Below are 144,179 nucleotides of genomic sequence, written 5' to 3'. Positions count from 1 at the left end.
CCAGCAAAGCAATACGCTGGGAACCTACGAAGTGCAGCAAATGCAATTTCCATCACAACGGAAATTATCGGGAGATGCACTATAACAACTGCAACAGGAAAGGGCACACTGCCCGTTTCTGTAAAGCACTGACACAAGCAATCACCAAAGTCCTTGGAGTCGGGGTGGGCCAGGCGTGTTATGGGTGCGGGTTCGGCTGGACACTACAAGAGGGACTTCCCTAAGGTAAGGACTACTGGCGGTATAGGAAGAGTGCTGGCAATAAGGTAGAACGAAGCAATAGTTGATCCCATGGTGGTTACGGGTACGTTTCTCCTCAATAACGCTTATGCATGCATACTTTTTGGTTGTGGTGCGGAGAGGAGTTTCGTGAGTCATAAATTCAAACACATACTATAATAGAATACTCAATAACTCAATAAGATATTTACAGTAGAAATGGAAAACAGTAGAACAGAAAGCACAAACGATATGTACATAGGCTGCACACTAACTCTAAACGAACATTCATTTCAAATTGATCTAATGTCAATCACTATAAAGAGCTTTGATGTCTTCATCGGTATGGATTGGTTAATCATATACCATGCCTTCTTAGCCCACGTAGTAGATAAGGAAAAAGAAGAGAAAGACCTCAAAGACATTCCAGAGGTCTGCGATTTTCCCGATGTCTTCCCTGAAGATCTTCCAGGAGTCCCACCAGAACGACATGTCAAGTTCAGAATTGATTTAATCCCTGGAGCTACCCCAGTGGCTAAGTCGCCATATCGTCTAGCGCCAGATAAGATGCAAGAATTATATAGCCAATTAAACGAACTGCTCAACAAAGGCTTCATCAGACCGAGCTTCTCACCCTAGAGAGCACCAGTCCTGTTCGTAAAGAAGAAGGATGGATCTTTCTGTATGTGCATTGATTACCGGGAACTCAACAAGTTCACTATCAAGAACCGATATCCCCTACCACGCATTGACAACTTGTTCGGCCAACTCCAAGGAGCGATTTATTTCATAAAGATCGATTTGAGATTCGGGTATAATCAACTACGAGTCTTGGAAGGGGATGTTCCCAAAACAGCCTTTCGAACTCGTTATGGTCACTACAAGTTTGTAGTGATCCCCTTTGGATTAAAAGATGCACCGGCGGTGTTCATGGACTTAATGAACCGAGTGTGTCGTTAATTCCTGGACAAATTTGTGATCGTGTTCATAGACGATATACTAATTTATTCAAAGGGTAAAGAAGAACATGGTCAACACCTCCGACGAATATTGGAAATTCTAAGAAAAGAGAAGATATATGCAAAATTCTCAAAGTGCAAATTTTGGATTCGGAAAGTAGATTTCCTTGGTCACGTGGTTAGCCAAGACGGGATACACGTGGACCCTTCCAAAATCAGGGCAATAGAGAACTGGTCAGCACCAAGAACCCCAACAGAAATCTGACAACTCTTGGGCCTTGCTAGCTATTACTGAAGATTTATACAAAACTTCTCGAAGATTGCTAAACCACTTATCACCTTGACGCGAAGGGTGTAACTTTCAATTGGGAAGAAAGACAAGAAACTGCATTCCAAACACTGAAGCAAGCACTATGCAGCGCATCTATATTGTTCTTGCCAAAAGGAACAAAAGACTTCGTGGTCTACTGTGATGCATCTAATCAAGGTCTTGGATGTGTTCTAATGCAGCGGGGAAAGGTCACCGCCTACGCCTTGAGACAACTCAAGACGCACGAGGTCAAGTACACTACACACGACCTCGAACTGTGAGTAGTCGTTTTCGCCTTGAAGATTTGGAGACACTATCTTTATGGCACAAAATGCATAGTCTTTACCGATCACAAAAGCCTTCAATACATCCTAAATCAAAAGGAGCTCAACATGAGGCAAAGACAATGGGTTGAACTGTTGAATGACTACGAATGTGAAATTCGTTATCATCCAAGAAAAGCGAATGTGGTGGCTGGTGCTCTTAGTTGAAAGGAATACTCAGGCCGCCGAGTGAAATCCTTAACCATGACGATCCATTCACACCTGTCCACGCAAATCAAGGAAGCTCAGAGGGTAGCCTTGAAATCAGAGGATGTGATGGGTGAAGCCTTAAGGGGAATGGATAAGAATATTAAAATCAAGAGTGATTGAGTTCGTTACTTCATGGATCAGATCTGGACACCGAGATTTGGTGGATTCAAAGAAATTGTCATGAACGAAGCTCATAAGACTCGATACTCAGTGCATCCAGGTTCGGACAAGATGTATCTGGACCTTAAGAAACTATGTTGGTGAACGAACATGAAAGCAAAGATCGCTACCTATGTAGGCAAGTGTCTGACTTGCGCCAAAGTCAAGGTAGAGTACCAAAACCCCTCAGGATTACTACAACAGCCTGAAATACATGAGTGGAAGTGGGAGCGGATAACCATGGATTTCAAAAACAAATTACCCAAGACAACGGGTGGGCTTGACACTATCTGGGTGATTGTCGATAGATTGACAAATCCGCACACTTTCTACCAATAAAGGAAACCGACAAGATGGAGAAACTAGCTCGAACATACATCTGAGAGATTGTACGACTACATGGAGTACCAATATCCATTATCTCCGACAGAGATAGTAGATTCACCTCCTGATTCTGGCAGTCGCTGCAAATATCTCTAGGAACGAGACTAGACATGACTATCGTTTACCATCCAAAAACCAACGGTCAAAGTGAGAGGACCGTACAAAGCATGGAAGATATGCTAAGAGCATGTGTAATCGATTTTGGTAAAGCATGGGATACCCATTTACCGCTAGTCGAATTCTCGTATAACAATAGCTATCACTCCAACTTAAAGTTGCTGCATTCGAAGCCCTCTATGGTCGCAAGTGAAGATCACCACTGTGCTGGGCTGAAGTACGTGAAACACAACTAGCCAAGGGAAAAGTACCCGACAATGCTCTCACAGGCCCGGAAATCATAAGAGAAACAACTGAGAAGATCGTTCAGATTCGGTAACGACTAAAGGCTTCAAGAGACAGACAAAAGAGTTATGCAGACAAAAGACGGAAGCCCTTGGAATTTCAGGTCGGGGACCGAGTGCTATTAAAGGTGTCACCCTGGAAAGGGTTAATACGTTTCGGAAAATGTGGGAAACTAAACCGAAGGTATATTGGACCATACGAGATCCTTGCAAGGATCGGTCCGGTAGCATAAAAACTTTGACTACCACAGGAACTCAATAACGTACATCCTACCTTTCATGTGTCCAACTTGAAGAAATGTTTGTCCGATGAGACCCTCATCGTCCCTCTAGACGAAATTGAAATCAACGAGTGTCTCCACTTTATAAAGGAACCAATTGAGGTCATGGATGGGGAAATTAAAAGAACAAAGCAAAGTCGCATACCTATTATGAAGGTCCGTTGGAATGCAAAGTGAGGACCTGAATATACTTGGGAACCCGAAGATCAGATGAAACAAAAATACCAGTATCTCTTTCCCTAATCCACAAATATTTACTTGACATTTAATTTCGGGACGAAATTCCCTCTAATGGGGGGGATGATGTGACAACCCGATATTTCAAATCAATGTAATGACCTAAAAAGTTAAGAATTATAACCTCTTTTGATATAATGAAATTATTGTCAAAAATAAAATGTTCAAAAGTCATCTACTAGATTACATAAATGATAGATATCATGTCAAGGGTTTCAGAAATATAAAGAACACTGAAAACCGAGTAATAACGAAGAAGTTACGACCAACCTAAGATTCACAACAAAAACCATCAATACGGTTAAACGTAAAACGCGAAATTTCAATAAAATACTTAATAGCATTAGGTATCTAAATAAAAGTCATAGATATTATTAAACCGTGAACATATATAAAAAGAATGCCCAAATCTGACGTCGTATGAGGAAGTTATGATTTTTTGAAGTTTCAGTATAGTGGTAGACAACTAATAACTCGAAATAGAGATCGAGCGATTTCTAGCTGAAACAACCTAAATGAGAATCGAAGACCTCAACAATAGTAGTGCAATGGTAAAAAGTCTATTGAAAACGGACATCGAATGAAGAAGTTACGGATTTTTAACAGACTTTTCGTGTCCCGGCCTGTTAAAAATAATAAAATTAAAAATAAAATCAAAATTAGTCGACGGAGTCTAAATGAAAGTTGTAGAGTACATTCTCAGCAACGCGTGGATATAAAGAACATGAAAAACAGAGCTCATATGCAAAAGTTATGCAATTTAGAAGTTGGAAAAATCCATTTACGCCCCGCGTAAAGGATGACGCCCTACTTACCAGAGGATAGGAGCCTCGTCCCATCGGCCACAGGCTCTCCCATCGGACCTCCCATCCGAAGTACGTCATGCATGACGTCCAGCACGCCCAACATAAAGGATTACGCCCCATGTATCGAGGGTTTTTAACCCCTATAAAAGGGATGCGAGGGTTCCAAGCATAATTGCTCATTTTCTCTCCTTCTCTTGCGTTTTTTACTCCGTTTTGCGTGCAAGAAATATCCCGAAGCCTCGGTTTTCATACCCAAGTCCCAAAGAAAGTTTTAAGCTCCCGAGATTCCTGAGAATCCCATGTAATTCGCCTTCTGCTGTCAAAGTTCTGCTCGGTTTTTGCCTCAGTTTCTTCAATCTATCAAGTGAGTTCATACCCCTATAACTACGTTTTCAAATTTTTTGTAAATGCCTTTATACACTTTTAAGGGGGGGGGGGGGGGGAATACAAGTACACACACGCTTATCCTTATGTGAAAAACATCAATCTTTTACTATACTTTTGTTATATAATAAATCATATGTGATTTATAACTATCATACGAAAACATTCTCATACAACATATCATGATAACACTTTGTCTTTTTTGAATGAAACTTGTTGTTATATAAATATCAAACACTATATTTATATTTTGAGTATAAATGTTCAATAATGTTATACTTTACATACAAAGTCGACAATACTCTAGGGTTTACCATACAAATGAAACACACTTTTGGAAAACTATAATAGGTATATTTTACTAGATATTCATGAGATTTTACATACTATAAGTACGATATCAAGGAAATACTTTCATATACAAGAAAAAAATAAAATTTTCATATGTAAATCTATTTGATACTAAGTTTTGTGAGATATTCAACTTCACGTACTTTCAAGTATGCAGTTAAAGTCCTGTGTTATATACCATAATCTCTTGTAGGTAGAGCGTGATACTTCTATATAGCTCTATACGGGATTGACAATCCCGCACCTAAACTGTTAGCTACAGTTAGACCGGCAGGTCTGGGGTGACAAACGTCATAACATTACAATGCTTGAAGAACGTTATCACAGGCAGTGTATGTCACACCCCCAAACCAAGGATGGCAGAAACGTCCGTGGGTGGAGAACTTCATGTATAGTATCATAACCACAATTGCAATAGTAATTTAAGCAAACACAACCAACATATATAATTGAAAGACTGACATCATTGTATGAGTTACATGTTTCCAAATCAATTACAATATGTTAACAAAACATGAAATGTTGACGCCTTAACGTCCCATCCTCAAAATGCACTTTGATACCTGTTTAGTGATTTCCTAAAAATACCAGTTGTTTGAAAAAGTGTCAACACAAAGGTTGGTGATTTCATAAGCTTTTGTTTTATATCTTGGTAAAAGTCTTTCTCTTGTAAATGTCATGTTTGTTTCAGAAAATCCGATATTTTTCTTAAAATGTGTAATGTAGTCTTATATCCGAAGACAAAAATGTATAAGTAACCTCTCTTATTGTTAGAAAATGATATATGTTTAAATCGACATAAGCGCATTTGAATTAAATGAAATTCCCGTAAATTCTTATGTTTGTTAATACTTTCTGTGAGGTTATTATAACCATGCTATGACCTAGTGGGCCTGAAACGACGTTCTTCAGGCATCGGAAATGTTATGACATTTGTCACCTCAGACATGTCGGTCAAGATATTGCATGCAACTCAGGTGTGGGTTTGTCAATCCCAATATAGATCTATACACAACTATCACGCTCTCCCTCCAGGAGACTCTGGTTACAATACAAGACTTATTGGTAAATGTGAAACGAATGTCTCACGAAGTATTTAACAAATTTACGTATAATGAAATGAAAATCCCTTATTGTATATATGTACCCTTTTTGTATTAGTGTGTTATGTAATGTATCACAAACTATACCTATTATCGTTTAACAAAACAAGGGTAGTAGTGGTACCGTACGTAAACTATATTTAACATAGTTTATTCAAATGTTTGTATGAAATGGATGTATTTTGATTATAACAATTTGTTATCCCTCGTATATGTATCAAAATCCATTAATTTACTCATGCATGTATATATATTAAGATAAAATGTCATTGATTTGCAATAACATACATGCACATAAAGATATACACCTTGCTCAACATGTTACAAGGTGATACTAAATTGTTAGCCTTTTCCTGTTTGTAACAGCTTCAATCACTGTTATTAGAAAATTTATAAAAACTTCATAACAGGTTCAAATGATAATCCGTAAATTCTGGGAGTTTGGAAAATGAGTCTAGTTTGTTCATAAATTTTTCCATGATTTTTAGTGACCTCCAACTTAAGTGAAAACTTCCATACAGACAGACTGGTCCGGATTGGCTCTTGAAATGATAGACAGTTTTGCAAAAATCACCATAAATTTTAGAAAAATCGTATGGAGATGTGCAAGTATTCATTTTAAACGTATAAACCTGAAATATTTTCATCTAATACAGTTTTGAAAACAAAAATGTTTAAGTCGACCAAAACAGTCTTTGAATGGAGCCCTACTTTTCTGATGAAAGCTGTTAGAAATATTTAGTTGTGTTCTTAGTGATTTTAACTTGTATTCCCCCCTTAAAACTTAAGAAAATACGAAATTGTAGGGGTATGAAATCACCTTGAGTGATTTCAGTGGGTGAATGTTGAAGATGAGAAGTGTTCAACTCAAGAACACTTAAAGGATCACTTGAATTTTCGAAGATCTACCATGAATGTGATGATGTTTGTGTAAACAATCTATGATTTTGAGTAAGAGGGAATGCAATAATCATAAGGAGAGTGACGAAATTACGAAAAATGAGAGAAAGTTTGATGATCAGCCCTTGAAACTTGAAATATGAGTGAGAGGATTTGAGAGAAAAGTGATGTTTGGTACTTTGTGGAAATGAGGAAAATGAGTGATGTTAAGAGTGAAAGAGAGTTTTCCAGCTCATCTGGATGTGAGTTTTCTGGTAAATGAGTGGGGTAGGGCCTTGAGGTGACTAGGAATAGTGGGGAGTACAATAGCTAGTCAAAGGAATGGGCATGAGGTGGTTGTTTGTGCCAATTATTATGGAAAGATCCACACTCCACCTCAAGATCTCACTTAATAGATTTTATTCTTAAATAAATATTTCCAAAAATATATATATAAATTATGAATATTTAGGGTCTCATATGTTCAAATATGATTTCTGGAGAATGTCCCACGTTAAAATAATTAAAAAGGGGCTTAAAATGATAACAATGTTGAAAATCGGGTAGAATGTGCTGAAATCCAAAGTTCACGGTGAGGAGAAGGAGAGTGGCTTAGTCACTTGGTTGCGGTCCGAGGAGAAGGGAGGCTGCGGATCCGAGCTACTACTGCAAGGGGCTCGCTGGCTGTGGTCGTGGCAGCGGCTCGCTGCTGTGGCTCCCCTACTGCGGCTCGCCTGCTGCGGCTTGCTGCTGCGGCTCGCCTGCTAAAGCTTGCCTGCTGCAGCTCGCACGCTGCGGTTCCAACCCAAGAGGGTCCGGCCTCTAAGAGGCTTCGGCCCTAGGGGGAGGTTCCGGGTCCTTTAGGGTATTTTACCCATTCTAACCTATTTTTAAGCGATTTTTGACACGGTTAAGGGTCATAGTGACCCGAATGACTTCAAAAAGTCATGGGAACTTTTAAGAGAGATTGGGAGAGATTTCAAATAGAAAGAGGTATAGTGAAAACGATTGAGAGAGGTTTCGTTTGTGACCCTTTTAAGTGTCCAACTTTGCAATGCGAGGTCCGTAAACCCCGTTAAGCCATGTTTTAAGGTCCTACACACTCCCGATGAGTGTGCAATAGTGTTTTATCACTTTGGTTCAATGTTTAGCATTTTCACGGCTATGGAAATTCAAACATACGAATTTTCCAATGATGTTTTCTCATTAAAATAGTGAGTTGTCTAGTAATTACACAATGTAAACCCTAATATACAAGGGCTAATTGAGTCGTCCGGTTTAACTTGTTAATGTTGTTTGACTTTGACTTGACCCAAAATTGACTATTGTCACATCATCCCCCCGTTAGAAGGAATTTCATCCTGAACTTTGCATTTTGGCTGCGACTTCAAGAGTTCGGGAAGAGATGTGGGTATTTTTGTTTCATTTGATCTTCGCGTTCACATGTGAACTCAGGTCCTCGTTTAGCGTTCCAGCGGACCTGCACGATGGGAATACGACTCTGTTTTGTTCGCTTGATCTCTCGATCCATGATTTCGATTGGTTCCTCCATGAAGTGGAGATTTTCGTTAACTTCGATTTTGTCGAGAGGTATTACAAGTGTCTCATCCGCTAGGCACTTTTTCAAGTTTGATACATGGAAGGTAGGGTGTACGTTACTCAATTTTTGTGGTAATCGGAGTTTGTACGCCACAAGACCAATCCTGGAAAGGATTTCAAACGGTCCGATGCACCTCAGGTTTAGTTTCCCATGTTTACCAAATCGTATCATTCCTTTCCAAGGGGAAACTTTCAGTAGTACCCGATCTCCGACTTGGAATTCCAAGGGTTTGCATCGCTTGTCTGCGTAACTCTTTTGTCGATCACAAGACGACTTCAGTCTATCCCAAATTTGAACAATCTTTTATGTGGTCTCCCTTATGATTTCAGGCACAGTAAGGGTGCTATCAGGGACTTGCCCCCTAGCTAGCTAAGTATCCCCCACTTCGGCCCAACACAGAGGTGATCTACACTTGCAACCATAGAGAGCTTCGAATGGAGTGACTCCAATGCTAGTGTGATAGCTGTTATTATAGGAAAATTCGATAAGCGGAAAATGAGTATCCCATGCCTTACCAAAGTCTATCACACAGGCTCTCAACATGTCTTCTAACGTGTGTATAGTGCGCTCGCTCTGCCCGTCGGTTTGCGGATGGTAGGCCGTACTCATATCTAGCCTAGTTCCCAGAGATTTCTGTAAGGACTTCTAAAATCACGAGGTGAATCTACTATCTCGACTAGAGATAATGGATATTGGTACACCATGAAGTCGCACAATCTCCTTGATGTATGTCCTGGTTAACTTCTCCATCTTGTCGGTTTCCTTTATTGGCAGGAAGTGCACAAACTTGGTTAATCTGTCTGCGATTACCCATATGGTGTCAAGCCCACCTGATGTCTTAGGCAGCTTGGTTATGAAGTCCATGGTTATCCGTTCCCAATTCCACTCAGGTATATCCAGCTATTGTAGTAGTCCTGATGGCTTCTGATATTCTACCTCGACCTTGGCGCAAGTCAGACACTTACCCACATAGGTAGCAATCTCAGCTTTCATGTTCGGCCACTAGTACAACTTCTTGAGGTCTAGATACATCTTATCCGAACCTGGACGGATGGAATATCGTGTCTTGTGTGCTTCGTTCATGACAACATCTCGGAACCTGCCGAACTTCGGTGTCCAGATCCGGTTCATGAGGTAGCGAGCTCCGTCCTCCTTGACTTCTAGGTTTTTATCCATCCCTCCCAATGCCTCTCCCATCATTTTTTTGGTTTCAAGTTGAGCTTCCTTGATTTTTGTGAACAGGTGCGAATGGATCGTCATTGTCAAAGACTTCACCCCGGTGACCCGAATATTCTTTTCTGCTTAGGGCATCGGCTAGAACATTAGCCTTGCCCGGATGATAGCGGATTTCGCACTCATAATTGTTCAGTAGTTCTACCCATCTTCTTTGTCACATGTTGAGCTCTTTTTGATTGAGGATATGCTGAAGACTTTTATGATCGGTGAAGATGGTGCACTTTGTGCCGTAGAGGTAGTGTCTCCAGATCTTCAAGGCAAACACTACTACTCCTAATTCGAGGTCGTGGGTAGTATAGTTAACTTCGTGGGTATTAAGTTTACTTGACGCGTAAGTAATAACCTCCCCCCTTTGCATGAGCACGCAACCGAGACCTTGATTTGAAGCATCGCAATACACCACGAAGTCATCAGTTCCTTCTGGAAGAGACAAGATCGGTGCGCTGCATAGGGCTTGTTTTAGTGTCTGGAAGGCGGCTTCTTGTTTATCTTCCCATTTGAACACCACACCTTTCTGAGTCAGACTGGTAAGGGGTTTAGCAATCTTGGAGAAGTTTTGTATGAATCTTCGGTAGTAGCCTGCGAGTCCCAAAAATTGTCGGATTTCCATTGGCGTTGTAGGTGCTCACCAATTTTCGATCGCCTTGATTTTTGAGGGTTCCACGTGTATTCCTTTCTTGCTTACCTTGTGGCCAAGGAATCCCACTTCTCGGAGCCAAAATTCACACTTCGAAAACTTAGCATAAATCTTCTCGGCTCTTAGAGTCTCCTGAACTAGTCGCAGGTGTTACCTGTGCTCTTCTTCGCTCCTCGAATAGACCAAGATATCGTCGATGAACATGATCATGAATTTATCTAGGAAGGGTCGGCACACTCGGTTCATCAGATCCATGAACACCGCAGGCGCGTTTGTTAGTCCGAATGGCATTACTACAAACTCGTAGTGCCCATAGCGAGTTCTGAATGCTATCTTGGGGACATCTTCTTCTTGAACTCGTAGCTGATGATAACCCGACCTCAAGTCGATTTTTGAAAAATAACTTGCTCCCTGAAGTTGATCGAAGAGGTCGTCGATTCGGGGTAGGGGATATCGGTTCTAGATGGTAAGTTTGTTTAATTCTTGATAGTCGATGCACATGCGAAATGATTCGTCCTTCTTCTTTAAAAAAAGGACTGGTGCACCCCAGGGTGAAAAGCTCGGTCTAATGAACTCTTTGTTAAATAATTCATTTAACTGGCTGGACAGTTCTTGCATCTCTGTAGGTGCTAGGTGGTATGGAGCTTTGGCAACGGGAGTAGCTCCGGGAATTAAGTCGATTCGGAATTCGGCTTGTTGTGCGAGTGGTACACCTGGCAGGTCTTCTGGGAATACGTCAGGGAAGTTGCATACTTCTTGAATGTCTTTGATGTCCTTCACCTCTTGTTTCTTATCCACGACGTGCGCTAAGAATGCATGGTATTCCTTTTGGAGGTACTTTTGGGCTTTGACGCAAGAGATGATTTGCAAATTTGCACTGGGTTTATCGCCATAGATGAGAAGGGTTTCGCCGTTTGGAAGATTAAGGCGAACGACCCTTTTGTAACATAGAATGTCAGCACGATGTGAGCTTAACGAATCCATACCAATGATGATGTCGAAACTTTTTATGGTGACTGGCATTAGATCGATTTTGAATGAGTGGTTATCTAGAGTGAGGGTACACCCTATGTATATATCATTAGTGCGCTCAATCTTTGCGTTTTCCATTTCTACGACGTATGAATCTTTTAATGACTGAGGGTTTTGTTTTAGTAATTGTTTGAATTGGTGGCTCACGGAGATCGTCTCCGCTCCACTATCAAATAGTACGCATGCATAACAATTATTGAGGAGAAATGTACCGATAACCAATGTAGGATTCTCAACTGCTTCCCCATGTCCTATCGCCAAGACTCTTCCTACACCTCCATTATTAGGGGTTTGTGCCTTGGGGCAGTTCCTCCTGAAGTGCCCCGCTTCACCACATCCATAGCAGGTTTGGCTTACCCCTGCATTGGCAACTTGGTTGATCGGTCGCGTTGGCGCTTTATAGAAACGAGCAGTGTGCCCTTTCCTGTCATAGTTTATGCAGTGCATTTCCCGACAAGCACCATTGTGGTGGGAGTTGCACTTATGGAGATTCCCTGCATATTGCTTTGGTGATGTCGGAGTGGTAGCAGTGGTGGCAACATGGATAGCAACAGTCTGTTGCTTCTTGGCGGGGTCCTGTGCTGGTTGCTTCTTTTTATTGCTCAAAAACTTTCTCTTGTTGTTCCCTCCCTTTGCTTGATCGGAGGTGGTTGACACCGTGACATGGCTGGCCCGATGATCAATGAGTTGTTGTGCCAGCTCTTTGGCACTGTTAAAAGTGTTTGGCTTTGAGGCCATCACGCTATCTTGAATCTAGGGTGATAGGCCCCAGAGATATCGTTCCACCTTCTTGTTTTCCAGGGTAACCATCTCAGGACAGAGGAGTGCTAGATCATTTAATCGGGTAGTGTAAGCTGCAAGGTCAGAGCCCGTCATCTTGAGGTTCCACAATTCTTGTTCTAACTTTTTCACCTCACTCCTTGGGAAATATTCCTTCGTTATCATAGTTTTCAACTCCTCCCAACTTAACGAGTTAGCCATGGGGAGTGTCAGCGATTTTACGTGGCGGTTCCACCAAGTGAGGGCCCTGCCAGAGAATGTGCAAGCTGCGAATTTGACTTTGTCTGATTTGGGACATGTGCAGATTTTGAAGATAGATTCAGTCTTCTCGAACCACTACATCAAAGCGATGACGCCCCCGCTTCTATTGAATGAATCGGGTTTGCCATTGGTGAAGTCTTTATAGGAACATTCTTTTGAACGTCGTTGGCTATCCCCTTGAGTAGAAATGTTAATACCGCTCCCTGTCCTCATGGCACCGTTAATGCTAATTTGGGACATAGCAGCTGCAACTGTGGATGTAACCGCAGCCTGGAACATAACGGGATCAAACTAGGGAGGCGGCGGGGGTGAATTTGTTTGTGTTCTCTCAGTACGTCTGGCAGATTTACGAGGTGGCATTTTTCTGTCATAGAATTTTCAAAGATAAAAGGGACATCAGTCTTTTAGCAATTGGATGTAAGTCGAGTGTCGTGAAATTAGTTCATTGGCTTTCATGTATAGTATTTCCCAACTTCTGTATGTTTGCAATAGCAAGTAATTCATAGAAAAAGTTTATGCAAACAAACTTATGAATTAAATAGTGATGACTCAAACGGAGTCGTGTGTTTGGTTTCGTGTCTGACTCATTCCTAAGATTCGTTCGATGTGCCTCAGTTATGGGTAATTAAAATTTTAATAAACTTGATAATAATGAGTCTTCCCTAAGTCCACAACCAAACAAGGAACATGTCCTAAGGCGGACTCGTCATTTCTAGGATGATTACTACTTTAATTACACATAACAGCGAGGTACACTTAAAATCATAGAATTTATCAGTTGTAGATTGTTTTTAATTACCACATAGTAAATCTCATGTCAACATTCAATGAAGTAAAATGCATGTCAAATTCATTGATAACTTTTTAGTACATATTGTCTTAAGAAAATTTGACCTCACAAGGGTCTACATTACATCAATGCAAAAGATAGTTTTTAACAGCACAAATGCCCTTTGAGTAGTGTAATCCCTTAGTCGCAGGGTCAACCTACATACAAAAGAGTTGCACCAACGCAAGCTCAGAAACCTATACTACGAAGATGTGTGAGTAGTATTGAGTCCTACTCACGACGATCCTTCCCTGGTGGAGCTTGGGACGATGTCGATGCACCTTGTAGTTCCGCCAGTCTCCGCTCGGTTGCGACCATTCTCTCCTCGAGTGCTCTGTATCTTTCCTGATACTCCCTTGTTTCTGCTCGAGCAGCTAGAAGGTCCTGAATAAGTTAGTCTCGGTGGTGGGAGTCTCGTTCTAAGTCTCTGGTGCGAGCAGTGGTAGATTCTATGATGACACTCAGCTCCCGGACCTGATCGGTCGTCGTCCTACCAAGATCATCCATACTCGCTATCCACTGAGTCATGACGGGGAGGGCTCTATCAGCTGGTCCTCCGTGGATGAGGTCGTAATAACCTCGTTGGTCGCCATATGGTGACCGCTGGCGTTGTTGTCGGCTCCACCTTTCGATCGTTGTTACCCAACGGGGCTTAGGCCTGTTGTATCCAAAGTGGTGTTCGGGCACCCTCGCGATGTAAGGAGGGTTGAAGACTTCCGGTTCTTCTTCAATTTCATTCTCAACCATGACTATCTCATCGTCTTCCTCTTCTTCTTCTTCGTCTTCCCCCTCTTCTTCTTGTTCTTCCTCGGATTCCTCTTCGGGTTCCTCCTCGGGTTCCTCCTCGGGATCCTCTTCGATTTGTTGCTCCGGCTCTTCCTCGATCCATCCAGCATTTCCCTGATTTGGGAAAGTACGGGTCCCTTGGTAGGTGAAATCCTGCCATGTCGTCTCTACGAGAATAGGGGTGTAAGTAGCATGTAGCGGTTTATAATAAAAATATTGTTCTATAGCAATCATACAAATATTCCTATAATATTTTGAATGTTTAGATTTTGTTCTTAATGCATTCCTTATAGGGTGAAGTTAGGTTATTAGATTTGTTGCCCACCATGACTATCTCCTAGTATACGTAAATCACTCCTCGGACAGATATAGTTGATCAGGCTATATCCCTCCCAGACTTGATTCACATATACCAAGGTATACTCATGGTGAACTCCTCTTCTTTTAATTTATGTTCTTTTAGTTATGACACTACGCGAGTATATAATGCACGTAGGGATACTTTTAAATGAGAAAACTATTTATTTTTCTAAAAGTATCCCCCGTTAAAATGTTTTAAAATCAGAGACTTCAGTCCCAAATGTGTTTATAGTTTGTATATCTTATGTGGTTTGATATACTTAATTCACTATAAACCGTGCTCTGATACCAATCTGTCACACCCCCAAACCAAGGATGGCGGGAACGTCCATGGGTGGAGGACTTCATGTATAGTATCATAACCACAATTGCAATAGTAAGTTAAGCAAACACAACCAACATATATATAATTGAAAGAGTAACATCATTGTATGAGTTACATGTTTCCAAATCAATTACAATATGTTAACAAAACATGAAATGTTAACGCCTTAACGTCCCATCCTCAAAATGCACTTTGATACCTGTTTAGTGATTTCCTGAGAATACAAGTTGTTTGAAAAAGTGTCAACACAAAGGTTGGTGAGTTCATAAGCTTTTGTTTTAAATCTTGGTAAAAGTCTTTCTCTTGTAAATGTCATGTTTGTTTCAGAAAATCCTATATTTTCCTTAAAATGTGTAATGTAGTCTTATATCCGAAGACCAAAATGTATAAGTAACCTCTCTTATTGTTAGAAAATGATATATGTTTAAATCGACATAAACGCGTTTGAATTAAATGAAATTCCCGTAAATTCTTATGTTTGTTAATACTTTCTGTGAGTTTATTATAACCATGCTATGACCTAGTGGGCCTGAAATGACGTTCTTCAGGTGTCGGAAATGTTATGACATTTGTCACCTCAGACATGCCGGTCTAGCTATAGATCTATACACAACTATCATGCTCTCCCTCCAGGAGACTCTGGTTACAATACATGACTTATTGGTAAATGTGAAGCGAATGTCTCACGAAGTATTTAACAAATTTACGTATAATGAAATGAAAATCCCTTATTGTATATATGTACCCTTTTTGCATGGGTGTGTTATGTAATGTATCACAAACTATACCTATTATAGTTTAACAAAACAAGGGTAGTAGTGGTAACGTACGTAAACTATATTTAACATAGTTTATTGAAATGGATGTATGTTGATTATAACAATTTGTTATCCTTTGTATATGTATCAAAATCCATTAATTTACTCATGCATGTATATATATTAAGATAAAATCTCATTCATTTGCAATAACATACATGCACATAAAGATATACACCTTGCCCAACATGTTACAAGGTCATACTAAATTGTTAGTATTTTTCTGTTTGTAACAGCTTCGATCACTGTTATTAGAAAATTTATAAAAACTTCATAACAGGTCCAAATGATAATCCGTAAATTCTGGGAGTTTGTAAAATGTGTCTAGTTTGTTCATTATTTTTTCCATGATTTTTAGTGACCTCCAACTTAAGTGAAAACATCCATAAACACAGACTGGTCCTGATTGGCTCTTGAAATGATAGGCAGTTTTGCAAAAATCACCATAAATTGTAGAAAAATCGTATGGAGATGTGCAAGTATTCATTTTAAATGTATAAACCTGAACTATTTTCATCTAATATAGTTTTGAAAACAAAAATGTTTAAGTCGACCAAAACAGTCCGTGAATGGAGCCCAACTTTTTTGATGAAAGCTGTTAGAAATATTTAGTTGTGTTCTTAGTGATTTTCACTTGTATTTCCCCCTTAAAACTTAAGAAAATACGAAATTGTAGGGGTATGAAATCACCTTGAGTGATTTCAGTGGGTGAATGTTGAAGATGAGAAGTGTTCAACTCAAGAACACTTAAAGGATCACTTGAATTTTTGAAGATCTAACATGAATGTGATGATGTTTGTGTAAGCAATCTATGATTTTGAGTAAGAGGGAATGTAATAATCATTAGGAGAGTGATGAAATTACAAACAATGAGAGAAATTCTGATGATCAGCCCTTGAAACTCAAAATATGAGTGAGAGGATTTGAGAGAAAAGTGATGTTTGATACTTGGTGGAAGTAAGGAAAATGAGTGATGTTAAGAGTGAAAGAGAGTTTTCCAGCTCATTTGGACGTGAGTTTGCTGGGAAATGAGTGGGGTAGGGCCTTGAGATGACTAGGAATAGTGGGGAGTACAATAGCTGGTCAAAGGAATGGGCATGAGGTGGTTGTTTGTGCCAATTATGATGGAAAGATCCACACTCCACCTCAAGATCTCACTTAATAGGTTTTATTCTTAAATAAATATTTCCATATATAAATATATATATATATATATATATATATATATATAAATTATGAATATTTAAGGTCTCATATGTTAAAATATGATTTCTGGAGAAAGTCCCACGTTAAAATTATTAAAAACGGGCTTAAAATTTTAAAAATGTTGAAAACCGGGTAGAATGTGCTGAAATCCGAAGTTCAGGGCGAAGTCTCGATCATCAGCATCCTAAAATCAGAGTGGCTTAGTTGCCTGGTTGCGGTCTGAGGAGAAGGGGAGGCTGCGGATCCGAGCTACTACTGCAGGGGGCTCGCTGGCTGCGGTCGGGGCTGCGGCTAGCCTACTGCTGCTTTCCTTCTGTGGCTCATACGTTGCGGTTCCAACCCAAGTGGGTCCGGCCTTAAGAGGCTTCGGCCCTAGGGGAGGTTCCGGGTCCTTTGGGGTATTTTACCCGTTCTAACCTCGTTTTAAGCGATTTTTTACACGGTTAAGGGTCATAATGACCCGAATGACTTCAAAAAGTCATGGGAACTTTTGAGAGAGATTGGGAGAGATTTGGGAGAGATTTCAAATAGAAAGAGGTATAGTGAAAACGATTTAGAGAGGTTTCGTTTGTGACCCTTTTGAGTGTCCGGCTTTGCAATGCGAGGTCCGTAAACCTGTTAAGCCATGTTTTAAGGTCCTACACACTCCCGATGAGTGTGCAATAGTGTTTTATCGCTTTGGTTCAATGTTTAGCATTTTCACGGCTATGGAAATTCAAACATACAAATTTTCCAATGATGTTTTCTCATTAAAATAGTGAGTTGTCTAGTAATTACACAATGTAAACCCTAATATACAAGGGCTAATTGAGTCGTCCGGTTTGACTTGTTGATGTTGTTTGACTTTGAATTGACCCGAAATTGACTATTATCATAGTCTAAGTCAATAGCATGGTTATAAAACTCATATGGAGTATTAAAAACACAATAACTTATGGGGTTATCAAATGTCTTAGTGATTTTATATGTACATAAATATGTTATTCTAGGCATGAAAACTACTAATGCAGTAAAGTTTGGAACTTTTAAACTACCACACACTCATGGAAAAATATTGGATTTTTCAGAAACAAACTCGGTGATTTTATACCAAACTGACAAATTTTATACATAAATGCTTATGAACTCACCAACTTAATTGTTGACACTCTTTCAAAACTAGTTGTATTTCTCAGGGATTCAGTAATAGAGGTAAACCCGAGCTTTTGGAGAAGTGACACTAAGACGTTAGTTTAAAACTCATTTTTTCATCGTATTGTAATTTGTTTTGAACAAGTATCATTCTGCAATGTAACTTTTAAATTATATATATGATGGTTGTTTTACTTTCTTTACTATGTATTCAACTGTTACGATACTACATGAAGTCATCCGCCCCCGAACAATTCCTCCGTTCTGGTTTGGGGGTGTGACAAAATAGAACCGGAGCTCCCCAAGGAGAGAAACCCAGTGTTACGAATCCCTTATCTAGCAACTCGCTCAATTGACTAGATAGCTCTTGCATTTCTGCAAGGGCTAATATGTATGGTGATTTGGCGATAGGCGTGGCTCCGGGGACTAGGTCAATTCGAAACTCGACCTGTCGCTCGGGGGGTATTCCCAGGAGGTCTTCAGGAAATATGTTTGGAAAATTACACACCTCCGGGATATCCTTGAGGTTCTTCTCCTCTTCCTGTTTGTCCACTATGTGAGCTAGAAAGGTGTGGTTCTTTTTATACAGGCACTTTTGTGCCTTGATGCATGAGATAAGATGAAGATTTGTACCTGGTTTATCTCTGTAGATAGTTATTGTTTCGTTGGTGGGTAGGTGAAGGCGAATGACCTTCTCGGGGCATATAATATCAACATGGTGGGGGCTTAACCAATCCATACCGATGATCACGTCAAAACTTTTAATATTAACTGACATCAAGTTGATTGGAAAAGAGTGATTATTTAGTGTTAATGTGCACCCTATGAAAATTTCGTTTGTTGTTTCAGTCCTCCTATTATCCATTTCCACCATGAAGGCTTCATTTAACCTCTGGGGGCTTTGATTTAGTAGGTGCTTAAATTTATGGCTCACGAAACTTCATTCCGCCCTACTATCGAACAAAATGCATGCATAGATGTTGTTGAGGGGAAACGTACCAGTGACTACGGCCAAATCTTGCACAACCTCTCCCTACCCTAATGTTAGGACCCTACATGATCCCCCGAAACTTTGATTGTTCATCTTGGGACAGTTCCTTTTATAATGACCGGTTTCTCCACACCCATAGCATGCCTCACTTGCCCCGATATTTTGGGTTGAGGGTTGTTTTTTTTGTGGTTAAGACCTCTAATATCGGGCGGTGTTCCCTTTATAATTACAATTTATGCACTGCAAGTCTCGGTAGGCACCGTTGTGGTGGAAATTGCATTTATCACACTTCGGTAGGGTTCCGCGTATAGCTTTGCCAGTGTTGTTGTGGCTAATATTTGTGTAGTTGGTGTTTGTGCGATCTAAGTAGTAGCAGCGTGAACTGCTACAGTTTGCTGCTTCTTTGATGATTACTGATTCTATCACCCCTTCCTTTTGTTTCCTGAGTTGTTCTTGTTGTTGTCCTCCTTCTTTGTTTCATTGCTAGAAATTTTCGTGCCCTTTTCATCCCCGTGGTCATACAACTTTTGTGCCAAACGTTTGGCACTGCGAAGGTGGAGGGGTTAGCAGCAGTCATGTCCCCCTGAATTGGAGGAGTTAACCCCCAAATAAAGCATTCAACCTTTTTGGCCTCAGAAGTTATCATTCCAGGGCACATGAGTGACAGTTCACTAAATTGGGCAATGTATCCTTCGATCTCAGAGTTTTGTACGATAAGATTCCAAAACTCTTGTAGAGTTTCTATATTTCGCCTCGGGGATAGTACTCCTCCAACATCATCGTTGTGAGATCTTCCTAGGACATAGCGTTTTCTACTGTGAGAGTTAGGGATTTGATGTGACCATTCCACCATGAAAGGGAACTGTCAGCAAACATGCAGGCGGCAAATCTTACTTTGCTTTCTTCAGGACACCCGTAAATCTCGAAAACGGACTCTGTCTTTTCGATCCATCGGGTGAGGGCTATTATACTCCCACTTCCATTGAATGACGTCTATATTTTCGTGTTATTGTTAGGGTTCTTGCTTTTTATAACGTCTTTTCCCTTTTTCCCTTACTTTCCATGTTTAAATCTTATATAATTTGCGGCAACTTTTGGTGATTTCGTTTGATCCGAAATTATGTCTAATGAATAATTATAAATGTATTTTTTATGTTACTGAATTTATTTATTTGTTATTGATTTGGAATCTAACAAAACAATATGTGTCCATATAAGGGTATCCATTTAATAAATTTGATAGACAAAATTACACAGATGGTCCCTGTGGTTGGCACGAGAGACCAAAGATAGTCCTTATGAGGAATTTTGGACGAGTATGGTCCCTGTGGTTCCAAATTGTTGCACGAATAGTCCTTATGACATACTCCGTTTAATTGTTGCCGTTTATCTAAATCACGTGACCCTCACACGAGGGTATTTTCGTCATTTGCTTATCCCTTCTCTCTCATGATCTGCAAAAGATAGTCCCTTTCCCTATAAAAATTAAACCCCCGTCACTTCCTTCTTTAATTTATCGTCTCCTCTATTCTCTCTTCTCTCTTCTCTCTTCTCTCTTCTGTGTGTTTGTAAGAAAATTTGCATAAGAATGGTAAATTGTTTTTGTGGAAGGCAAGCGGTGATAGTGACATCATGGACGGATCTCAACCCAGGGCGTAGGTTTTGGAAATGTCCTAGCAGTTGCGGTTTCATTGCATGGTTTGATGAGCCCATGTGTCGAAGGGCTGTGGCTGTCATTCCAGGTTTGCTAAGATCCAAGAACAAGCTTCAAGAATCTCTCCTGCAAGCAAGTTTTGAAGCAAAAAAAGTGAAGATGATGCTAGTTTTTAGTTGGGTTTTCTTTTTCATGTATGTGTACAAAAGATGCTAATAGTATTAGTCTGGAGATGATGGTTCTTTTGCTTGTGGGTAGATAGATGATGGTTCTTTTGCTTGTGGGTAGAATCAGATAGTACTATTAATTTGAAGATGATTTTGTTTTTTTGTTTGTGATGTAAGAAATGTTCGTATGTATGAATGGAATGCTTTTTATTTGGGAAACTTTTAGTCTGCAACCATTGACAAATATTGGTCTGTAACGTAATGAGTGTAAAATATTGGTTTGCTTAATGAACTATCCAGATCCATTAAAGTATAAAAAATGAAAGTGAAAGGTTTTTATAGGGTTTAGACCATTGTAGTATAATGTGTGAACCATTGTAAAGCCATAACAACATTAGAAATGTTCAAAAATAAAATGCAAACTTTTGCATAGTCATAAAGTTCATTACATAACCTTAAAGTGCAAAGTCATAATACCAAAAAAATATCAAAAGAGCTTGCAGACTAATGTATCATAACCAAAAGAACCATCTTAGTCTAGCACCCTGTGTGAACCATAATACCAACAAAAGATAAAGACACACAATAACCAACTTAGTCTAACCTTTCTAAGGTACCAAAACAAACAACACAAAAGACCTTTCTAAGGTTTCATAACAAACAACACAAAAGACAACAAATCAAACTTTTTCCTTCATTTTGGATTTATCCTTAAGTTTGGTTTTCTCCTTCATTTTGGGTTTCTCCTTTTTTCCATCTCCTTGCTTCTTTGCCTTGCTAAGCTTCTTTCCCCCTGCCACCACATTTCTAACTTCAGTTTGTCCCCCTTGTCCCTTGCAACTCCTAGAGTTGTGACCCTTGTTCTTGAATTTGCTACAAGTAACTGTAAGGAACTTCCTGGTCAAACTTTTACCTTGATTATTTGGTTCTTCAGTTTGAGCTCTCTTTCTCTTCTTTTTTGGTCTCCCCACTTGCATAATTAATAAATTATAAAACAATATAAACGTATACTAACTTGTAAATTGAAAATTATTTACCTGTGTAGTATGTTTGGGGGGTGTTAGTGTTGTGGGGCAATCTGACTTTGGCCACATACTTCTTCCATTGATTGGTTGAACTTTGTACTTGTACATTTCATTCCATGTGCTTAACCTATAACATGGATGTACCCACTCCTCAAGAGGTGGGACATTTTTTGCCCCATGCTCAACCTTATCCCAAATGGCACTAACAAGATGAGAGCATGGTATCCCAGTGATCTCTGTATGCCTGCAACTACAGTTCCTATCCCTCCAATTAACCACAAATTGTTCCCCCATTGTCCCAGTAACTTGAGTCTTCTCAGCACCATTAAATATGCAAGTGTATTGAGAAGCATCTTTCTTAACTCCATCTAAAAGTTTTGTGGTTGTTGGGGTAAGAGGCCCTTGAGACTTATCTATCACATTTTGCACAATACAAATTCGTTTCATTAAGTATTCCCTAATATATTCTAAACATGTAATTATAGGTTTGTCTCGAGCATCTAACAACTTTGATTTGAAAACTTCACATAAATTATTCAACAAAATATCTGTATGTGCTCTTCCTGTACAATGCAACAAAATATCTTATAAGAATCTGTCAAAGTGTAAATCTTCCTTGAATATGTCAAGGTGTTTAACTGTTATATAAGGGTAAATATACCTGACATATGTGCTCTGGCCCAATGTTTGGGTGGAGTTTTCTTTAACCAATCACATGCCTTTGAATTGAACTTGTTAAAATCTTCCATGAATCTGTCAAAGTGTCTAACTGTTGTTGCTGTTGCACATTCCCATAAATGATCTCTGTGCTCCTTCCCCCTCCATTGTAGCTTCATGTTTTCATGAATATGTCTTAAACAAAACCTGTGTTCGGTGCTAGGGAATAGGTTGGCAATGGCAGGTAAAATCCCCTAATAAACAAGTAAGAAAAATGTTATTTTTTAAAGGTAGCAGACAAAATTACACAGATGTCATGAACAAGTATCATAAGAAGACTAACCTTTTGCCTGTCAGAAATAAATGTGAAGTTTGAATTTGTAGACAGCTCCAAATCTTCACCTAGACACTCTAGAAACCAACTCCATGAGCTTTTGTTCTCGGCTTCAACTATGGCATATGCTAGTGGGTAGATCCCATTATTGGAATCAAGACCCACAGCAGTGAGAACCTGTCCAGGGTAAGGTCCCTTCATGAAAGCCCCATCGAATCCTAAGAAATCTCTTAAACCTGCCTTAAAACCCAGTTTTAATGCACCTAAACAGACATAAATTCTCTTAAACATCCTAGTTTCCAAGTTTGCATTTGGTTCACTGTATACATCAATCTTCACAGTTGTTCCTGGGTTGCACTATTGTAATTCTAGTACATAATCCCTGAGAAGGCTGTATTGCTCTTCATAATCTCCGTGAACATGTTTCTGTGCAAGCTGTTTAGCCCTAAAGACCTTCATTCTTGACATCCCCACCTCGTATGTCTTTTGTAACTCTACACGCAAAGCTTTGACTGGGATAGTTGGGTTTCCTTCCACTTGTTGAAGAATGGTGGTTGCAAGAAACTTAGAAGTGCACGCTTTAATAGATCTTGACTGCACACATCTATGCTCATGAACCAAAGTTTTCACCATCCAATCGCTTTCTTCATTAGATCTAGAAATTAATATCACCCAAGGGCATGTTGCTTTTTGTGAACTTACTGTTTTGTCCTTGCATTTGATTCTACTTTTTGTCCATGGCCCACCTGTCATTTCTGGGACCACACCCCTGCATTTTTTGCAAAATAAATGTTTCTCCTAGTTCGAATTGAATGCATTTTAATGTAGTCCTTTGCTTCTGATGAGGACTTAAATATTTGACCCAGATAGAATGCAGTTTCATGTACTACTCCTGATGAACACGTGGTTGGTTTGTTTAACCTTCTCATTAACTTCTTCCTCTCATCTTCTTCTACACCAGCTGATTCAAACAACTGTGTATCTATCACCTCCAAATCGTCATCAACTGTGACATCAGGTGCATTGAATGATTGGTGGTTATCTAGATTTGGAAAAGAATAAACACCACTGTGGAAGTCTTTCATATTTACTTCGACATCCTCCACCATATTAAGTTCATCCACTAAAAAGTCACTATCCTCGCTTATACTTCCATTGGTACTAGTCTCATCACTAATAGCATCTCCAATTTCTTCATTGTCCCCCATCTGTTGGTAATCATCGTCCCCCATCTGTTGGTAATCATTATGATCCATATAAAAGAAAGGATCAAAGTCTTCTGAAGGTCCAACATCTTGGGCTTTGTTAAGCTCCTCACTTGCAGGCTGAACTCCAACATCTTTCAATACATCTCTATCAAAATGTCCAAAAGGTACAACAGACCTAGAAAAGTCATAGTTCTCATTCAAGTCCAATTTTCTACTACATGATCCTACCTCTGTACTTGTAAACTTTTTTCGATTGAGTTCCGGAGAAATAGGCTCATTGATCTCTTCCAATACGACCTTATTTGGAGACATAAAGTATGTATGGAGTCTAGTAGTTCCATGTTCAGTATACACCATAATCTCTTTATGATTAGCGACATGCTTACTTAACAAAAGTACGTCTGAGTCATTACCTAAAGGAAGTAACCCATAATCGATTTCAATCTCTGGAATCAAGAAGTGGTAGTAGATAGGCTCACCGTTGATATAACCTATCTCCTTCATCATATCGTCTAACTCATGTACGGAGAACATGTCCATGTCTACGTAGTCAACATAGTCAATACTCCCACCAACGTAACGTCTTCCTGGGTATTTTGTGAACATACCCCCATGGTGAATCTTGAATGTGCAAAAACTACTTAACTCAACTGAAAAACAAATAAATAATGATATGAGGAAAGAATGAAGTCTCAAAATTGAATGTGCATAAATTACTTAACAAAATTGGAAGTTGTTAACTGATCACTCACCATAAGCTTTGATCAGGTCAGGATTTTCTGAGAATTTTGAACGGACATGCCACAAAGTTAGAACCATCGCAAATGATGAAGATGAAAACCCTAGTTTCCGTTTGATGTTTTGCAGTGACGAAGATGATAAACCAGAGGAGAAAAGAAAGGGACAGTTTCTTGGGGCAACGTAAATGGCAGCTGGATGTAAGGATCATTTATGTAATTTCGTGTAACAAAGCAAATGACGAAAATACCCTCGTGTGAGGGTCACGTGATTTAGATAAACGACAACAATTAAACGGAGTATGTCATAAGGACTATTCGTGCAACAATTTGGAACCACAGGGACCATACTCGTCCAAAATTCCTCATAAGGACTATCTTTGGTCTCTCGTGCCAACCACAGGGACCATCTGTGTAATTTTGTCAATTTGATATAAACTCTAAAACTTTGGAAATTAAGAGGTCCATGGACATCCTATATTTATGCGCCAATTCCACCTCCAATCATCTCCACCCCACCGATCTTTACCGAACAATCTTTTTTTTATGATGTTTTATTTCTTTCGTTGTTGTCGAATGTAATGAAATAGAATGACCAACATGCTTTCTCTTCATTACAATAGATTAAGATAATGGTGTGATATGTTGCCATTTAAATTTAGAAATAAAGACCACCTGTATTAAAAGACACATTAATCTTTACTATTCGATTCCTAGGGTTGGATTGAAGAACGGAGATATTACTTGCGAGTTTGTCAAATCTGGACGACCATACCCATCTCTGTTGGAGTACATATATTGTTCAATTCTAGCAAGGTTTGTAGCACCATTATGAAATTCCCATGAAAATCGAGACTTTGCACCTTCTCGGGCTTTATTAAGTTTCTTCCATGTCTTGATGATTAATAATTCGATATACTTTCTAGCTTCTTCTTCAGTTGCACCAGTCTCATGCATATAACATTGAATTGATTTAGGATTATTGCCTCTTGCAATCTCATCCTTAAATACATAAAAGAAGAAAAATTTAAGCTTATTTATTTATGTATAGCAATTGAAAATGTCACATAAAAAAATAATAATATTGTTCTAAAATTATACCAAATTGAAAGTATTTATTATGATTAACTAACAAATCAATAATTACCGAGGATGTCCATAAGTCATCAGCAAGTCGTAATATTAGGGATGAGTAGCGAACTATATTTTCAGCTCCTTCTATGCCTTGTAAGATTTCTACTGTTGTTGCACTGATTAATGTCAAAAAACTAAGATGCATGAGTATTATAGGAGCCCCTACCGATACATAACCCTTCTCTAAGTACTCTTCTAGTGTTGGTGTATGTCCATTATGGTACCACCATGCTTCTACTATGTATGAGCTGCATAAATCTGCCCACTACAATGTTAGCATTCCAGAATACAAAAATAAGATTCCAAAATCACACTTTAATGACCAAGAACGAATAGGATAATTTTATAGTTCAAGAAGATGGATTAATCTATTGATGTTTTCTTTAAGTAAGGAAGGATGAAGAATCCGGTTTGGGTCAATTCATTATAAGAGATGTTCGTGATTTGTTATCATCAATGTTATTTAAGTGTAATGGGATCACTTTGTTGACCACACGTGATATTGATAAATATTAAACAAATAAGGAAGGTGTGGAGTACACACTTGTTAAAATTTGATCGAGTATCACAGTACAATGTCATTTAAGAGTGAAGTCCCTGAGCGAACGGGGGTCCAAGGGCAACGCCCATGGGAGTGGGGTCTAAAGGGCGGCAGTCCCTAATGCAATCCAAGGGGAAGAGCCCTGGCTGGGATCGAAATATAGAGAATTAACCCATTTTGAGTTTTATTCAAAAATACCCGATTTTTATGACCGTTTTGGTGGTTTTGTGATAGTTTTAAACTGTCATATGACAGTTTTTAGACAAGTATCTAAAAGTTAGTTTTTGGTCTCTTTTTCTGATACTCACGAAATTATACACTCTCATTGTCTTTGTTTCTCTATGAATTTTCTGAGTCTTATCCAACTGGGGATTTGGGAGTATCACCCAAATACTTCGATTTGATAGTGATAATCACGATTCTCAGATTTCCAAATGCTAGTAAATCCATTAACCTAACATGAGATGTGGTTTATCGAGTTTTAAAATCCAAGAAAACATGTCTTTATATAATCCGGGAGTTCGTCTACCAAATTGATATCCCATCTACGGATTAGAAACTTCTTTAAGATCATGCGGATTTTGTTCAAATTCTAGGTGATAAACGTGTAATTCCTAAGGATGAAGAGTGGTTAACTAACAATTACCTGTTGATAGCATCCGTAAATTGATAAAGTTCATCCAAACTACCATACACATCATAGACATCACCAAGAGTGGTTAGTATGGCTCCAACCGTCAATAGAGATTCCAACCGCCCACAACAAATTCTCAACCAATCGGTCTCGTGCAAAACTTAACTTTTTTTCCCAACATATATTTCTCCACCATCTATACATTTCAAAAATCATGATTAATTTATAGAAAATCTTTTTATATGTAACAAGTCACTGTGAAAAAATTGACAAAAACGTTACCTTGATGAGTGTTTTAGTTCTTCAAGGTGGATAGCTTGAACCATATTAAAATCCAATTTTGCTAGCTCAACTAGGGTTAGATTCATGCTATTTCTTTTCATACTCCTCAATGTACCGTATTGCCTCTACCCTAGGTACTCTCCAGTGCAGTGGAACCTCTAAAACATGAGTTACTAATGATGATAAATTTTCAGGAATGTATTCAAAATTTACTTTGAGATATATGATTGTGAAGTCTCTAACATGGTCCAGAATTCTTTCATTCTCAAATGAATGATAAGAAGCTTCATACAAGTTCAACATACATATCATATCCTCGTATAAGTGTGGCTTAAAATTTTCAATCTGGTCCTTGATGTTGCAAAATATCTCTATTTATATAGAAAAAACAAAATGAATTGAAAGTATTAGTTTGTGAGTCATATTCCATGAAAATTGACATTTTTCAGATGCTGTACGCGATAAAAGTACCTTCAGGGACATATTAACCATTTTGTCTCATTAATCTAAAACCAAGGGCTTTAAGATTGAGATTCATTGAATTCCACTTATCTTGAGCATGGTAGAAATTGTGATAAATCTTCTACATGAGATAACTTATTTCATCAAGAAAATGATATGCTACTCCAAGTCTCTGTAATTTATCAATCAGTTCAAGGGTAGTCAATGGATTTCGGACTTTGCCTATCAAGGCCTTCACTACTTCCATCATACTATCTCTTCTTGACGTGTAATCATTGCCCTATGCATGTAGCTTAAATTTTTGAATAACATTCAAAAAGAAAGTAAGTTTAAACGGGAAATGGTTAGATAAATACCTTATATTTGATAGAGAGTGACTGAATATGATCAAATGACCATAAAGATGGCACATAGTTTGCTGATCGTCTAACAATGGGTTGAGTTGTTGTGCCTGAAACTGAATTAGATTGTGATGAATATAATAACTTGCAAATATTAAAACCTTTCCTTTTGGCATAAGATTTTTTTTTTTTTTTTTGTAAAATAGAAGAGTTGAACTATTGGGTTAACTTAATAAAAGCAATTAATTTTTACACCCAATTTTTATTTGGCCCTAGATTAATTTTTAATAACGCTTTTATCATTAATTGGGAGATGCTTCTAATTCTATTTCATCTGTGCTACAAGCACAATTGCAGGTAGTGATGTTATTTGGGTCGGAACCGAAATGGACCGATCCGAACCCGAATAACCCGAAAATCGAATAAGAGTAATTGCATGAACCAAAAACTGGACCAAATAACCAATACGGGTTTGGTTCGATTCGGGTATTAATTTGTTCGGTTTAGTTATTACCCTAATAAGATGTACAAGATTCTTAAAGACCTAATATAACCGAAAAGAACGGAATAAACCGTTTTAGGATTTTATAACCCAAATAACATTTACAATATGATTATAAACATAGTATCTTTTTTATGACTTTTGTAGCTTATGTTTCCATAACAAATCTGTTAAAGAAATAAGTTTGTTAATTAAAAATAATGCAAAGTATATATAATTGTTTCAAAGGTGCAAAAAGATGTTAGAATTTGTGTAGTAAGAATGTAAACACGAATTAACTTTCACATTCAATACATTTGTATACTTAATAAATGATTCATTCTTTACAAAAATGAAATATAATTCTTTAACTACAAATAAGTTTAACAAAACTTATTTTATTCTTTTTCTCATTATGCTTCCAAGTCCTAATGTTATTTTCCTCGTTTTTTTACACGGGATTCTTGACTTGGAACCAAATTTTCCATGACTAGAAGGAAGCCGAGTTCGATAATATGATTGAGTAGGAAGTTGAGTTCGATAATACGATTGAGTAGGAAGTCGAGTTCGGTGTTACGACGCAATAAGTTATTTATTTATTTTTTTATTTTTAATTTTTTTTCCTGTTTTGAATGTACAACTTGATGCAGAAGGAGGGACAAGGAAACCATGATGGAATCGATTAAAAGTAGGTCATTTGGTATAGCAAGAAAAATACAATTAAAAAAACGATTTCTCAATTCCGGACAGTATATTTAGAGCCGAATAAGCCCTTATTTAGGTAACTTGGACCAAATAAGTTGAGAATCGAATCTCCCTATTCTAATAAAAGAATAGTTTTATTCTCCTTGTCAAATGTGTCACCATATTAGGTCTCATAATTAATGCATATTTTCTTGTTATTTTTCCATGTGTCACCCTATTATGTCTCCAAATTAATGCATGTCACTTGTCAATGTAACAGCCCGAAATCCAGGTACCCTTCTATTTAGCCCTTCATCTTTGATTTGTTGCCATTTAGGGTTTGCGAGTTAGGCGAGTACGCTGGGCGTACAAGGAGTATGTTGCGCGTACTCGCGGGCTTCATTTGGACGCGTTCACCCTCGGGTACGCTGGGCGTACCCAAGGTTACGCTGGGCGTAACCGGTGCAGACCTAAAAAACCCTAATTATTTCAGATGGCTATAAAAGGAATGTGTGGCTCGACTCCTCAGCCACCATCCGTCATAAAGAAACCCTAAAGAGAGTGTGCATTCGTTCTTAGGCCATTTATGAGTATTCTAAGCTTGGTGGTGCCATTTCAAGGTAGCAAAGGAGAAGAAGAGCTACTTGGGAAGGCTAGAAGTGGTGTTCAAGTGTGGATCTGAGCTTTGCAAAGGTTGAAGCTTCATTATAAGGTAAAAAGTTCGGATCTTGACATATAGTTCATGTAATATGCTTCAAGTACCATTTTCTAGGGTTTTAGTCCCAAAGGTGGAGACTTTTTGAGCAAATGGTCTCCATAAGCTTAGATCCATCATATTTCTGGTCTATTTGAGTTGTAGACTCATAAAAATGTAATCTTGGACGTGAATGTTGCACCATGCATGAGATCTAGGTCCTTAAGTTGGAATAGAATGATGTTAAGAAGTGTTGGAGCCTTTACAGCCATGCCAAGGCTTAAAGGTCTAGACTTTATGGGTATAGATGCATAAATAAAGCCGGATCTAGAAGTTGGAGTAATGACTTAACCGATTAAGACAAGAAATGATATATGCTAAAGTCTGATGGTTACGCTGGGCGTAACTCTCAGTACGCGCAACATACTGGGTGGAAACCCGATCCATGGGTTGGCGATGTACGCCCCGCGTACAGCAAGTAGTACGCCCCGCGTACTCAAAAGGTTGACTTTTGTTGACTTTTAGGGTTTTGGTCAACATGAAGACTTTGAGTCAAGGAAGGGTAAAATGGTCTTTTACCCTCGGAGGAATGATGATAAGGGGTAAAGTCTAGTTGTGGAAGTCTTTAATAATGAAAATGATATTTATTATGTTTAGGCGAGGTAGAGTCGTCGTTGGGATTTGGAGATAGCAAGTATACGAGATTCTAGACTTTCCACGAGGTGAGTTTTCTCACTATACTGTACCCGGAAGGGTTTTTATTGTGTGACCGGAAGGTCGGATATGTTATGAGTTATACGCATTGTAAATGATAAGTTAATCGTTATTATGTGTTATGTATGATATGTTTGATATGGGCCGGAAGGCATTATGTTATGGGCCGGAAGGCGTATATGTTATGGGCCGGAAGGCGTTGTGATGTTGACCGTAAGGTTGACGCAGGTAGGACCGGAAGGTTTACCGAGTCGGGACGGAAGTCCCCTGAGACACATGGACCGGAATGTCAGGGCCTGGAAAGGCGTATGTGCATAAGTAGTATTTTGGGGAACTCACTAAGCATTTATGCTTACAGTTGTTGTGTGATATGTTTTAGGTACTAGCGAGGACCGTGGGAAGGCGCCGGCGTGATTGTACACACTAACAGAGGAACTGTTTATATGATCATGCGATGTATTTTGTTATGATAACATTGTTCACATTTGAATTTGGAATATTAAACGATGGTTTTTAACGTTTGCAAAAATGAAAATTTTGTTTTAAAATTTACGTTGTTACAAGTTAGTATCACAGCCTTGGTTTGAGGGATTCGGATACACCTTCGGGCGTAACTGAACTCAAACCGGGGATTTGAGGAAAATTTTTAATTAATAAAAGCAATAAAAATTTGATAAGAGATTTCGAAACAACCAAAGGAGAAGCAGTGTGTACGGTCAGCCAGCGCCCGAACGGTAAAATCCCCAAAATACCCTTACAATATGTGCTATGAGATATGTTATGATATGATACGCATGCTAGTAGACTAGGTATTCATATTAGGACTAGAGTGGCCTAATTTGTGATGCCTTAGTCTAGGGGAAATTGCTGCTATGAGATGCTTTGAGAGTGAGTGGGTAGCTAGTGCATAGCAAGAATAGAGTACTCATGATCCGGGGTTCGGGGAGGAGGACTTGGGGTGAATGTTGATGCGGTGTAGTCGGTAGTATTGGGCCCATACTACTGAAGACACCGGGTCAGTGGGCAACCCAAGTAAGAATCCTTGGGTATCGGAGACCGAGTAGGGTTGCGTTATCGAGTGCGGTTATGCTCGATGGAGTCTCTGATATTTTTATGTTGTATTTCAGAGGCATTATGGTTGGACCACGCCACAGACCTGGTACGAGCGGTGTGAGTGACGAGGAGCTTCGTCAGATGATTCACGAGGAGGTGGATGTGGCGATCCGGACCGAGATTCCGGAGATGTTTGGGTCTATCAAGACCACACTAATGGAGACTTTTGATGAGCGGTACGCTGCGGTGACTGAGGTCGCAGCCGTTGCAGCTACCGCAACTGTGGTCGCTGCCAGACCACAGGGAGGTGACTCATTGCTATTCCGGGAGTTCAGTAACACGAAGCCACCCGAGCTTGACGGGACGCAGGATCCGATCACTGCGATGATATGGATTGCTGATATTGAGGGATGCTTCTACACTTGTTCATGTCCGAAGCATCTGAGGGTACGGTTCGCTTTGAACCAGCTCCGCCTGGGAGCAAAGGATTGGTGGAAGTTTGTGATGGCGAACTTCACTCTTGCGGAGATTTCAGCCGTGACTTGGGAGAGATTTACTTCTATGTTCAGAGACGAGTATGTTCCCCTGGTGGAGAGGGAACGGTTCCTTCAGGAGTTCTTGACCCTCAAGCAGGGTGATGATTCGGTAACTTTGATCACTCGAAAGTTTCATGAGAGGGCGATGTTTTGCCCTGAGCAGGTGTCCACTGAGCAGGATCGGATGAGCCGATATTTGGGTGTACTTAGGAGGGATATTCGGGAGTTCGTATCGAACTCGTCATACCAGACCTTATCTGAGCTCCAGGAAAATGCTAGGAAGAGAGTGATCGAGTAGGAGACTCAGGCCAGAGAGGAGGCCGAGTCTCAGCGAGTGGATCGGTGGCTGGCTCAGTCCCAGCCGGCAGCCAAGCGGACCAAGTCCGCCGATTCGAGGACGGGAGGCCAGACGGGCCGCACTTGTGGAAAGTGTGGCAAGGGTAATGAGGGGGCATGTCGATCAGGTGCTTGCTACAAGTGTGGCAAGGAGGGGCACATTGCTCGGGATTGGCCCAAGGGATTTATGGTTTGCTTTCATTGCAACCAGACCGGCCATCGGAAGGCCGAGTGCCCTCAGCTTCACCAGGGATCTACGCCTACTGATAGGGTTGCCGAGACTCGGCCGGTGAAAGCCGACGCTCCGAAGGCTCGTGGGAGGGCTTTTCAGTTGACTGCAGAGGAGGTCCGCGCGGCGCCTGATGTTGTAGCTGGTATGTATTCTTTCGTGTATTTACTTTTATGATGAGATATTGTGCTTATATTATGATATGCGTAGGTACTTTTCTTGTGAATGTTGTACCTGCCTTGGTATTATTTGACTCGGGTGCGAGTCGGTCTTTTGTATCTTTGGCTTTCAGCCAGCACATTGGTATTGATCGGGAGGTGATGAGTCAACCCCTGCGGGTTTCTATAGCGGATAAGAAAGAGGTATATGCCACTGACATGATTCGAGGATGTGTGCTCGAGATTTTTGGTGTCAAGTTCCCTATAGACTTGATCCCTATATCTATGGGGGATGTCTGCGTCATTGTGGGCATGGACTGGTTGAGTAAGTTTGGGGCAGTCATTGACTGTGAGAGACAGCTGGTGACTATACGAGACCCTAGTGGGGGAGTGCTTACTGTGTATGGCGAGGGGACCCGGTGTGGGTCAGCGTTTTGTTCGGCTGCCAGGGCGAGACAGAGTTTGCAATAGGGCTGCAGTGGATTCATAGCCTATGTGATGGACACTCGAGTGGCCGTGGGGAGGCCAATTTTGGTTGACGAGGTTCCAGTAGTATGCGAGTTTCGGATGTGTTCCCCGAAGAATTACCAGGTGTGCCTCCGGAAAGGCGAGTGGAGTTCTGTATCGATCTGGTTCCGGGAGCGGCGCCCATCGCCAACGCGCCTTATCGCCTCGGTCCACCAGAAATGCAGGAGTTATCCTCGCAGCTTCAGGAGCTGTTGGGAAAGGGGTTTATTCGACCGAGTAGCTCACCTTGGGGAACGCCGATTCTATTTGTCAAAAAAAAAGGATGGTTCACACCGGATGTGTATCGATTACCGGGAGTTGAAAAAGTTGACGGTTAAGAACCGGTATTCGTTACCTAGGATCGATGATCTGTTCGATCAGTTGCAGGGGGCATCTTGGTTCTCTAAGATAGACTTGAGGTCGGGTTATCATTAGATGAGGGTTGGGGATGAAGATATTCAGAAGACTGCATTCAGAACTTGTTATGGACATTACGAGTTTGTGGTGATGCCTTTTGGGCTCACCAATGCCCCGGCTGCGTTCATGGATCTTATGAACAGGGTGTGCAGGCCGATGCTGGATCGGTCGGTGATCCTATTCATTGATGATATTTTGGTATATTCGAGGTCTAGGGAGCAGCATGAGGTGCATTTGAGGGAAATTCTTGGAGTATTGAGATCGGAGAGGCTGTATGCCAAATTCTCCAAGTGTGATTTCTGGTTACGAGAGGTCAAGTTCCTAGGGCACCTTGTTAACCAGAAAGGGATATTGGTCGATCCGGCCAAGATCGAGGCGGTGATGAGATGGGAAGTGCCGAGATCGCCCACTGAGATCAGGAGCTTTCTGGGATTGGCCGGCTATTATCGAAGGTTTATCAAGGAATTCTCCAAGATCGCCGTGCCACTTACTAAGATGACCCGGAAGGGTGTTGCATTTTCATGGGGACCGGAGCAACAGTCCTCATTCAAGACCCTTCATCAAAAATTGTGCGAGGCCCCTGTGCTTGCACTCACGGAAGGGATGGAGGATTTTGTGGTATACTGTGATGCATCTATATATGCATTAGGGGTGGTGCTTATGCAGAGGGGACACGTTATAGCGTATGCTTCGAGGCAGCTAAAGCCTCATGAGTCGAGATATCCCATCCACAACCTGGAATTGGGGGCTGTGGTGTTTGCCCTGAAGATCTAGCGACACTATCTTTATGGGGTTCGGTGTACCATATACACGGACCACAAAAGTCTGAAGTACTTGACGGATCAGCCAAATCTGAATATACGACAGAGGAGATGGTTGGATGTGGTGAAGGATTATGATTGTGAGATCATGTACCACCCGAGCAAGGCGAATGTAGTGGCTGATGCGTTGAGCCATAGGGCAGAAAGTGCCCCGATCCGAGACATTTGTATGAGGTTGACGGTGATGACTCCGATTTTGGACACCATCCGAGGAGCTCAGGCTGAGGCTACGAAACCAGAAAACCAGAAGAGGGAGCGGGTTGTCGGTCAGGTATCAGAATTCGTTACGGATGGACGGGGACTCATGACTTTTCAGGGTCGGATTTGGGTACCGTTTGTGGGCGGTACGCGTACTATTTTGATGGAGGAAGCGCATCGATCGAAATTCTCGATTCATCCTGGGGCTACTAAGATGTATTTGGACCTAAAGAAGGAGTATTGGTGGCCCTGTATGAAGAGGGATGTTGCATGGTTCGTCGAGAGGTGCCTGACTTGTCGTCAGGTTAAGGCCGAGAACCAGCGTCCGCACGGTAAATTGCAGCTGCTGGAGATTCCCGAATGGAAGTGGGAACAAATTACCATGGATTTTATCACCAAATTGCCAAGGACTGCGAGGGGGGTCGATGCAATTTGGGTGATTGTGGATAGATTGACGAAGAGCGCTCATTTTCTAGCTATCAGTGAGAGCTCTTCTGCGGAGAAGTTGGCAGAGTTATATGTCAGGGAGGTGGTATCGCGGCATGGGGTTCTGATGTCGATCGTTTCAGATCGGGATGTACGATTTAATTCCAGGTTTTGGAAGAAGTTTCATGAGGAGTTGGGTACGAGGCTGCATTTCAGTACCGCATACCACTCGTAGACGGACGGACAGAGCGAGCAGACGATTCAGACGCTTGAGGATATGCTCCGAGCATGTGTTTTGGATTTTGGAGGGAGTTGGGACACCTATTTACCCTTAGCAGAGTTTTCGTACAACAACAGCCATCATTCGAACGTTGGCATGCCACCTTTTGAGCTGTTGTATGGGAGGAGGTGTCGCACCCCCATCTGCCGGGGAGAGGTGGGGCAGCGGGTGATGGGTAGCACGGAGATTGTACTTCAGACGACCGAGCAGATACAGCAGGTCAGGCAAAGATTGTTGACCGCGCAGAGTCGCTAGAAGAGTTATGCGGACAGGCGTCGGTCCGAGCTCGAGTTTCAGGTTGGTGACCTTGTGCTCCTAAAGGTCTCTCCCTGGAAAGGAGTAATACGATTCAGGAAGAGGGGCAAATTGGTACCCCGATATATTGGACCTTTCACGGTAATTGCTAGGGTAGGCAGGGTAGCCTACTGGTTGGATCTACCTGCTGAGTTGGGACAGATCCACAACACCTTTCATGTCTCACAGTTGAGGAAATGTATTGCCGACGAGTCGGCAGTGGTGCCATTAGATGATATTCAGGTGGATGCAGTCCTGAACTGTGTTGAAAGACCAGTGGCGCGATCAGGGATCGAAAGGTTAAGGTTCTGAGGAACAAGGAAGTACCCTTGGTACAAGCGCAGCGGCAACATCGGAAGGGGTCCGAGCTGACATGGGAGTCCGAGACTGAGATGCGGGATCAGTATCCAGAATTGTTTTTAGTGTGAGACTTCGGGGACGAAGTCTGGTTCTAGTGGGGGAGAATTGTAACAGCCCAAAATCCAGGTACCCTTCTATTTAGCCCTTCATCATTGATTTGTTGCCATTTAGGATTTGCATGTTAGGCGATTACGTTGGGCGTACAAAGAGTACGCTTCATTTGGACGCGTTCACCCTCGGGTACGCTGGGCGTACCCAAGGTTACGCTGGGCGTAATCGGTCCCGACCTAAAAAACCCTAATTATTTCGGATGGCTATAAAAGGAATCTGTGGCTCGACTCCTCAACTAGCATCCCTCAGAAAGAAACCCTAAAGAGAGTGTGCATTCGTTCTTAGGCCATTTGTGAGTATTCTAAGCTTGGTGGTGCCATTTCAAGGTAGCAAAGGAGAAGAAGAGCTCATTAGGAAGGCTAGAAGTGGTGTTCAAGTGTGGATCTGAGCTTTGCAAAGGTTGAAGCTTCATTATAAGGTAAAAATTTCGGATCTTGACATATAGTTCATGTAATATGCTTCAAGTACCATTTTCTAGGGTTTTAGTCCCAAAGGTGGAGACTTTTTGAGCAAATGGTCTCCATAAGCTTAGATCCATCACATTTCTGGTCTATTTGAGTTGTAGACTCATAAAAATGTAATCTTGGGCGTGAATGTTGCACCATGCATGAGATCTAGGTCCTTGAGTTGGAATAGAATGATGTTAAGAAGTGTTGGAGCCTTTACAGCCATGCGAAGGCTTAAAGGTCTAGACTTTATGGGTATAGATGCATAAATAAAGCCGGATCTAGAAGTTGGAGTAATGACTTAACCGACTAAGACAAGAAATGATATATGCTAAAGTCTGATGGTTACGCTGGGCGTAACTCTCATTACGCGCAGCGTACTGGGTGGAAACCCCGATCCATGGGTTGGCGATGTACGCCCCGCGTACAACAAGCAGTACGCCCCGTGTACTCAAAAAGGTTGACTTTTGTTGACTTTTAGGGTTTTGGTCAACATGAAGACTTTGAGTCAAGGAAGGGTAAAATGGTCTTTTACCCTCGGAGGAATGATGATAAGGGGTAAAGTCTAGTTGTGGAAGTCTTTAATAATGAAAATGATATTTATTATGTTTAGGCGAGGTAGAGTCGTCGTTGGGATTTGGAGATAGCAAGTATACGAGATTCTAGACTTTCCACGAGGTGAGTTTTCTCACTATACTGTACCCGGAAGGGTTTTTATTGTGTGACCGGAAGGTCGGATATGTTATGAGTTATACGCATTGTAAATGATAAGTTAATCGTTATTATGTGCTATGTATGATATGTTTGATATGGGCCGGAAGGCATTATGTTATGGGCCGGAAGGCGAATATGTTATGGGCCGGAAGGCATATATGTTATGGGCCAGAAGGCGTTGTGATGTGGACCGTAAGGTTGACGCAGGTAGGACCGGAAGGTTTACCGAGTCGGGACGGAAGTCCCATGAGACACATGGACCCGAAGGTCAGGGCCTCGAAAGGCGTATGTGCGTAAGTAGTATTTTGGGGAACTCACTAAGCATTTATGCTTACAGTTGTTGTGTGATGTGTTTCAGGTAATAGTGAGGACCGTGGGAAGGCGCTAACGTGATTGTACACACTGACAGAGGAACTGTTTTTATGATCATGGGATGTATTTTGTTATGATAACATTGTTCACCTTTGAATTTGGAATATTAAACGATGGTTTTTGACGTTTGCAAAAATGAAAAATTTGTATTAAAATTTACGTTGTTTCAGTCAACCTATTGATCCTTTATTTCAAATTTCAAATTTTAAATTTCCCACTCTAATTATATTAAATTGATAATATTAAAATAAAAATTAAAATAAAATTAATACAAATTATAAAGTGATATAATTTTACATATTTATTTAAATCAGTGATTATAATTTTATATAACTAAAAAATCTCTTAATTAATAATTTATTTAAAATAAGTGATTAATAATTTTAAGTTTTTACGGTTAAAATTTAATTAATTTTATAACCGTAGTTTCCTCGGGTTATAAACTAGTAAGCCTAATATAGATACACAAGAACCAAATTGAATTGCTTATTTGGGCACAATTCTAATCCGTAATTGTAGTATCCAATTTTGTATTCTTTTGGAGGAGTAAGAGAAGACGATGTAACTATTAACAATTTTATTGGTTTCACAATTTTTTGAATGTTAGAGAGAACTACAAAGAAAGAGAGGAATAGTCGTATAAAAGTTGAAAGAAATGGAAGCGTTGTCTATTAAAGAAAAAAAAAACGTCAGATCCGGTCAGGTAAAAATTTCAAACCACGTTAGAAAATGGAAGTTTCCGTTATAAGTGTCGATTGCATTAAATGTGCTACAGGTGCTTTCCATGTGCACAATTCACACAAAATGATTATTTAAAATGTTTTTTTTTTCTTGACTTGACATATTACCTTGTTCAATATCTATTTTTATATTGTGTAGATTACAGGAATAGTGTCTATGATTTGGGTTAGCTTGCGCATTTATTCCTAACTTTTTTTCTTAATTCAGACCATCACTAAAATATGCTTCTATTGTTTGAGAAATTTCGTGAAATAAATATAAAACATGGGGGGGGGGGGGGGGGGGTTGTTAAAAAAATAACCATAAAAATCAATATTTTATATAATGTCCAATGTAACACCGTAAATTTTCAAGAAAAAATTTCATTTCGAGGCCACATAATTCTCAATATCACATTTCAAAACCACACTTGTCAAAAACACAATTTCATAAATTGTTTAATGAAATCCAGGATCCTCAAAAAAACATAAACTCCATCTTGTGTGTACAATCAAGCCAGCGCCTTCCTGTGATCCTAAGAAGTATCTGAAACACATAACACATAACATAGTAAGCACAAAGCCTATTGAGTTCCCAAAATACCAAACACATCACATTAGCCTCTCATGGATATATCTCGATAGAGACCCTCCGGTCAATGTGTCTTAGTGGGAACTCTCCAGTCCCACAACTCGGGTTAGACCCTCTGATCCTAACTCAATAAAGATCGGGATAATACACAACGTAAATCAGCAAGACCCATTGGTCACACACTGATACCACTTATGGTAAGTATAGTGAGAAGAATTACCTCGTAAGTAAGCAAGTTATCCTCGTAACCCTCGAACAGTCTAATCCTCGCCTACACGTCATAATCATCTCTAATTAACACTTATCACCTCAACCTAAGTATGTTATGATAACATCTTTCTCTAACCCTTGGCAAGGGTAAAAGACCATTTTACCCCCTTTATGGTCTCCAATCCATGTCTTGACCAAGCCCTAAAAGTTAACAGAAGTCAACACTTGAGTCAACAGTCCCTGTTGACCCAACTCGTCGAGTGCATCTATGTGACTCGTCGAGTTCCCTCGTTTCCTCATAAATGTTGTGAAAATCCAACTAAACTAGTCAAGTTGTCTCATCAACTCGCCGAGTTACACATGTCCAGACTCGTAGGTGAAAACCCTAACCGACTCGTTGAGTCCGCTTATCAACTCGTCAAGTCCCTTCAGTCCATTTTCTCATTCAGACATTTTTAGGTGGAAATGATTTCTCATACTCTGGATCTAGACTTCTAAGGCTCACTTATCACGTAAAGCTAGAAGCTTTACATTCATGCATGACATCTAGGGCTCAAAATGTCAAAACAACCTCCATAAAGGGTTTCATGCTTGGAGACTTGCCCAAAGCTTGATAAAGCTTGGATCTTTAGGCTCATCAGACTTCGTTTTGTCCAGATCTAGATTCACATCTCCATTACAAGCTCCAACAACCCAGGAGCCACAAGATTAGGGGGAAAAAGCCCTAAAACCCTTTAGAAAGAGATCTATCGAAATAAATGCTCAAGGTGGTAGCTTTTTACGTCCAAACTGAAGCTAGCACGGAGAAACACTTGATCCATAAGCCTCTTCTCGTCCCAAAGCTTGATGCTCTTCACTCTTCTTTTGATTGTGCACTAAAACACACATAGTTAGCTTCTCTACCTCCCCCCCCCTCTCTCTCTCTCTCTCTTACAAATGGATACTCATGATTAGGGTTTCTCACAGAGGGTTAGAATGCTAAGGGAGGCGAAAAAAATGGATTAGGGTTCTTTAAATAGGACACAGACCATGAAAATTAGGGTTTTCTCACCCAGCTCCTACGCGTTGATTCGGGGCCTGTGACTCGTCGAGTAGACTCTAAAATACCGCGGCCATTACACTCTCTACTTGGCAAGTTGGTGCCACCAACTCGTCGAGTTTCCTTGCCAAAATGAAAGAATAATAATTAAATAATATACCTGAGACTTGAGATGTTACAATTCTCCCCCACTAGAATCAAACTTCACCCACGAAGTCATTATCCAGAAACAACTTGGGGTACTGCTCTCGCATGTTGGACTCAACTCCCAAGTCCACTCAAATCCCTTTCGATGTTGCCACTGAACCTGAACCAAGGGCACCTCTTTCTTCCTCAAGATCTTCACTTTCCAATCCAAGATCGCTATCGACCTCTGAATGTAGTCCAAGCTCGCATTTACCTAAATGTCCTCTAAAGGGACCACTACCATGTCATCGGCTACACACTTCCTCAGTTGGGACACATGGAAGGTGTTATGAATCTGACTCAACTCTACAGGTAGCTCCAACCGATAAGCTACCTTACCTACCTGGGCGATCACTCTGAAAGGACAAAGGTATCTAGGGCCCAACTTGCCCCGTTTCCTGAATTTAGTCTCCCCCTTCCATGGGGATACCTTTAGGAGGACAAAATCTCCAACCTGAAATTCCAGCTCTGAACGGCTCCGGTCGGCGTAACTCTTTTGACGACTCTCGGCCGCTAATAACCTTTGTCTGACCTACTAGATCTGCTCTGTCGTCTTGAACACTATCTTAGTGCCCCCCATCACTTTCTACGCTAAGTAAGGGTATTTTAGGAAATCACCGTTCAGGATCTGGCCGATTGTACACACTGATCCAACTCGTTTTCTCTTAAAACTCTATCTCATTTTAGAAAAATCATTTCTTTTGAAACATTTTCACAAATCCTTAGTTTGGGTTTTGACATACCTGAAGGTACACCCGAATCCCTCAAACCAAGGCTCTGATACCAACTTGTAACAACGTAAATTTTCAAACCAAAATTTTCATTTTTAAAACACATAATATATTACTCAAAACCTTAAGTATTTCAAATGTCAACACAAATCCTCATAAAAATGTCACTATCCCAAAATCATCCACATAGTCTGAATCGGTGTGTACAATAAAGTCGACACTTCCCGCGATCTTGAGAAGTACCTGAAACATATATCACACAACACGGTAAGCACAAAGCTTAGGGAGTTACCCAAAATACCACATACACAAATAATAAGCCTCTCATGGCTATAACTCGGCATGGACCCTTCGGTCTCATGCATCTAGGTGAGGACTCTCCAGTCTCACGGATTAGTGTGGACCCTCCTGTCATGTGTCTCAGTGAAGACCCTCCGGTCCCACAGCTCGGGTTAGACCTTCCGGTCCTGTATCTGAGTGGAGACCCTCCGGTCTCACAACTCGGCTCGGACCCTCTGGTCCTACTCAGTATGATACAGAATCATATAGCATATATCACAAAGACAAGATGCATAATATCATATAAATCAAATAAGCACATAGAAACCTCCGTTCAATAACTCAAATAAGACCCTTTGGTCACTTAGTATTGCCACTCAGGTAAGTATAGTGAGAAGACTCACCTTGTAAGTAATCAAGGAAACTGGATACCCCTCGAACAACTTAATCTCCACCTACATGCAATAAACATCTCTAATTAACACTTACAAATCACAACTTTATAAAAACTCGTGTTAATCCCTCAGTAAGTCTTGAGATGGTTAAAAGATCATTTTACCCCTCTATAGTCCCCATATTCCCTGCCTTGACCAAACCCTAAAGTCAACAGAAGTCAACACTCGAGTCTATTGTCAATGTTGACCTGACTTGCCGAGTGCATCTATGTGGCTCGCCAAGTCTCCATTGTTCCTCAGAACATCGTGAAAACCCAACATAACTCGTCGAGTTGTCTCATCAACTCACCGAGTTACCCATGTCCAGAATCATCGGGGATAACCCTAGCAGACTCGGCGAGTTTATTCAATTTGTTTTCTAATTTAGATGTTTTAAGATAGATCCACCACTCCAAACTCTATATCTATTCTCCTAAGGCTCGAATCTCACATAAAGCTTCGATCTTTACGTTCATGCATGGCATATTTGCTCCATAATATAAATACAAGCTCCAACGAGGGTTATATGCACAAGATCTTGTCTCTAGCTCAATAAAGTTCGGGTCTTTAGACTCTCATGACCTCCTACAATCCATATATGAGGTTTCAACCTCAAATTGTGCTCAAAGGACTCATTGACACAAAAAGGATGGGAGAAAACGATAGAAACTCCCTAAACCAAGATCTCATAAGCAAATGATAAAGTTAGCATCTTTTTACCTCCAACTGAAGCAAAATCCTCAAGAACCTCTAGATCCAAAGCCACCTCTTGATCTAAGGTTTGATGCTCTCCACTTCTCCTTCAAAAGTGCACTAATAATCTCAAGATTAGCTTCCCTCGCACTCTCTAAGTGGATGATTAAGGTTTCTCTTAAGGAAGTAATGTGGCTGGTGAGGAAGAATTGAGGGCTTAAGGCCTCTTAAATAGGTCACAAACTCTGAGATTTAGGGTTTCCTCACACAGCGCCAACTCAGTGAGTTGGCTCTCTGACTCGTCAAGTTGGTCATTAAAACCATGTCACTAATCCGATGCTACTCGACGAGTCGGACACACAACTCGTCGAGTCGCTCATGAAATCCTAAATATATATATATATATATATATATATATATATATATATATATATATATATATATATAAATGTAATACCTGAGAATTAGGATGTTATACATACCAATACTGGAATGATGGCTGTTGTTGTATCAAAACTCAGGCACAGGAAAATAAGTGTACCAACTCCCATCGAAGTCCATAACACGTGCACGTAGCATGTCCTCGTGCGTCTGAATCGTCCGCTCGCTCTATCCATTTTTCTGTGGGTGATATGTGGTACTGAAGTGAAACCGGGTACCCAACTCCTCATGAAACTTCTTCCAGAACCTGGAAGTAAAGCAAACATCTTGATCTAACACTATCGATGTCAGCACCCCATGCCGTGCCACCACCTCTCTAACATAAATCTCAGCCAATTTCTTCGCAGAAGAGCTCTCACTGATAGCCAAAAAGTGAGCACTTTTCGTCAACCAGTCCACAATCATCCATATCGCATCGACACCTCGCGCGGTCCTCTGTAATTTGGTGATAAAATCCATGGAAATTTGTTCCCACTTCCACTAGAGAATCTCTAGAGGCTGCAACGGGCCATGTGGACGCTAATGCTCCGCCTTAACCTGACGACATGTCAAACATCTCTCAAATATCCATGACACATCTCTCTTCATGTAGGGTCACTAGTAATCCCTCTTCAAATCCAAATACATATTGTTGGCCCCCAGATGGATCGATAATCTTGACCGATTAGCTTCCTCCATCAAAATACGTCGAGCTCCACCTATATAAGGCACCCAAATTCGTCCATGCAAAGTCATAAACCCCCGACTATCCATCCCAAACTTGGAAATTTTCCCGATCACCACCTCTCTCTTACGGTTCTCTGGTCTCGTTGCCACCATCTGGGCCTCTTGGATAGTATCTAAGACTAGATTCATCACCGTCATCCACATGCATACGTCTCGTATCGGATCACTCACCACTCTACAACTCAGGGTATCAGCTACCACATTAGCCTGACTAGGGTGATACAAGATCTCACAGTCGTCGTCTTTCACTACATCCAACCACCACCTCTGTCTCATATTCACATTGGGCTGATCCATAAGGTACTTCAGACTCTTATGGTCCGTATATATGGTATATCGGACACCACCACCCCCAACTCCAAATCGTGGGTGGGATACCTCGTCTTGTGAGGCTTCAACTGCCTCGATGGATATTCTATCACATTCCCCCTCCATATAAACACTGCACCCATCCCTTATATAGATGCATCAAAGTAAAGTACGAAATCCTTTATTCCATCGGGAACGGCTAACACTGGAGCTTCACACAATCTTTTTTGAAGATTCTCGAATGAGGCATGCGGCGTGGGCCCCCAAGAAAAAGTAACACCCTTCCTAGTCGTTGTGGTAAGAGGAACCAGAATCTTGGAGAAATCTCTGATAGATCTCCAGTAGTAGCCTGCCATGCCGTGGAAACTCCTAATCTCGGATGGGGACCTCAGCACCTCCCACTACATAACTTCCTCAAACTTGGCCAGGTCGACCAAAATCCCATTCTGATTAACGAGGTGCCCTAGGAAATGGACCTCTCGTAACCAAAAATCATACCTGGAAAATTTGGCATAAAGTTATTGGGTTTTATATACTACAAAATTGTCACACCCCTAAAACCCGAACGGCGGAATCGTTCGAGGGCGGATAACTTCATGTAGTATTGTAACAGTTGAATACATAGTAAATAAAGTAAAACAACCATCATATATATAATTTAAAAGTTACATTATTGAATGATACTTGTTCAAAATAAATTACAATATGATGACAAAAATGAGTTTTAAACTAACACCTTAGCATCCCTTCTCCAAAAGCTAGGGTTTACCTGTATTACTGAATCCCTGAGAAATACAAGTAGTTTTGAAAGAGTGTCAACAATTAAGTTGGTGAGTTCATAAGCGTTTATGTATAAAATTTGTAAGTTTGGTATAAAATATATGAGTTTATTTCCGAAAAATTCAATATCTTTCCATGAGTGTGTGGTAGTTTAAAAGTTCCAAAACTATAATGCATTAGTAGTTTTTCATGTCTAGAATAACATATTTAAGTATGTATAAAAATACTAAGACATTTGATAACCCCGTAAATTATCGTGCTTTTAATACTCCATGTGAGTTTTATTTCCATGCTATTGACCTAGACTGCCTGTAACAACATTCTTCTGGCGTTGGAATGTTATGAAGTTTGTCACCCCATACCTGCCGGTCTAACTGTAGCTAAGAGTTTAGGTGCGGGATTGTTAATACCGTATAGATCTATACACAAATATCACGCTCTCCCTACAAGAGATTATGGTATATAATACAGGACTTTAACTGCATACTTGAAAGTACGTGAAGTTGAATGTCTCACAAAACTTAGTATCAAATAGATTTACGTATGAAAACTCCATTTGTTCTTATATATGAAAGTATTTCCTTGATATAGTACTTATAGTATGTAAAATCTCATGAATATCTACTAAACTATACCTATTATAGTTTATCCAAAAGTATGTCTTGTTTGTATGGTAAACCCAAGTGTAGTGTCGACTTCGTATGTAAAGTATAACATTATTGAACATTTATACTCAAAATATAAATAAAGTGTTTGATATTTATATAACAACATGTTTCATTCCAAAAGGACAAAGTGTTATCGCGATACGTTGTATGAGAATGTTTTTGTAAGGTAGTTATAAATCACATATGATTGATTATAACAAAAAGTATAGCAAGAGATTGATGTTTTTCACACAAGGATAATCATGTGTGTACTTGTATTCCCCCCCCCCCCCCCCCCTTGAAAGTGTATAAAAGAATTTACAAAGCATTTGAAAATGTAGTTATAGAGGTATGAACTCACCTGATAGAGTGAAGATGGTGAGATGAAAAACCGAACAAAACTTTGGCATGAGAAAGCGTATTTCTCGGGATTTTCAGGAATCTCAGGAGCGTAAAACTTCCTTCGGGACTTGGGTATGAAAACCGGGGCTCCGGGATATTTCTTTCACTCAAAAAGGAGTAAAAACGTAGGAGAAGGAGAGAAAATGAGCAATTTTGTCTGGAACCTTCGTCTCCCATTTATAGGGGCTGGAAACCCTTGGTACGCGGGGCGTAACTCCAGGTTACGCGGGGCGTACCGGACGTCATGCATGACCACATCCTTGTCTGTCGGACTTCAGATGGGATGGGGCATAGAGGCGTAGAGGGGCGACGTGGATGATCCGAAGCCTAGCACCCGAGTACGTTGGGTGTAACTCGTCTCGGTTTGTGCACCTCGAACTTGTAAAATCTGTAACCTTCGCATACGAGCTCCGTTTTTGACGTTCTTTATATGCACGCGTAGGTGAGTATGTACTCTACAACTTTCATCTAGACCCCGTCAGCTAATTTTGACTTTATTTTTAATATATTATTTCTAAAGTCCGTTAAGAATCTGTAACTTCTTCATCCGATGTCTGTTTTCGACAGACTTTTTACCGTTGTACTACCATTGTTGAGGTCTTCGATTCTCATTTAGATTGTTTCGGTCAAAAATCCCTCGGTCTCTATTTCGAGTTTTTAGTTATCTATTGGTAGATCTGAAACTTTGAAAAATCATAACTTCCCAATACGAAGTCAGATTTGGGTATTCTTTTTATGTATGTTCACGGTTTAATGATATCTACGATTTTCATTTAGATACCTAAGGTTAAAAAGTATTTTATTAAAACTTCGCGTTTTAAATTTAATCGTATTGACGATTTTGTTGTGAATCTTAGGTTGGTCATAACTTCTTCGGTATAACTCGGATTTTAGTGTTCTTTATATTTCTGAAAACCTTGACATGATATCTATCATTTATGAAATCCAGTAGATGACTTTTGAACATTTTATTTTCGACAATAATTTCATTATATTAAAAGGGGTTACAATTCTTGACTTTTTACGTAATTACATTGATTCGAAATATCGGGTTGTCATAAACATCCTATGGTGCACATACAACCCTAAATACTACAACATCCTTTGTTGCACTTATTGTTTCCAAAGCATGAAGACTACAACTAGCATACAATTGACATAAACAACACATAACTGAGTTATAGCATTACCTCTTTGTTGTAGCTTGCAGTTTTGGCCTTTAAGAACTTAGTACCTCAAATGTGATGCCTCAAATGGTTCAACCAATTTTAGGCCAAATGGGTGTCATATATATAGTGTAGGAATCCAAGAGTCATGAGTAAACCCTAATCCATAAACTTGGGTTATGATCCATATTTCATGTGGTCTAACTCTTCAGGAATACTTACATAAACTTAGCCCATCATGGATCACTGACTTACATAATCAGTCCCCGTTAATTTAATTAGTCTCTTTTGATCACTAAATTAATTCCAAATTAATTCTTGATCAATACTGATTAAATAACATGATTTCAAATTAATATATTAGAATTTATATTGTATAAATAAATCATAAATAACCTCTTCTCGAAAGTCCATCTTATCGAATTGTTCTGCTGAAGGCAACCCAAATGGACAATGCTACTCTCAGGTTAAGTACATACTAATTATAGTTGTGGGCTTAGACACCTAATCCAACAATGTAACATCCAAAAATTTACAACCAATTTTAAATTTTCAGAAAAAACCCATATTCATTAAGTTATTACAAAAAGGTTTTCAATTTTTATATTATCAGACTATCCTAGAACATCAACATAAAACTGAGGAGCGATACGATCACGCCTTCGCCTTGCCACGGTCTCCTGAAGTACCTGAAACAATACACTGAAACTGTAAGCCCGAAAGCTTAGTGAGTTACCCCCAAAATACCAACCATAATATTATACACATATCATATCATATCATATCATAAACAGAACATCCATGCATAACGAGTCTACAGTGTGACTGGTCCGCCTGCACCAGGTCTTCAGTCCACCCGGTCCACTCTCTTTTCGAGTCTACAGTATGATTGCTCCGCCCGTACCGGGCCTTCAGTCCACCTGGTCCCCTCTCTGAGTCTACAGTGTGACTGGTCCGCCCGCACTAGGCCTTCAGTCTGTCTGGTCCACTCTCAGAGCCTCGGCACGTCTGGTCCGCTCACTTGGGGCCTTCAGCCTATCCAGACCGCTCGTCAGGCCTTCGATTTAACCGGTCCGCCCTGGGTATGTTGGCCTACAGCACAAAGCAGGACCCGCCTCAACCCAACACTAGTCCAACAACGATGCACACATAAACATATAATCATATATCAATTCATAATTAATCAACTGATCTAGCAGATCACATAACATAGCACATCCTAACCAGGATACTGACCTAACCAATCACTAACATAGCATCTTCCTATATACCAGGATACCAACCTTAACCAAGTCTCTAATATATACCATCCTAACTACTAGGATGCAGACATAGCAAAGCAATAACAAAGCAAACAACTACCCGGATTCCCATCCGATAAAGGGCCGACCTTGGTGCCTTTGACCCAGTTGATATAGTGAGGATAACTCACCTGAAACTGCCGACTTGAAGAAATAAGACCATGCTGCTCCGACCACCAGCACAAATTCCACCACTGATCATTACCAATTAACCAAAATCAATAAATACCAATAATTACCAAAATACCCTTGGAAGTCAAACTGGTCAACCCTTGGTCCAAGTCAAAGTCCTCAGTCAAAGTAAACCTTCCTGGTTGACCCTACTTGCCGAGTCTACCCATTGACTCGTCGAGTTCCTATGCTCAGAAACTCCCATGCCACGACTCAACTCGCCGAGTCGCCCCAAGACTCGTCGAGTCCAACAAGCTCTGAGTCCCTTCCTGCTCAACTCACCGAGTCATCCCTTCACTCACCGATTCACAACTCAACCAGAAAAGGTTAGGACTTCACGACCAGACTCGCCGAGTCGAAGAACAAACTCTCCGAGTCCAAGGCAATCCTCAACAAACTCGTCGAGTTGTGGTTCCAACTCGCCGAGTCCACACGTGACATCTTCATTCAGACAATCACAGGCCATTCCATTGCTTCCAATACATAGATATGGACTCCTAGGGCCAGAGTCACACGTAAAGTTTCCAACTTTATGTGCATGCAAGGCTCAACAAGCTCTAATCAAGCTAAAATAAAGGTTTAAGGGAAGGACACTCTCAATCAATCCCCAAAGCTATCGCTTCCCAGATTCATGAGTCAAGACCAGCCTAGATCTGTAGTAGAAACCACATATTTGTGCCCAAAACTCGAAAAAAGACTCATATATGACAATTTGGCCCTAAAACTTCATCCATGAACAATCTAAGCACAACAAGGTCAAGGCAACAACTTTTTACCTTCAATCTGATGCCAACAAGCAAGGAAATCAGATCCACTTCGCTCCTCTACGATTCCACCAACTCTTGCTTCAAGTATCCTTCTTCTCCAAGCTCCAAAACACACTTAGATCCTTCTCACTCTCAAATTAGGGTTTGAAATCTATGGGGAAAGCTTCTGGAGGTCAAAGGGAGTGGTAAAGAGGCTGGGGTGGGTTATAATCTGCTTTATACAGGGCACAACCCCCGTAATAGGGTTTTCTCCCTTCAGCACCAACTCGCCGAATCCAACCGCCGACTCACCGAGTTGGTCACTTAACACGTGACCAGAACCGCGACTCGACTCGCCGAGTCGACCTTCCTTGTTTACACTAAGAACCCTGAACTTGCACTTCTGAACTCGGGGTGTTACAAACAGTCTCCCACATGGATAAGTCTAATACCTATTGTTTGAAGTATGACTCTAAAATCCCAACTAGCAATCGTAGCTCTTAAAAGTCGCTGTCGAACACTAACCTAGTCAATGACGCGTCCATTAGATAAGGGATTATATATTCCTCCATTCTAAAAGATATCATATGGAATGAGACATGGATTATAATCATTCTCTATGTCCATCTGTTGTTTCCCGATTTACGATTTATGACGAACGACTAATTAAACAAATCAAATTAGTCCAGGCTTGGCCAAGCGCTTAGGGTTGTCATCACTAAATCATCGAGGGGCCCATAGATATTGCTTTTATCCCTCTAATGGGAAAAGGAATGGATAAACTTCGACTCAAGCTTTCATGTACTTACTCATCAAATCATACACAACAATATGTTTTATAACACCAAGTTACTCGTGTGTTTACATATGTAAATGTGCAACCGACTTGTAAATTACAACTCACATATCTTGGTTTCCAGAATATAAGATATTATCGTCTCACTTGTCAATCATGACAAAATCCATGAAATGATTCAAATGAGCGTGGGTTTAATCCAAGACTCAGACCTTATGAGCACTCATGAATGTTGTAACAAACTTGTGCTATGTCTAAACGCCTTTAGACAATCTACAGACCCATTCATGACAGTCTGGCTTGTAACGACCCAAAAATCACGACTAAAAATTTATTTTAAAAATATTACTAAAACCATATTTATAAAAACGCATCATAAGTCATAACATAATTTCCGAGTATTAATCCAAAATATAATCTTATTATCAGAGTAAACATTCCCAGGCTAACTGACTATGGTGTGTGCACTGCAACCTCTCCGAGCTCCTCCTTTGAAAACCGAGTACCTAAAACCAAAAACTGAAACCCTAAGCACAAAGCTTAGTGGGCTCCCCCAAACTACCACATACCATACAATAACATATAAAGCACATACTAGGCCATGCCCACTACATCAAACTGAGGTCCGGACTAACTGTGGCCTTGCCCCATGCATCAGACCGAAGTCCGGAAACAGACTGGGACCTTGTCCCCTGCATCGGATCGAAGTCCGGACTAACTGGGGCCTTACCCCCTAGATCGGACCGAAGTCTGTAAACTCTCTGAACATAGCATAACATAAACATATCAACTAGCATGAACACATATACTGCATACTGCATCAGGCCGTAGCCCGGAACACATAACACATAAATCTTGTCCTAGCCACGAAGGAATCAAACATACTAACTACTGCATCGGACCGAAGTCCGAAAACTACTACTAGCTAAATGGGTCGGCATTGAGGCCTTACACCCGTTCCTACTGGAAGGAAACTCACCTGAACTGCTGAGCTCTGCTGATAACCCTCTGGCTGCTAACCGACAACCCTCTGAGGCGTTGCTCCTCTAGCTCTCCGTGCTACCAATATCAATATAAACACTTAGTCTGACAGTCCTCAACAAGTCAACTAAGTCAACTCTTGTCAAAGTCAATGTCCTGGTCAAGGTCAACCTTCCAGGTTGACTTTAATCGCCGAGTCAGCCTACTGCCTCACCGAGTTCATAAGCTTAGAAACCCCTTTCATTTGCGATTTGAGTCGTCGAGTCTGACCATGATTCACCGAGTCTATTGATTTCCGAGTTCTGACCTGCTCAACTCACCGAGCCTCCACTCAACTCACTAATCTGAGTCTTAACTAAAAGAGTTTGGGGTTTCGCGACCTGACTCGCCGAGTCCAAGAACAAACTCGCCGAGTCTAAGGCAATCTTCAACAGACTCGCCGAGTTGTTCTTCCAACTCGTCGAGTTCCTGCATATCTTTATCCAACTCACCGAGTCTACCCATGTGACTCGCCGAGTTACTACGCGACTCAAGTTTGATATCTAGCCCGACTCGCCGAGTCCATACGTGCATTCCCATAATTTCGAGTCGCAGAGCTTCTTATTTGATCCAAACAATAGATCTGGTTTTCTAAGACTATATGAACACGTAAAGGTGCTAACTTTACGTGTTTCTATGATGCAATGAAGCCAAAACACTACAAATTAACTAGTAAGGAGGCTAATTGAGCTAGAACAAGGTCATGGCTACCAAAAGATGTCTTTCTTGAGCTCCTAGAGCTAAACAATGTCCAGATCTACAATATGAACCGATACAACTGCTTCATCATTACGAATTTATGGTTTTTTAGCTCAAAACCATCCATTTGGGGGAAAACTAGATCTAGAAGTACAATAGCCAAGGTTAGAGCTTTATTACCAGAAAATGATGAGGATGAGAAGTTAATCCTGGACCAACAAGCTTCTCCTTGGACCTCCCAACTCCTTCTCCTTCTTTTTCTTCTTCAAAGCTTGCAAATTACTTCTCTAAGGCTAGATCTTGCTCCAAAAACGGATATGGTGGGGTTTGGGGTTCTGGACTTTAGGGGCTGCAAATGAGCCCTGGGGAAGAGAATAAGGTGCTTAAATAGTGTACCAAGTCCCGAAATTAGAGTTTCCCAACCCAGACCAGACTCGCCGAGTCCACTTGCCGACTCGCCGAGTCGGTCACTTATTTTACACCAGGATCCCGCTCCGACTCGCCGAGTTCCTCCCTGGACTCGACGAGTCGACCCTCTTTAACGTATGGTTTTCGTTTCCTTTCTTGACCTTTCTAATTTTGGGTGTTACAACTCTCACCACTTAAACTAAAATTTGTCCTCGAAGTTCGCTATGGTCAACTGACCTGCAATCTGCCTCCCACACCCGACCTGGTGACACTAACCCTTTTGTCCATCACTCCAACCACTCTCAGTGCTGGTCACTATTGCTGGTACATACTGAATGCTTCTTACTTCCATAACTTAGTGTTGAGCACCTGTCCCAACGAATGGATCAGATAATCCCTCGACTGAAAGATTCATCCCTGCACAACAAGGTCAAACCCTTCCCTCTGAGATTATCCAACCATGATGTGAGAGGCGTAGCACCACCCTCTGACGACTTGCTGCTTATTACCATACTTCCATTATCGTTACTACCTCTGACTTAAAATTCTGTTGCCCCTCATCCACCTACCGGATGCACTGAGACCACCCTGGTCCAACTAATCTGCAGATATCTTGGTTACCGGACTCCTACCGGTCACTACACCCCATCGCAATCTCCTAGTCGGTTCCAACGACTTATGAAGATACTTTGACTATCTATAACTGTTCTATCCACTCTGTCACTCATACTGAATCGATGCTGCTGGAACCAGCCTGCTTTTCTCTCATCTGACTACTCAACTTCCAATAACTCGAGTCTTCCATCCTGAAAGAAAGGCTACCTGCCTCATTATCGTTGCAGATCACTTATACATGGCAGAAGACTCAACTGACCCTGCTGAGAGGGAGTTGCCATTTCCAAATCAACCAACTATACCGTCAGCAGTTGCATTCCAACACAAATACTAATACAGTCCGTAACATTGAAACTATCTGAAACACTGAACTGCCTACAACACTGAACTGCCTGAGACACTGAACTGCCTGAAACACTGAACTGCCTGAAACACTAAACTGCACGAAACACTAAACACTGAATCGATGCTGCTGGAACCAGCCTGCTTTTCTCTCATCTGACTACTCAACTTCCAATAACTCGAGTCTTCCATCCTGAAAGAAAGGCTACCTGCCTCATTATCCTTGCAGATCACTTATACTTGGCAGAAGACTTAACTGACCCTGCTGAGAGGGAGTTGCCATTTCCAAATCAACCAACTATACCGTCAGCACTTGCATTCCAACACAAATACTAATACAGTCTGTAACATTGAAACTATCCGAAACACTGAACTGCCTAAAACACTGAACTGCCTGAGACACTGAACTGCCTGAAACACTGAACTGCCTGAAACACTAAACTGCATGAAACACTAAACTGCCTGAAATACTAAACTGCCTGAAACACTAAACTGACTAAAGCATTGAACTGAGTAAAACACTAAACTGCTTGAAACACTGAACTGCCTGAAACACTGAACTGCATGAAACACTGAACTACCTGAAATACCGAATTGCCTGAAACACTAAACTGACTGAAACACTGAACTGCTCTATGGCTGCTTCCCAAAATATCTCAAGACCTTCCTGGTCTCCAATCAGTCGTCGGTTATCTGCAACACCGAGTTCCAACTCAACTATGGAGCCCAAGGACTCCTTACTTAGTCGTTCCCACGACTTCTGAACAAAATCTTTCTCTATAACTAGTTTCCACTAGTCATCCTGACACTGTGACCCTAACAACCTCCCGATCCAACCGACCGGGTCCATACATCGAATCCTGAAATCATCAAATCCAAGACTAAAAAAAATGGTGGCTCCCAGAGTAATGGTGACCCTTAACATACACGAACCCAAGCGGTCCACTGCTTCCCTAATCGCATAACTGTGGTGACGATCCACTGACAAATCGCCAACATAACCATAACTGGACCATTTGGGAAATCCGAAATCTAACCCGTGGATTCTCATATCCTCACTGCTACACTCGAACTAGTGGGTACTACTGCTTCCCTCGCGTCTAAACAACGCGCTCATGCTTCCTACCAGCCTGATAAATGTTACAGCTACACCCGCAGACTTACAACTCTCTAATACTTTCTTGCTGCTAGTGAATGCTACAGCTACCCCGTAGACTTACAACACTCTACTACTATCTGACTTCTAGTGAATGCTACGGCTACCCCCGCAAACTTACAACACTATACTACTATCTGACTGCTAGTGAATGCTACGGCTACCCCCGCAGACTTACAACACTCTACTACTATCTAACTGCTAGTGAATGCTACGGCTACCCCCGCAAACTTACAACACTCTACTACTATCTGACTACTAGTGAATGCTACGGCTACCCCCGCAGACCTACAACACTCTCCTTACTAACTGGTTGTTGCTGAAAAAATGTTGCGGCTTTCCCGCCGCTCCACCATCCTCTGCTGGCTGTCTCTGCCACTGACTACTAACACAAAAGCATCTCTTGCTAACCGTTCTCAAGATCCTCATTCCAACTCACTAGAGTCCTGTAGGCGGTCATTCAACCCTAGATTCCCAACCAGCTACTAACCATCTCGATCACATGAACTAATTGTTGGGAAGTTCCTCAATCTCCCAACCTGAACTCCTTTATCCATCCATCGCTGTGCTACTATCTTTTCTTCTCAGAGACCGCGTACTTATTCTGGGTCTGCGTACTCTTACCCTTGTATACTCGGAGGGTTCTCCCCCACTTGGATCCGGCTAACTCCTTACTGCTCACTGGTCGAAAGGATTCCCCAACCTTCCTTCCATGAAAAGAGGCAATCCGCTGCCCGCCCACGTTTACCTCTGTTGGTGCTCCAACTAACCCTTACCAGATCCGAACCATTCCTGCTTAACTAACCGAGCACTCTTCAATCCTTCAGTATATTTGCTTTAGTGACTGCATCCTGAGAACTTGCGTTTAGGGTAAAAATCTCCAACTCATTTCCCTACTATCCGGTAGCTACTTCACTAGAAGCTTTAAATCGTCACTACTGAGGATATAAGTGATCAATACCAGAATGACATCTTCCGAAAGTAGTGAGGCACTACTGAATTGTAACATACACGTTTTGAAATCGTGTTTTAAGTAAATAATATTATGAAATATTAAGTGAATTTGAATATTGAGTTCTAACAGATAGTTTTTACTAGAAATGAAGTAAACTATATTTAGAATCACTCATAAAATTTTGGAAGTCTTATGAGATTCTAATTAAAAGCCAAATAGTGAAATTTAGCGAAAATATAAAATTTGAAATAAGTGAAATTTTATTATTTAATGTTGCAGAGAATCTCGTTAGAAACATTTAGGCGAAAACCTCGTCGAAATCCGAGTTATAACGAAGAAGTTATGACCAAACGAAGATCCGTGATCAATCTGGAAAATACTTTGTCGCGTAAAAATTTAGTTTTCGATAAACTAATTTTTAGTCTTAGTGATATAAATGAAAGTTGTAGAACTCGTGAAACTCATCAACTTTCATATAAAGAACGCCAAAATCTGACTTCGTATGAGTAAGTTATGATTTTTCGAAGTTTCAGCTTAGAAGTAGACAGCTAAAAACTCGAATTTTAGATCGAGTGATTTTTAGCCGACACAACCTAAACGAGAATTGAAGGTCTCATCATTTGTAATACAACGGTAAAAAGCCTGACGAAAACGGACGTCGGATGAAGAAGTTATGAATTTTTAACAGATTTTCCTGTCTCGGTCTGTTAAAAATAATAATATTAAAATTAAAGTCAAAATTAGCCGATGAAGTCTAAACGAAAGTTGTAGAGCATAATTTTAGCTTCGCGTGCTCATAAAGAACGTCGAAAACGGAGCTCGTATGTGAAAGTTTTGGATTTTACAAGATTTGACACATTTTTCAAGAAATTTCGCATGAATAGTACTGCCACGTCACCCTCGTATGCGAGGTTTCCACGTGTCGGATACGTGTTCGCTGCTGATTGGACCGTAGCCTTGCGTGTTGCCTTCTGATTGGACCAAATCCGAGGTCCACTAAGCTCGGAACACCTTCGCAGGAGACACCCCCGGATCATCCTCGCACCCTCGTGCCCTCCTCCCATTGGACCGAAGTTAGGTCCAAACCGAAGCAGCCAGCTGACCAAACCGAGCCTCGCCCTGCTGCCACCTGGTCCGAACCTCGCAGACACGTGCCCCTTTCCCCTCGCTTCGGATCCGAGGCTCGCACCTATATAAAGGGTGCGAGACCTCCCGGGTAAATGTTTGAAATTTGCCCCTTTTCACCACTAAACTTATATTTCATCTACTTCCACTTCCCCCGAAGCCCCGGTACTGATTTCAAAGCCCCAAACACGCCCTGAGACTCACGAGAAGCCCGAAAAATTTATCTTTTCGGTTTCGAAGCTCTACCTTCGCAGAGCCCGGTTTTCAAGAAAACTCCCGGTTTTCAATGACGAAAGTCATATTTAGAGCCGAAGTACTAGCCAAATTAATATGTTAGCCCCCGGTTATTTCACGGTGAGTTTAATATATAGAAATAATTTTATGTTATGTGTTATATGTGTTACGTGCTTTTCAGTGTTATTATTCCGAGTCATTTTCCAGGGTTATTTTTATTCACTATTTTTAATAGCAAAGAAATACCTTTGACCATGTGATCAGTGAAAGGACTTAGATTCACGTTGGTATTGGTATGTAGCCTCTAGCCATGTGGAACATGTCTCCATAAGAGAATGAATTCTATTCTATGGTAGTGGCAAAAGGTTAGACAGGGCTATAAGCCTGAAATCTACCAAAATGTTAATCCGAAGTTGTATATCTTCTGTGCCGTTTGGGCCAAAGCTTTATTGATATATATCAAGCATGGAAATTGTTGTCTCATTGATTGCATATCTTTAAATCAAATCAATGATTGATATGGAATGTTTGTAACATGATTCACATATGCCCTTGTTGTTCTTTGTTCCTCATTGCTTCTGCCATATTAAAGTATATATATGACATAACTTTATATTGTATCTATTATTAAACTCACTAAGCATCACCACTTACGCTCTTGATGTTTAACAAATTAAAGGAGATAAACATCCAGTATAGTTATATACTGGTAGAAGATTTTTGAATAGTTTGAAACTGTTGTATCGATAGAAGCTTATGAATAGTTTGAAACTATTGTATTTTGCACTCCCATATGTATAAAACTATAGAATACTGGAAAGTTATGTAATATATAACACTTTAAAATACTCGGTTTGTATCTAGTAGTTTGTAACCTCTTTATCAATGTAAAATATTGTTTTTATGAATATGCAAGTAGCATGTTTTGGAGTAACTATATTGTCGAGTATGAAAGTTTTGGTCTTTCATAAATACGAAAGTTAGGGTCTTTCAATCATGGTATCAGAGCAGTAGTTTGAGTGAACTAAATTCCACGGATTGATATTTAGACTTAAACTATTGGAAGTTCAATATATGAACTTAATCATTGTAAGTATAGGGATATAAACCATAGGAAATATACAAGTAAAAGTATTTGGTAATAATAACCCTAATATTCTAAAATACAATGTTACTTCGTATTGCAGAGCAATGGCTGAACAGGTTAGTAGCCATACCCCTGAGGTTGGTGGAGGTCCTCAACCCGAGGAAGTGAATACTCCAGTATCTCCTCATGAGGAGCGACTCTTGGGTAAACTTACCAGTGTTATTCGACAGACTCTCGAAGAACACAAAAAGAATGTTGATAAGGGAAAAGAGAAAGCCACTTGAGAATCTTCAAAAGGAGAGGTGAAGCGTCCCTCGTTCAAAGATTTCTAGAGTAGTGGTGCTACAGAGTTTTCCAGTATTCTCAATCCCATTATTGTTCTTACTTGGATCCAGAACACAGAGAAAGTGTTTCGTATTTCTCATGTGGATAATGAAGACAAGGCTAATTATGCTTCCGCAATGCTCATCGGAAAAGCCTTGGTCTGGTGGGAAGCAACATATGAAGCTCTCAACGAGTTTGACCAGGAGAATTTAGCTTGAGAAATGTTTAAAACTCGTTTTCTAGAGAAGTATTGTCCTCTATACATGTGGAGGAGATTGGAGAAGGAATTCCTCGAGCTTAAACAAGGAGGAATGACTGTGAATGAGTATGAAACTCAGTTTAATCAAAGAGCAAGGTTTGCTACGAAGTATATTCCAACTAAAGACGAGAAAATTCAGTTATTCATGGAGGGACTACGACACGAAATCCACGATTTCGTTGCTAATCGCGATGTTCTGTCATTCGATAAAGCCGTTGAATATGCTCGAAGACGTTAGCATGACTTAGAAATACGTGGTGCCACTGTTACTGCTCCGAAGCATCCACGTACTGAAAGAACTGTTACTGTTCCTTCTTTTCTACCAGCTCAATTCGTTCGGACTGAACCTGGTAATCAAGTTCAAACTCAAAATGCCTCTCATGGAAACGGTAGATCACAATCTTTTTCTATGCAATCGCCTTCATGTCGTATTTGTGGAAGGAATCATCCGGGCCAATGCAAAATAGACAAGGAATCCATTGTCTGTTATGGATGCGGAGAAAAGGGTCATATAAAGCCAGCTTGCCCAAGAAAAGATGTTACTTACTATGCATGTGGTATTACTGGCCACAAAAAGAGTTTTTGCCCTACTCTTACTAGTCAGATAACGGGAAGTTAAGCTTCTGTTCAACAACCAGCGAGAATTCAAGTCCGTGTTCAACAATCAAAGGGTACTCCAACTAAAAAGGAGGAGGTGCCAAAAGCTAGGGGTCGTGCATTCTAGTTTACCTCAGAAGAGGCACGCGAGGACCCGAATGTTGTGACGGGTACATTTCTTGTTAACTCTAGACCTGCTCACATCTTATTTGATTTTGGTGCCTCAGATTCTTTTGTTTCTTACGAATTTTCTCATTCCTTTCAAATTGCTTGCTTTGTACTTGCGCAACCATTTCATGTAGATATTGCGGGAAGTATATCATTACTTGCTGACAAAGTCTATAGGGATTGTGTTATAGAAATTAAAGGCTATACTTTTCTCGCTAACCTGATCCCTATCTCCTTGCCCAACTTTGATATTATTCTCGGCATGGATTGGTTATCAAAGAACCACGCAGAACTCTTGTGCTATGAAAAGATAGTATGCATTCCTATTGAAGGGGAGAATCCTATCTATGTCTACGGTGAACAAAGACTCTTAAAAATAATATCTTTCCTTAAAGCTCGTAAATTCATATCGAAAGGGTGTTCTATCTATCTGGCCTACACAGTTGATGTCTTAAAAGAGGGGAAGAAAATTGTAAATGATGTTCTAGTTGTTAACGAATATCCTGACGTTTTCCCCGATGACTTGCCTGGCCTTCCTCCAGATAGGCAAGTAGAATTCCGAATTGACCTTGTGCCTGGTGCTGCTCCGATTGCAAAGACTCCTTATCGTCTTGCACCAGCTGAGATGAAAGAAATGATGATCCAACTGCAGGAACTCCGTGACAAGGGTTTCATTCGACCGACTACCTCTCCTTGGGGTGCTCCGGTACTGTTTGTCAAGAAGAAAGATGGATTGATGCGGATGTGCATTGATTCTCGTGAGCTGAATAAGGTGACTATCAAGAACAAGTACCCACTACCTTGCATCGACGATTTATTCGATCAACTTCAGGGTGTTAGCTATTTCTCAAAGATTGATTTAAGATCTGGCTATCATCAGTTGAAAGTTCACGAGCAAGATCTACCGAAGACTGCTTTTCGTACTCGATATGGGCATTATGAATTCCTTGTTATGCCGTTTGGTTTAACAACGCTCCTGTTGTATTCATGGATATGATGAATCGGGTATGCCGCCTAATGCTCGATAAATCAGTCATCGTATTCATTTATGATATTTTAATCTATTCCAAGTCTGAAGCTGATCATGCTATTCATATCCGTGCGGTATTGGAACTTCTTCGAAAGGAGAAACTATATGCTAAATTCTCGAAATGTGAATTTTGGCTTCGCCAAGTTCAATTTCTTGGCCATGTTATTTCTAGTGATGGTGTATCCATAGATCCTATCAAAATCGAAGCCATTCAAAATTGGGAAGTTCCCCGTAATGCTTCCAAAATTCGCAGTTTCTTGGGTCTCGCAGGATATTATCGGAGATTCATTAAAGACTTTTCTCGTATAGTCGTACCTCTCACGAGTCTTACACGGAAGGAAGTGAAGTTCGAATGGGGTGAAACTCAAGAAAGAGCTTTTTCAACTCTAAAAGATCTTTTGACTCATGCTCCACTCTTATCACTCCCAGAAGGTGATGATGACTTCTCCATATATAGCGATGCTTGAATATTGGGACTCGGTTGTGTGTTGATGTAACATGGCAAAGTGATAGCCTATGCCTCAAGACAACTGAAAGATTATGAAAAGAGTTATCCCACTCATGATCTCGAACTTGCTGCAGTGGTATTTTCCCTAAAACTTTGGAGGCATTATCTTTTTGGTACAAAGTGCCAATTATTTACCAACCACAAAAGTCTCAAGTACATATTCAGTCAGCAAATTTTGAATATGAGACAACAACGAGCCATGGAGCTGATCAAAGATTATGATTGTGAAATCCTATATCATCCTAGAAAAGCTAACGTGGTTGCTGACGCACTTAGCAAAAAAGTTTATCGCAATAGTATGTGTTATGCCATTACTCATACTACAGTAAAATTCACTATTTTAGATGAATTAGAGAAATGGCAAGAAGAGGCCCTAAAGAAAATGTGAAGAAAGAAGGAATGATACACTATAATGTTGCTTTATTTGATGATTCGCGAGGATTAAAAGTATTCAAGAATCGGTTGTGGATTCCAGAGATTGGTGGATTGAGACAGAAGATTTTAGATGAAGCCCATAAATCTAAACTGCCAATCCATCCTGATACAAGTAAAATGTACTATGATGTAAGAGCTGATTATTGGTGGCCTGGATTAAAGAGAGACATCGGAAGATATGTACAGGAATGCTTAGTATGCTTACAAGTCAAAGCAGAGCACCAAAAGCCTTATGGAACCCCAGAAAGTCTTAGTGTTCCTGTATGGAAATGGGAAGAACTGTCCATGGATTTTATTACCAAATTACCGAAGACTGCTAGACAGCATGATAGCATTTGGGTAATTGTCGACCGCCTGACTAAAAGCGCTCATTTTCTTGCCATGCGTGAAATGGCTCCAATGGAGAAATACGCACAAGTATACTAGGATGAAATTGTGGCAAGACATGGTGTGCCACTAATGATCATTTCCGATCATGATACCCGCTTCACTTCTCAGTTTTGGGCGAGTATGCGATGTGAATTAGGATCTTGAGTTTCTCTCAGCACAGCTTATCATCCCCAGACAGATGGTCAAACAGAGAGAACAATCCAAACAGTAGAAGATATGCTTCGTGCATGTGTCTTGGAGTTCGGTGGTAACTGGGATAAATACTTACCTCTTGTCGAATTCTCATATAATAATAGTTACCACGCTTCAATCAAAATTCCACCATATGATGCATTATATGGTCGCAAGTGTCGTACTCCATTATGTTGGCGAGACATAGGACAGAAGATCCTTGGAGGCCCTGAAATGATTCAAGACACCACCGACAAAATTCAAATCGTACGAGAAAGAATGAAAGCGGCCCAGGATCGACAGAAGTCCTATACAGAAAAGAAAAGACGACCCATAGAATTCCAAGTGGGTGAATTCGTGATGTTGAAGGTATCCCCATGGAAAGGGCTTATGAGATTTGGGAAGAAATGAAAATTAAGTCCTAGATTTGTTTGTCCTTTCAAAATCATCCAGAGAATTGGAAAGCAAGCATACCGCTTAGAATTACTTGAAGATTTGATAGGTATTCATGATGTGTTTCATGTGAGCTATCTGCGCAAATGCTTGAGCATCAATGACGAGATGGTTCCATTATCCGAGGTGAAATTGGATAATAAGTTAAGATATGTAGAAGAGCCGGAAGAGATCGTGAATGAAAGAACAACTAATCTACGTAAGAAAGAAGTGGAGTTGGTGCTTGTCAAGTGGAAACACCATCGAGGCCCAAATTATACTTGGGAAAATAAGAATGATATAAGAGCAAAATATCTCCATTTATTTTAATCGATGTAATTTTGGGGACGAAATCCTCAAAAGGAGGAGGTATTTGTAACATATACGTTTTGAAATCGTGTTCTAAGTAAATAATATTATGAAATATTAAGTGAATTTGAATATTGAGTTCTAACAGATAGTTTTTACTAGAAATGACGTAAAACTATGTTTACAATCACTCATAAAATGTTGGAAGTCTTATGAGATTCTAATTAAAAGCCAAATAGTGAAATTTAGCGAAAATATAAAATTTGAAATAAGTGAAATTTTATTATTTAATGTTGCAGAGAATCTCGTTAGAAAAATTTAGGCGAAAACATCGTCGAAATCCGAGTTATAACGAATAAGTTATGACCAAACGAAAATCCGTGATAAATCCGGAAAATACTTTGTCGCGTAAAAATTTAGTTTTCGATAAACTAATTTTTTGTCTTAGTGATATAAATGAAAGTTGTAGAACTCGTGAAAATAATCAACTTTCATATAAAGAACGCCAAAATCTGATTTCGTATTAGGAAGTTATGATTTATCGAAGTTTCAGCTTAGCAGTAGACAGCTAAAAACTCGAATTTTAGATCGAGTGATTTTTAGCCGATACAACCTAAACGAGAATTGAAGGTCTCGTTATTTGTAATACAACGGTAGAAAGTCTAACGAAAACGGACGTCGGATGAAGAAGTTTTGAATTTTTAACAGATTTTCCTGTCCCGGTCTTTTAAAAATAATAATATTAAAATTAAAGTCAAAATTAGCCGATGAAGTCAAAATGAAAGTTGTAGAGCATAATTTTAGCTTCGCGTGCATATAAAGAACGCCAAAAACGGAGCTCGTATGCGAAAGTTATGGATTTTACAAGCTTTGGCACATTTTTCGAGAAAATTCGCATGAATAGTACTGCCATGTCACCCTCGAATGTGAGGCTTCCATGTGTCGGACACGTGTTTGCTGCTGATTGGACCGCAACCTTGCGTGTTGCCTTCTGATTGGACCAAATCCGAGGTCCACTAAGCTCGGAACACCTTCGCAGGAGACACCCCCGGATCACTCTCGCACCCTCGTGCCCTCTTCCCATTGGACCGAAGTTAGGTCCAAACCGAAGCAGCCAGCTGACCAAACCGAGCCTCGCCCTGCTGCCACCTGGTCCGAACCTCGTAGATGCGTGCCCCTTTCCCCTCGCTTCGGATCCGAGGCTCGCACCTATATAAAGGGTGCGAGACCTCCCGGGTAAATGTTTGAAATTTGCCCCTTTTCACCCTTAAACTTTTATTTCTTCTACTTCCACTTCCCCTGAAGCCCCGGTACTAATTCCAAAGCCCGAAACACGCCCCGAGACTCCCGATAAGCCCAATAAATTTATCTTTTCGGTTTCGAAGCTCTACCTTTGCAGAGTCCGGTTTTCAAGAAAACTCCCGGTTTTCAACGATGAAAGGCATATTTAGAGCCAAAGTACTGCCCAAATTAATATTTTAGCCCCCGGTTATTTCACGGTGAGTTTAGTATATAGAAATAATTGTATGTTATGTGTTATATGTGCTACGTGCTTTTCAGTGTTATTATTCCGGGTTATTTTTATTCGCTATTTTTAATAGCAAAGAAATACCTTTGACCATGTGATCAATGAAAGGACTTAGATTCACGTTGGTACTGGTATGTAGCCTCTGGCCATGTGGAACATGTCTCCATAAGAGAATGAATTCTATTCTATGGTAGTGGCAGAAGGTTAGACAGGGCTATAAGCCTGAAATCTACAAAAATGTTAATTCGAAGTTGTATATCTTCTGTGCCGTTTGGGCCAAAGCTTTATTGATATATATCAAGCATGGAAATTGTTGTCTCATTGATTGCATATCTTTAAATCAAATCAATGATTGATATGGAATGTTTGTAACATGATTCACATATGCCCTTGTTGTTCTTTGTTCCTCATTGCTTCTGCCATATTAAAGTATATATATGACATAACTTTATATTGTATCTATTATTAAACTCACTATGCGTCACCGCTTACGCTCTCGATGTTTAACAAATTGCAGGAGATAAACATCCAGTATAGTTATATACTGGTAGAAGATTTTTGAATAGTTTGAAACTATTGTATCGATAGAAGCTTATGAATAGTTTGAAACTATTGTATTTTGCACTCCCATATGTATAAAACTATAGAATCCTAGGAAGTTATGTAATATATAACACTTTAAAATACTCGGTTTGTATCTAGTAGTTTGTAACATTTTATCAATGTAAAATATTGTTTTTATGAATATTTAAGTAGCATGTTTTGGAGTAACTATATTGTCGAGTATGAAAGTTTGGGTCTTTCATAAATACAAAAGTTAGGGTCTTTCATGAATCTTACGCATACATGCTACAGTCACCACATTTGAAGTAACCTGATCTAGAGGGGACGACCTCCATTTCACCATTCTAATTCCAAGGTATGCAAATGGCATATAACCTAACCATAGGCAAGTAATATAATACCCAACACATATGCTTATTGATATAAATGCAGCAACATAATAATAATATCATGAATAATAAATGACATGAAGGTAAAAGATACGTACCCCCATCATTCAGAGTCCTACTAAGCACAGAGCAAGCAGCATTCGGATAAAGGAAAACATACTCATGCAAACTATTCTCATAATCAAGAAACTGTACTAGCATACAATGTTGAACTCATACTATCAGGCATAACCTAAACAGGCTATCCTACTGCTGTCTACTCAATACTAGCATGCAATTCTCATAAGGCTGAAACACATAAGTAGGCACATAGGGCATCCTCCTAAATCCTTAGTCCTATACTAGCATGTTATTCTACTGAAACTGTAACTAAAACTAAAATTGAAACTGATTATAATAAACTTGTATAGGTAATTTGGGAGTAATTACTTGAGCTCGGCTGATTGCATGCACCACACCACCTTTTTTTTCTCTTTTCAAGTTATTTTCTTTCTAAATATTCTTTTCACTTTTTCTAAAACTCTTTTCTTTCTCAAACTCCTTTTAACCAAAAATTCCTTTCGAAAATGTTTTTCTTTTGAAAACCTTTTACCGTTTCCTTAGTTTGAGTCCAGACACACTCTCAAGTGTGTCCGAATCCCTCAAACCAAGGCTCTGATACCAACTTGTAACGACTTAAAAATCACGACTAAAAATATCTTTTAAAAACATTACTAAAACCATATTTATAAAAACCGCATCATAAGTCATAACATAATTTCCGAGTATTAATCCAAAATATAATCTTATTATCAGAGTAAACATTCCCAGGCTAACTGACTACGGTGTGTGCACTGCAAACTCTCCGAGCTCCTCCTTTGAAAACCAAGTACCTGAAACCGTAAGCACGAAGCTTAGTAAGTTCCCCCAAACTACTACATTGTCACACCCCCGAACCAAACGGCGGAAACGTCCGAGGGCTGTCGTGACTTAATTGAATACCATAACATTGAATATATATGAAACATAACATCATTCATCACCATGCATTAATATAGTACAACCGGTAAAGTTTACACTGAGTACATTGTTTTAATATTACATTCCCAACAATAAATTGTTCGATCGTAGATAAACAAACTGCAAGCCATCACTAAATACATTTTCTTCGGTTTGATTGTTACCTGAGAATACAAGTATTTTGAAAAACGTCAACATATGAAATGTTGGTGAGTTCATAAGCGGTATTTGAAAAGCAACGTTTTGTATTATTTTGAAAACCACCAGAAAATCCAATATTTTCTGAAAAGAGTTTCTGAGAAAGTTTGTGAAGATCCATAAGTATGCTTGTTTGTTTCTATAGTTGTAAAAAAAAGTGTTCGTTGAACTTGTGTACATTTCGAAACTGTATGTATTGAAAACCCTAGGAAAACCCGATGTTTTCCTAATACTTTGAATTCCATGTAGTTGTAGAACCATCGTGACGTGTGAAGTCATTGATTCCAGGCGACGTCGGATTATTGCGCATGGTGAATTGCTATAAACACGCGTTACACAAACGGCCAGTTTACAACTTATACTAACGATCCCGTAGGCGTCGTCAGTATTATTCACGTAATCCAACCGCCCTGACTTCTTGTAGTCCCACATCCGAAGATAAAGAGGGCACGAAGACCTCGGTAACTCTGTTAGCCGGTTGGGGATAAACAAAAGAGTACGAAGGGCCCTTGGCCCACTCGCATGTGAATAACTGACTTTACTAGCAGTACCAAAGGACCCTTGGGGACCAATAGTAAAAAGCCATTGAAAGTCCTTTTACGCTGTGTTGGATCATGTAAGACCCAACAACTCGTAAGGTTGGAGTCTTCGGGCCTAAAGGTCAGGTCATCGGGCTAGCTAGGCCCAACAAACAAGATTTTACACTTTTGGGCCCAAAGGTGGTGCGTAGACGGCTGTGCACTCTCACGTGTGTATTGAATTCCCAAATGTTTTCGTGTATGAGTCGAGTTATTGTCGTGTTAGTAGTTTCGGGTTTGTCATTGATTCGAGACCGAATGAATTCGTTTGATAACGATTTTTGGTGTTGTTGTGTAATATAATTTGTCGGTAGTCGTAGTACCAGTGTTTGATCACAACAGAAGTATTGAATTAACATTACAACTTTTCTGTTACAACCCCTCTTTTTGTTGTGAATTTACTTTTTCAACCCTTTAATTAAATAAATTTCCGGTTTGGTCCTTAAACCATTTTTCTTGACATTTTAACACCAAAACTTATTGAAATTGATATTTTTCAGCATATTTTTAGTTGAAAACAGTTTGAGTCCCTGAAAATACAGTTTTCTCGGTCATAACCCCTCTTTTTCGCAGTTTTTACAATTTTGGCCCAAATTGGAAATTTTTTACAACTTTGGTCCTTTTAAATTTTGAAAAGCGTTTTAAACCTTAGAAAAGGACTTGGGCCACTAGTAGACCACTGTTTTGCAAAAAAAATACAGTTTTGGCCCTTCAAAACAGAAAATTTCGCATATTGGGCCCTATTGGGCCAAAATGTCATTTTGAGCCCATTAAGCTTGAAATTTATATTTTTAACCCTCCAAAAGAGTATATTTCCAGAAAATACTTTATTGAAACTGTTTTGACTCTTCTCATCCATCAGAATTCGTAATATGTCATTTTGGGCCCTTTAACTTTATATTTTTAACATTTTATGTCCAAAAATTGAGTTTTTAGCCCAAAGAAGATGTTATTAAGCCACTTAGCTATTTTTCTTGGAATAATTTGTATGTAGAAATATATTTGATGCTAGTATCATTTAACATAAAGTATATCTCGATTTTTAGGGGCTTATGCCTAGATCCAACATCATAAACACACAAAAACACACATATAAGCATAGAAATCATACAAAACATACAAAACACATATAGATCTACACTTTCACTTGTATTCCCCCCCCCCCCACAAAACTTATAAAACAGAAAAATAGGGAGTATGAAGCTCACCTTAGGGTGTGGTTTCGGTTTTTGAAGAAAAGATGACAGAAAGCTTGGTGATTTTTGGCCTTAGCACCCTTTTCTTGAAGATCTCGAGTTTGAGGTGGTTCTAGGATGCAAGATCATGATTTTTGCATGGATTAGGAAGAGATTTTTGATAAAACAAAGAATCTAAGTCATAGATCCAAGCATAACCATACCTTAGATGAAGAGTTTGTAGAAATATCCTCTTGAAAGCCTCTTAATTTTCGAGATTTTTGAATGGTGAGGAAGGATGAGTTCTTGAGTATTCTAGAGAGAATTTGTGAGGTGTATGTGTGTGTTTGAAATGGCCGAGAGCAAGAGAGAGAGAGGGAGAAATAGACCCTTGAGGTGATATGCATGGAAACATGGAATAGGTTGCATGGAGATCCAAAAGACAATAATGAGGTGTCAATTGCAAGTCAACTCTCTTCATCTCTTCTTGGGTTTGGGCCTTGGGCCGAGAATTTGGAAGGAAAAGGGAAATTTTGGGCTTTTATGCCCTCTAGCCCATGTAGAAGTTTGGTTGGAGGAGTTTTAACCTAAAAGGAACATAATATGATCTTTACACTTTGTTGGACTAGTTTAAGTTAATCATGGTTCAAAACTTTTTAATATATTTCATTCTAGGCCCAATATGGCCCAAAATGTTGAAATAAATGTATGTGGGTCCAATTAGAGCCCATTTAAGGGTTCTAAGCCCATGATAGTCAAATTGGAAGCTTATTGGTCCATTGAGTCCAATAAGGAAGTCCTAGTCCAAAATGGACCTAAACAAGGACTTCTAGGGTTTCCAATTGCTTGTTGACCATTTGTAGTATTTGTATGATGTATTTGATTGAAGTTTTTGATGTCATAATAATAGGTATCACACATGCTCTTAAGTTTTTGATTCAACATTTACTTGAATATAGTGATTACAAGACACAAAATTTCTAGTTGTGGCATACATACCATAAAATAACATATAAAGCAGATATTGGGCCTTGCCTACTACATCGAACCGAGGTCCGGACTAACTGGGGCCTTCCCCCTGCATCGGACCGATGTCCGGAAACTGACTGGGACCATGTCCCCTGCATCGGACCGAAGTCCGGACTAACTGGGGCCTTGCCCCCTGCATCGGACCGAAGTTCGGAAGCTGAATGAACATAGCATAACATAAACATATCAACTAGCATGAACACATATACTGCATACTGCATCGGGCCGTAGCTCGGAACACATAACACATAACTCCTGTCTGAGCCATGAAGGAATCAAACATACTAACTACGGCATCGGACCGAAGTCCGGAAACTACTACTAGCTAAACGGGCCGACATTGTGGCCTTAGACTCGTTCCTACTGGAAGGAAAGTCATATGAACTGTTGAGCTCAGCTGATAACCCTCTGGCTGCTAACCGACAACCCTCTGAGGCGCTGCTCCTCTAGCTCTCCATGCTACCAATATCAATATAACACTTAGTCTGACAGTCCTCCAAAAGTCAACTAAGTCAACTCTTGTCAAAGTCAATGTCCTGGTCAAGGTCAACCTTCCAGATTGACTCTACTCGCCGAGTCAGCCTACTGACTTGCCGCGTTCATAAGCTCAGAAACCCCTTTCATTCGCGACTCGACTCGCCGAGTCAGACCATGACTCAGGGAGTCTACTGAATTCCGAGTTCTGACCTGCTCAACTCACCGAGTCTCCACTCAAATCACTAATCCGGGTGTTAACTAAAAGGGTTTGGGGTTTCACGACCTGACTCGCCGAGTCCAAGAACAGACTCGCCGAGTCTAAGGCAATCTTCAATATACTAGCCGAGTTATTCTTCTAACTCTTCGAGTTCCTGCCTATCTTCATCCAACTCGCCGAGTCTACCCATGTGACTCGCTGAGTTACTACGCGACTCAAGTCTGATATCAAGCCTAACTTGCCGATTCCATATGTGCATTCCCATAATTTTGAGTCGCAGAGCTTCTCCTTTGCTCCAAACAATAGATCTGGTTTTCTAAGACTATCTAAACACGTAAAGTTGCTAACTTTACGTGTGTCTATGATACAATGAAGCCAAAACACTACAAATTAACTATTAAGGATGCTAATTGGGATAGAACAAGGTCATGGCTACCAAAAGATGTCTTTCTTGAGCTCCTAGAACTAAAGGATGTCTAGATCTACAATATGAACCGATACAACTGCTTCATCATTATGAATTTATGGTTTTTGAGCTCAAAACCATCCATTTGGGGGAAAACTAGATCTAGAAGTAAAATAGCCAAGGTGAGAGCTTTATTACCATAAAATGATGAGGTTGAGAAGCTAATCCTGGACCAAAAAGCTTCTCCTTGGACCTCCCAAGTCCTTCTCCTTCTTCTTCTTCTTCAAAGCTTGCAAATTACTTCTCCAAGGCTAGATCTTGCTCCAAAAATGGATATCGTGGCTAGGGTTTGGGGTTGTGGACTATAGGGGCTGCAAATGAGCCCTAGGGAAGAGAATAAGGCGCTTAAATAGGGTACCAAGTCCCGGAATTAGGGTTTCCCAACCCAGACCAAACTCGCCGAGTCCACTTGCCGACTCGCCGATTCAGTCACTTACTTTACACCAGGATCCCGCTCTGACTCGCCGAGTTCCTCCCTGGACTCGACGAATCGACCCTCTTTAACTTATGGTTTTCTGTTCTTTTCTTAACCTTTCTAATTTCGGGTGTTACATGGCATCAATACCTACTTCCAAAGTATGACCGACTGTGGAAGGTTTGAATAACCTAGTTATTCGGTAAGTCAAAACATGCAAAGTGAAACACAAGAATTATCGAATCCAATGTGGTCTCAGAACTTATGAATATAAATAAAACACCTTCTATATAATCACCATATTGATTACACATTATTCATTGTATAATGTTTCGATTCATCAACTTAATACTTGAATTAAAAAATAGTTATCCCATGCTCCAAGCATGCACACTATGTTTTCCTATGGTCATTTCTTTGTGAAATAGATCAATTGAACACATCTTCAATGAAAGTCATTTCACAATTCCAAATCCTTACTGTAAATGTAAGAATACCAAATTCTTGCCATGGAAATGCAGTCTCACAGTCAATTTACATTCCTTTGAATGAATATGCACAAAAGTCACAGAGACATGGGAACAAACATTACAAAGTATTCCAAAGGAGAGCAATTCCATGTAAACGAAGTCTCACAGTCAATGTACATTCCTTTGACCATCTTTTTTGCATTAAGTTTTCTAATCTTACACAGATTTAAAGAATAATTTCCACTTATGGAAACATTTCCATATTCACATTTTGACTATCAATTCTGAACATGATTTGCCTCTTCTCAAAGTATGCCAACATGGTCCTTCCAAAATTTACACTATACTTCCAACTGTCCAAAAGCAACCAATCTTTGGTAAACCTTAGATTGTCCTCAATAATTGCTTAACCATTTTAGTCATATGCAATTTTGTTCCATTTTCCCTCTCATTTCCCTAGGCATTTAGAAAATTCAGAACACATAAATATTATAGCATATGCAATCGACCCTATACCCGAAGAATATGGGATACGATCCATAATGTCTCTCATAAAGACATGATACTTTATCAGTCTCTTGCTATAATATTTCCATATATAGAATTTCCTTATGTCGAATATTATAGCGTATGTAATCGACCTTATACCCGAAGCAAATGGGATACGATCCATAATATCTCACATAAAGACATGATACTTTACCAGTCTCTTGCTATAATATTTCCATATATATAATTTCCTTATGTCGAATCTTTTCAACATAACATTTATATTTCTATCTTTGACTAAACTTAATTAAAATCTCAATCTAAGCTTTTAGAATTGAAATGAAGTATGAATTCCTCTCCCTTAATTATAGCAAAATAACTTTTCAAACCCTACAACTTTGTGATTTGAAACTTTTGTTTTCTATAATTAACATTGCTAACTTGCAATGCTTACCATAATAATTATGCTCCCGCAAGCATAATAATTATTATCTTACTAGCATTACACTTATACTCTCACTAGCTTTGACATGTACCCAGAAGTCAGTTGGACTTCTAGAAATCAATACTTATCGACTTCCTTACCAAAGTTCAGATTTCTAATATGAGATGCTTCGATAAGACTTTATCTAGGCTTCTCAAATTCATACACCTTTCCTTATATAGATCACATGTGTGTCTAAACAATTTTAGAACTTACAACAATAAGTCTAAAATGTTTAGACCTTTGCCATTTCTCACAATTCGAACCATGAAGAGGGATGTCGTAATCATAATAGAATTTGAGAATGCAAATATCACAAATGCTACCTCCTTAAAATCTACTTAGTGAAAGTGTTTTCCCACAATCATTTTCATGAATTGGAGACAAACCTTATGACACTTAGATTGTAATGGTGTATGTGTTCCTATCCATGTGAATTTGTCATAACCATAATCACAAGACAAGGTTAGTGACAAATCCAAACTCATATGGACTGAACTTGTTCAATCTTAATTTCTTGCCACTTGGCAGCCAAGGGCCTACCATTGCTTCCAAGTTGTTATGCAAACAACTTAGCACTCGTAAAACTCACATACATAGTCAACTTTAACTGGAATAGGCACATAAACAAGAATATGTCAATCATGATAGGTTATAAACCTGAAGTCATGAGCTAGTGATTAACAATAGGTTTACTCTTGAATAGTTCTTGAACCAAGATCTTTAAGACTCCGACTGACCTCTTGACATATAAGTTTCTATTTTCAAGAGACATTACTTCACAAACAATATTCAAGAGTTAGTGCGGTTTCTTATCAAGATAAACACTTCACACAATTGGTCTTAGTTGGTCTTTGTTTTATCCAAAACATCACAACATACCAATTTCAAATGTAGAAGAGTAGAAAACATTTTACTTTACATTTGATAAGTGTTATAAACCTTTCTTAAGATTATGTCACTCAAGGCTCGATCTTTGGAGAATGACTCTAAGGCTCGATTTGGAACGAAGTATGATTCACCTTTTTGATTTAACCATTTAAATAATTCATGATTCCTCTTCTTACCCATAGAAATGCACTAAGATGTCCTTAAAGGATGAATTGAGATTTGGTTTCATAATCACAAAGCTAATCATAATACACTATACTCAAATGCTATCATTTCTTCTTAGATTGGAGAAACTTTTAACTTTCTGCCTAATTTGATTCTTCTTATTTGTTCTGCTATACATTGAAACTTTTTCAATGATTTAGAATTACACTTAATCTTGTAAGTACGCCCACATTTACCAAACTTTAGGAAATCATAACGAAGTGTATCTGGTCCCCTAGTCCTGCACTTGACTCACATATACATGTGAACAAGGAATTAGTCTTAATTCCCCAAATATGAAAATTCTCATTCATCACACAATACAAGTTGCATGATTCCAAATTTCTATCCATGTGAAACCTGAGTGATGAAAATTTTTCCTTATTTGGTAAATTATGACTCTACCACAAACGAAAGAATCAAATCTATTTTCCAATATTGCTATCAATGGAAACATATATACATCAATTTTCACAAAAGCCATTGCACGGAAGTATAAAATAAGAGAAAATCAAAATTTTCATTATTTATGACATGCGGAAAACCTTTTCCTTACAATGCAAGTACATAAGAAAACTATGTTGCTACATATTTCTATGCAATCTATCATAACTCCTAAGTAGCAGCTCAAAAATCCGATCATTGAACCATGCGATGAAAATCCATCTCTTTGCGATCAGACTCAACATACTCTTCCTTTGAGGTTCCTTTGATTATACAAAACATCAAAATGTAATTACATTACATCATGTATTAAGAATCTCCAGATAGGAACATAATAGAGTTAGATAGTAGACTTACCTGAAGTAGAGTCAAACATTTTGACTTTACCATCTCATAGATCCTCAGGTAGTCGGGGCAGCTTCGCTTCCAATGTCCCTTTTCTTGGAAATAGAAACAAATGGCTTCTTTTTCATCGGCACATGACACAATTCTAGAACAAGAAATGATTTCTAGATTGTCATTGTTGTCCATGGAAACTTAGGAAGTAGATCTTCCAATCAAATTTGCTTTACCATTGCGCCAAATCATTGCTAATTTAGTAGCAACAAGCAAATAGGTTAGATCAATAAGATTGATATCATGGTGTGTCATATAGTAGTCCTTAACGAACCAACCATATGACTCAGGGAGTGACTGAAGAACCAAGTCAATAGCTAGCTTCCTCGAGACTTCGACACCCAACAATCCTAGCCTTTTAATATGCAACTACGTCTCCAAGATATGTGTACACACAGACCTTCAATCTTGGTGTTTTCTTTCCAATAGGGCTTGAGTGGCCATGAACTTTTCAAGTCTTTGAGCTTGTGAGTTAAGGAGAATTGTTGGAGGAGGTGGAGCAAGTGAAGTTCCCCTACATCACGAAGAAGGGATTAATCTTTCTCCTTGATCGTCTTATGAAATATCATATTTATAAGGAAGGCTTTTTCCATAAGATTCAGGAAGACCATAGTTGTCTGACCTAGACATATATAATGGGAGAAATTCAAGTTAGTTGATTTAAGTCTTTAATATAATACACAGATGATATATTAAGGCTAGGATTCAACACAATATTCTACAATTCGGAAGAGGGATGTCGTAATCCAATTGTAAAATATTTGAAGGTAGGTAAATGATGATTTACTAATTTCCACCATGAAAAACGAAATTGATTATTAAGTTTTAAAGGAATTGAAATTCCTAGACTCTTTTGAGATTCATTGACATGTTTAATCTCAATTATGCCCTTCAAATTTACGATAGGGATACCGAGGATCACAAACAAGGTGTGCATAAACATGCAAATTAGCTTGGTACTCTCGATGACATTTATCACCTAATCAATGTGTCGGTTAACAAACACACTCCATTGATCTATGACAAACATCGAGCTACCTTTTTCCACCCTTCTTAGTCCAAGTTAGTCTGCTGGTTAACCAGACACGCTCCACTAACGACTTAGCATGGTGCAAAGTGCAATTTCATCGAGCTGCCCTTTTCCACCCTTCTTAGTCCTAGTCAGTCAGTGAACTCGGCGAGTTCATCAGTCAGAGGCCAGAAAATCGATTTTTTAAGGTTTGAAAAATAACCAAGCATCATATCTAACAGAAAACTACCCATGACTCTGATATCACTATTGGGTTTTGTATACTACAACATCCTATGGTGCACATACAACCCTAAATGCTTTGGATCTATGTTTTCTCTAATTATATATGCAATATTGTTTCCAAATCATGAAGCCTACAACTAGCATACAATTCACATAAACAACATAGAATTGATTTTTAGCATTACCTCTTTGTTGTAGCTTGTAGTTTTGGCCTTTAAGAACTTAGCACCGCAAATGTGATGCCTCAAATGGTTCACAAACACTATAAACAAATAGAGGACTTTTGAGAGAGAATGTGGAGCACTAAAACTCGGCTATGCTTCTCCAAGAATACATGTTCAACCAGTTTTAGGCCAAATGGGTGTCATATATGTAGTGTAGGAATCCAAGAGTCATGGGTAAACCCTAATCCATACACTTGGGTTATGATCTATATTTCATGTTGGCTAACTCTTCATGAATACTTACATAAACTTAGCTCATCATGGATCAATAGCACAAACAATATATATATATATATATATATATATATATATATATATATATATATATATATATATAGGGAAAAGTGAATATACCCTTAAGGGTATATAAGCTTAGGTACTTAAACCCACCATAATTAGTAGTTTTGTTAAATATATTAATTATAATGTTCTTAAACTTCAACCCCTAACTTGATTTACTTTGAAGATTTTCGAAATTTCACTGTTATCTTCATCTTATATCATATCTTTTTGCCGAACAGCTATTAGGCTATATATATTATAGTTGAAAATGAAAAGTATGTAAGAGGAAGATAAAGAAATTATAAAAATATTAGACGTAATCAAGTTATAAGTTGAATTATAAGAACAATTAGACAATTACAATTTAAATATATAATACAAAACGATGTAGTATAGTATGTTTGGGTACCTAAGCTTATATACCCTTAAAGGTATATTCACTTTTCCCATATAATATATATATATATATATATATATATATATATATATATATATGTGTGTGTGTGTGTGTGTGTGTGCGTGTGTATATATATATATATATTATATATATATATATATATATATATATATATATATATATATATATATATATATATATATATCAGTGATTTACATAATCAGTCCCCGTTAATTTAATTAGTCTCTTTTGATCACTAAATTAATTCTTGATCAATATTGATTAAATAACATGATTTCATATTAATATATTAGAACTTATATTATATCAATACATCATAAATAACCTCTTCTCAAAAGGACCATGCTACTCTCGGGTCAGGTATATACGAATTATAGTTATGGGCTTAGACACCTAACCCAAAAAAAGCCTCTCCGCCCTTAAGGCCCTAAGAATCTCCCAAAGATGCTCCTCGTGCTGCTCTCTGGACCTCGAGTACACCAAAATGTTGTTGATGAACACGATCATCGACCTGTCCAACATGGGCATCTACACCAAGTTCATGAGATCTATGAACACTCCAGGTACGTTGGTGAGTCCAAAAGGCATCACCACAAACTCATAATGCCCATAACGAGTCCTAAAGGCTGTCTTCTGGATATCCTCCTTGAAAACTCTCATCTGATGATATCCAGATCTCAAATTAATCTTCGAAAACCAAGATGCCCCCTGCAGCTGATCGAATAACTCGTCGATCCTCGGTAATGGATAGCGGTTCTTGACCATCTCTTTGTTAAACTCCCGGTAGTCAATACACATCCGGTGTGAACCATCCTTCTTCTTGAAAAAAAAGATTTGTGCTCCCCACGGTGAGCTACTCAGTCTAATAAAACCCTTCCCCATTAGCTCCTAGAGCAGCAAGGATAACTCCTTTATCTCGAGTGGTGAAAGCTGATAAGGTGCCTTGGCAATAGGCGCCGCACACGGAACCAAATCGATCTGGAACTTCACAAGCATCTCGGGAGGCACACTTGGTAACTCCTTGGTAAGAACATTCGGGAACTCACACACAACTAGAACATCAGAAATAGAACTCGGCCTCTCAGTGGCAACCCTCGCATCCATCACATATGTTAGATAACCCATACATCGCTATTATAAACTCTGTCTTCCCTAGCAGCAGAACAGAAAGTTGGTCCTGATATGGTCCCCTTGCCATACATAGTAAGAACTCCCTCATTAGGGTCTCGTATGGTCACCATCTGATACTCATAGTAAATCAAAGCTCCAAACCGACTAAACCATTCCATGCCCACTATGATACAGACATCACCCATCGCTATCGGTACCAAATCTATCGGAAAATCAACACTAAAAATCTCCAATTGACACCCCCAGAATACCTCGGTGGCAAAAATCACATGCTCTTTGGCTATTTAAACCCTTAGTGGTCAACTCAACGCCTCACGTCTAACACTAATGTGACATCTAAAGGATAAGGACATAAAAGATTGACTTGCACCTGAGTCAAATAACACCAAAGTAGACACATAAATCATAAGAAAAGTACATATATACAATCCAGTATAAGCATAAACAAATCTAAAAGTAACATGAATAAGAAAATACGTACTAGCCATGACATCAGGTGCTGCATGAACCTCCTCTGTTGTAAACTGGAAAGCTCTCCCATGAGCCTTCGGAGCCTCGGCCTTCACCATCCGACTATCAGTAGCACGCAAGGCAGCGTGAGTAGAAGTCTGGGCTGATCTCTGGGTGAGCTGAGGGCAATCGACCTTCCAATGTCCAGTCTGGATGTAATAAAAGCAAAATGCAAATGCCTTAGGATAGCCCTTCACCATATGTCCCTCCTTGCCACACTAGTAGCAAATCCCTACCCGACATGACCCCTCATGGCTCTTGCTGCACTTGCCACAAGCGAGGCCCGTCTAGCTCCCAACTCTCGAATCAGCGGGCTTTACCCGCTTCGTCACCGCTTGCGAATGCTGGTCTCCTATCTCTACCCCGAGACTCCTCCTTTTCTCTAGTCTGCAACTCTAGCTTAATCCCCCTCATCATGACATTGGTCTAAAGCTCGACCAATGTCCAATATGATGAGTTTGCCATGAACTCCCATATATCCCTCCTTGATATGCTCAGACACCGGCTCACACATGATTGCTCAGTAGGCACGTGCTTAGAGAAAAACAACACCCTCTCATGGAACACCCTCGTGATGTCGGTCACAGTTTCTGTCTTCTGCTTGAGATACATAAACTCTTAGGCTAACCGTTCCCTCTCTACCGCGGGGAACATACTCGTCTTAGAACAACTGTGTAAACCTCTCCCATGTCATCGCAACATGGTCTGTAGGATTAAAACTAGTACTCACGAACTACCACTTGTCCTTTGCTCCCAAGCGAAGCTAGTTCAGCGCAAACCGAACTCTCAGGTGATCTGAGCACGAACACGTACAGAAACATCTCTCAATGTCGGAGATCCATCTCATGGCAGCAATTGGATCTTGTGTCCCATCAAACTCTGCTGGCCTCATGTTGTTGAACACTCGGAAAAACAACGAGTCACCTCCCTGTGGCCTAGCAGTAGCAGCAACCTCTGTAACAACAGCGTATCGCTCATAAAATGTCTCGATCAGCCCGGTGTGAATAGACCTGATCATCTCTGGTATAACCTCTCAGATAGTTGCGGTCACCTCCTCATGAATGATCATGCGGATCTCCTTGTCACTTATACTGCTGCTCTCAGGGTTGTGGCATGTACCCACCATGATGTCTCTGAAACACAAGATGAAAATCATCAGAGACTCATTCGAGCATACTCTCACTCGATTTCCCATCCCTACATGCTTCTTAGTATCCTAAGGATTCTTACTTGGGTCACATACAGATCCGGTACTTTCAGTAGTACGGGCCCAATACTACCTTCCACACCAACCCGTAGTCACCCCAAGTCCTCCTCCTAGGATCCTAATTCACAAGTACTTTATCTCTCACAAATATCAGACTACTTTCTCATTAGGTTCCTCCTATTCTCATCTAGGTATCTCTCCTAAATTATCCCTCGACTCAAAACTCTTTCTAAGAAATTCCCGCTAGGTACTCCCACTCAGCACATACTCAAGGTAAATAAGAGATAACATCAATAGATAACATACCCTAGACTAAGGTATCATGAATCAGACAACTCTAGCCCTAATTACTGAAGTACCTAGCCTATCCTCTAACATGCAGCTCTAATATCTCATAAATATCTCATAATATAAACAAATAATGGTATTTTGGGAAATCACCGTTAAAGATCTAGCTGATCATACACACTACTCCCTCTCGTTTTCTCTTTATACCTCTGACTCATTTTAGAAAAATTATTTCACTTTATAAAAATTTTCTCAATTCATTAGCTTTAGTCTAGACATACCGAAGAGTACATTTGAATCCTTCAAACCAAGGCTCTTATACCAACATGTAACAATGTAAATTTTCAAACAAAATTTTCATTTCAAGACCACAAAATTCTCAATATCACATTTCAAAACCACAATTATCAAATTGTCAAAAACACAATTTTATAAATTGTTTAATAAAATCCAGGATCCTAAAAAAAACATAAACTGCATCTTGTATGTACAATCGAATTGTCGCCTTCTCGTGATCCTGAAAAGTACCTGAAACACATAACACATAACACACCAAGCACCAAGCTTAGTAAGTTCCCCAAAATACCAAACACATCACGTTAGCCTATCATGGCCATATCTCGATAGAGACCCTCCGATCATTGTGTCTTAGTGGGAACCCTTCGGTCCCACCACTCGAGTTGGACCCTCCGGTCCTAACTCAATAAAGCTCGGGATAATACACAACATAAATCAGAAAGACATAATAAAGGATATCACAATTCTCAATATAAGCATACAAGACCCATCAATCACACAATGATACCACTCCTGGTAAGTATAGTGAGAAGACTCACCTCATAAGTAAGCAAGTAATCCTCGTAACCCTCGAACGGTCTAATCCTCACCTACACGTCATAATCATCTCTAATTAACACTTAACACCTCAAACTAAGTAAGTTAAGCTAACCTATTTCTCTTAGTCTTGGGAAGGGTGAAATACCATTTTACCCCTCCATGGTATCCAATCCATGTCTTGATCAAACCCCAAAATTCAATAGAAGTCAACACTCGAGTCAACAGTCCTTGTTGATGTCACACTCCCACAACGTCAGAATGGATGGCGGAAACGTCCGGGGGCAGGTGACATCATACGCAGTATCACATCAATTGTATCATAGCAATTAAAGTATAAACAACCATTACATTACAATATGAATATTTACATTTTTTGAAAACATAGTTTGTATACATCGAAAGTAGCAAAAGATAAAGACGAGACTCCAAAATGCTCTGTCTTCTCCAAAAGCTGGCGAAGGTACCTGTCTATTGTTGCCCTGAGAATACAAGCGGTTTTGAAAACATATCAGCATAAAGCTGGTGAGTTCATAAGCATGTTTTTGTATTGAAAACTAGTCATTGAGTTTGTACAAATGATTTCTTTTCACTATAAGTAAAATGTTGTTCATATCAAAAACCATTGCTATCAAATTCTGAAACATGTATGCATGCTTTCCAAGAAAATCCAATATTTTCTAACATGTTTGTTGATTTCTGTATGACATGTATGTTCCGTTTAAAAACCCTGGTTACCACCAGTATGTAGTGTATGATCAGTTTGAATAGCATGGCTACCACCAGTATGTATAGTAGTTTTATTATTCAAATAAAACCAATAGTAGGATCCCTGGAATACTCTCCAGTATGTAGATAGGTAGTTTCATTAATTAAAATAAAACTATTGAGGAAAGAAAATATCGTAAACAAAGGTTAGTTTATACTTATTGTGAGTCGTATAACCATGTTGATGTGACTGATGACCTCCTTGACGTTTCTTCATGCGTCGTATGGTTACAAAATTTGTCACCCCAAGCGTGCCCCCTAACTGTAGCTAATAGTTCAGGTGTGGGATTTTCGGTCCCGAATAGATCTATTCACAAATTTCACGCTTTCCCTCCAAGAAACTCTGGTTATACTAAAGGTGTGGATTTACTAGTACCGCGAAGGGCATGATGAAGATAGGTCTCACAATCATGTATAAGCTAGTTTACTTATGGTTCGGTTGTTCTCAAGTTCAAAATCGTTTGTAACGGTGTAGAGTATAAATAATTATACGTAAAATAATTATTTAACAAGATACTCTAGTTTTTTCTGTATGTAGTAATGGTTAACCTAAACCTATATTAGTTTATATGTTTCCCTTTGTACGTAGTTTGAATCTGTAAACAGTTAATGAAATCCCCAAACTATACCCATTATAGTTTGACTGGTAAGTTTTGTTCGTGTACTGTTCTGAAAAACTATGCAATTTTGTTTAAAAAACGTCCTTTATGCTCCGCATATTACAAAAGGGAAAATGTATCGTAACGTTTGGTGTAAAACCGTTTGAAATTGCATCAGTTTTTAAGTTGTGAAATCCTTTATGTTTAGCTTGTCTTCCCCCCTGAAAACATTTATAGCTGTAAAAGTGTAGGGGTATGAACTCACCGTTTGACATGGGATTTGAGTGTTAATCAATAGGAGTTGTTGGGTGTCATATTATGCTTCGGACACAAATGCATCCTATTTAACATATAAATGCACATATATGTATTAGATGATGACATAACACTGTTTGTTGTGGAAGGAAATCACCTTAGGAACTAGGAAACATTTGAAACTAAAGTGTTAGAATCACACGTGATTAAAAATGGGGAGTTTGCGGCCGAAATCAAGAGTTTACGGCCCATGAGTTTAGGGCCCAAGTGTTTGCGGCCCATGGGTATACGGCCCATGAGTTTATAGCTGTAAACACTTGGTGAGAGTTGTGATTTTTCTCGTTTCAAGGTCCTTTCTAGCCTCTTGGAATTTTTCTAAGCCACGTGCACAAGTCAAAGTAGGGTTTAAAGGCCAATAATCGACCTAAAATGGAGTTTATGGCCGTACACATGGGTTTACAGCCATAAACCCATTTCGTGCTTATGATTTGGGTCAATTTTTAGGTGAAAAACCAATGATTTCTAGTAGATATCAAGCATAGATGGTAATTACTTACTGTATGAGGCTTGAAATGAGGTTTTTAGCCACTAAACACTAGTGTGTGTTCTTGGTGAGAGAGAAAATCTATAACAAGATGAGATTAATTAAATGAAACATGGATTCATAATCAAAAAAGGGGTTAAAACACAATCAAAGTGAAGAATAACTTACATTTTTTATGGTTCTTGAGCAAATTTTAAATTTTGTAGAGAGAGAGAGAGAGAGAGAGAGGGTAGAGAGAAGGTTCTTAGAGTGTGTAAAGGATGGAAATGAAGGTCTCCCATCCCTTATATAGGGGTAAGTTTAGGGGATGTACGGCTAGAAACGCAAGTTTGCGGCCATACACTCCTCTCGAAGGGGTGTTTGGCCCGGATTTTTATGCTTTTACTCGGAAAAGTTCGTTCTTGGACCCAAACCTCGATTGTACTGAGTTTAGAATATTTAATTAGACCCGAGAAGTTAATGGAAAATTTTAATAAAAAATAAATTTTATTAACGAAAGTGAGTTAAAATAATGGATTTGGAAATAGATGCAGATACTTCTGTTTCATCTCATCTTGGCACTCCCAAGTGAATTCGGGTCCCTGCTTGGCATTCCAGCAAACCTTCACTATCGGGATGCGACTTTGTTTCGTTCGTTTGATATCTCTATCCATGATTTCGACCGATTCTTCGATGAAGTTCAGGCTCTTGTTGATTTCAATCTCATCAAGAGGGGCCACAAGGGTCTCATCGGATAAGAATTTCTTAAGATTTGAGATGTGGAAGACAGGGTGGATGTTGCTAAGTTCTTGTGGTAAACGAAGTTTGTAGGCTACGGGACCGATCCTAGAAAAGATCTCGAAGGGTCCTATGTATCTTTGATTTAGCTTTCCATGCTTTCCAAAGCATATCATGCCTTTCCAGTGGGAGACTTTCAGCAAAACATGGTCTCCAACCTGGAACTCCTAGGGTTTTCGTCGTTTATAGGCATAGTTCTTTTATCGATCTCTCGAAGCTTTCAGTCATTCCCGAATTAGTATAATCTTAACTGTGGTTTCTTGGATGAATTTTGGGCCAGTGAGAGTACTGTCAGGGATTTGTCCCTTGGCTAGATGCGTGTCACCTACCTCAGCCCAGCACAGAGGGGATCTGTACTTACAGCCATAGAGGGCTTTGAACGCTGCAACCTTGATGCTGGTATGATAACCGTTGTTGTAGGAGAACTCAACCAAGTGCAAATGGGTGTCCCACGACTTACCAAAGTCGACGACACATGCTCGCAACATGTCTTCCAAGGTCTGGATGATCCTCCCACTCTGCCCATCTGTATGAGGATGGTAAGGTGTACTCATATCCAACTTAGTTCCAAGAGCCTTTAGTAGGGACTACCAAAATATCGAGGTGAATCTGCTATCTCAATCGGAGATAATGGATATGTCACACCCCAAAACCTGAACGGCCGAATCGTTTGGGGGTGGAGGACGTCATGTATAATATCACAACAATGCAAAGTAATAAACAAGCAACAACATCATCCATTGCATTAATAATATAATTTCATACAAGTGTGTTCTGTCAAGTTATATAGACACCAAAAAGTACATCAAAATAAAATAGGAGTCTTGAACAAGCTCCATCTTCTCAAAAACCTGGCACCGGTACCTGTCTACTAGCGACCTGAGAATACAAGTTATTTTGAAAGCGAGTATCAGCTTTAAAGCTGGTGAGATCATAAGTATATTAGTGTATGAGTTTGTATGAAAGCATTTGTAAGATGTTTGTAAGATGTAATGTATAAGTTTTGTAAAGTTTGTATTTGTTTGAACAATCCTAGAAAACCCTATGTTTCCTACTAAGAGTAGCCTTCGACCAAGGCATCTAGTAACTGTGTCTGTCTCTTGTAAGAGTGCGTATTTTCCCAAATCCGACTATCATTAACCAAAAATATAGTTTTTACATTACCTTGCATCGTGTGAATGTTCATGAAGTGAATGTAAAGGGAAAAATATTATAGTACTATAGTGTTGTATTAAGTTACTACTGCTGTACTAACTACCTTAAATCAATATTTACTTAAAGTACCATGTGCTCCGCCTGTACCCTGCTACCGACTCAATAGTAACACGACGATGTAAGACGCCGTAAGAAATGACATTTGGTACCCGTAGACTTGCAAGTCCCACTATAGCGAGCAACAAGGTGTAGGATAGTCAATCCAATATAGATCTATATGCAAACTCATACGCTCCCCAATTAAGAAGATTCTGGATACAAAAACAGTCATGTCAGGTAGTGCCATGACCCCTTTCATAACTGAATGTAATGTATATGTAATGTATGTGCTAGTTGTATTGTGTGTTCTTTCTCTGTCTAGCCTGTATATTTGTTTCTCATCACTATTTATTATATTTGTTTCTCATTACTATGTAATATGTTTATTTCTCATAACTATGTATTATGTTTGTTTCTCATCACTATGTATTATGACTCATGTATGAACTGACTCTTTGAATGATTCATTGTTCTAGTATTAGTATTAGTAAAACCCTAAACTACGCCTATTGTAGTTTACTAGTAATATAACTTGTACGTATGAACATGGGAGTATACCCCTGCTACCTAGGGTATTGAATTGACTGGAAAAACCTTTAGGACTATATATGTACACATGATATATAACTAATAGTTAAACGACCTTCAGACGGATACCCGATATCCTACCAAACCACATCCCAACGGGGAAAAGGAAATAAGGCGGGTTAGCCTTCCTAAGTCCTTCAAACATTACTTATATAACTATACATATCTAGGCATGCAATTTACAATATAAAAGTATAAAAGAAGTTTCGTAAAAGCATTTGATATGTAAAAGAGTTTTTAAGACAGTTTTAAGTAAAACATTTTGAAAGTAAGAGATTCACTTGTTGATAGTTATTAATCACATGTGATTGAGATAATAACCATCGTAACTTTACTTGTATCCCCCCCATAAAGTATTTATAAACATTTGAAAACATTTAAAAGGTTAATTTAGGGGTATGAACTCACCTATAGTGAGTGGATTGGATTGAAGTGTCGGATACGATGCTAAGTGACAAGTGGAGACTTGTACACACACAACGAGCCTAGTTATCATATAATCAATATATAAATAAATAATTAGGCACTTTATCTCTAATAATTTAAGTTAAGACACTCTAGAACATGGTAACACTTTGTTTCAAGTGTTAAAGATCACAAGGCTTGCAACCAAGTGTTGTAGGGCATAGATAGTGAGTGTAGGGTTCAAGGAAAACTCCATTAGGGAGTTTACGGTTTTATGGTCACTAACAAAAGAGTTTATGGTCATAAACCCTTGGGTTTACGGTTGTAAACTCATCCACTTGTTGACCAATTGATGTTTGAAGCCTTAAGAGTCCCTAGAAGATTTTCTACTTGATGTTTGTGACTAAGGAAGGAACTAGGGCACCATTTCACTCCTAAATGGAGTTTACGGTCCCTAAACCCTTTTCCTTTGGGTTTACTACTGTAAAACCATAAGGTTTATGGTATTTTGGGGTTTTCAAGTCCTTAGCTCATCAAGGTAATAGTCTAGGTTAGATTCTAGTCATAAGGAATAAATATGGGGCATTTATACACCCTTTGGGGTGTTTACGGTTTTGGGAGATTACCAAACCGCAAACACATAAAAATGAGCGACATTGATGTTTTTCATGGACTTATACACATCAAGGAAGGATCTAGACATGTCCCCAAGGCATTGTGAAGGACTAAGACACCTTAGGGCACTTTGTGGCACCTTACTTGGTGTTTACGGTTTTAGGAGGTTCCAAAACCGTGAACACCTTGTTATTGGTGTTTTTGGGACATTTTCTTGATGTATGATAAGGTAATAAGTTGTTCAATACACTAGGGTTGGAGTACTTTGTAGTAAGAATCTTGAAAAGGTGCTAAGGGCCCAAGAACACTAGTGTGTGTTCTTAGTCTTCTTGGTGTTTTGGAAATCTTATTAAAACACAATAATGGATGGATGAAAAGATGTATAATCACTAGTTGTTATGTTATATCAACTAATCAAGTCGATAAATACTTACATTTTCAGGAAATCGGGCGAAAACCGGGATGATACTTCAGAGAGTTTGGAGTTTACTCTTGAGGTTGCAAATGAGAAGTGAAGTGTTTTGGGGAGTAAACTCATGCTTAAGCAAGAGTTTATGGTTTTTGGGGTAATTAAGTTTGGTCGTGAACTTCTAAGCCACGTGGTATTCGCGGTTTTGAAATTTCAAGATGTTAGAACAAAGTTCTTTTAGGATCGTATGATTCTAAGCAGGATATTAAACAAGAACATAATAAAGAACACAAGTATGGCACTGAATATGTCGTATGATTAATGCGATAACACCTCAGAAGAGCTCGATAAAGAACTTCAATCTGTAGAGGTATTTAGGGTTACAAGAATCAACGTAATTTACAACTTATAATATACACATACATGCATGCATATATATACTATAACCCTAACAGCTAATCTAGATAATAATGAAACTAATCTAGATAGACATGGATGGATAGGCCCAATCCGGATACAAAATATATGTGGCCCAAGACGCAACACAAATGGACTCAACAATCTCCCCCTTTGCGTCTTTGGAGCCGAAACCTCATTCCTTTTTAACAGCAGGAGTCTTCTTCACAGTTTTCAACACCTTTGGTATAATGGCTAACATATGATGGCGAAAAGTAATATACCACCGAAGCATGTCAGTAAAGTTCTTCTTATCAGTCGCTGAGTTCTGCTTGCATCGGTGTATGATACTGATGATATGCTCCAAACAGTCTGTTGAAAACAGATGCTTATCAACCAGAGCAAACAGAAACTTGTGTCCTCCACCTTTCGTGAACATGGCAGTTAGATTTGTTGAATCTATCTGTCCCAATTTCATCTTGTTTACATCACCAGGTTTAGGCGTTGGCTTTACAGTCGGATTTCTATTCACTACCTTTGCTATCTCCTGATCCATAGTTGCAAGCTCATAGATATAGGAGGCCAACATTCTCTTAAGATGTTCTAAAATCGACTCATACTCCTTAAGATTAGAGAGCAGAATGTTGTATAGCAGAATCTAGTCATGAGGATTGAGGTTAGGAAGATCTGCTAGAGAGATTATAGACTCCGTGTTTGCTGAACCACGGGTGATTTTGAAATTGACATTTACGAATCTCCCAGCAGGTGAAGGTTTCAGTACCTTGACTTTCATAATCATTTGTGCACTCCAAGTCAAGTATTGTGGCTGACCATTCTTCAAGTAAAAATTGATCAATTCCCTATCAACCTTCGGGTGTGGATGTGGAACCTTAACAGTCGCCTAAAAGCAGTGAAATGTAAAAGCTTTTCTGGTAATAGGCATATCAAACTACGAGTCTTTAGAGTTATCACAATCAAACGAAGCAACTGGTTCCAACCAATAAACAGAAGGAAACTCAATCGCCTGATTGATAAGTGTGTCTCTGTTCCACTCAGGAAACAAAGCCTTCTTGCATTGCAAGGCATCCTCTTCTTCCTTATTTTTCTTTTCCCGCTCCTCTGCTTCCCTAGCCACTTTCATCGTTTCATCAAGCTCTCTGTCTCTTTTCTTTCGTTTTAGAGCATCGGCTATAGTTTCTTCAACATCACTCTTACTGTCATCATTAATCTCTTTTTGCTTTGATTGAAAACCAGAACCTGAAGCTAAATTAACCTTCGGTTCTGTTGTGACTTTCGGGTGTGCACCTTCTGTCTTCACAATCGGTCTCGTTTGAACAAAATGACAAGCACTACTCTCTCCCCCTTGTTTTGGAGGTACAACTCCCTCCGAAACACCTTTCATTTCACTTAAAATGGCAATAGCAGGGAGGAGTTTGGATTGAAGATGATTCTGAATAGTCAGAGTTAAGATCTGATCATGCGCTTCAAGCAAATTTGTCAGCAAGTCTTTCACATCTCCTACACAACTTTTATAAACAGCCCTCTGAGTTTTCAACATGGAAATTTCTTTCTCTGCTTAGACCAGCTGCACTTTCTGAACATCAATTGTTGCTTGCTGTTTAGCCAATCTTTCAAGGCACTCTCTGTTGCAAGATTAGCAGCAAGAGCATCAAAACGAGAATCCACTAATTTTAAGAAATAAGTGGTTTCTACTTTGAGCTCAAAGCGTACAGCCTCAAACTTAGTTGTTTCATCGTGAAGGGACTTAGAAAAGGACTCCACAGAGGATTGATACTTTGATGCATTGGTGTCAGCATGAGACTTCAACGACTCAAGAAAAATCTGAGCTATATAAACAACCTCAGAAACTTATTTGGTAGCCTGCTTACAGGTGGAGGTAGACTCATTAACTGTCGTCATAGATTTGTCAATTGCCTCTGTATATTGTTCAATGGCTGTCTCCAGAAATGCTTTAAGAACAACACCACCATAGGCTTTGCTGTCGTCAAGCAATCGATCCAACTTCTCATGAATGCCATGTATTTGTTGACCTGTGATAGGACCATCAGCCTCATCATCGGTTGGAAGTTTGTAAGGACTGTAGTAGATCGATTCAAATTCCTCATCGTCTCCCCCAAGAGTAGCACCAGAATCAGATGATTTGGTTGGTGAAGGTGGTATGGTAATGATTGGAGTTTCAGTCACAATAGTCAGCCAAGACATTGCTCTTTTCCGTAACACCACGATACATGGTTTCAGGAATCGTTCCATAATGAGGAAACTTGATCAGATCAGAGAGAATTATCTTCTTTGTATGAAATGTGGCAATAGAAGCAAGTAGAGCCTCCTGCATGATCGGAATCTCTAAAGAATTAATTGCCTTCCATGTAATCAGGGTCAAAAAACGTCCACATGAAACTTCAGAATGTCGTGTCGATGTATTGAGACTCTGCACCACCTGAGACCAGATTATAGAGCCATAATCAAGATTGATCTCGTTGTAGAGGCCGTAAAGAATAGCGAGAAAACCCTTGCTAGTAGTATCGGAACCACCACTTCGTTCTGCTATACCCTTAATCAGTAGAGTGAGCAAGCCATTCCATTGAGAGGGTAAACAAGATTTCTTCACTTTGGTAATAGTCGTTAGCACATCGGTATACCCCATCTCGTACATCATTGAAAATAATTGTGATGTGGTGATAAAGTCTGGCGAGATGATGAAGAATCTACTGCAAGATTCAAAATCGAACAGAACTTCACCTTTGAAATCGAAGTCTTCTTGTCGTGGATGGTAAAATAGATACGATCTTTGTTTTTGTCATAAGTCGCCGTGGAATAAACTTGTGATAACAGCGACATTGGGACTGCTGCAACCTGGGTTAGGGCTAAAACCAGGGGGAATATTTTAAACATTCCACAACCTGCAGCATATACGAGTCATACAAGAACGGATTAAGTTCGATGATCATATTTTGGTTAGTTTTAATGGTGAGCAAGGATGATGATGCCGTCTGATCATGTACTGAAGAGGAAGTCGCCATTGATGAATGAAGAAGATGATGAACAGTGTTTACTTGTCGTTTAAGTTTGAGAGAATCGAGTGCTGGTAAAAGACAAATAAAGAGTTCAACCCTTTATATACCATTGCCTGGAGAGAGAAAACCGTGATGATAATGATGAGATCACTAAAACGTCGCCTAAAAAAGCGCGATGTGACATTGTGGTTACTCCCAGGTATACGTCAGCACGCATGGGTTTAGAAACCGATCAAATTCACGCGCCTTAATCTTATCTTCAGTCAGCGTTTTAAATTCCACAATAGCCCCTTGTTTGGTTGCAATAGATAAACCAAAACTCAAACCAAACAGTAACTAGAATGTTGGAAAATAAAAAATTTCGTGCATAAGTGTGACAAAGATAAAGAAACAAATCAAATGTGTATGGGATGTGAGTGATGTCTTATTATTAGAAAGAAAGTTGAGGATTCCGGGCAAGAATCACTTCCTTCAAAGTCAAGAGAGACTTAAAGTCCTTGTGTGGTTTCCCGAAAAATACGATCAACTGTTTGTTAGTAAACATTGAAAGGCTTCTTTTAATCATAGGCTTAGGGTAGCTTGTCTTCAACCGAACTTTGAGTTTTAACATAAAACCAAACGTTGGAAGAAGTACATGTGAGACCGATGTGGTCTGTAGAACAGGTAGGTGGGATATATTATTTTAGTAACAATAGAGAAATCAGAAATCTCAAAAAAAAAAAATAAACTGGATCTCTTTTGGAAGAAATGCCTTGGCAGTAGACAATTTCATAAAAGATCACACAAAAATAAAAAGAGATATTTCCTTAGGTAACCAGTAAGTTCTTGAATATATAATTAACCGTCAATTCATTTTTGGTGTTGGATATTGGGTTTCACTCAGCACGTGGTAAACGTATTAAGATCACAAACACAGATGTTCTGTAACCATAAACCTCAGTGGTAAAGACCGAGAGTCTCAAGGGTTACATTGGTGAACCGAAAGTAGATGGAGAATATAAGGAGGTGGCTAAAGAACCAAATGTACCTTCTGCTAGATAATCCTGACAGAGCAGAGAAACTCTTAACTCATATGAGAAGAGTAAGGTAGCTCTAGACCGAGTAGTATAAATTAGCCTGATTTGGAAGAAATGATAGGTGTAGATCGAATCATTAAGGCCTGCTCAAGATCGTAGAGGCTTAAGACAACATGCAGCAGCATGCTTCTAGGGACCCTTAACTAGTTGATTTTGATATTAAATCATACCTTCCTTAGATCCACAGTCGGTTATACGGGTATTCATATCACCTAAGAAGAATAAAGAAACATACCAAACAAGCCAAACAGACAAACAAACGAGACAAATAAAACTTAGTGAAAGTTTTGAATTTTTCTGAAAAATAATAAAAACATAAACATAAAATGTTTTTGGAGTTCTGAAATTTTCTGAAAAAGAATAAAAACAGATAGATAAAATACTTTTGGATTTTTGAAATTTTTTGAAAAAGAATAAAAACAGAAAGATAAAATATTTTTGGATTTTTGAAATTTTCTGAAAAAGAATAAAAACAGATAGATAAAATATTTTTAGATTTTTAAAATTTTCTGAAAAAGAATAAAAACAGAAAGACAGAATAATTAAGTTCAAATAAAAAAAAAAGATATGCACAAAATATACAACCGAAACCTTATCTTTAAATGAGTGAAGCGAAATAGACCGATCATTCGGTTCATTTCGGTTCCAGTAAATTACGGAGCCGAGATAGACCGAGCGGTCTGTCCATTTCGGTTCCCTAAAATTCTAGAGCTGAAATAGACCGAGCGGTCTGTCCATTTCGGTTGTCTAATTTTTAATGAAAGATTTGAGGATTCGGTACCAACTCTCTTTCCATCACGTCCAAGCCTTGTAAGATTTTGTTAAAGGTTGCTTTCGGTAAGGCTTTAGTAAAGATGTCAGCCAGTTGATCAGCAGATCAAACAAAGTGTACTTCCACGTTCCCATCTTCTACATGATCCTTGATGAAATGATACCTAAGTGCAATGTGCTTGGTTTTTGAGTGTTGCACTGGATTATGACAAACCCTAATTGCACTTTCAAAGTCACAAACCACTTGAGAGGTGCAAGATGTTGCAACAATATATTCAGATTCAGCTGTGGATAAGGAAACACATGTTTATTTCTTGGACTGCCACCTAACAAGTTTCCCGTCAAGAAATTGGCATTCACCTGTAGTGCTCTTTCTGTCCAGTCCACATCTGATGGGTTTTGAGCATTCTAACACTCCTAAGTGTACATGCAACCCTAAATACCTTGGATCTATGTTTTCTCTATTATACATGCAAATAAGAACTTCCAAGGTATTATCCTAATCTAGCATACAAAACAATAACTATAGCAAGATATAATACATACCTCTTTGGTGTAGAAAGTCTTCATGAAGCTTGAGTGCCTAGTGCCCCAAGTGTGACACCTCAAATGGTTCACACAACACCAAATACACATGGAATGACTTGAGAGAAAACTACACTTCATGAAAATCGTCTAGCCCTTTCTCACTCTCTCTAGTGGCCGATTTTTCCCAAGAATGTGATCTTTATATAGTGTTACAATTAGGGTAAACTCTTAATTGTCATGGCTTTCCATTTCCTTGGATCCATGGGTTCAAATACACCATGGAGCATCCATGAACCATCTTATGGGTTTTAGCCCAACTTGATTATCCATGGAGCATTAGCCCACTATACAAGTATGGATGATTTACACAATCAACCCATATATTTAATTAGTCTTCTTTTGATCACTTAATTAATCCTAGATTAATTCTTGATCAATACTAATTAAATAATCTCATTATTCTTATTATTAATATACTAGAACTTATAATATATTAATAACCATAAGTGTCTTATTTCTCTCATTTAGTCTATCCTAGTGCATGATGCCATGCAACCCAAATGGACCATGCCGGGTCGGGTCAAGTCTTACCAATTATAGTTATGGACTTAGACATTAATCCAACAGTCTCCCACTTGGATAAGTCTAAAACTATTATTGCGTATGACTTTAGGAACCAACTGGCAATCATAGCTCTCAAAAGCTTCTGTCGAACTCTGACCTTGTAGATAAACTCTGACCTTTGTCAATGACTTGTCCATTAGATAAGGGATCATATATTCCTCCATTCTAGATATCATATGGACTGAGACACGGATTATAATCATTCTCTCTGTCCATTTGTTGTTTCCCGATTTTCGATTTATGACTAATTGAACAAATCAAATCAGTCCTGGCCCGGCCGAGCACTTCCATTTGTCATCATCAAATCATCGAGGGGCCCACAGATATCACTTTTATCCCGAAGGTAAAAGGAATGGATAAACTTCGACTCATATGGCTTGTTCTACTACTTGTTGAATCATACACAAAGGCACGTTTTATAGCACCGAGTTACCAAATGCATTTTCGTGCTATCAATGTACTATCAACTCATAGTAACAACTCATATCTCTAGGTTTGAAGAATATAAGATATTATCGTCTCATGATCACTCGTGATAAAATCCATGAAGTGATTCCAATGAGCGCGGGTTGAATCCAATACTCAGAACTTATGAGCACTCATGATTGTTGTAGCCTTGTCCAACACCTTAAACCTCTACAACCCATCATGACAGTCTTAATTCATATCTACTTCCAAAATATGACCGACTGTGGATAGTTTGAATAACTTAGTCATTCCAGAAGAATAACCCAGTTTATTCGGGAAGTCAAAACATGCAAAGTGAAACACAACAATAATTGAATCCAATATGGTCTCAGAACTTATGAATATAAATAAAATACCTTTTATTTATTACCATATGATTACACATTATTCATTGTATACTGTTTCAGCTATCAACTTTAATCTTGAATTTAAAACAATAGTTGTCCCATGCTCCAAGCATGTACACTATGTTTTCTAAACACTAGTCATGCCATACACCAAGTATGCATACTATGTTTGTCTATGATCTTTACTTTGTGAACTAGATCAATTGAACATAACTTCAATGATTCTTTTTTCACACTCCCAAATCCTTACTGCAAATGCAAGAATTCCAAATTCATGCCATTTACTGGAATCTGTCAGATTCTAAACTTATATGCATTGATCCTCTTGTAATGATTATGCACAAAGTCATAAAGACCTGGCAACAATCATTACAGAGTATTCCAAAGGAGATCAACTCCTTGGAAACATCCTTCTTGCATTAAGTTTCCTTAATCTTACACAGATTGAAAATTCTAACTTTGAAACATTTCCAGATTCCATTTTGACCATCACTTCTGAACAAGAGTTGCCTCCTTACAGACTATGTCAATATGATCCTTCCAGAATTATCACTATACTTCCAACTGTCCTTGAGCAACCAATCTTTGGTAAACCTCAGATTGTTCTCGACAATTGTTTAATCCTTTTAGTCATATCCAGTTCTAAACCTTTTCCCTTATTAATGCCCAAGGCATTTGGAAAATTTTAGAAAGGATGAATATAGCACATGTAATCGATCCTATATCCGAAGCATATGGGACACGATTCATGATGTCTCACATAAAGACTAAACCAGTCTTTTGCTATAACATTTCCATTTCAATTTGCCAAGTTCTCATAATTCAGATTATGAAAAGGGATGCCGTAATCATAATCGAATTTTAGAACGCAAATAATGGACCCATATACAGAATTTCCTTATGTTGAGCCATTCCAACATGAAATTCATATATATATATATATATCCTTGACTAAATGATTAAAACCTCACAATCTAAGCTTATAGATTTGAGATGAAGTATAATTTCCTCTCCCTTAATTATAGCAAAACAACTTTTCCCAATTGAAACCTTTTGTTTTCTATAATTAACATTGCTAACTTGCAATACTTATCATAATTATCATGCTCCCACTAACATGATGATCATTAGCATAACACTTATGCTCCCACTAGCTTTGACATGTTCTCAGAAATCACCTGGACTTCTAGAAATCAATACTCCATTGACTTTCTTACCAAAGTTCAGATTTCTGATACTAGATTGTTTTGATAAGACTTTATCAAAATCATACACCTTCCCTTAGATAGCACACTTGTGTGTCTAAACAGTTATGAAGAGGTATGCCGTAATCATAATGGTTAGACCTTTTAGCCACTTCTCACAAGTCCATATTAGTATGCCGGTTAACCACACGCGCTCCACTAACGACTTTGAGAATGCAAATGTTACAATTGCTATCTAGATAAAATCTACTTAGTGAAAGTGTTTCCTCACCATCATTTTCATGGATCGGAGAAAAACCTTATGACACTTAGATTTAATGGTGTATGAGTTCCTACCCATATGAATTCGTCAAAACCATAATCATAAGACAAAGATAATGACAACTCCAAAACCATATGCATTGAACTCAATCTTAACTTCTTGCCACCTGGCAGCTCAAGGGCCTGCCATTGCTTCCAAGTTGTTGTGCAACAAATTGAGAACTCTAAGAACTCATATGCAAAACCAACTTTAACTGGAATGGGCACAGTATATGTCAACACAATAGGTTATAAACCTCAAGTTGTGTGCTAGTGAAGAACTTTAGGTTTTATTCTTGATTAGTTCTTGAGACTTTCAAGACTTTTAAGACTCCCACTGTCCTCTTGACCTATAAGACTCCCTTGTCAAATATCCAAGAGATAGTGTGGATTCTAATCAAGACAAACACTTCACACAATTGGCCTTAGTTGGTCTTTGTTTTATCCAAAACATCACAACTTACCAATTTCAAATGTACAAGAGTAGAAAACTTTTACTCTTACATTTGACAAGTGTTTTAAACCTTCTTTAAGACATGTCACTCAAGTTACAATCTTGGAGTATGACTCTAAGACTTGGAATGAAGTATGACTCATCTTCTTGATTTAACCATTTCAACAATTCAAGATCCTTCTTCTTAGTCATAAGAATGCACTAAGACTTCCTTAGAGAACTAATTGTGCTATGGTTTCTTAATCATTAAGATGATCACAAAACTGATACTAAAGTACTCTCCCATCTTATCAGATTTGAGAAACTTTTATCCTTCTGCCTAATTTGATTCTTCTTATTCGCTCTGCCATACATTGAAACCTTTTTCCAATGTCTCAGAGTTACACTTAAGCTTGTAAGTATAATCATATTTACTGAGCTTTAGTAAACTATGACGAATAATCTTATCAAACTTTCATGGTGGACTTAATCAGTGCACAAGAATGTGTACTCGATCCTTTAGTCCTTTACTTGACTCACACATCCATGTGAACAAGTAATTAGTCTTAATTTCTCCAAAACTTGAAAGTTCTCATTCATCATGCTATACAACTTGCATGATTCCAAGTTCCGGTCCAATTGAAACTTAGGTGATGAGAATCTTTCCTTATTTGGTAAATATAGACATTACCACAAATGAAAGAATCAATTTTATATTTCCACTCTTGCTGTTAATGGAATCTTATAAGCAACAATTTTTCCTCAAATGCCATTGTAAGGATATTTTAAAAATAAATAAAATCAAAATTTTACTTTTATTTTAAAAACTTTGCTGAAAAACTTATCCTTACAATCCATATGAAAACTTGTTGTTATCTATTCCTTAAGCAATATCTCATAACTCCTAAGAAGTAGCTCAAGAATCCGATCTTCAAACTATGCGATAGAAATCCATCTACGCCATCAGATTCAGCATATTCTTTCTTTAAGTTTCTTCACTTTTCTTTGATTCTTAAAACATCACCATGTGACCCAGTCACATCATGTAATAAGAATCTCAGAATAGAAACTTAACAGAGTTAGATAGTGGACTTTACCTGAAGTAGAGTCAAACTCATTGACTTTAACATCCTTAGGTAAATTTGGCAGCTACGCAACCAGTGCCCCTTCCTTTGGCAATATAAACATATGGACCCTTTGATAATGGTACACGAGAATATCACAGACTTAGCTTTTCTCTTTACCATTTGGTCAACCAAGTTGACTATGGCCGATCCCTTTCCATTGGGAAGAGAATGCTTTACTAGATATCCAATGTCATCATTGTCAATGTCCATAAAGTTTTAGGAAGTTGATCTTAGAAAATAGATAAGATCATTAAGGGTCTTGTCATAGTCTGTTTCATAGGTGTCCCAAAGGAACTCACTATGTGACTTAGAAAGTGATTGAACCACCGACTTTCTCAAGACTTTGACACCCAACTCTCCCGGCTTGTCAATATGTGACTACATCTCCAAGATGTGATCACACCTAGACCTTGCCTTGCCAATAGGGCTTGAGTGACCTTAAACTTTTCAAGAACTTGTGGGTTTAGGAGAATAACTTGAAGAGGTGAAGAAGTATGATATCCATGGGACATCATCTTCATTAGGAAAGCTTGTTTCAAGAGATTTGGGAAGATCATAAATGTCTAAACCAGACATCTTTTGGGAGATATTCAAGATAGTTGATCTTAAGTCCTTAATATGACACCCAATATGAAATATTAAGGCTAGGACCCAACAAACTATTTTATAACTTAGAAGAGGTATGCCGTAATCCAAGCTATAAAATATTTGAAGGTAGGTGAATGACGATTCACCAATTTCCACCAAGATAAACGAAATGTATTATTAGGTTTTAATTGGTTTTGAAACTCCTAGATCTTTGAGATTCATTGAACTTTTCAAAGGCATGTTTCAATCTCGAGTGTGCCCTCCAAGTTTTGTGACTGGGATGCCGAGGATCACAAAACAAGGTGTGAAGTAACCATGCAAATTACTTGGTACCCTTAATAAATTACCCCTCAATCGATGTGCCGGTTAACCACACACGCTCCATCGATACTATGATAAATATTAAGTCACCCTTTACCTACCTTGTTAAGTCCAAGTTAGTGTGCCGGTTAACCACACACGCTCCACTAACGACTTTGACATAGTGTAAAGTGTAATTTCATGGATTAGCACCTTATTCACATTTTCCTAAGTAACTAAGATTGGGTATTATTAAGAGTTTAGTTACTTAGTATTATCATTAATAATTTTAATGAAGGAAGAATTATAGTCTTGTCAAACCCGTTCGGCTAACGACCCTCCACCAGTCAAGCAAGCGGTGGGTGAGAGTGGACACCCATTAAGTTGCCATTTTATAGGCAACAACCTTATACCCACCTTATAGACCGGCTTCGTGAATGAGGCGTACTAGCGGTAAGACTGACTTTACTCTTATACATATATATATTATTAACTTATAATATTATAAAGTATAAGGGTTGAATTTTAACTTTTAAAATTCTAAGGGCTAACTTGGAATTAAAGTATTCATAAGTGAAAACTTTTCAAATTCCAAAACTTGAGGGCAAGTTTTGAAACTATTCAAAACTTTTCATTTCTTGTAACTTATGAGTTTAATAGAGTAATAAAATGAGGACTTTTCATTTTTCTAACTCTTGTGTTCTTTTAATGGTTTTTTTAATCCAAGAGACTTTTGGTTTTCCATAACTTGAGGACAAGTTATGGACTCCATTAAAACACATTATGATCAAGAATTAAACTACCATATAGGTTACAAATAATTCCTATGATCATCTAAACTTCATATGAACAAGAACATGAATATGAACACTTTCAAGAATCAAAATCACATTAAACTTTGTAATTTTGATAACTAGTTGTTGTAAATGAATTAGCAAAAACATTACACCACCTAAAACAAGTTTTCAAGTACCAAAACAGTTTTAGGGTAATGTTTCCAATCCATTTCCAGCAACTAAAGTCGAAAATCTGCATTCTGTCGACCCTACTCGCCGAGTTGCATGAACCTACTCGCCGAGTAGGTTGAAGATACACATGAACTCGCCGAGTCCCCCCCATGGACTCGCCGAGTCCATCCGTCAGACAGCAAATTTTCGACTTTTTCCAACTTTTAATTACAAGTATAAGAGAAAGCAAGCCTAGGCTCTGATACCACTGATGGGTTTTGAGCATTCTAACACTCCTAAGTGTACATGCAACCCTAAATACCTTGGATCTATGTTTTCTCTATTATACATGCAAATAAGAACATCCAAGGTATTATCCTAATCTAGCATACAAAACAATAACTATAGCAAGATATAATACATACCTCTTTGGTGTAGAAAGTCTTCATGAAGCTTGAGTGCCTAGTGCCCCAAGTGTGACACCTCAAATGGTTCACACAACACCAAATACACATGGAATGACTTGAGAGAAAACTACACTTCATGAAAATCGTCTAGCCCTTTCTCACTCTCTCTAGTGGCCGATTTTTCCCAAGAATGTGATCTTTATATAGTGTTACAATTAGGGTAAACTCTTAATTGTCATGGCTTTCCATTTCCTTGGATCCATGGGTTCAAATACACCATGGAGCATCCATGAACCATCTTATGGGTTTTAGCCCAACTTGATTATCCATGGAGCATTAGCCCACTATACAAGTATGGATGATTTACACAATCAACCCATATATTTAATTAGTCTTCTTTTGATCACTTAATTAATCCTAGATTAATTCTTGATCAATACTAATTAAATAATCTCATTATTCTTATTATTAATATACTAGAACTTATAATATATTAATAACCATAAGTGTCTTATTTCTCTCATTTAGTCTATCCTAGTGCATGATGCCATGCAACCCAAATGGACCATGCCGGGTCGGGTCAAGTCTTACCAATTATAGTTATGGACTTAGACATTAATCCAACAGTCTCCCACTTGGATAAGTCTAAAACTATTATTGCGTATGACTTTAGGAACCAACTGGCAATCGTAGCTCTCAAAAGCTTCTGTCGAACTCTGACCTTGTAGATAAACTCTGACCTTTGTCAATGACTTGTCCATTAGATAAGGGATCATATATTCCTCCATTCTAGATATCATATGGACTGAGACACGGATTATAATCATTCTCTCTGTCCATTTGTTGTTTCCCGATTTTCGATTTATGACTAATTGAACAAATCAAATCAGTCCTGGCCCGGCCGAGCACTTCCATTTGTCATCATCAAATCATCGAGGGGCCCACAGATATCACTTTTATCCCGAAGGTAAAAGGAATGGATAAACTTCGACTCATATGGCTTGTTCTACTACTTGTTGAATCATACACAAAGGCACGTTTTATAGCACCGAGTTACCAAATGCATTTTCGTGCTATCAATGTACTATCAACTCATAGTAACAACTCATATCTCTAGGTTTGAAGAATATAAGATATTATCGTCTCATGATCACTCGTGATAAAATCCATGAAGTGATTCCAATGAGCGCGGGTTGAATCCAATACTCAGAACTTATGAGCACTCATGATTGTTGTAGCCTTGTCCAACACCTTAGACCTCTACAACCCATCATGACAGTCTTAATTCATATCTACTTCCAAAATATGACCGACTGTGGATAGTTTGAATAACTTAGTCATTCCAGAAGAATAACCCAGTTTATTCGGGAAGTCAAAACATGCAAAGTGAAACACAACAATAATTGAATCCAATATGGTCTCAGAACTTATGAATATAAATAAAATACCTTTTATTTATTACCATATGATTACACATTATTCATTGTATACTGTTTCAGCTATCAACTTTAATCTTGAATTTAAAACAATAGTTGTCCCATGCTCCAAGCATGTACACTATGTTTTCTAAACACTAGTCATGCCATACACCAAGTATGCATACTATGTTTGTCTATGATCTTTACTTTGTGAACTAGATCAATTGAACATAACTTCAATGATTCTTTTTTCACACTCCCAAATCCTTACTGCAAATGCAAGAATTCCAAATTCATGCCATTTACTGGAATCTGTCAGATTCTAAACTTATATGCATTGATCCTCTTGTAATGATTATGCACAAAGTCATAAAGACCTGGCAACAATCATTACAGAGTATTCCAAAGGAGATCAAATCCTTGGAAACATCCTTCTTGCATTAAGTTTCCTTAATCTTACACAGATTGAAAATTCTAACTTTGAAACATTTCCAGATTCCATTTTGACCATCACTTCTGAACAAGAGTTGCCTCCTTACAGACTATGTCAATATGGTCCTTCCAGAATTATCACTATACTTCCAACTGTCCTTGAGCAACCAATCTTTGGTAAACCTCAGATTGTTCTCGACAATTGTTTAATCCTTTTAGTCATATCCAGTTCTAAACCTTTTCCCTTATTAATGCCCAAGGCATTTGGAAAATTTTAGAAAGGATGAATATAGCACATGTAATCGATCCTATATCCGAAGCATATGGGACACGATTCATGATGTCTCACATAAAGACTAAACCAGTCTTTTGCTATAACATTTCCATTTCAATTTGCCAAGTTCTCATAATTCAGATTATGAAAAGGGATGCCGTAATCATAATCGAATTTTAGAACACAAATAATGGACCCATATACAGAATTTCCTTATGTTGAGCCATTCCAACATGAAATTCATATATATATATATATATATATATATATATATATATATATATATATATATATATATATATATATATATATATCCTTGACTAAATGATTAAAACCTCACAATCTAAGCTTATAGATTTGAGATGAAGTATAATTTCTTCTCCCTTAATTATAGCAAAACAACTTTTCCCAATTGAAACCTTTTGTTTTCTATAATTAACATTGCTAACTTGCAATACTTATCATAATTATCATGCTCCCACTAACATGATGATCATTAGCATAACACTTATGCTCCCACTAGCTTTGTCATGTTCTCAGAAATCACCTGGACTTCTAGAAATCAATACTCCATTGACTTTCTTACCAAAGTTCAGATTTCTGATACTAGATTGTTTTGATAAGACTTTATCAAAATCATACACCTTCCCTTAGATAGCACACTTGTGTGTCTAAACAGTTATGAAGAGGTATGCCGTAATCATAATGGTTAGACCTTTTTGCCACTTCTCACAAGTCCATATTAGTGTGCCGGTTAACCACACGCGCTCCACTAACGACTTTGAGAATGCAAATGTCACAATTGCTATCTAGATAAAATCTACTTAGTGAAAGTGTTTCCTCACCATCATTTTCATGGATCGGAGAAAAACCTTATGACACTTAGATTTAATGGTGTATGAGTTCCTACCCATATGAATTCGTCAAAACCATAAATCATAAGACAAAGATAATGACAACTCCAAAACCATATGCATTGAACTCAATCTTAACTTCTTGCCACCTGGCAGCTCAAGGGCCTGCCATTGCTTCCAAGTTGTTGTGCAACAAATTGAGAACTCTAAGAACTCATATGCAAAACCAACTTTAACTGGAATGGGCACAGTATATGTCAACACAATAGGTTATAAACCTCAAGTTGTGTGCTAGTGAAGAACTTTAGGTTTTATTCTTGATTAGTTCTTGAGACTTTCAAGACTTTTAAGACTCCCACTGTCCTCTTGACCTATAAGACTCCCTTGTCAAATATCCAAGAGATAGTGTGGATTCTAATCAAGACAAACACTTCACACAATTGGCCTTAGTTGGTCTTTGTTTTATCCAAAACATCACAACTTACCAATTTCAAATGTACAAGAGTAGAAAACTTTTACTCTTACATTTGACAAGTGTTTTAAACCTTCTTTAAGACATGTCACTCAAGTTACAATCTTGGAGTATGACTCTAAGACTTGGAATGAAGTATGACTCATCTTCTTGATTTAACCATTTCAACAATTCAAGATCCTTCTTCTTAGTCATAAGAATGCACTAAGACTTCCTTAGAGAACTAATTGTGCTATGGTTTCTTAATCATTAAGATGATCACAAAACTGATACTAAAGTACTCTCCCATCTTATCAGATTTGAGAAACTTTTATCCTTCTGCCTAATTTGATTCTTCTTATTCGCTCTGCCATACATTGAAACCTTTTTCCAATGTCTCAGAGTTACACTTAAGCTTGTAAGTATAATCATATTTACTGAGCTTTAGTAAACTATGACGAATAATCTTATCAAACTTTCATGGTGGACTTAATCAGTGCACAAGAATGTGTACTCGATCCTTTAGTCCTTTACTTGACTCACACATCCATGTGAACAAGTAATTAGTCTTAATTTCTCCAAAACTTGAAAGTTCTCATTCATCATGCTATACAACTTGCATGATTCCAAGTTCCGGTCCAATTGAAACTTGGGTGATGAGAATCTTTCCTTATTTGGTAAATATAGACATTACCACAAATGAAAGAATCAATTTCATATTTCCACTCTTGCTGTTAATGGAATCTTATAAGCAACAATTTTTCCTCAAATGCCATTGTAAGGATATTTTAAAAATAAATAAAATCAAAATTTTCCTTTTATTTTAAAAACTTTGCGGAAAAACTTATCCTTACAATCCATATGAAAACTTGTTGTTATCTATTCCTTAAGCAATATCTCATAACTCCTAAGAAGTAGCTCAAGAATCCGATCTTCAAACTATGCGATAGAAATCCATCTACGCCATCAGATTCAACATATTCTTTCTTTAAGTTTCTTCACTTTTCTTTGATTCTTAAAACATCACCATGTGACCCAGTCACATCATGTAATAAGAATCTGAGAATAGAAACTTAACAGAGTTAGATAGTGGACTTTACCTGAAGTAGAGTCAAACTCATTGACTTTAACATCCTTAGGTAAATTTGGCAGCTACGCAACCAGTGCCCCTTCCTTTGGCAATATAAACATATGGACCCTTTGATAATGGTACACGAGAATATCACAGACTTAGCTTTTCTCTTTACCATTTGGTCAACCGAGTTGACTATGGTCGATCCCTTTCCATTGGGTAGAGAATGCTTTACTAGATATCCAATGTCATCATTGTCAATGTCCATAAAGTTTTAGGAAGTTGATCTTAGAAAATAGATAAGATCATTAAGGGTCTTGTCATAGTCTGTTTCATAGGTGTCCTAAAGGAACTCACTATGTGACTTAGAAAGTGACTGAACCACCGACTTTCTCAAGACTTTGACACCCAACTCTCCCGGCTTGTCAATATGTGACTACATCTCCAAGATGTGATCACACCTAGACCTTGCCTTGCCAATAGGGCTTGAGTGACCTTAAACTTTTCAAGAACTTGTGGGTTTAGGAGAATAACTTGAAGAGGTGAAGAAGTATGATATCCATGGGACATCATCTTCATTAGGAAAGCTTGTTTCAAGAGATTTGGGAAGATCATAAATGTCTAAACCAGACATCTTTTGGGAGATATTCAAGATAGTTGATCTTAAGTCCTTAATATGACACCCAATATGAAATATTAAGGCTAGGACCCAACAAACTATTTTATAACTTAGAAGAGGTATGCCGTAATCCAAGCTATAAAATATTTGAAGGTAGGTGAATGACGATTCACCAATTTCCACCAAGATAAACGAAATGTATTATTAGGTTTTAATTGGTTTTGAAACTCCTAGATCTTTGAGATTCATTGAACTTTTCAAAGGCATGTTTCAATCTCGAGTGTGCCCTCCAAGTTTTGTGACTGGGATGCCGAGGATCACAAAACAAGGTGTGAAGTAACCATGCAAATTACTTGGTACCCTTAATAAATTACCCCTCAATCGATGTGCCGGTTAACCACACACGCTCCATCGATACTATGATAAATATTAAGTCACCCTTTACCTACCTTGTTAAGTCCAAGTTAGTGTGCCGGTTAACCACACACGCTCCACTAACGACTTTGACATAGTGTAAAGTGTAATTTCATGGATTAGCACCTTATTCACATTTTCCTAAGTAACTAAGATTGGGTATTATTAAGAGTTTAGTTACTTAGTATTATCATTAATAATTTTAATGAAGGAAGAATTATAGTCTTGTCAAACCCGTTCGGCTAACGACCCTCCACCAGTCAAGCAAGCGGTGGGTGAGAGTGGACACCCATTAAGTTGCCATTTTATAGGCAACAACCTTATACCCACCTTATAGACCGGCTTCGTGAATGAGGCGTACTAGCGGTAAGACTGACTTTACTCTTATACATATATATATTATTAACTTATAATATTATAAAGTATAAGGGTTGAATTTTAACTTTTAAAATTCTAAGGGCTAACTTGGAATTAAAGTATTCATAAGTGAAAACTTTTCAAATTCCAAAACTTGAGGGCAAGTTTTGAAACTATTCAAAACTTTTCATTTCTTGTAACTTATGAGTTTAATAGAGTAATAAAATGAGGACTTTTCATTTTTCTAACTCTTGTGTTCTTTTAATGGTTTTTTTAATCCAAGAGACTTTTGGTTTTCCATAACTTGAGGACAAGTTATGGACTCCATTAAAAAACATTATGATCAAGAATTAAACTACCATATAGGTTACAAATAATTCCTATGATCATCTAAACTTCATATGAACAAGAACATGAATATGAACACTTTCAAGAATCAAAATCACATTAAACTTTGTAATTTTGATAACTAGTTGTTGTAAATGAATTAGCAAAAACATTACACCAGCTAAAACAAGTTTTCAAGTACCAAAACAGTTTTAGGGTAATGTTTCCAATCCATTTCCAGCAACTAAAGTCGAAAATCTGCACTCTGTCGACCCTACTCGCCGAGTTGCATGAACCTACTCGCCGAGTAGGTTGAAGATACACATGAACTCGCCGAGTCCCCCCCATGGACTCGCCGAGTCCATCCGTCAGACAGCAAATTTTCGACTTTTTCCAACTTTTAATTACAAGTATAAGAGAAAGCAAGCCTAGGCTCTGATACCACTGATGGGTTTTGAGCATTCTAACACTCCTAAGTGTATATGCAACCCTAAATACCTTGGATCTATGTTTTCTCTATTATACATGCAAATAAGAACTTCCAAGGTATTATCCTAATCTAGCATACAAAACAATAACTATAGCAAGATAGAATACATACCTCTTTGGTGTAGAAAGTCTTCATGAAGCTTGAGTGCCTAGTGCCCCAAGTGTGACACCTCAAATGGTTCACACAACACCAAATACACATGGAATGACTTGAGAGAAAACTACACTTCATGAAAATCGGCTAGCCCTTTCTCACTCTCTCTAGTGGCCGATTTTTCCCAAGAATGTGATCTTTATATAGTGTTACAATTAGGGTAAAATCTTAATTGTCATGGCTTTCCATTTCCTTGGATCCATGGGTTCAAATACACCATGGAGCATCCATGAACCATCTTATGGGTTTTAGCCCAACTTGATTATCCATGGAGCATTAGCCCACTATACAAGTATGGATGATTTACACAATCAACCCATATATTTAATTAGTCTTCTTTTGATCACTTAATTAATCCTAGATTAATTCTTGATCAATACTAATTAAATAATCTCATTATTCTTATTATTAATATACTAGAACTTATAATATATTAATAACCATAAGTGTCTTATTTCTCTCATTTAGTCTATCCAAGTGCATGATGCCATGCAACCCAAATGGACCATGCCGGGTCGGGTCAAGTGTTACCAATTATAGTTATGGACTTAGACATTAATCCAACAACATCCTCCAAGATTAGCATCAGAAAAGGCTTGGATGAAGAATCCAGATCTTGCAGGATACCAGAGACCGAGAGATAAAGTTTTCTTCAGATATCGAAAAATGTTCTTCACAACAAGCATGTGAGGTTCTCTTGGATTGGCTTGAAACCTGGCACAGTAAGTTCTTGGTGTATGCCTCTTGGTTTATAAAGATACCTTCTGGTCCCTGTCTAATATTCAAAACAAGGAAAAAGTTAATTGGACCCATTGTGCTCATTTCAAATTTAGTCTCCATCAACTTCCTGAATTCAACTGTTAAGCTAGGATTCGTGGAGCCGAAGATGATATCATTAACATAAATCTGAACAATCATCAAATGTTCGCCTTCCTTCTTACGAAAGAAGGTTGGGTCAACCGAACCTTGTTTAAATTTTGACATTTTCAAGAAGCGAGTTAGCATTTCATAGCAGGCTCTCGGTGCTTGTTTTAGCCCATAGACAGCTTTATCCAGCACATAGCAATGATCAGGGTATTTTTCATTCACAAAACCAGGCGGTTTCTTCTAATTCTCCATTCAAGAAAGCGCATTTGACATCCATTTGGAAAACTTCGAAGTTCTTGTGAGCAGCATATGCAAGGAAGATTCTGACAGATTCCAACCTTGCTACTGGAGCAAAGGTTTCTTCATAATCTATCCCTTCTTCTTGACAATAACCTTTTACTACCAACTGAGCCTTGTTATGAATGACATTCCCCTCTCTATCCAGCTTATTTCGAAACACCCATTTTAGGCCGACAACATAAGCATCTTTCGGCATAGGAATCAACCTCCAAACTCTGTTGCGTTCGAACTCATGGAGCTCATCCTGCATTGCTTGAACCCAATCTGAATGATCAAGGGCAGCATTTACAGTTTTCGGCTCAATTTTGGAAATGAACGAATTAAACATACAAAATTCCACTTTAGAGAATAATGCAGTTTGTTTTGCCTTCAGTTGAGATCGAGTAAGAACACTTTCTGAAGTTTCACCAATAATTTGCTCTTTGGGATGGTCCTTTGTCCATTTCACTAATGGAGGATCGCTTGGATCATATTCTGGATTCAATTCAGCTTCTACTTCTATTTCAACATGTGATAGATCACCCTCACCTTCATCAGTAGAACTATCACTTTCTTTCTCCTTCTCCCCCTCGACTGGCGAAGTGAAATCTCTGTCAGCATCAGAGTCTGCATTTCTTGTGGAAATTGTTTTCTCCCCCTCGATTTGACTATCACTTGTTTGTTTTGGATCAGTGTTTTCCCTATCATCTGAACCTTTAGATGTTGGGGAAGAAGTTGGATTCTCCCCTTCAGCAGAAACTTCGGTTGTCTTTGAAGTTGTAGGGCTCTCCCCCTGTAACGTTGAATCTTTGTTTGGAGAGCTTATTGATGACTTAGTACTTGATGGTTCGCTTTCCATCTCTTTAGTACCTTCGTCTATGACCTTCTTGAGATTATCGATTTTGTTATATGCTGATGTTGCCTCTGAATGAATTACTTTTTCTGGTTCATCGAATAGCCGAATGTATTCCTCAAACAGGTTGGATATTGGAACCGAGACCTGTCCAGATTCTGGGAATATGTCTCCTAAGGCACTTTCAGTCCTTTGAACCTTCTTCATATAATTGTCATCAAAGGTGACATAATAAGTCTCTTTAATTTTTCTGGAACGCTTATTCAACACCCTGTATGCTTTGATGACAGAGAGTAACCCAAAAATATGCCCTCATCGGCTTTAACATCAAACTTATTTCGGTTCTCTTTAGAATTAAAAATAAAGCACCTTGAACCGAACATATGGAAAAATTTGACATTCGGTTTCCTATTGTTTAAGATCTCATAAGGAGTTATGGAGAATCTCTTGTTGAGCAAGGACCGATTCTGAGTATAGCATGCAGCGGCAATTGCATCAGCCCAGAATTATAAAGGTAGGGAAGCGAAACTAATCATGGTTCTGGTTGCTTCACATAACGAGCGGTTTCGTCTTTCAACAATCCCATTCTGCTGTGGTGTATAAGGGGCCGAAAAATTGTGAGTTATCCCCTTATCAGCCAGAAAGTCCTCAAAATCCTTGTTCTTGAATTCCAGACCATTGTCACTTCTAATGTTTCTGACCGTCTTCTTTAGTTGTACTTCCACTTGCTTGATGAATGCCTTCAGCTTGGGAGTAGCATCTGATTTCTGCTTAAGAAAGAAAACCCAAGTGAAGCGTGAAAAATCATCTACAATGACAAGAATGTACTTACTTCCACCGATACTCTCTATAGCAGAAGGTCCACACAAATCAATGTGTAACAGTTCAAGTGCTTCCACTATCTTAGTATTGATGCGTGTAGGGTGGCTTCTTCTGCTCTGTTTACCCATCTCACATGCTGCACATAAATGCTCCTTATCAAACTTGAGAAGAGGAAGGCCTCGAACGTGATCACCAATCACTAATTTGTTGATGTCTTTGAAATTTAGGTGTGATAGACGTCGATGCCATAACCAGCTTTCATCGGTGTTTGCCTTTGACAACAGACAGATAGCTGGTGTCCCTCGAATTGGGTTAAGATTCAGAGGGTGCATCTCTCTGTTTCGTGCAGATTTCAGCAGAACCTTCTTGGGTTGTTTTTCCGTTATCTCAGACCCCTCATCATCGAATGATACCTTCAAACCTGTGCCCACAACTAATTGTGACACGCTGATGAGATTATGCTGCAATCCGTCTACATAAGCCACCTTTCTGATCGAGAAGTCTCCATTAGTTATCATGTCGTATCCTTTGATTGTTCCATAGGAATTGTTTCCAAACTTCACATACCCACCATCTTTCAGGGACCGAAACTCCCTTAGCTCCTCCTTCCTCTCTGTCATGTGATGCGAGCAGCCACTGTCTATATACCATTCGTCGTCAAACTGCTCGTCACTGATTACCTGCAAATTCAAGCAGATTTAGGAACCCAAAGTTTCTTGGGTCCTGGTGAGTTTTTCACAGGGAAAGGAATAACTACAGAAACATCAACTAAATAAGTTTGTTTGATAAGAGTGGTTTGATCTTTTCTTTTAATGGTATACACCTAGATTTTTGTTTTATCTTCTTTAAATTTTGGTGTATCAGTTGGGGTTGCTTTTGATGGTTTAGGATTTTTCGTTTGATTCCTAGGTTTAGTGGAGGATTTCTTATTTTCCTTCTCAGAGTCTGATACCAGCTTTCCTTTTCCTTTAATGTCCTTTAAAGAATTTTGTAACGACCCAAAAATCACGACTAAAAAAAATTTATTTTAAAACATTACTAAAAATGGATTTATAAACAACGTATCATAAATCAAACATAACTTTTGAGTATTAAATTCAAAACATAATAGCATTATCAGAGTCAAACATTCCCAGGCTAACTGACTGTGGTGCGTGCTCTACAATCTTCCCGAGCTCCTCTTTTGAAAACCGAGTACCTGAAACCAAAACTGAAAACCGTAAGCACGAAGCTTAGTGAGCTCCCCCAATCTACCATATATCGCGCAAAAACATATAAAGCACATATTGGGCCTTGCCCACTGCATCAGACCGAAGTCTGGAACTAGCTGCATCGGACCGAAGTCCGGAACTGACTGGGACCTTGTCCCCTGCATCGGACCAGAGTCCGGAACTAACTGCATCGGACCGAAGTCCGGAACTAACTGCATCGGACCAAAATCCGGAACTGGCTGCATCGGACCGAAGTCCGGAACTAACTGCATCGGACCAAAATCCGGAACTGGCTGCATCGGACCGAAGTCCGGAACTAACTGCATCGGACCGGAGTCCGGAACTGACGCATCGGACCGAAGTCCGGAACACATAACACAAATATGCTTGAATCACAAAGACATCAAGCACTCTAGCTACTGCATCAGACCAAAGTCCGGAACTACTGATAATTAAACGGGCCGGCATTGTGGCCGTAGACCCGTTCCTACTGAAGGGAAACTCACCTGAACTGCTGAGCCCTGCTGATAAACCTCTGGCTGCTACTCGACAATCCCCTGAACCGCTGCTCCTCTAGCTCTCTGGGCTATCAATATACATATAACACTTAGTCTGACAGTCAACTAAGTCAACTCTGGTCAAAGTCAACCTTCCAGGTCAACCCTACTCGCCGAGTCTTCCTAAAGACTCGCCGAGTTCATAAGCTCAGGGTCTTTCTTATTCGCGACCCGACTCGCCGAGTCAGTCCATGACTCGCCGAGTCCAACTAGTTCCAAGTCATGTCCTGCCCAACTCGCTGAGTCACCACCCGACTCACTGATTCGAGTCTCAACTCAAAAGGGTTTAGGGTTTCGCGATCTGACTCGCCGAGTCCAAGAACAGACTCGCCGAGTCCAAGACAATCTTCAACCAACTCGTCGAGTTGCTCGCCTAACTCGCCGAGTCCATGCCTAACTTCAACCGACTCGACGAGCTGTTCATCCTACTCGTCGAGTTCCTCCTCATCTTCAAGCTACTCGCCGAGTCCACTCGAAGGACTCGCCGAGTCTATCCAGTCTTCAATCCATGCAGTGGCTTTTCGAGCCAAACAGAACTTCCAACTCATAGATCCATACTTCTAGGGCCTATTCCCCACGTAAAGTGGCAAACTTTACGTGTAGATTGAGAGATCTATGCTCAAAACACACTAAACTAGGGTTTATGGCAAACATGCTTCTTCAACATACCAAGGGCTGATACTTTAGGGGATTCAAGACCAAAACCAACATGGATCTGAGGTAGCAACCTCAGATCTGAACCTCCAACTCGAATTGGTTACAAATCATACCAATAATGACCAGAACTCACACATAAGAATAGATCTAGATGCAAAGGGAGTCCAAGCAACAGCTTATTACCTCCAATTGGTCTGAAATGACTCCACAATCCCAGATCTACAGTCCCTTCTTGCACCTCCAATGTCTTTCTTCCTCCTCCAAGCTTTAGTGCATTCTTCAAGGCAAGATCTAGCTCAAAAACGGATATGGCGGCTAGGGTTTGGTGTTCTGGGGTAGAGAGGTAGTAGAGGAACCCTAGGAAAGAGAATGAGACGCTTAAATAGTCTCCAAGTCCCAGATTTAGGGTTTTCCTCGATCAGACCCAACTCGTCGAGTCTCCTTGGCCGACTCGCCGAGTCGGTCGCTTCCACCACAACCCGGATCCCGCTCGAACTCGCCGAGTCCCTCCATGGACTCGCCGAGTCTCCCCTAAACTTGAGGTTTTCTTTCTTTTCTTGGCTTTCCAAACTTTGGGATGTTACAGCTCTCCCCCACTTAAACTAAACTTCGTCCTCGAAGTTTGCTATGATCAACTGCCTGCGAACTGCCTCCAATTCTCTGTCTGGAAAATCTAACACCCTTTTGTCCGACACTCCAGCCACTCACCATGCCGATCATTACCGTTGGAACATACTGAATCCTTCTCTTTTCCATAATTTCCTCAACGTTACTTCCTCCGACTGAAAATTTTGCTGCCTCCCATTCGCCTACCGGATGCACTGAGACTACTCTGGTCTAACCAATCTCCCTATATCTGAGTTACCGGACTCCCACCAGTCCCTACACTCCATCGCAAACTCCTAGTCTCTTCCAGCGACTCCTGAAGATACTTCGACTATCTATAACTGTTCTATCTATTCTGCCGCTCATACTGAAACGATGCTGCTGGAAACAGCTTGCTTATATCCCGTCTGATTACTCAACTCCTACTAACTCGAGCCTTCCATCCTGAAAGAAAGGCTACCTGCCTAGCTATCCTTACAGATCACTTACACTTGGCAGAAGGTTCAACTGATCCTGCTGAGAGAGACTTGCCATTTCCAAATCAACCAACTATACCGTCAGCACTTGCATTCCAACACAAAACTAATACTGACCCAAAACCCTGAAGCCTTCCAAACACTGAACTGCCTGCAATAATGAACATGCCTGAAACACTAAACTGCCTGAAACGTTGAACCGTGTCACACCCCCAAACCAAGGATGGCGGAAACGTTCGAGGGTGGAGGACTTCATGTAGAGTATCACAACAACGAGTATAATAGTGCTCAAAGTAAATACAACCATCATAAATATAACTGAAAAAGTTACACCAAAGTATATGTTTACATGATTCGAATCAATTACATTATGAAACAAAATGAACTGTTTGACGATTTATCGTCCCATCCTCAAAACGTTGTTGGTTTCCTGTTTTCACTGAATTCCTGAGAATACAAGTAGTTTTGAAAAGTGTCAACACAAAGGTTGGTGAGTTCATAAGAGATTTTATTGGAGAATTAGACCATTTTCCTTGTAAAAATGATATGATATGTATTCAGAAAATCCGATATTTTCTTTATAAAGTTTATGTAATGTAGTCTCATAACCGATGACCAAAATGTATAAGTAACCTTTCTTATTAAAGGAAAATGAAATGTGCTTAAATTGACATAAACGCACTTGAATTAAATGATGTTCCCGAAACTTCTATTGTTTGTTAATACTTGATGTATATGTAGTCCTAAGTCTTAGGACCGAGAAAATAACAAGTATCGCCTATACTTAAAGCTATAAATGTGGTTTCAAATGATGTGTAGACATAAATACCAAAAACCGAATGTAGACAGTAATATCGGTACTTATTGAGATAAAAGTGATTTTAAAATCGACATAAAAACCCATTAAAGTTTTATAAAAACCCCGTAAACTTTGTGTATTGTTATATCCTTATGTGAGCCGCTATAATCATACTTAAGACTAATGAACCTGCCACGACGTTTCTCACGCGTCGATTAACTGAAATGACAATTATCACCCGTAGACCTGCAGGTCCAACTGTAGCTAGCAGCAAGGTGTGGGGTGTCAATCCCAATATAGATCTATATACAACTATCACGTTCTCCATCCGGGAGACTCTGATTATAACGTACAGGATTTTATATTCCGCACGCGGACGTACGGAAAGAGAATGTCTCACAATCTAGGTTAACAAGTTTACAAGTTGTATGCGGGAGTGTAAAACCTTTCTGTATGAATGTACCCCTTTTCGTACGTGTGTGTTATGTGATGTATCGAAAACTATACCTATTATAGTTTTATCCAAAACGTTTGTAATATATAAGAACTCTTTTATGAAAAAGCGTTAGGATTATGAAATCCATTAAACTATGCTTATTATAGTTTATATATATATACATGTTCTAAATGAATGAATAATCTTATCATGAATGACTTATTTTCAGTTTATGATGATAAAATTTACAACGTATCACATTCAATACTTAGAACTTGACCCTATACACTTTGCTCAACATAATACAAAGTGTTGTAAAAATTACAAGCTGTTAACAAATTTTCAGCCTTCCTACACTGTTTTTGAAAATTTATAGAAAAATCATACGAAGTCGAAAACTAAATCCGTAAATTCTGGGAGTTTCCAAAATGTGTCTAGTTTACTCATAATTTTTTATCATGATTTTTAATGACCTGTAACCTAGGTGAAAAAGTCCATAATCACAGACTGGTCCGGATTGGTGTTTGAAATGATAGGCAGTTTTGTAAAAATCACCATAAATTGTAGGAAAATCGTATGGAGATGTGCAAGTAGTCATTTTAAAGCTAAGAAGTGGAACTACATGCAACTAAAACAGTTTTGAAAACTAAAATGTTTAAGGTGTCCAAAACAGTCCGTGAATGGAGTCCAACTTTTCTGATGAAAGCTGTTAGAAAATTTTAGATATGTTCTTGGTGTTTTGGCTTGTATTCCCCCCCTAAAAACTTGAGAAAACATGAAAATGTAGGGGTATGAACTCACCTTGTGTGATTTCAGTAGATAGGTGTTGAAGAAGAGAAGTGTTCAACCCAAGAACACTTGAAGAATCGCTTGAAGATTCGAAGCTCTAACACAAATATAATGGAGTTTGTGTAAGATACCCATGATTTGAGTGGAAATAATTGAGATAATCTTAAAGGAAATGGATTATGCTTACCAAAGGTGGAGGAAACTCTCAAGACCAGCCCTTGAATCTCGGATTTCTAGAGAGAGAAAGTGAGAGAGAAAGGAGTTTGATCTTCTTGTGAAATGAGAACAAATGAGAGAAAATGAGGAGACAGGATGAATATCCAGCTCTTCAAAAACGTGGGAAGGAGTGATGATTGAGTGGAAAGGACATTGATGTGACTTAGGTAAGGTGGGGAGGTATGGCTGGTCATAGAGTGGGTGTGGGAGTGGTTGCTTGTGTCATAAAGTAAAGCAAAGTCAACACTCCTCCTATTTGTACTTTTACCCACTTGCTTTTATTATTTAGATAGAGATTTTTATGAATTTATGATTAAATTGTGAATATTTAGGGTTTATTATGTTAAAATATGATTTTGGGTGAAAACCCCGCGTTAAAATAATTAAAAACGGGCCTTAAACGCAAAATTACTCGAAAACCGGAAGAAAAAGGCTTCCCAGCGAGGCCTCTCGGTCCTAGGCCGAGGTTCGGTCAGGAGGATGCTGATTCGGAGGCGAGACGCGCGAGCCAGAGGCGAGAAGCGAAGGGACGAGGGTTCGGTCCGAAGGCTAGGTCCGAAGGCTCGGTCCGAAGTCAGAAGGGAAGCTTCGGTCCTCGGTCTGGAGATAAGAGGCTAGAATGTCAAAACCGAACGAACTGTAGTGAACAGTAATGAACAGTAACTTCGGTTCGGACCTTCCTTCTATGTGAGGTTCGGCTCGGATGAACAGTAGTCTCGGTTCAGCTCATGAACAGTACTTTCGGTTCAGACCCTCATGAATAGTGCTTTCGGTTCGGTTCATGAATAGTACTTTCGGTTCGGAGGGTTCGTTTCCTTAAGTCCGTTTTTCGCGTAGACTTCCGTTCTTGGGCTTTTTTCGCCAAATTCGAGGGTCGGGATGCCCCGAGTGATTATAGAAAGTTGGGAGAGATTTTGAGAGAGATTTGAGAGAGATTCCTCGTTCTCAGAGAGATTTGGGAGAGATTTGACGTACTTGGAGAGATTTTGCATACGAAGAGATACGTGAGAGAGATTTCACATACTTAGAGAGATTTGGGAGAGATTTGACATACTTGGAGAGATTTCACATACAAAGAGATATGTGAGAGAGATTTCGCATACTTAGAGAGATTTGGGAGAGATTTGACATACTTGGAGAGATTTGGGAGAGATTTGACGTACTTGGAGAGATTTCACATACAAAGAGATATGTGAGAGAGATTTCGCATACTTAGAGAGATTTGGGAGAGATTTGACATACTTGGAGAGATTTGGGAGAGATTTGACGTACTTGGAGAGATTTCACATACAAAGAGATATGTGAGAGAGATTTCGCATACTTAGAGAGATTTGGGAGAGATTTGACATACTTGGAGAGATTTGGGAGAGATTTGACATACTTGGAGAGATTTCACATACAAAGAGATATGTGAGAGAGATTTCACATACTTAGAGAGATTTGGGAGAGATTTGACATACTTGGAGAGATTTCACATACAGAGAGAGATTTGGGAGAGATTTCATACTTGGAGAGATTTCACATACTTAGAGATATGTGGGAGAGGTTTCACATACTTAGAGATATGTGGGAGAGGTTTCACATACTTAGAGATATGTGGGAGAGGTTTCACATACTTAGAGATATGTGGGAGAGGTTTCACATACTTAGAGATATGGGGGAGAGGTTTCACATACTTAGAGATATGTGGGAGAGGTTTCACATACTTAGAGATATGTGGGAGAGGTTTCACATACTTAGAGATATGTGGGAGAGGTTTCATTGGTGACCTTTTTGAGTGTTCGGCTACGCACTGCAAGGTCCTTAAATCCCGTTAAGCCTTGATTAGGGATCTTGCATACTCCCGATGAGTATGTAACATTGTTTTATCGGTTTGGCTTTCCACGCCACCGTTTTGGGTTAAGGAGATCTAGGTGAACGCACTTTTCGATTTATGATCTCTCATTAGAATAGATAGTTGTTTAGAAGTTACATAACGTAAACTTTAGTACTCACGGCAAATTGAGTTGACTGGTTTGACTTGTTGACTTTAGTTGACTTTGACTTGACCGAAAATTGACGGTTGTCACAAACCGACTGAAACGCTGAACGGCCTGAAACACTGAACTGACTGAAACACCGAGCTGCCTGACACACTGAACTGCCTGAAACACTGAACTGGCTGGAACACTGAGCTGCCTAAAACACTGAACTGGCTAAAACACTGAGCTGCCTGAAACACTGAACTCCAACCCAACTGTGGAGTCAAAGGACTCCTCACTTAGTCGCTTCCACGACTTCTGAACGAAATCTTCCTCTAGGACTAGTTTCCACTAGTTATCCTGTCACTGTGGCTCTAGCAACCTTTCGATCCAACTGATCGGGTTTATACGTCACATCCAGACATCGTCAATTCCACAACTAACAACATGATGGCTCCCAGACTGACGGTAGCCCACAACATACCCGAACCCCAACAGTCCACTGCGACTCTGATCTCATAACTGATGTGACGATCTATAGCCCAAATTGCTGACTTAGCCATAACTGATCCCTTTGGGAAATCCAAAAGCTAACCCGTGGATTCCCATATCCTCACTGCTGCACCCGAACTGGTGGGTACAACGGCTTTCCCGCGTCTAACACGCGCTCATGCTACCTACCAATCTGATAAAAGGCTGCGACTACGCTCGCGGACTTACAGCTCTCTAATACTATCTGGCTGCTAGTGGATGCTACGGCTACCCCCGCAGACTTACAACACCACTACTACTATCTGACTGCTAGTGAACGCTACGGCTACCCCCGCAGACTTACAACACTACTACTGCCATATGACTGCTAGTGAATGCTATGGCTACCCCCGCAGACTTACAACACTACCACTATCTCGAGAACATCCTGACTATCCCTAGTCCCGCTAGTGATTCCTCATCCCGATTTCTAAAAAAGCAGTCCTTAGACTTCGAATTCTGCATCATCCTCGACATCTTATATCCTTGATATACTTTAGCGCTTCGTCGAGGAATCCTTCGGCTTGGTTCCCAAACCAACCATCTACTAATCCGGATACAAGAAGCTATTGTTGGGAAGTTTCCAACCTCCCGACTCCTGAATCTACGCAACCTGCATGCTGCCTCCGACACTGGCTACTAATACAAAACCATCTCTTGTTACCCGTTCTCAGGATCTTCATTCCGACTCTCATGCGTCCGACAGGTGGTCCTCCAATCTTGGATTCCCAACCAGCTTCTAACCATCTCGATTACATGAACTAACTGCTGGGAAAAGTTCTCGAACTCCTAATTCTGAACTTCTCAATCCATCCATCACTGTACTACTACCATTTCTTCTTAGAGGCCGCGCACTCATTCTGAGTCTACGAGACTCTTATCCATATATACCCGGAGGGTTCTCCCCCACTTCGATCCTGCTTACCCCTTGCTGCTTCACACTCAAAAGAGATCCCGATCTTTGCTGCCATTCCATAATCATTCTGCTAAGGAACCCAAGCATGCCATAGCTAGGGATCTAACCAATCCATCCCAACACTAACCACTCCGAACTAGCGAAACGAACCAAATCTCTCCCAACCATGCTACAGTTACTGCATCCTCCGAAACCTTCTTCATAAGAGCACATCCCCTAACTACCAACCAATTTTCCGAGGTATGCAAATGGCATATAACATAATCACAAACAAGCCACACTAACACCACACATAAGCTTATTGACATCAATGCAGCAACATAGCAATAATGTTGTGAATAATAAAATAGAGGGAAAAGAATCATACCTGCAACCTGCTCTGAAGGATCCTCAAATCCCTTTGATTTTCGAACTCTACTATGACAATGAGGCTGTCCCAACCGCTGAACGGGGCAGTTCACCCTAACATGGCCAGGCTGATGACAACGATGGCATAACTCTACTTCTACTGTGCATTCCTGACGTTTGTGACCCTTCCATCCGCATCTGCCGCACTTAGACTTGCTGCGCACGCCAGCTCGTGCTCCCTTCTCCCTCGTGCAACTATCTCGACCTTCCGGGCCTCTGACACCCTCTACGACAGTGTCCGACTGCCCATCTTGCCGAACTAGACCGGAAGACCGCTTCCTCTTCCTAAGCTGACTATCCGAGCCATTCTCCCGCTCATGGGTCATAGTGACCATTTCACCCATTGCCTGGACAGCTGAGGTCCGCCTTTCAATCCTGTCGACCACACTATCGGTGATACGCCCAATGGTGTTTGGTAACTCTTCCTGGAGAGCCCGTGAAACCTCTGCAGCAATCCAATCCTGCAGGGAACCCTCTTGGGGGTAAGGTGGACCACTCACTCCCGACCCCGGATGACAAGTGCTAAAAATGGGACTCCCCTTCCTGATGGATCCCTGGGATCGACGAGAATCGGGCTCTAGATGAGCCCCAAACTGTCCTGAAACTGCCCCGGCCCCTAAGGCCTTAAGATGACTGTCCATGAGCTCCACAATGGCCTCTCTAACTGAACCGAAAACCACTGGAGTCTGATCAATGATGTTGCGCATAATCTCTGCGGAAATGAAATCCCTCATCTGATCATCAAGCTGCCCGGCTCCAAAACCCAAGCTAGATCCCTCCTCGACGCCTGAATTGCTAACTGGTAGCTCGCGCAATGTCACCATGCTGAACATATAACAAAATCCTGATCAATTAACACACTATTGCTGAGGGATTTCTCACTCACTACACCATTCCTGGTTTCGTCTTGGCCCCTCTTGAATCGAGTACGAATCCTTTGCTTTCAGTAGTATGGGCCCCTACTACCTTCCACATCTATCCATACTTTCCTCAAGAGTTACCTCAACTCAACCCAGTCCCCTTTACTCTTCTACTGATCTCTGCTACTCTCATCCTAGGCTTGCCCTAGGGAACCTCTGACTCTACCCACACAGTCCTCAGCTGTTGAAGGCCTCCTAGTAATGCCAATTAGTCACCACCTGAATACCATCACATGTGACGAGGCTCAGATAATCCTTCAAGTAAAAGACTCGTCCCTACAACGGTTGGACTCAAATGAGAGCTGCGCAGTAGGGCCAAATCCAGCACTCTGAGATTATTCAACCCTGATCACATGTGATGAAACGTATTCACCTAATGGCTAACTCTCATCACTCCGAGTCCCACAAAGCACAAAGCAAGCAACATTCGGATAAGGGAAACATACTCAGGCAAAACAATTCTCATAACAAGAAACTGCACTAGCATATAATGCTAAGCTCATACTATCAGGCATAACCTACACAGGCTATCCTACTACTGTCTACTCATTACTAGCATGCAATTCTCATCAAGCTGGAACACATAAAGGAGGCACATAAGGCATCATCCTAGATCCTTAGTCCTATTCTAGCATGCTGTTCTACTGAAGCTGGAACTGAAACTGAACTGAAACTGATACTGAAACTGATATTTAAAATAATAACATAACTTGTATGGGTAAATTGGGAGTACTTACTTGAGCTCGGATGATTGCATGCACCACACCCTTTTCTCTTTTCAAAACTCTTTTTACCTTTTTCTAAAACTCTTTTCTTTACAGTTTTTCTAAAATCGTTTTCTTTTCTTAAAATTCTTTTGTGACTACGATTTTTCTTTTGAAAACTCTATACCACTTCCTTAGTTTGAGTTCAGACACACTCAGGAGTGCGCCCGAATCCCTCAAACCAAGGCTCTGATACCAACTTGTAACGACCCAAAAATCACGACTAAAAAAAATTTCTTTTAAAACATTACTAAAAATGGATTTATAAACAACGTATCATAAATCAAACATAACTTTTGAGTATTAAATTCAAAACATAATAGCATTATCAGAGTCAAACATTCCCAGGCTAACTGACTGTGGTGCGTGCTCTGCAATCTTCCCGAGCTCCTCTTTTGAAAACCGAGTACCTGAAACCAAAACTGAAAACCGTAAGCACGAAGCTTAATGAGCTCCCCCGATCTACCATATATCGCGCAAAAACATATAAAGCACATATTGGGCCTTGCCCACTGCATCAGACCGAAGTCTGGAACTAGCTGCATCGGACCGAAGTCCGGAACTGACTGGGACCTTGTCCCCTGCATCGGACCAGAGTCCGGAACTAACTGCATCGGACCGAAGTCCGGAACTAACTGCATCGGACCAAAATCTGGAACTGGCTGCATCAGACCGAACTCAACACAAGACTCGGGACAGCATATCCTTTCACTCGTTCGTTTAAAGAATAATTATTATAATAGTCAAATGAACTTTAAGTTTGTTAAAAACAAATAGAAATGAAATTGACTTACAATATGAAGTGATTGACTTTTAGGGTTTGACCGAATGAAAATTTCAGGTTGTCACATCATCCCCTCATTAAAGGGAATTTCGTCCTGAAGTTAAAGTTTAAGCAATTAAGTTATTACAAATAACTATGTAAAAAGATGAGGATATTTCAATTTCATCTGATCCTCTCGCTCCCAAGTGAATTCAGGTCCCCGCTTGGCGTTCCAGCGACCCTTCACTATCGGGATACAACTTTATTTCGTTTGCTTGACCTCTCGGTCCATGATCTCTACTGGTTCTTCCACGAAGTTGAGGCTCTCGTTTATCTTGATCTCGTCGAGTGGGATTACAAGAGTCTCGTCGGACAGACACTCTTTCAAGTTCGATACGTGGAAGGTAGAATGTACGTTACTAAGTTCGCGCAGTAAGTTAAGTTTGTAAGCTACAGGGCCGATTCTTGTTAGAATCTCAAAAGGCCCAATGTACCTTCGATTTAGCTTTCCACACTTTTCGAAGCGTATCAAGCCCTTCCATGGTGAGACCTTCGATAGAACACGGTCACCCACCTGGAATTCCAACGGTTTCCTACGTTTATCAGCGTAGCTTTTCTTTCGATCTCTGGAGGCTTTCAATCGTTCACGGATCTGAACAATCTTCTCTGTCATTTCCCATATGATCTCCGGACCTGCGAGAGTGCTTTCAGGAACTCATCCTTTAGCTAACTGGGTATCACCCACCTCAGCCCAGCACAGAGGGGATTTGCACTTTCGGCCATAGAGGGCCTCGAATGGAGCAGCCTTTATGCTCGTGTGATAACTGTTGTTGTAGAAAAATTCAACAAGGGGTAAATGAGTATCCCATGCTTTCCCAAAGTCGATAACACGGGCTCGCAACATATCTTCCAAGGTTTGGATAGTTCTCTCACTTTGTCCGTCTGTTTGTGGGTGGTAGGCTGTACTCATGTCCAACCTAGTTCCTAAGGAACTTGGTAGCGACTGCCAGAATCTCGAAGTGAATCTACTATCTCTCTCCGAGATAATGGATAAGGGAATATCATGCAGTCATACAATCTCCCTAATGTAGTTCTTGTAAGCTTCTCCATCTTGTTTGTTTCTTTGATTGGCAGTAAGTGTGCAGACTTGGTCAATCTATCGACGATGACCCATATGGTATCAAGTCCACCTGTTGTCTTGGGAAACTTGGTTATGAAATCCATAGTAATCCGCTCCCACTTCCATTTCAGTATCTCCGGCTGTTGTAGTAGACCGGAGGGTTTCTGGTATTCGACCTTGACCTTGGCGCAAGTAACGCATTTACTCACGAAGGTAGCAATTTATGCTTTCATGTTAGGCCACCAGTATAACTTTTTAAGATCTAGATACATCTTATATGAACCTAGGTGCACGAAATAACGAGTGTTGTGCGCCTCGTTCATGACCAAGTCTCTGAAACCACCTAGCTTTGGGGTCCAGATCCAGTCCATAAAATAATGAGTTGTGCCACCCTTAACCTCCAAGTTCTTATCCATCCCCCCTCAGGGATTCACCTGCCATGTTTTTAGGCTTCAAAGCGTTGAGCTGAGCCGCCTTAATTTGCGTGCACAAGTGTTAATGGATAGTCATAGTCAATGATTTGACTCTACGACCAGAATATTCCTTCCGACTTAGGGCGTCAACTACTACGTTGGCTTTACCCGGAGGATAACGAATTTCTCATTCGTAATCATTGAGTAGCTCGACCCACCGTTGTTGTCTCATGTTGAGCTCCTTCTGGTAAAAAATGTGTTGCAGGCTTTTGTGGTCTGTAAAGATAGTACTCTTCGTACTGTATAGGTAATGTCTCCAGATCTTCAGAGCAAACACAACTGCTCCTAGTTCAAGATTGTGGGTCGTGTAGTTAACCTCATCTGTCTTCAGCTGTCTCGAGGCATAGGCGATAATCTTACCTCGCTGCATCAGAACACATCCGAGCCCTTGATTCAATGCATCGCAATAGACTACGAAGTCTTCTATCTCTTCAGGGATGGATAGTACTGGTGCGGTGCACAAGGCTCGTTTGAGCGTTTGGAACGCTCTCTCCTGCTTCTCTTCCCAATCAAAGGCTACGCCCTTCTAGGTCAGTGTTGTAAGAGGTTTAGCTATGCGGGAGAAGTTCTAAATGAACCTGCGGTAGTAGCCAGCGAGGCCTAGAATTTGACATATTTCTATAGGCATCTTCGGTGCTGACCAGTTCTCAATGGCTTTAATTTTGGAAGGGTCCACGTGTATTCCCTCTTTGCTAACCACGTGCCCTAAGAATTTGACTCGTCGAATCTAAAATTTTCATTTCGAGAACTTCGTGTAGAGCTTCTCCGAACGTAATGTTTCGAGGAATTGTCGCAGATGTTGACTATGCTCCTCCTTACTATGAGAGTAGATAAGCATGTCATCAATGAAGACGATGATGAACTGATCCAAGTAAGGACAACACAGCCGATTCATTAAGTCCATGAATATTGCGGGTGCGTTTGTTAATCCAAACGGCATCACTATGAATTCATAGTGCCCATAACGAGTTCGGAAGGTTGTCTTCAGAACATCCTCCCCTAGCACTCGTAGTTGGTGATATCCGGATCTTAAGTCGATTTTTGAAAAGAAGTTCGCCCCTTGAAGTTGATCAAATAAATCGTCGATTCAAGGCAACGGATAATGATTTTTGACAGTAAGTTTGTTGAGCTCCCTGTAGTCGATGCACATACGAAACGATCTGTTTTTCTTCTTGATGAACAAGACTCGAGCTCCCCAGGGTGAGAAGCTTGGTCTTATAAAGCCCTTGCTGAGCAGTTTGTTAAGTTGACAGGACAATTCTTGCATCTCTGTAGGTGCTAGACGATAAGGTGATTTGGCTACTGGGGTAGCCCCTAGAACTAAGTCAATTCATAACTCGACTTGACGTTGAGGAGGTAATCCCGTGAGTTCTTCTGGAAAGATGTCGGGAAAGTTGCGTACTACTGGAATGTTCTGAATGTCCTTCGTTTCTTGGCTCACATCGACCACATGACCATGGTATGCTCGACATTCCTTTCACAAGAATTTCTGAGCTTGAATGCTCGAGATGATACGAAGGTTCGTGCCGGGTTTGTCGCTATAAAATACTAAGGTTTTGCCCGACAGCAGATTAAGGCGAACAGCTTTTTCGTAACACATGATATCGGCACGATGAAGACTCAACCAATCCATGCTGAAAATGACGTCGAAACTTTTAATTGGGACCAGCATGAGATCGATCGAAAATTAATGGCTATCTAAAGTTAGGGTAAACCCTATGAATATACTGTTAGTGCTCTCTGTCTTGCCATTAGCCATTTCTACAGTGAACGGTTCTTTAAGTGCTCGTGATTTTTGCTTAAGTAAATGAGCAAATTTTTGGTTCAAGAAGCTTCTCTCCGCTCAACTATCAAATAGTATGCATGCATAAGCGTTATCGAGGAGAAACGTACTAGTGACCACTATAGGGTTGGTTACAGCTTCCTCATGGCCTATGGCCAGAACTCTTGCCACTCCACTGGCAAACCCTGCCTTCGGGCAGTTCCTTTTGTAGTGGCCTACCTCTCCACATCTGTAGCAAGCTTGGCCCACTCCTGCACCAGGGACTTGGTTGATTGGCTTCGCCGGAGCTTTACAGAAATGGGCAGTATGCCCCTTTCTGTTGCAGTTCTAACACTGCATTTCCTTGCAGGCACCGACGTGATGGAAGTTACATTTATTGCACTTGGGCAAACTTCCAGCGTACTGCTTTACCGAAGCAGCAGTGATAGGTGTTGTCGCAGCATGTACTGCCATGACCTGCTGCTTTTTGGCAGCCTTGGTCTTCTTTTTGTCATCCCAGAACTTCCGCTTGGAATCAGCGGTTCTTGCGGATTCTGAGATGGCCAGGGTAGTTGTTGTTGCGGCCGGGGTACGAACCCCATGGTCTATGAGCCGCTGTGCCAATCGCTTGGCACTATCAAATGTAATGGGGTGTGATGAAAAGACATTTCCATGGTACGGCGGCACCAGCCCCCATATGTATCTCTCGATCTTCTTTCCCTCGGTATGAACCATGTTGGGACAGAGGGCCACCAGTTCGCAGAATCTGGCGGTATAGGCGGTTACATTGGAGCCCTTCATGGTTAGGCTCCACAATTCTTCCTCCAGCTTCTGGATCTCGCCCCTCGGGCAGTACTCCTCAATCATGTGGTCTTTCAAGGTATCCCAACCCATAGCATTAGCCGCTATGAGAGATAGCGACTTAACATGGCTATTCCACCATGTTAGGGCTTTGGTTTCAAAGGTGCAAGCAGCAAACTTGACCATGCTCTCCTCTGGACAGGAGTAGATTTTGAAAACCAATTCGGTTTTCTCGAACCATTGCGAGAGTGCAATGACTCCGCCAGTCCCTTTGAAGGACAATGGCTTACAGTTGGTGAAGTCCTTATAGTAGCACTCTTTAAAGCGCACCGAGATTTCACCATGAGTTGACAGGACAGGGGTTCCTCCTCCAGTGGAACCAGATGAATGATATTGAGCCATGGTCGTAGCCACAGCCGCAGCTACGGCAGCATTTAGAGCTATCGTGTCGAACTGAGGAGTAGGTAGTTGAGGAGGTGGTGTTTCGTTATCAAGGTTTCTCCTTGGATTTCTGCGAGGCGGCATCTTTGATCTATAAGCTTATGAAGATGAAAACATTGATAAGAATTTAATGGAAGAATTGATGAGAATGACTCATGGACTAACTCATCATAGTCCAACAATACGATTGAATGTAGATCTAGAACTAATAGATGATCACATTTGGATAATAATTCCCATTAGATTAGGTACCTGTCAATATTACTGGAATTACAGATGTAACAAGTTTTGGAAAAACGGCCAACAGTACTAGGCCTTACATTAACAAAAATGGGAAATTTTGACAGAATTACAACCTAACCAAGACCTAACAGGCCTATAATTTACAAAGATTGGGAATCAGACCAGAGTTTCACATAACTAGGTTATATTCAAAAGAGAGAAGTTGATGAGAATCTATCGGCGACGAGAACTACCAGAATGAGTTCTTGATCCCGACAGGAGACGTTCTATGTCCCTCATGCGCCTATAAGCCCTTGGTTGCTGAGCTCGAAGTTCTCTAACTTCGGCTTGGGTTTCAGTGAGTTCCCTCCAAAGAGCTGCATTGTGAACCAGAACCCTTTCGTGAGCAGACTCTAGTTGGCGAATGCGGACAATGTTAACGCCAGAGTTGGCCTCAATCTCCAAGACTCGATTGATAGTTGATTGACCCAGTATCGTTTTTCGAGAAATCCTACGAACCATGACAGGTAGGACCCTGTCAGCAGAACCTCCCTCAGTGAGGTTGTAGAAACTTCTGTCCCCATTGTAAGGAATAGGTTGACCCTGTTCCTGGCTCCATGTATTCAAGTTTGTTGCCCACAGAGGTGTGGGTCCTTGAAATGCGGGTTGGGGATTGTTATTCGGGGCTTGACCTACTTGAGGTAGGTTGTTGACTTCGGGCTTGGAGTCAGATCCATCCGAGAAGCCTTCTGCTTGATGATCATCCAAAGGGATTTGATGCTCATCATCGGACTCTGTTTCCAGCCATCCAGCATTGCCGTTGGGTGGAAAGTACAGGTCGTCATGATGATGGAATCCAGCCATGATATCTATGCGAGAAAAAGGGTAAGGAAATAATTAATAGACGAGCTAACTAGATAATTATAAGGTGATCTTTATCAGTTACTCCAATACTTGTCTAGAGCATACCAATAAAGACCTTTAATTCTCAGATAAGTAATTGTAGTAACACAAAATACTCCGATAGTATTTTATGTTTAATGTTATGTTCTACTCTTCTTATTGTGGTAGTGTTGGTAAGTTTTTAGACTTGTTGTAACCTCACAACCATCCTTAGGCACATGCTAGTCACTCCTCAGATAATGTAGTTGATCAGGCTACATCTTCCCAGGGTTGACAATATGTCTCTAAGTCTACTTGTGTTGTTCAACAATCGTAATACTTTTGTTCTGTCCTAGTGATGTTGATTTTAGTATGAATGCAGGTATGTATACTTGGTTAAATATTTTATTATTTAAAGTATAAACTCTTTATCAGATTAATTTAATCCCGCTTGTCTTTAGAGTTCGTATATCTTTTATGGGTTGATACACTCAATTCACTATAAACAATGCTTTGATACCAATCTGTCACACCCCAAAACTTGAACGGTGGAATCGTTCGGGGGTGGAGGATGTCGTGTATAATATCACAACAATGTAAAGTAGTAAACAAGCAATAACACCATCCATTGCATTAATAATATAATTTCATACAAGTGTGTTCTGTCAAGTTATATAGACACCAAAAAGTACATCAAAATAAAATAGGAGTCTTGAACAAGCTCCATCTTCTCAAAAACCTGGCACCGGTACCTGTCTACTGGCGACCTGAGAATACAACTTATTTTGAAAGCTAGTATCAGCTTTAATGCTGGTGAGATCATAAGTATATTAGTGTCTGGGTTTATATGAAAGCATTTGTAAGATGCTTGTAAGATGTAATGTATAAGTTTTGTAAAGTTTGTATTTGTTTGAACAATCCTAGAAAACCTTATGTTTCCTACTAAGAGTAGCCTTCTACCAAGGCATCTAGTAACTGTGTGTCTCTAGTAAGAGTGTGTATTTTCCCAAATCCGACTATCATTAACCAAAAATATAATTTTTACATTACCGTGCATCGTGTGAATGTTCACGAAGTGAATGTAAAGGGAAAAATATTATAGTACTGTAGTGTTGTATTAAGTAACTACTGTTGTACTAACTACCTTAAATCAATATTTATTTAAAGTACCATGCGATCGGCCTGTACCCTGCTACCGACTCAATAGTAAAACGACGATCTAAGACGCCATAAGAAATGACATTTGGCACCCGTAGACTTGCAAGTCCCACTGTAGCGAGCAACAAGGTGTATGATAGTCAATCCAGTATAGATCTATACGCAAACTCATACGCTCTCCAACTAAGGAGATTTTGTAACGCCTGGGTTTCAGGGCTAAGCATTTTTGTCAATGTAATAGTCTAGGTCAACTCTTGTAACTCTTTTTGAAGTAATAAAGATGAAATATTTGAGTATTATGTGAATTATATGTGTTTATTATTTAATTATAAATGTATAATTAATAAAGAATAAAAATGAGCGTCAAAATTAAAGTGTGAGATAATCCCGATATCTCTACATAAAGTTGTAGAATATGTCTCAAGGTTTCCGTGCATATAAGGAACGCCGAAATCCGAGTTATAACGAAGAAGTTATGACCCGTCGAAGTTTCACGACAGAACCGGCACGATACCGGGAAGCGTGAATAGTGAATTTACGATACAGCGAGATTTAGCCTTAGTGATCTAAACGAAAGTCGTAGAATATGTTAAACTAATAACATCGAGAAAAAGAACGCCCAAATCTGACTTCGTATGAAGAAGTTATGAGATTTTAAACAGACCAATCCTGTCCCGGCTTGTTAAAAATATAACTTTAAAAATAAAGTCAAAACTAGCCGACGGAGTCTAAACGAAAGTTGTAGAGTACGTCTTCACCTACGCGTGGATATAAAGAACGTCAAAAACGGAGTTTGTATGAACGAGTTACAAATTATAATAGCATATTTACGTATTAAAATAAAGTATAAATCATGTATACGTACACATATATATACATATGTATATATCATTAGAAAGGTATCGACGATGCGGTCATTATAAGACTAATGTTGAGTTCTTTCGACATTAGTTTAGTACAAATATCATTAAATCCATTTATAATAGTATTATAGAGGGGTGTTTAGTTGTTTATATAACTAAAAGGTCATTAAGTAATTATGGAGGGTAGTTTTTGAAAATTCAATTAGTATAAATAAGAGCCTTGAGCTCTCATATTTCTTGCACCATTCTCTTGATTCAAGAGTCTTTCTCTCCTTATCCCCCGAGCATTTCGGTCCCTCGTGATTCGACTTCTCTTTCTGTAGCTTAGTATAGTAAGGTGAGCGCTGAAGCGCTGCACGAATCTTTCTTAGAAAGATTCAGCGACGAAGTTCTGCCCCTGCAGAGCCCGACTCTTAGCTAAAACCCCCTTGTAAGTAAGTTATGCTTACCTTATTTTAATATAGCTTATATTTAAAATTAGTATTGTTATTATGAACTTATAATAAATATTTGAGCTATTATTATAACTTATATAAGTGTCGTTATAATTTTTTTTAACTACTCGCGGTACGGGGAATCAGGTTTAAAGGGCCGCATATGGTTGTTGGATTTCAGAAGTGCTATATGCCAAAATGGTCCTGCCCTCCAGTGTTTTATGTCTGGCCCCTGTCTGTACATAGTGGTTGGAAAATATTGTTTAACGCTTATATAATAATAATAATACTAAGACTAATAGTTGGTCACGGTAAATATTAGACTAAAATTTAGCGATAATAATGCTAGGTTTCGTCGAAGGAAAATAGAATCGTTAGAAGCAAGCGCTGCCCGATTTTGGAATCATCACCTTAACAAGTGAGTGCATAATTACTTTCAACTTACACATAGATATGAAGTATTTTATATAAATTACGTGCTATGTGTGCATATTATCTGAATACTTGCTATCTATGCTAGATGAACGTTGTTATACATGTTTTCAATGATTTAAATTGTATATGTATTTTATATCTACGAAAATGTTGGGGTAAAACATGGGTAGATGCAATAGGTGATGTGTGATAAAATGATGAGAGGCCTCGATGTTGATGTTGTTGATTCTGTCATCTACCGGAGTATGGATGACGACCACGGACTCTTCTAGACAGTCCAGTGGAACACTAGCAGGCTCGCAACCTGTAGGTGTTTGTGAACGATATGTTCACCGGTGTACTCCATCCCCCACATGGTTGCCTTTAGGACATTTATTGCTGAGGAATCCCCTTAGCAGTAGTGTTCGTCCCGATGATGATCCTTAGGCTAGGTCCCTTATGATACGTGTTTAGGGACGTAAAGTGAGGATAACGGGAACGGGTAATCGGGTTATTGTTGATCGATGAAATTAATAAACTTATTTATTGTAGGTTGAAAACCCTATGTGCTCACCAGGCTCCCAAGCCTGACCCACTCAGTTTTATGTATTACAGGTAGTGGCGCATGAGCATAGGTGTGATGTTTTGGACGAGGGATTACGAATATAGGCCTGTAGATATGAAATAATGTAGTAAGGCTTATATTGTACTGTTTATGCTTTTGATCTGTACGAACATGACATCCCGAGTCTTTTAATGAAATAAATTTCTATGGAAATGCTTTTGATAAATCTTTATCATATTTTTGTTTTGGGACAAATTCCGCAACACTTTCATTTAAAATGTAACTCTGATTTTTAAACAAAGCATAAACAAACCGGTCTTTTCTGGCAGCGATTTTGGGGATGTCACAGTTGGTATCAGAGCATTAGTTTAAGCGAACTAGGAATTTGTAGGATTTCTAGACTTAAACTTAGAATGCTAAGCGATGATTGTGAGGTGTAACCACTATCTTATTTTAGGAATTGTGCCTAAAATGCTTTTATGTGCTAAATGCTTTGTGCATAATATGTTGTTAATTGTTCGGATCTATGGTCTGTTGGCGACCGGATCTGGAAACCTTATGTGTTTAGGATTCTAAGCGTACGACTATGATATTAGAACTAGCATGTAAACGTTTCGGAGTGATAAGGACGATTTAAAACGTCTATCCTAAATAAAGATCTAAATTCACCTTATTCGGTGTATAGATCAAGATGGCATGGACCCGTAGCGGAAACGTGAACGCAAATGGAGGTAGGAACCAACCCCCAGTGGTTCAGCAAATACATGTTGTTGAAGAAGTTGCACCTGAGCCAGTCACCATGGCTGGAGTTCAAGCCATGATTCAGGCTATGCTAGCTGAACAAAGGGAAGAAATGAGATGGATGCTCCACGCAAATAGGGACGAACCTACCATACATGTTGAACCGACGGAGCCATTTCCCGAGCCATCTGAGGAAGGGAACTATAGCCGCCAAGTGAGTCAAGTAGGGACCTAAGGTGAGCAAAAGGATGGCCCAGAAGGGAGAAACAACAAGGATGGGCGGATGTACAAAAATTTCTTGGGTGCTAAACCACCAAGTCTCTCAGGAAGCCCAAAGCCTGTTGAGATTATGGACTGGATCTCCAAGATGGAGATGGTGTTTGAGAGCTGCGACTGCAGTGAGAAGCAGAAGACTGTCTTCGCTGTGAGACAATTGAAAACTGGAGTCTTGAGTTGGTGGAAGCTATTGGCAGATACAATGCCACGGGGAGAAGCTCTAAAAATGTCATGGGATGAGTTCTTGGAACAACTGAAGGCACAGTACTGTTCAGAGATAGACCTGATTGATCTGAACAATGAGTTCCAAAATTTGAAGAAGGGGAGAATGAGCATCGATGACTATGCTACTGTATTTACGGAAAAGATGAAGTTGTTTCCATACCTAGTGCCAACCGAAGTTTCCAAAATTGAGAAATTCGCAAACGGACTGCCGGCTGACTTTGGCCCAACAGTCAAGATGGCAACCAGTCTGAAATCAACTGTTCGAGCAGCTAAGAACGTGGAGACCCAACAAAAGGAAAGAGGTCTGGAGAGGGCTGAGGTTGGTGAGAAACGGAAGTTCAATGGATCCTCGAAGTCCAACAAGAAGAGTAGATTCTCGAAGTCTGGTTCGAGGGGAGGAGGATCAGAAGCGAAGTGGTGTGACAAGTGCAAGAAGAAGCACTCTGGGAAGTGTGACGGAGGGGTCACTTGTTACAAGTACGGAAAGCCTGGGCACTACGCCAATGAATGCACCCTCAACCAGAAAGCCTGTTATGGGTTCAGTGAAGAAGGGCACATTTTGAAGGACTGCCCGAAGAAGAAGGAGACAGGAAGACCCAACATACCACCGAAGCCGAAGGCGAGAGCCTTCCAGATGACGCTCGAGGCTGCAAAGGAGGCAGCAGATGTCGCTTCAGGTACCTATCTTGTAAATGGTTTGCCTGCAAATATACTATTTGATTCCGGAGCCAACTACTCCTTTGTGTCGCATAAATTTGGTGGGAAATTAGCATTGCCTGTAGAAAAACTAGATAATGCCCTGATTGTAGAAGTTGCCAGTGGCAAATTCGTACCTGTTAGTAATCGTATTAGGAACATCGTCATTGACCTAAACGGAAACAAATTCCACGAAGAGCTATTACCCATAGAGTTAAACGGTTTCGACATCGTTTTGGGTATGGATTGGCTTAGCGCCAACGATGCTGAGATTCAATGCCGAAAGAAGATAGTAAAGGTAAACCCACCCGGAAAAGAATCATTTATGGTGTATGGAGACAAACGCAGAGTGAATTCTGGAATCATCTCCCTGATGAAAGCCAGGAAATGTTTGTCCAAAGGATGTGCATCATACTTGGCATTCGTAATCGATGCCAAGAAGGAGAAGAAAGAGGTGCAGAATATACCGGTTGTGTGTGATTATCCGGAAGTCTTTCGCGAAGATCTTCGCGGATTACCACCTGATAGGCAAGTGGAGTTTCATATAGACTTGTTACCAGGAACAACACCGATAGCAAAGGCACCTTACCGATTAGCACCAACGGAGATGAAGGAGCTCATGACGCAACTTCAGGAGCTGTTGGACAACGGTTTTATTCGACCTAGTTCATCACCCTGGGGAGCTCCGGTGTTATTCGTGAAGAACAAGGACGGAAGTATGAGAATGTGTATAGACTACCGAGAGCTGAATAAGGCAACGATGAAGAACAAGTATCCATTGCCGAGGATTAATGACCTATTCGATCAGCTGCAAGGTTCGAGCTACTTCTCAAAGATCGAACTTAGGTCAGGATATCATCAGCTAAAGGTGAGAAAGCAGGATATTGAGAAGACTGCATTCAGAACGAGATATTGACACTACGAGTTCTTGGTTATGTCATTCGGGCTAACCAATGCTCCCGCAGCATTCATGGATTTGATGAATAGGGTTTGTAAACCATTCCTCGATAAATCCGTGATAGTGTTCATCGACGACATTCTCATCTACTCGAAAAGCCAAGAGGAGCATGGCAAGCATCTACGGGAAGTATTAGAGGTGTTGAAGAAGGAGAAGCTTTTTGCAACGTTCTCCAAATGCGACTTTTGGATACGGGAAGTCCAATTCTTGGGTCATGTTGTTAACCAGGAGGGAATAATGGTTGACCCCGCAAAGATCGAGGCTGTAATGAAGTGGGAACGTCCAAAGAGTCCCACGGAGATTCGAAGCTTTCTAGGATTAGCCGGATATTATCGACGATTTATCCAAGGCTTTTCTTCGATAGCTGCTCCATTAACAGCTTTGACTCATAAAGGAGCTACGTATACGTGGAGTGAGAAACACGATGAGGTATTCGAGAAGCTAAAGAAGAAGTTATGTGAAGCACCGATACTTTCTCTACCCGATGGAGTCGAAGATTTCGCGGTTTATAGTGACGCTTCTGGAGTCGGGTTGGGGTGTGTTCTGACCCAAAGAGAAAAGGTGATAGCATACGCATCTCGACAATTGAAAGAGCACGAAAAGAACTACCCCACTCATGATCTGGAGTTGGCAGCGGTAGTTTTTGCCTTAAAGATATGGAGGCATTACCTCTACGGCACGAAGTGCAAGCTCTTCACTGATCATAAGAGTCTCCAGTATCTCTTTAATCAGAAGGAGTTGAACATGAGGCAACGACGCTGGCTAGAACTTCTCAAGGACTATGACTGTGAGATACTTTACCACCCAGGTAAAGCAAATATTGTTGCTGATGCTCTCAGTCGGAAAGTCAATCTGGAAAGGAAAAGGCCAAGAGCGTTAAGAATTGAAGTCGTCTCGACGATTGTGGAAAGTATCAGGAAAGCTCAAGAAGAAGCTTTAGAGAAAAATGACCGAAAGGAAGAACGTTTGGGAAGAACGTTAGTGTTTGGTACAAACAGTCGAGGACTGAAGGTATTCCAAGATCGAATTTGGGTACCTAAGACGGGAGGAATAAGAGATCTTCTGATGGAAGAAGCACACAAGACCATGTACTCGATTCATCCCGGTAGCACTAAAATGTATAGGGACCTAAAACCCTACTACTGGTGGCCGACGATGAAGCTCGATGTTGCGAAGTATGTGGCCGAGTGCGTAACATGTGCGAGGGTTAAGGCACAACATCAGAAACCGTATGGGAGTTTGGAACCTTTACCTGTACCCATGGGTAAATGGGAAGACATCACCATGGATTTTGTGACTAAACTGCCCAGGACGAAGAACGGTCACGACATGATTTGGGTAGTCGTGGATCGTTTCACCAAGAGTGCACACTTCATAGCAGCCAACGAGAAGTGGTCTATGGATAAGCTCGCAAATGCTTACGTGAAGGAAATTGTAAGACTTCACAGTGTCCCTCTTACGATTGTATCAGATCGTGATAGTCGTTTCACGTCAAGGTTTTGGAGGAGTCTACAAGAGGAGTTAGGTACAAAGTTGTGTTTGAGTACTGCTTATCATCCGCAAACTGATGGTCAGAGCGAAAGAACGATTCAGACACTGGAAGATATGCTGAGAGCATGTACCCTCGAATTCCAAGGGAATTGGGACGAGCACTTACCTCTGGTAGAATTTTCCTACAACAATAGTTTTCACTCGAGCATCAAGATGGCTCCTTATCAAGCCTTGTATGGGCAGAAGTGTCGTATGCTGTCTTGCTGGCTTGAAGCCGGAGAGAAGCAGTTTATGGGCCCCGAGATAGTCCATGAGACTGCTGAGAAGTTGAAGGTGATTAGGGAAAGGATGTTAGCAGCCTAGGATCGTCAGAAGAGCTATGCTGACAAGAAAAGACGACCGATAACTTTCGAAGTTGGGGATTCCGTTTTGCTTAAAGTCTCACCGTGGAAGGGACTTATACGATTTGGGAAACGAGGAAAGTTGAGTCCAAGGTTTATTGGACCGTTCAAAGTTCTTTAGAAGATAGGGAACCAAGCTTACAAGTTGGAATTGCCCAAAGAACTCAATGGTATTCATAACACCTTCCATGTGTGTTATTTGAGGAAATTCACGGGAGATGTTCCCGACATAATTCCAATCTCAGAGTTAAGGATGGATGAAAATAAAAGGTTGATCGAAGAGCCTGAGGCAATTGTTGACCGTAAGACTAAGAAGTTACGACTCAAGATGGTCGACTTGGTGCTAGTCCGATGGAAACATTCGAATGGGCCGAATCTCACTTGGGAAACAGAGGATGACATGATGAGTCGCTATCCACATCTGTTTGCTGATGCATGATTCCGGGACGGAATCATCCTAAGGGGGAGAGAATTGTAACGCCCGGGTTTCAGGGCTAAGCATTTTTGTCAATGTAATAGTCTAGGTCAACTCTTGTAACTCTTTTTGAAGTAATAAAGATGAAATATTTGAGTATTATGTGAATTATATGTGTTTATTATTTAATTATAAATGTATAATTAATAAAGAATAAAAATGAGCGTCAAAATTAAAGTGTGAGATAATCCCGATATCTCTACATAAAGTTGTAGAATATGTCTCAAGGTTTCCGTGCATATAAGGAACGCCGAAATCCGAGTTATAACGAAGAAGTTATGACCTGTCGAAGTTTCACGACAGAACCGGCACGATACCGGGAAGCGTGAATAGTGAATTTACGATACAGCGAGATTTAGCCTTAGTGATCTAAACGAAAGTCGTAGAATATGTTAAACTAATAACATCGAGAAAAAGAACGCCCAAATCTGACTTCGTATGAAGAAGTTATGAGATTTTAAACAGACCAATCCTGTCCCGGCTTGTTAAAAATATAACTTTAAAAATAAAGTCAAAACTAGCCGACGGAGTCTAAACGAAAGTTGTAGAGTACGTCTTCACCTACGCGTGGATATAAAGAACGTCAAAAACGGAGTTTGTATGAACGAGTTACAAATTATAATAGCATATTTACGTATTAAAATAAAGTATAAATCATGTATACGTACACATATATATACATATGTATATATCATTAGAAAGGTATCGACGATGCGGTCATTATAAGACTAATGTTGAGTTCTTTCGACATTAGTTTAGTACAAATATCATTAAATTCATTTATAATAGTATTATAGAGGGGTGTTTTGTTGTTTATATAACTAAAAGGTCATTAAGTAATTATGGAGGGTAGTTTTTGAAAATTCAATTAGTATAAATAAGAGCCTTGAGCTCTCATATTTCTTGCACCATTCTCTTGATTCAAGAGTCTTTCTCTCCTTATCCCCCGAGCATTTCGGTCCCTCGTGATTCGACTTCTCTTTCTGTAGCTTAGTATAGTAAAGTGAGCGCTGAAGCGCTGCACGAATCTTTCTTAGAAAGATTCAGCGACGAAGTTCTGCCCCTGCAGAGCCCGACTCTTAGCTAAAACCCCCTTGTAAGTAAGTTATGCTTACCTTATTTTAATATAGCTTATATTTAAAATTAGTATTGTTATTATGAACTTATAATAAATATTTGAGCTATTATTATAACTTATATAAGTGTCGTTATAATTTTTTTTAACTACTCGCGGTATGGGGAATCTGGTTTAAAGGGCCGCATAGGGTTGTTGGATTTCAGAAGTGCTATATGCCAAAATGGTCCTGCCCTCCGGTGTTTTATGTCTGGCCCCTGTCTGTACATAGTGGTTGGAAAATATTGTTTAACGCTTATATAATAATAATAATACTAAGACTAATAGTTGGTCACGATAAATATTAGACTAAAATTTAGCGATAATAATGTTAGGTTTCGTCGAAGGAAAATAGAATCATTAGAAGCAAGCGCTGCCCGATTTTGGAATCATCACCTTAACAAGTGAGTGCATAGTTACTTTCAACTTACATATAGATATGAAGTATTTTATATAAATTACGTGCTATGTGTGCATATTATCTGAATACTTGCTATCTATGCTAGATGAACGTTGTTATACATGTTTTCAATGATTTAAACTGTATATGTATTTTATATCTACGAAAATGTTGGGGTAAAACATGGGTAGATGCAATAGGTGATGTGTGATAAAATGATGAGAGGCCTCGATGTTGATGTTGTTGATTCTGTCATCTAGCGGAGTATGGATGACGACCACGGACTCTTCTAGACAGTCCAGTGGAACACTAGCAGGCTCGCAACCTGTAGGTGTTTGTGAACGATATGTTCACCGATGTACTCCATCCCCCACATGGTTGCCTTTAGGACATTTATTGCTGAGGAATCCCCTTAGCAGTAGTGTTCGTCCCGATGATGATCCTTAGGCTAGGTCCCTTATGATACGTGTTTAGGGACGTAAAGTGAGGATAACGGGAACGGGTAATCGGGTTATTGTTGATCGATGAAATTAATAAACTTATTTATTGTGGGTTGAAAACCCTATGTGCTCACCAGGCTCCCAAGCCTGACCCACTCAGTTTTATGTATTACAGGTAGTGGCGCATGAGCATAGGTGTGATGTTTTGGACGAGGGATTACGCATATAGGCCTGTAGATATGAAATAATGTAGTAAGGCTTATATTGTACTGTTTATGCTTTTGATCTGTACGAACATGACATCCCGAGTCTTTTAATGAAATACATTTCTATGGAAATGCTTTTGATAAATCTTTATCATATTTTTGTTTTGGGACAAATTCCGCAACACTTTCATTTAAAATGTAACTCTGATTTTTAAACAAAGCATAAACAAACCGGTCTTTTCTGCCCGCGATTTTGGGGATGTCACAGATTTTGGATACAAAAACGATCATCGCAGGTAGTTCCATGACCCGTTAAATGGCTCACATAATTGAATGTAATGTATATGTAATGTATGTGCTAGCTGTATTGTGTGTTCTTTCTCTGTCTAGCATGTATGTTTGTTTCTCATCACTATTTATTATGTTTGTTTCTCATTACTAAATATTATGTTTGTTTCGCATAACTATGTATTATGTTTGTTTCTCGTCACCATGTATTATGACTCATGTATGAACTGACTCTTCGAATGATTCATTGTTCTAGTATTAGTATTAGTAAAACCCTAAACTACGCCTATTGTAGTTTACTAGTAATATAACTGGTACGTATGAACATGGGAGTATACCCGTGCTACCCAGGGTATTGAATTGACTGGAAGAAGCTTTATGACTATATATGTACACATCATATATAACTAATAGTTAAACGACCTTCGGACGGATACCCGATATCCTACCAGACCACATCCCAACGGGGAAAAGGAAATAAGGTGAGTTAGCCTTCCTAAGTCCTTCAAACATTACTTATATAACTATACATATCTAGGCATGCAATTTACAATATAAAAGTATAAAAGAAGTTTCCTAAAAGCATTTGATATGTAAAAGAGTTTTTAAGATAGTTTGAAGTAAAACAGTTTGAAAGTAAGAGATTCACTCGTTGATAGTTATTAATCACATGTGATTGAGATAATAACTATCGTAACTTTACTTGTATTCCCCCCATAGAGTATTTATAAAGATTTGAAAACATTTAAAAGGTTAATTTAGGGGTATGAACTCACCTGTAGTGAGTGGATTGGATTGAAGTGTCGGATACGATGCTAGGTGACAAGTGGAGACTTGTACACACACAACGAGCCTAGTTATCATATAATCAATATATAAATAACTAATTAGCCACTTTATCTCTAATAATTTAAGTTAAGGCACTCTGGAACATGGTAACACTATGTTTCAAGTGTTAAAGATCACAAGGCTTGCAACCAAGTGTTGTAGGGCATAGCTAGTGAGTGTAGGGTTCAAGGAAAACTCCATTAGGGAGTTTACGATTTTATGGTCACTAATAAAAGAGTTTACGGTTGTAAACCCTTGGGTTTACAGTCTTAAACTCATCCACTTGTTGACCAATTGATGTTTGAAGCCTTAAGAGTCCCTAGAAGCTTTTCTACTTGATGTTTGTGACTAAGGAAGGAACTAGGGCACCATTTCACTCCTAAATGGAGTTTACGGTCCCTAAACCCTTTTCCTTTGGGTTTACTACCATAAAACCATAAGGTTTATGGTATTTGGGGGTTTTCAAGTCCTTAGCTCATCAAGGTAATAGTCTAGGTTAGATTCTAGGCATAAGGAATAAATATGGGGCATTTATACACCCTTTGGGGTGTTTACGGTTTTGGGAGATCCCCAAACTGTAAACACATAAAAATGAGTGACTTTGGTGTTTTTCATGGACTTATACACATCAAGGAAGGCTCTAGACATGTCCCCAAAGCATGGTGAAGGACTAAGGCACCTTAGGGCACTCTTTGGCATCTTACTTGGTGTTTACGGTTTTGGGAGCTTCCAAAACCGTGAACACCTTGTTCTTGGTGTTCTTAGGACATTTTCTTGATGTATGATAAGGTAATAAGTTGTTCAGTACACCAGGGTTGGAGTACTTACGAGTTAGAAACTTGAAAAGGTGCTAAGGGCCTAAGAACACTAGTGTGTGTTCTTGGTGTTCATGGTGTTTTGGAAATCTAATCAAAACACAATAATGGATGGATGAAAAGTTGTATAATCACTAGTTGTTATGTTATATCAACTAATCAAGTCGAGAAATACTTACGTTTTTGGGAAATCGGGAGAAAACCAGGATGATACTTCAGAGAGTTTGGAGTTTACTCTTGAGGTTGCAAATGAGAAAAGAAGTGTTTTGGGGAGTAAACTCATGCTTAAGCATGAGTTTACAGTTTTTGGGGTAATTTGAGGCCCAAACATAAAAGTTTGGCTGTGAACTTCTATGCCACGTGGTACTCGCGGTTTTGAAATTTCAAGACTTGAGACGGCATATCCTTTCACCTGTTCGTTTAAAGAATAATTATTATAATAGTCAAACGAACTTTAAATTTGTTAAAAACAAATAGAAATGAAATTGACTTATAATATGAAGTGATTGACTTTTAGGGTTTGACCGAACGAAATTTTCGAGTTGTCACTGGATACAAGCACACCATGCAGTCGAACTATTTAGTGGATGTAGATTCGCGTGAGTCTCACCATTTTGAAAGTTTCTTTAATCGGCAGGAAGTGGGCGGATTTAGTCAATCGATCGACTATTACCCAGATGGTGTCATAACCACTCGGAGATTTGGGTAATTTCATGATAAAATCCTTGGTAATCCTCTCCCACTTCCACTCAGGTATCTCTGGCTGCTGAAGCAAACCTGAGGGCTTCTGATATTCGATCTTCACCTTGGCACAAGTCAGACACTTGCCCACGAAGGTAGCGATCTCTGCTTTCATGTTTAGCCACCAATATAGTTTCTTGAGATCAAGGTACATCTTGTCCGAACCTGGATGAACGAAATATCTGGTTTTGTCGGCTTCGTTCATGACAACCTCCCTGAAACCACTGAACCTTGGGGTCCAGATCTGATTCATGTAATAGTAGACTCCATCTCCCTTGCTCTCTAAGTTTTTCTCCATTCCTCTCAAGGCTTCACCAGGTATGTTCTCTGGTTTTAAAGCTTCCAGTTGAGCCTCTCTAATTTGTACGGATAAGTGGGAATGGATGGTCATTATCAGAGCCTTTACACTACGGTCTGAGCATTCTTTTCGGCTAAGGGCATCTGCTACTACATTGGCCTTACCGGGATGGTAGCTTATTTCACACTCATAATCGTTGAGTAGTTCTACCCATTTTCGTTGTCTCATATTCAACTCCTTCTTGTCGAAGATGTGCTGCAAGATTTTATGGTCAGTGAAGATTATGCACTTGGTTCCGTAGAGGTAATGTTTCCATATTTTCAATGCGAAGACCAATGCTCCCAACTCCAGGTCATGAGTTGTGTATTTTATTTCGTGTGCTTTCAGTTGTCTTGAGGCATAAGAAATAACTTTTCCTCGTTGCATAAGCACACAGCCTAAGCCTTGATTGGATGCATCATAAAAGACAATAAATTCCTCCGTCCCTTCAAGCAGAGACAGGATAGGTGCGCTGCATAAGGCCTCTTTCAACGTTTGGAACGTAGTGTCTTGCTTTTCACTCCAACAAAAGGGTACACCATTCTGAGTCATAGTGGTTAGGGGTTTGGCAATTCTTTAGAAATTCTAGATAAACCTGCGATAATAGCCAGCGAGACCCGAGAATTGACAAATTTCTGTGAGCGTCTTCGGTGCTGACCAGTTCTCTATCGCTTTGATTTTGGAAGGGTCCACGTGTATGCCTTCCTCGCTTACCACGTGACCTAGGAAAGTTACTTTTTGAATCCCGAATTCGCACTTGGAGAATTTCGCGTATAGCTTCTCCATTCTTAGAGTTTCCAGCACTAATCTCAAGTGTTGTTTGTGATCTTCCTTGCTTCTAGAATAGACAAGTATATCGTTGATGAACATGATAAAGAACTTGTCCAGGAAAGGGCGGCACACCCGATTCATCAAGTCCATGAATACCACTGGTGCGTTGGTTAGACCGAAGCGCATTACTACGAACTTGTAGTGACCATATCGAGTACGGAATGTGGTTTTCGGAACATCACTCTCGTGTACCCGCAGCTGATGGTAACCTGATCTGAGGTCTATTTTGGAGAAATAGTTGGCTCCATGGAGTTGATCGAAGAGGTCATCGATTCAAGGAAGAGGGTATCGATTTTTGATGGTGAGATTGTAACACCATGAATTTTCAAAAATAAATTTTCACAAATATAAAAACATTTCTCATTTAAATTCCATAAAACATTAAGTTTCAAATCTCAATTCACATCATACAAAATCCCAAGATCATATATATATCAAAATCCCATGCGTGTGTACAGATCAAGCCGGCGCCTTCCCACGGTCATCGCTAGTACCTGAAACAACAACACTAACACTGTAAGCACGAAGCTTAGTGAGTTCCCCAAAATACCACATAAAACACATATTAGCCACTCGAGGCTATAACTCTGTGGGTCCGTGCACCCAAACTCTATGAACCCTCAGGTTCAAACTCTGTAAACATGCACAGCAAAAATCACATAGAATAATGCAGTACAACACATAACATACATAGCATACAAATACTCTATCACATAACTCTGGTTACCTACTCAAGGTAAGGTATAGTGAGAAGACTCACCTCGCATATCTCGATAACTAGCAAAGTCCCGGAAATCACTCGTGCTCGATCCTCCGAGCTATACTCCTCCTATAACACAATATACCTCTAATTAACACTTTCTCAACTAGGGTTGACTACCCCTATCAAGTCAACACTGGTCAACGGTCAACGGTCAACTTTGACCGGACTCGGTGAGTGCACTAGGGCGACTCGGCGAGTCTAGACGTTTTCCTTAACTCTTTAGGATTCCCTTTTTGACACGTCGAGTACTTCCTTGACTCGACGAGTTCCACCTGGTAAGAATCGTGGGGCCACCCCGACTCAACTCGTCGAGTCTCAAGAACAACTCGGCGAGTCCCAGCTCGACTCAGTCCACCTGTCAACCCTCTCCAACTCTGTCTGACTCACTAAGTTAACCCATAACTCGGCAGAACCACTCGCTGAGTGGTTAAGGGAAATCTTCAAGCTACTCGCCGAGTCTGTTCTTCAGACTCGGCGAGTCCATGCCATGCATCAACTCAAACTTGCTTCTAAGGTCAGATCCGTTCCAACAAATCATAGATCTGGCCCTCCTAAGCATATTCATCACGTAAAGTCCAAGACTTGGTGCTCATAACACACTCCTAGACTCACAAATGGTGTTTTGTCCTCAAACACAAGGACCCCAAACCAAAACCCCCATGGGTTCATAAAAAGCTTGGGCAAAGGGACACTCTGGACCTCCAAGGGTCCAGATCTAAAACCTAAATCGCTTAAGGGACCAAGGAAGCACTAGATCTAGCCACAAAAGGGCTCAATAAGCCCTAAATCAACATAACAGAGAATAGCTCAAAGGTAATACCTCAAATGTGATGCTTTGGACCTCAACTCTTCAGGAAGTGGCTCCTCTTGATTTCCCCTTAGCTATTGCTTCCTTTCCCTTGCAAGATAACACCTCCAAGGTCAATAATGGCTTCTTGCTTTGCTCCAAACGCTCAAACTCGCTAGGGTTTCATTCAGGGGGCTGGTGAGCATAAATGACGGCCTTAAGGCCCTTTAAATAGGTCCCAAACCCAAAAAATTAGGGTTTCATAAAACAGTGCGGACTCGCCGAGTCCATACCTTGGACTCGCCGAGTCCAAGCACAAACCCCGATCCTACTCGGCGAGTTTGAGCTCCAACTCGCCGAGTCCCTTCATAAAACACCAAAAACATAAGCATAAAAGATACCTGGAAATCCGAGCTGTTACAACTCTCCCCCACTAGAACTAGACTTCGCCCTCGAAGTCTCGCTCTGAAAATAACTCTGGATGCTGCTCACGCATCTCACGCTCCGGCTCCCAGGTCATCTCTGATCCCTTCCGATGTTGCCACTGAACCAACACCAGGGGTACCTCCTTGTTCCTCAGAACCTTGATCTTCCAATCTCTGATGGCCACTGGTCTCTCGGCATAATTCAGGCTCGCGTCCACCTGAATATCCTCTAATTGAACCACTGCCGACTCATCGGCTATACATTTCCTCAGCTGCAACACATGAAAAGTGTCGTGAAACTGCCCCAACTCTGCTGGCAAATCCAAACGATAGGCTACCCGGCCTACCCTCACGATCACACGGAATGGACCAATATATCGGGGCCCCAACTTGCCCCTCTTCCTGAATCGAATCACTGCTTTCCAAGGAGAGACCTTCAGGAGAACGAGAACGCCGACCTGAAAATCAAGCTCGGATCGGCGTCTATCTGCATAACTCTTCTGTTGGCTCTGAGCGGTCAACAATCTCTGTCTGACCTGTTGAATCTGCTATGTCGTCTGCAGCACGATCTCTGTACTTCCCATCACTCTCTGCGCAACCTCTCCCCAACAAATGGGGGTCCGACACCTCCTCCCGTACAACAACTCAAAGGGTGGCATACCAATGCTCGAATGATGGCTGTTGTTGTAGGAAAACTCTTCCAAGGGTAAATACGCATCCCAGCTACCCCCGAAATCCAGCATACATGCTCGGAGCATGTCCTCAAGCGTCTGAATCGTCCGCTCACTCTGACCGTCTGTCTGGGGATGATATGCGGTACTAAAATGCAGCCTAGTACCCAATTCCTCATGAAACTTCTTCCATAATCGGGAAGTGAAGCGCACATCACGGTCTGAAACAATCGAGATCGGCACCCCATGCCGAGATACCACTTCTCTCGCATACACCTCCGCCAATTTCTCTGCTGAAGAACTCTCACTGATAGCAAGGAAATGAGCGCTCTTCGTCAACCTATCCACAATCACCCAAATTGCGTCAACTCCTCTGGCAGTCCTCGGCAATTTGGTGATGAAATCCATAGAAATTTGTTCCCACTTCCACTCGGGAACCTCCAAAGGCTGCAACTTGCCATGCGGCCTCTGGTGCTCG

General features: G+C 39.8%; 1 pseudogene; it reads right to left on the bottom strand.

Moving 5' to 3' along the window:
• Positions 1 to 25,482: 25,482 nt before the first annotated feature.
• LOC145068037 (R-linalool synthase QH1, chloroplastic-like) lies at positions 25,483 to 78,888 on the bottom strand (annotated as a pseudogene).
• Between the last annotated feature and the right edge of the window lie 65,291 nt (positions 78,889 to 144,179).

This window comes from Lactuca serriola, chromosome 8 (genome assembly GCF_051521515.1).
Source record: "Lactuca serriola cultivar US96UC23 chromosome 8, Lser_US96UC23_V15, whole genome shotgun sequence".
Classification (NCBI taxonomy): domain Eukaryota; kingdom Viridiplantae; phylum Streptophyta; class Magnoliopsida; order Asterales; family Asteraceae; genus Lactuca; species Lactuca serriola.
Note: the sequence above shows the minus strand (reverse complement) of the source record. Positions and strands in the feature narration are given on the sequence as shown.